This window comes from Alligator mississippiensis, chromosome 5 (genome assembly GCF_030867095.1).
Source record: "Alligator mississippiensis isolate rAllMis1 chromosome 5, rAllMis1, whole genome shotgun sequence".
NCBI classification, from domain to species: domain Eukaryota; kingdom Metazoa; phylum Chordata; order Crocodylia; family Alligatoridae; genus Alligator; species Alligator mississippiensis.
The window spans coordinates 181,382,504-181,526,682 of record NC_081828.1 but is presented as its reverse complement, the minus strand read 5'-3'; the positions used below and the strand labels follow the sequence as shown (position 1 = coordinate 181,526,682).

At 45.3% G+C, this 144,179-nt stretch overlaps 1 protein-coding gene across 6 annotated transcripts; it reads left to right on the top strand.

The window, feature by feature from the left end:
• The first annotated feature begins 58,919 nt into the window (after positions 1-58,919).
• ST8SIA6 (ST8 alpha-N-acetyl-neuraminide alpha-2,8-sialyltransferase 6) lies at positions 58,920-142,105 on the top strand. 6 transcript variants are annotated; one of them, XR_002093709.2, is made up of 10 exons: positions 58,920-59,056; positions 59,207-59,314; positions 82,030-82,128; positions 86,580-86,666; positions 109,897-110,041; positions 114,157-114,269; positions 123,222-123,314; positions 124,961-125,433; positions 141,038-141,223; positions 141,601-142,105. XR_002093709.2 is itself a non-coding variant. In XM_019498068.2 (10 exons), the coding sequence occupies exons 1-8, from the start codon at positions 58,962-58,964 to the stop codon at positions 125,421-125,423; spliced, it is 1,203 nt and encodes a 400-aa protein (XP_019353613.2). In that variant the 5' UTR covers positions 58,920-58,961; the 3' UTR covers positions 125,424-125,433; positions 135,538-135,576; positions 141,601-142,105. The 6 variants fall into 6 exon arrangements, 5 of the variants coding, with proteins under 5 accessions (XP_019353613.2, XP_019353611.2, XP_019353610.2 ...); XM_019498068.2 differs by lacking the exon at positions 141,038-141,223 and adding an exon at positions 135,538-135,576; XM_019498066.2 differs by lacking the exon at positions 141,038-141,223.
• Positions 142,106-144,179: the final 2,074 nt, after the last annotated feature.

The following is a 144,179-nucleotide window of genomic DNA, read 5'->3' as shown; positions in this document are numbered from 1 at the left end:
TTTTTCCATGATTAAAATGAAACGCCACACACATATATACACACACATATACATATATATATTAGTGGCATTTCATTTTAATCATGGAAAAACATGAATTTGGGGGGTTTTAATCGAAGAGTTTATCAATTTTTTCAGAGATTTTGCAATTTTTAAACAGAAAACTATGATCCTCGACATGAAGACATTGTTACAGATTGCGGGCCTGGACATGCAACACAGTTACACCAAATTAAACTCCTTTTACACCCAATGTATAACATATTCTGGTGTAAATTTACTACTAAAATAGGAATTAAAAGAATGGCTATAGGTATTGCACATCTACAGCTATACCCAGGTAAGAATTTGCTCAAAGCAAACAGGCCATTACTCATTCCCCTGCTACGTAGCAGCAAAGCAGTATAATAATTGTGTCAACTGAGACAGTTCCCCAAGGAAAACTGGTTATCTGTCTGCTCCAAATCCTACTGTAACTTAGTTTGGCCTACAAAGCTAATGAAAATTACACCAGTATTGGGTAGTTGCTTTGGTGCGTCTTTATTCATCTTGTTCTCTGGAAAAACACTGAGATCCAGGTCTACAATGCAATCATCATCTACATCCTCTTTTATGGATGCGAAACATGGGTGATCTACCATTGTCATCCCAAGAGTCTCAAAAGGTAGAACCAATGATACCTCCAGAAAATCCTCCACATCAAATGGAAAGATCACAGCACCAACTTCAGCATTCTTGCTGAAGCCAGTATTACCAGTTTTGAGTCTGTGGTCCTCAAGGACCAACTTTGTTGGACCAGGCATCATGTACAAATGCCCAACTCTCAACTCCCAAAACAGGTGATCTATTCTCAGCTTAGTAGTGGCCTGAGATCTTGTGGTGGCCAGAAGAAACACTATAAGGGCACACTGAAGGCATAACTCAAGAAAACAAATGCTGACATCAAGAGTTGGGAGGAGCTGACTGCCAACTGACTCCAGTGGTGCAACCTCAACCAAGCAGCAGCCCATTTCAAGGTAAAGTGTTTTGCCCTCAAAGCAGAGAAGGAAGAGTGGAGGAACAAAAAGGAGAGACATCTCAGCCTGAAAGATCTTCAACTTCTGCAGATCGATCTGTGGTTCAAGGATTCAACTCTTATGTCACTTCAAGACCCATCAATGAACTGTGGTAAAGGTCATCCTCAAATCAAGGGATTGTTGATGACGATGATGAACAAACATGTCACATGTCTGTACCCTCAGACTCATTCCTTGGAAAGGCGTTGGCATTCATTGAGCATCAGGGCGCTCAGTTCTATTCTTATCCACTGATGACGTTTAGTTCTATCAATAAGATACCTCTTAATTTTCTCATTTTTTTCTTGTATTTCAGTTTACAAACAACATGTTTTTATCAATAACTGTTGTCACTAGTATCCACTAAAAAGTAAATTTGTCCTAGAGTGAAATTCACCTGTGGGGGGAGGGGTCAGCACAAGGCAATTGATTCTGGCCTAGTTTGCATGACAGCTCTTCTGGAACTGCAGCACACATGAGTACATGCCTTCCATAAATTGGCATAGAAAGCTGCAATGGATAAAGGCTCTTCACAATAATTCTGTGGTTTCTGCGAAGATAGTATATCCCTGCTATGACAGTCCACAGGTTGGAAGATCAGCTGCAGGGGCCTTGATTATGGGAGTTGATATGGTCTCTCAGAGTTTTGTAATCCATATATTAAATCTGAATGCTTGCTTTCTGATAGTTGAAATGAAATTTCTATTCATATGCAAGGAACTGCTCTCTCAAACATGAAAAGCCCAAACAAGATGTTCACTAACCCTAAGTCTCACACTAAAGGCTCATCAGCCTGATCCTATTATTTCAAGCAAGTATCTTTATTGTTTACACAGCACAGGCTTTTATTTAGTAAAACTATTGGGCTAGATCTTCAGTTGCTGTACAGTGCTGAAAAGACATCAGTCTTTTATTCATTTTGGTGGAGCTGCACCAATTTGCACTAAGGAGCTTCTGGTTGTCAGGGCCGAGGGGCTGTGGCCAGCAGCCCGGGCACGTGGGCCGGGGAAAAGGGTCGGCATGGCGAACTAGAATTAGGCACTGACGCGTAGAGGTTGATTAAAGATTATTTTACTTACACCGTAGGTGGTCACGGTGCAGGCAGGAAAACTTTCTTGAGTTGCAGTTACAAAAAAAACCCACACACGTGGAGTTTGCTAGGCTCCACCGAAGACACACGAGCCGAGTTTGCTAGGCTCCGCTAAACAAACACGAACAGAACTCTGGATACCACTCACGGAGTTTGCTAGGCTTCGTGGACCGTCCGAAATGAGAGTCCGAAAGGTGACTCTCCATGAGCGCACAGGGTGGGGTACGTCGAGGGATCGTGCGGCGACGGGGAGAGGCTAGAGGTTGATCAGGCCCCTGTATCCTCTTTTAAGGCACACGCGGAGTTTGTTAGGCTCCACAGTGCGCTTAGAGTTCTTCACGAGATGGATGTGAAGTTCTCCTCCTCCAACTTGGGCGGAAACTACTCAAGCCTCTTATACGGCTAGCAAGCCAATCGCTAGCCGCCACGTGGGAATAATTTAGAAACAGCCAATAGTGGGAAACAAATTTACATAAGGGTGGCGGGAACTCCTTTGCACCGGGGTTTTCTCTATGCAACTGAGAATTGCACCGTGCAAAGAAAGCTCCATGTAGCGGGAAATAATTCTGCAGTGCTGAAGCACACACACAATCATACCCTTTGGGTCATGACACTGGTACATACTTTCCACATGAGAATGTTAATTTTAAATTCGGGTCACAACAAGCAAAACATGACTTAATGAATCCCAACGTCTGGTGGAACCAACCAGCACACTTCTTCCATCCTAAATGGTAATTTGTTTTCAGCAGAAGCCAAATTGAGATTTGAGTCAGGGGCCTAGGAGTAAAAAAGCTCCAACTTTAACAGGATAAAAACCTCTAATGTTTCATGTATGTTGGCCCATATGGGATTTATAGGGTTTTGGTTTGGTGGGGAGGGGTGATTTTTCCCCCTTTGTCACTTGCCAGAAATTGTGGTAAACTCATCATCAAAACATTAAGAAATAAATTGCCAAATTAAGGACAGAACAACTTTTCTACCACCAACAGCCTTCAGAAAGAGTTTTGCTTCAAAGGAATTATAAGTCACCTTTTTTTCTGGGGCTTTTGTAAAGCAATTGCTCCAACAGAACGTATCTTTCTTGTCTGCTGTCTCTATTGCCATGCTACTCTTCATTGCTTCACATCACTGACAGTTGTAACATTTTATTCATTTGGTTTCCTTCACTGGAAATTGTTTGGGTGGAAACAGGAGCAGCAAAGCAACTGGCAGTAGCATGTAGAACTCTCCTGGAACACCAGAACTAACCACAATTGCCGTGACTGAAATTAGGTTAAGCCTGAAAATCTGGCAGTCACTTATATTGGTTCAGAGGAATCAGAAATCCGTAACTTAAGCAATACGCTGAATCATTGTCACCTTTCTTTCGTACAGATATTAAAGGAAAACTGTCCAGCCTCAAGTACTCTATTTGATACTTTAAAAATTGTCTTTCCTTTGTATGTAATAGCCTTGAAAATGAAATGTGACAGTCAATTTTGTCATTTATTATACAGCATATATTGATTTTTTCCAACCGTCCTAAATAGTTCCACTTTTCTTAGATGTATGGAGATTAAAGGAGTTCTTAGCAGCTTTGTTGGCTGAGTAATTCTACTTCCTTTTTAATTTATCTGTATCAGCAGTGTCAGTATAGTTTTAGAAGCAAGATGCATACATGTTTTAGAAGCAAGAACCATAATCCATGTATATATTAGCTGGTCTGTGAGTCCATACACTCAACTAGATGGCAATTCTTTGTCAGTCTGTGATGTAACCTCTGAATGCTCCATCTGATCAATTCAGAATTTTCAGGGAATCTTCTAGGTGCAGTAGTGAGTAACCTGGCATCTTAGGAGAGAACCAGAAAAATAAAAGGAAGAAAATGTGTGATACAGGAGCTTCTATTTTATGTTAAACTCAGACATAGCTTCAAGCAGGGCTATAATTGTCTATAGATCAAACAAATTAAATGATTGATGGTAGCCATTAACACCTGTTATAATAAAAGTACCTGTAGCTCAGTGATTCTCAGCCAGGGTGCCAGGGCACTCTGGGGTGCCAGCAGCTCCTTTGAAGGGTGCTGCAAGGTGTGAGGAGCTAAGTGAGGTATGAGGAGATAAGCAGATTTAGGCAGGTTTAGGCTTGTCCCTGACTGGGTGATCCCCCATCCCCACTTCTCCAACTCCTCTGCAAAGAGATAAACACTGTAATATATTACATTAGTTTTTGAAACTGGGCGCCACTCAATTCACAAAAGTTATGGAGAGGTGCCTTGCGTCCAAAAGGCTTGAAAACCACTGCTCTAGCTTATTTATCCCCAGTAGTTTAGGATGTTACTACCTTGACACTGTATCCCATAGACAAATAATAGTGGGGAATGAAGGAAGAAGTGAAGGGGTGGGGGCTGTACATACAGCTCCTGGCAAAAAGAAATGGAGTGGCAAGGAGTCGCTGAAATAGAAAATGATGTGAAGCTGACACATATGGATGTTGGCAGGTGGAATGAAAGAACATAGAGTTTGCAATGAGTTTTTGGCTATAGACACTGTGCAGCATGCAACCGGCTAGCAGGGACAGCTGCCAGATTGTTCATCCACAATCTGAGCCAAGCCAAGACATTGGGTGTAAGATCATCAGCTGGTGTAAATTGGCATAGGTTCATTCAATTCTCAGTCAAGGCACACCAATGAGGGCTGGTGTGCCTTGACTGCTAGAGGTATAGCAAAAGACTGAATGCTAACTTCTAGGAAGCAAAGCACAAGAGACATTTTTTCTCATCCAAACTATCTGTTCAGAATCCAGAAGTCTTCCCCATGTGGACTTTAATGATGTAATTAATTGCTGTCCCAAAAAGAATCAGCATGCATCCGTGACAATCTGAGCCTCATGCCTGGCATATACATACACGCTAGATGGCTCACTAGCAAGCAGACCATATGATAGGAACAGAGTCCCTCCAAACACAGATCCCATCACCTCTTGTCTCAGATAATCACATCATATCATTCTGTTTCTGATCCTTTCCAAATCTGAAATGCTAACAAGTATCCAGAACCCTCTTTTCTGGCTCTCATAGGGATTAGATATGGAGTCTACTGGATTATGCATGAGAAGATAAGCAGGAGACTTCCTTTCCCTTTACCCCTTTCTGTTAAAACAAAAGGAGGAAGATTTGACCATATTTAACACAGGAATCACTCAACTCCCTGAAGGCATGCAGATACCTCTGTGTAAGGAGGCCCCTACCCTGTTACTAGAAAGGGAAAGGATCTACGGGTGCCCTCTCTCCCTCTCTCAGTTCATCCCTGTTCCTTCTTGTTTTCCTTTATTGCGCCACCACCCCCTTTTCTTTCTTTTACTCACACTTTCTTTGTTCTACTGGAGCCAAACTAACAGGCAGAGATGCCTGAGAAAAGATGGCCACCAAGCCCAGGTGCAGGTGATGCTGATGGACCAGAGGCAGAGGTGGAGGGTCAGGTGATCTTGGAAGGCACTTTATAAGTCCTGAGCCCCAATCCTGAGAGGTAGTCTGGCAGAGGAGCTTCAGGGGATAGAGCTCCTAATATAACAGTTGAGGAATTGAACCAGGGCTATGAAAGAAGGGTTCAGAAGGGCAGCCAGGGTAAAGGAAATCTGAGATTCCATGTTGGGAGTGAGATGAGTACTTGGAAGCCTTTTCTGTTTGTTTTGCAAATGCTGCTGCTGGGTGAGGCATACCCAGGTAGGTTTTTGTTTTATCCAGTAGCCTGGACTGTGGCTGTAGGGGTGGTGGTATGTTAAGAGGAATCTCAGACTCAGTATCTTAAGTGGGCAAAAGAGACTGAGGATAAGTTTAGATCTTCTGAGGGGCAGAGCCTACCAGAGAGTGAGAGGCAGGGTTCAAACACTTGAAGTGGAGTCTGTGTAGGGGTCTCATGGTGCCTAGAGCCCAAGTCATGAAGGCATGACCAAAGCTGAGCCAGAAGCCTGCAGTCCTAGACAGTGGGTTGTAAAGCTAGATGCCATAGCCAGAGTAAAAATAGGATGAAGCCAGGGGAGCCGTGATCCAGACACGGGCCTACTATCCAAAGATCTCTTCACCCTTAGGGCAGCCTTCCCCATCAGCTTATTACATCAAGGCATGGCAAGTGAGAATACAAAAGGGGGAGACCCCAAGGAGGTGAAGGGTGCTAGCAGGAAGAGGCCCATAAAGATAGCTGCACTGCACTAGTGCCTGTAGGCATCCTATACTCTGGAGTGAAAGCTAATAAGCAGTTAGTAGGGAATGTCAAAATGACAGATCAGGATGTTTTAAAAAAAAAAATAGTATTAATTAAAAAAACTCAGGGAATCAGAAAGGGAGAATTTACCCACTTGGAATTGATGAGGACTTTGGGATCAACTCTGCTATTTTTTTTGCAAGTGTTATCCTTGTCATCTCTGAGCAAGAGGACCTCTGTTTTATTCCTCACTTAAATGTAATATTTTCATCAGGAGACAGTGTCCTAGCTGTACTCGGACATCAAGGAGCTGAATAGAAAAATGCTGCCTAGTGAACCATCATTTTCTGCAGCAATTATTCAGTTCTTTATTGCCATTCATACTGAGGGCCTTGTTACATGTTACATTGTGAGTCTCACAGATGTTGATGGGTGTTGGTGCTAGCTTGAGTTTGGAGCAGTTGGCAGGGGCCTAGAGAACTGAAAGGAAAGAATTCTCCCTGCCCCCTAGGGCTCCCCCCCCTGCCCCTCAAGGTCCTCCTGTTTTCCCCACCCCTGGGGCACTACTACTTGTGGCTACCCATGCTTTTTGTCCCAGGGGAGCAAGGAGGGAAGCCTTAAGGTACCTGCTTGGCCATGGCCAGTGCTGCCAGGCTGTTCTTCTGGCCCAGAGAGTGAGGACAACAGTAACTGGGCAGTAGGTAGATTACCCCTTCCCTCCCTGGGGCAGACAGAATGAGCAGCCACAAATGTGGAGGGAGGCCGAGAGTGGGGATCTGGGGAGGGTGCTAGTGGGGCAGTGGGCTTGATCCAGGCCAGCAGGGGAGGGGAGGGGAGGTGGGTGGAGTATTTACGCCAAGGTGTAGCCTAGAGTGGCTACACCTTAGTACAATATGAGCTGAGTAACATGGAACAGAGATAATCCTGCCCTAGAATGGCATAATTTTGAGCGTCATAATGAGTGCTTGGAACTAGTTTCAGGTTAATGTGCAGACAATCCAGGTGTTCCAGGTAATTTGGGGTAGATCCTGGCATTTTTAACAAGGCCTTCAGCCACTGAGAAGCCCCACATCCTACTTATCTCCTGAGACATGACAAGAGGACATCGTGTGAGCTCCCAAAAAAAGCTTCTTTAAGATAATTCTTCAGAGCAAATCAGAAGTGAAGATAGAATTGCACATCATATAAATGTACTTCTTAAAGTTATCAGTCAGAGCATGTGACTGACAGCAAATCGTAGCTATGAAAAGAGAATTTAGAGGGCAAAAGAACAGATTTCACAATAGACTGCTCCACTGTAACTTACTTTGTCCTTAATAGATGTAAAAGTCACCCTCTTTCTACCTTTTTTTTTTTTTTTATATATAAAAAGTTACCCATGATGCACACCCAAGCTGCTCATGAGGAAAGCTATAATTCAAATAGGCAGACCATGCATGTTTAACTGTATAGCACAGTAGAGAGGCAGCAGTGCTCTTATACAGTTGAAATGGTAGACTTCACAGCATCTCATTTCAACTACAATCCAATAATTAAATCTCAGTACCACTTTAAGTTGCTATCACACTGCAAACAAAATAGAATAATATATTCTTTTAGCAAGTCAGAAGCGATCTAAAAAGGAGAAAAAAAAAAAGCCTTTTTTTTTTTTTTTTTTAAGGTGACAGAAAAGAGATTTGGGGCCATTTAATAATAGAGAAGCAAGTGGCAATCTAAAGGTGTCGGAGAGAAATCCTGGAACTATTTAATATTAATATCTATGAAACCCTTCTCGTAGAGGAAGTCATGATCTATTTCTACTTGCGGGGGGGGGGGGGGTGGAAAAAAACACTTGACCTCTTTTCAACTTGTGTATTAAAATGCAGCTCCAGATTTTACATCAGGTGATATTGCTGTATGCCTGACACAGAATAATGTGGAAACCTGAGAGGCAATGAAGATAGCAATAGTGAGTTTTAATAATATGACTCTTTTTATTGGTATATATGAGGAAAATAGCCTGTTTTAATAAAGGCTTTTATTTTTAAAATGAATTATCTGAGATGATCTTTAAATTAAAATAAAATTCTATTTCATCACAAAAATGTTTAGAAAATGTTAAACCCGTGCCAAAATGAACAGAATGTAATGAGGGGTGTAGGTTGTAGCTGTATTGGTCTAAGGACAAGGGCTGTGCAAAATTTTGCCGGGTGTTAGTTTTGAAGCTGTCTAGATGTGTTTCGAGCTAGAAACAGCAAAATCAAAAAGAAACAAAAGGCTTTGAAACAGCTTTGAAATTAAATGAGGGCACTTGAAACACTTAAAAAGTTTTGAAACATTTTAAGTTTTGAAGCCGGGCTCTCTTTGCAGCTAAACAGAAACTAAGGAGAGGGAAGGGGAAGAAGGGGGAAAGGACTGCTCTGATACTGACATCTAGCTACCCGTTTGATTTCCCCACATCTCTGATCACCTCCCCCAGCTCTTCCCAGGGGGTGCTATTTCCCCAGTCAGCAGCCACAGCCTACTGAAACCCCATGTGCAGATCCAGGGCCCATACCAGGAGGGCTGCAGGGCTGTGCCAGACTCCTGCCAGTGGGTGCAGGCCCCCAGATCTGCATGCGGGATGACAGCAAGCTGCTGCTGCCAGCTGAAACCAGCACTGGGCACAGCCCATGCCAAATGCCAGGAAGACTGGTGTTGCTGCTGGCATCCCATGCACAGATCTGGGGGCCTGCAGCCCCCAGAAGGGCTGTGGGGCTGTGTCAGACTCCCCCTGAGGGGCACAGGTCCCTGGATCTGCTTATGGGGTGACAGCAGGCTGACGCTGCTGGCTGGGGCCGAGCCCAGCGCCAGCACTGGGTTCTTCCCGGCACAGCACACACCGAGAGCCAGGAAGAACCCAGTGCTGGTACTGGCTACAGCCAGCAGCGGCAACCTGCTGTCATCCTGCGTGCAGATCTGAGATCTGCCCCCTGCAATCTGCCCCTGGGAGGGTTGTGGGGCTGTGCCAGACTCTTCCTGGGGGTGCGGGCCCCAAGATCTGCACGCAGGATGACAGCATGCTGCCACTTCTGGCTGGGGCCAGTGCCAGCATTCAAGTCTGCCTGGTGCAGCCCCACAGTTTGGCACAGCCCTCCTGTGGGGCATGGGCCCCCAGATCTGCATGCGGGATGCCAGCAGGCTGCTGCTTTTAGCAAGTGATAAAAGTTTTGCTTTAAACAGTTTGAGGTGCAGTTTCCCAGGAACCCCTTCACCTATCTCCTTGAAACTTGGCAAGCTTCATGCCTTTAGAAGGGGCTACCAGCCCTGCAATTTTCATCTGAATGAGGCAGGAAATGACAAAGTTATAGGCATTTTCATGATTCCCTATTGTAGCCTATGGGTGAAACTTCAAAACAGTTTCGACGAACGAAGTGGAACAGTGCTTCAAAACAGTGAAACGAAACACTATCCCTTCACAATGGTGAAATGGAAGTCAAAATGCAATGGTGCTGTTTCACACAGCCCTACTAAGGACATAGGCAGACAAGGTTCTTTGAGTGAATCTGGTATCTTTTATTAGACCAACTTTAAATAGTTGGGGAAAAAAACATTTGTTAGCAAGCTTTTGGGTTTAAAAAACCTTCGTTAGGCTGAGGAAGCTTCTGCAGTTGGTTTGTGTTCTTCCTGAATGGAATAAATAGAAAAGAAACCAGAGGCTGGGCTGGTATGCAGTCAGTGAAGATGTAAATTCAGGAGTCAGCAGGTGAGAGACAAGCAGAGGGGGCAGGGGGAAGAGGGATGAATGTAAGAGGTAAATTGTGGAGAGGTACCTGGGGAGTCAGATGTCAGGCAGGTTATAATGTGCCATAAATCCAATGTCAGTGAAGCATTTTTAATGCAAGTGATTTCCTTTTAGTGCCAACTGAGGCTCCAGTCCTTCGGATGCTTTACACAGGCACGTCCAATGATTTCAGAAGAACTACCCATATGCTCAAAGTTAAGCAACTGCATGTGTGCCCAGGAGTATAGCCTACCATGGAAAAAGCAGCAGATGACTAAATGAAATTCAAAATTCCTAGGTACAAAATACTTGGGTATAGTTATCCCTTTCTCCCACCTCTTTCCACAATATTGTTTTTGGTAAATTGAATTTTGATAGCTATCCCAGGGGATACAATACCCTAACATACTGAGAGCAAACAACTCCAATAAGCACTTTACTCAGTAAGGCATATTAATAGTCTGACTATGAAATCAAATCACCAAAGTGATAGCAGGTCAATAGATAAATAGCTTACTGTTGCCATGACCCCAGAGCGTGATCTGTTGACAGGACCCTGGCATCACTGAAGATTCAGACAGACTTCAGTGGGGTTCTGCACATCATGGGGTATGGGTTAATAGATTCTAGTGCAAAAATCAGTCCTTTCAAATGCTTCAGTTTCAAATCTGCTCAGTCACTTTAAAGGAATCCAACACATGATCAATATCTTCTGATGGAAAGGGAAAACATCAGGAGTAAAAATAGAAGGATTAGAAGCTCATAAAACAAAAAGGTGGCCTAGGGCTGCCAAATATAGAACTGTTGTAGGAGCTTACGTACTGAAACTCAGCCCTGGCCCTTGGCAGTTCCTGGTCCACTTCCTTTAGTTTTCTAGGCTTGAGCGCTGCTACCATGGCAAACTGGTATCCGTGGGTGCCTATACACATGCAATGAGGCTGTTTCAACATGCTGTAATTACAGTGCTGGAGCATGGTAATTACGGTGCTCCAACATCATGTGTATTAGTGCCCCCATGCTGCAAAGTGGCAGTACTTTAAAGCTCATTCAACAAGCTTTAGTTATAGCACTCCCGCTGCCAATTTTCAGCACAGGAATGCCAATAAATGTGACCCTCCAGGCACTTTAATTAGAGTTCCCCCTCCACTCCCGGAGCATCCGTTTTAAACACCCTGTGAGGTATCTTGTTTGGCAGTGAGATTCTGAATGGAACAAAATCAACCTGATCTTGCTCTAGTTCCTGTTTCCCTTCCTGAAAGCTCTTCTTTCATTAATGTTCAGCTTTTGTTATTAAGATTCACCAGGCTACAAGGCTGCAAAAAGATCCTTGTGTCAGTCATAACTGACATTTCTACTGTTTGGACTGAGGCTTCGGAGAAAATCTGCCAGTATACGTGAAACTTTATAAGGTCTCAGTTACAACAATAACTGAATATGACAGTATGTGACAGGACCAGGCCCCTGGGGCAGTCATGACACCCTCTGGGCTAGGGACAGGCATTACACACAAACTGGTTTAAGTGATCAGAAACTGGTTTGAACCTGTAACAGAACAGAAGTTCAGTGTACGCAAACCAGTTTCAAAATGGCTGAAACCAATTTAAAATAAACCTAGTTGAATGTAGTTTCAGACTGAACTGATTTGGGTCAAATCAGTTAAACCAGGAAGGGGCCTGGGGCAGATATTGAATAAAGTTAAACCAGAATTCCCCAGCATCCCACATGCTTTTCAGCCCTGGGCTGGGCTGTCTGCTTCAGAGAACAGGCCTGTCCTTGCCCCTCTGCTCCCTGGCTGGAGCTCTGGCAGAGACTGCAGGCACAGTCCCCTGCTGGCTCCCTCACCTGTCAGGTTTGCAGACAATATGAAGCAGCAGGGAGAGGGAGATTGAAAAGCTCAGTACAAGTTTGCCTCGATTTATGCAGTACATGCGTTCCCAGAAAACTGCGCATAAGTCAAATTTGCATAAAGGGAACCCAGTTTACAGTGTAACAAATAGGTATACATTCCCACAGTGAGGAGGGAGGGAGTAAGGCTGGGGCTAGGGAAGGGGTGAAGAGAGGGATGCCTCTCTTGGGGCTGTAGCAGGGAGAAAAGCAGAGGGAACTGTCAGTGGGTTCTGGGGCGTGAGGCAGCATGGCTCTTGCTGTAGCAGGGGATGGAATGAGTGGGAACAAGCAGAGCCCAGGGGGACATGGTACATGGAGCAGCTTGTCCACACTCATCCCATCCCCTGCTGCAGTTGCAGCTGCCCCAGGAGCAGCCAACACCAGCTGCTTGCAGAAGCTGGGCTGCACCATGCCCTAAGCCCCTTAGGGCTCCAGTTGTCCCCACTGACCCCAGCCCCTAATGCAGTAGCCCTGGGAGCAGCTGACACCACCTGCCTGCACCACAACATGGCACAGCCCAAGAGCTAGTGTTAGTGGGACTACCGGAGCCCTGGAGGGTTCAGGGCATGGTGCTGCCCAATGGCTGCAGGCAGCTGCAGCAGGGGCTGGGATGAGTAAGGCCCAGGTCCTATGGCCCTTTCCCCTCCCCTCACAGACTTACCTGCTTGGCTGGTGGGGGTGCCTATGCCAATCACATAAAAGTGAATTTACCTTGCATATAATTAATTTTGGGAATAAAAAAGGTCATCACATGGGAGCAAATTCACATATACAGAACCCATATAAATCGAGGGAAACCTGTATCATCAACAGATACATGCATTGCACACCCCTACTTTGCCTCAGAGTGCTAGCCAGGGGCTGGGGGCTGGCAACACTCCCACCCTTTGAGCAGCAAGTGGCTAAAATCCTGGAATGGTGCAGGCAGGGTGGGGTTTTACACCCCTCCCTAATCAGAGCATCCTTCCAGGGCCTGGCCATGCCCCGCACTCAGCTCAGCACTATGGAAAGGGAGGGAGAGCTGCTCTAGCACCCCCCCAGCCTCTAGCTTGATCCACTGCAGGCACGTGCCTGCATTTCTTCAGTCCAGAGGGAATGTCTATCCAGTTGCAAACTGATTCAGCCTAGGCAGGATAGACTAACCTGCAAAGATTGAATCAATTCAAGCTCAGGATGTTTGAATGTCTGTCCCTAGTCCTGTTGGCCACACAGGTCCTGCCCCACTCCAGCTCCTCGGGTACCCTCCCTTTTTTCTTTTTACTTTCCATGGCTTGATTGAGCTATTCGCTTGTAAAAAGAGAGGTTGTCCCAAGGTCCTAGAGCAAGCCCTCCTCTATTCTTCAGCCACTGCGTTCTTCCCAGACCTAGCTAATCCCAGTTCTTCCCTTCACACATTAATGGGGCCCTTTTGGCCCCATCCATGCCCCAGGGCACCAGTTGCCTTAAGGGCTATTCATGGCCTCATTCTGCCCCTATAGTCACGCCCATGCCTCATAAATGTTACTCATTTGCCAGTTACTCCCTTGCATAGGCTTTGGCTTTCTTAGCCTTAGCACACAGATTACTCCAGCCATAGACTGGTAGCCTAGGCCCACTGGCTCTGGCCTAGCCTTTCAGTCTCATCCTCTCAATTTTCCTTGGCCACCTTCGTTGCCTTCTCTGGGCTTCGGCTCCAGCCCAATGGCTGAGAACTGGCATGGCAGGGCAGGCTCCCTGCCACTGAGCGCACTTCTGGGGGGGGGGGGGGGGCATGAGGAGTATGTGCCCCCCAGATTTGTGTGTGGTGGGGTGTGAGCTGGCCACTGTGAGCTCAGGCTCTCTGCCCTCCTGCTCTCCCCCCAGAGCCTCTGGGTGAGACCTGGGAAAGTGGGGCCAGGCAGGAAAGTTTGATGCTGCTGCTGTGAAGCCCGTACCACCATGGGAAGGCACCCCATAGCCACCTGGCAGCAGCGGGAGTGGCAATCTGGAGTTGTGACCCTCTATGCTTCTGGGAGGCCAGGGGCTGCCTTGCCATGGTGATGCGGGGCTTGTGGCAGCAGCACCCAGCTTCCCCACCCAGCCCCACTCTGCCCTGCTGCACCAGGTCTTACCACCTGGGCCTAGGGGAAGAGAAGCAGGATGGGCATCCCAAGCCCATAGAAACCAGCCGCATCCACCTTGTGCACAAATCTGGGGTGCACATGTCCCCCAGTCCCTCTCCAGGAGTTCATGCAGTGGTGGGGAGCCAGTCCCTCCCCCTCACCATCGCCCCCTGGAGGAGCCATCCATGGTTCCATCCTGCTCCCCACCTGGGTTCTGTGGCTGTTCATTCCAGTCTTGGGCACCAAGCCCCACGCACTTCCTGGGCGCAGCAGCACTCCTAGCCCTGCCCAACTCCCTCCCTTCCTCATTATGGGGGCTTCAATTTCCACCTCGTCCTTGCCCCACCAGTCTTACCTGTGGGAGTTGCTCTCCAGGCTACCTAGCTGCCATATTCATGCATATGTGTGAACATGCACATGGTGCCCCCTGCCTGATCACCCGTCTCCCACTCCCCACAACCCCTTGCAAACTGGAACTCTGCCATTGTACAAGGGGAAACCCACCATTTCCCATATTTTTCTCCTTTAAAAGAGAAAATCCGGGTTTTACCGTGTGTTTCCATGGTGAACAGAAAACCTGGATCCCTGCTTATTGTGGTATACATTTGGGGTGGGGGTGGGGGGGAGGGAGGAGGGAGCTGGTTTTCCCAAAATTGAATGTAACTATGTAAAGCCAATTAGCATGCAAGGTTGAATTTTAACAGGAAAAATACACTATGCTCTAATTTTTAGTCATGTTTTTTTAAATGTAACAATCAGTTACCCCTGTCTGAGACAGGACATCTGAATTCATCAGTTACACACCAACATGAAAAACACTATATTTAAATGAGACCTGATGAATAGTCTTATATTTGAAAGCTGATCTAACTTTATTCCAGCCATGTAGTTGGTCCAATAAAAGATTCCACTTCCCACAAAAATCCTTGCCTCTTGCACAATTCCTGGACCATCAAAGCTATGATGTCACTCTAGCACTACCACTATATTTAAGGGCATTTATATTTTGCATTTTTTTCATGTTGCCCATTATAAAAAGTGTTTTTTTTAGCAAACCTCAAAGACAGGAAGCCCTTTCTTCTTTCCTCAAAAATGCACATTCAGATCACAGCAGAATAAGCAAGGTAGTACACTAACTGAAAATTTGGAGTGATATTGCTGGAATGGTATACTAAAATTACTTTTTTGTTTTAAAGGCAACCATAAAGCCAACAAAATATCACATTAATACCAGCATTAAATAATACCAGTTTTAACTCAAGAATTAATGAATGCAGAATATGATGTCTTATCTAGGTCATGCAGAGAAACATACAGAGCTGAGGACAGAACCCCAGTTTCTGGCACTTAGCCCTGTTTATCCAATGACACAGGTACCATCTCTGCTACATGTTCTACCTCTGAGAACTGGTTATATCACCAATCAGTGTTCACACCTTCTACTCATTAGGCTTTATTCTAGTCTCAGGCAGGTGGATAATTATGCCTCTCTGGATGTTATGAAGAATTTCCTGCTGAGTAGGCAGGTAGATAACACTCTAAGAGAGACTGATGCATGTCCACATATCCAACAGTAAAATCAATCCCTAAATTGCTGATAGACTTAATTCACTTCCAAACTGTGCTGGAGAATGTGTGTCTCAGATTGTCCCCTTCCATGGACAAAAAGAAATAGAGGAATGTTGCAGGGCTCTGAGATGCATGAGTGATGCGTGCCCCTGGAGGCTGGGGGGGCACAGCAACCACCCACAGGCTGCGGCAGCGGGGGGGCATGGCAGCAGGGAGCTCCTGCAGGTGACTGCAGCAGTGTTGGGGGGGTGGGAAGGGGTGGCGTGTGCTTACCAGTGGTTGGTGACCACCCACAGATGCCACGGGCAGCACTGGCAGCAGCCAGCATTGATTGGCTACTGCCCACAAATGCTGTCAGTGGTATTGGCAGTGGCAGGGTGGTGGTGGTTAGGAGTGACCACCCGCAGGTGCCACTGGCAGCATCAGTGGCACTTCTCTCAGAGGGTGCACTGCTAATCTCAGGGGGTGCACGTTCACCCATGTGCACCCCCTACGTGTTGCCAATGCTAAGGCATGCCTGGTTCTTTAAGGGCAGAAACAGTTTTGCTAGAGAGCCCTGCGAGCTAGGTAGAACTCCACAGCTGCAGGTTGCCTGGGAAGCAGGTTAATAAGGAAATTAGCTGGCACCTGCACACAGTCAGCTGCCCAGAAGGAGGCAGGCCCTAGGCACATATAAGCCCCAGGGCTCGGGTTGACAGAGGTTAGTACCCTGGGAGCTGCCAGGGGAAAGAGCTCCTCCGTGGAAAAGCTACCGAGAGATGTTTGGTTGCCAGCTCTGCTGTTTGCAGGACTAAGAGGGCTCCAGGAGCTCGTATATCCACTTGGCTGTGGTGGCATTAGGGGAAAGCAGTAGGGTGCAAAGCCCCATGCCTGCAACAGGCAGCCCACATCTGCCCCCTCAGTGGCCCCCACTCCATCCATGCTGCCCATGGGGGAAGGGGAGTTGAGCTCCATGCTCTGCTCTGCTGTGGCAGCTGGGGCTCAGGCACTCCTGGGGGGTTAGGGGACTGAAGAGCTGAGTCCCTGGCAGCTTCCCCCTGCCAGAGGGTGGAGGGTAGGTAGTGAGGGACACCAACAGGGCTGAGGGGCCTGTGGGTTGGGAGTGGCAATGGCATGGGCAGGGCACCAGCATATCAGGGCTGCACAGCACCACAAAGCAGTGGGAGGGGACAGCCGCAGATGGACCCGCATCCTGGTAAGCCCAAGGGGGCAGGGAGTTATTATTTTTAACAGAGAATTTGTGATTAATTTTTTTAAACAGCAAACTAGTCTCCCTTTATAGATAAAGACCTTGAACTGCTACTGCCATTACAAAATCCCACAAGAAGATCAAATGAAAGGTAAATGCCCTAAAAATACTAAAGTAAAAGCTGACCCCATGACCTTAGAGTTCATTAATGTTCAGCCCACAGTCATGTGGCAGCTGCAGAGCAGTCATTGAACAATTCCTTCCTGGTATCCAAAGAGCCCATGTAAGGCTTCATGAGCCATAGGTGGAATAGGCCAGGTTCCTGATTAGCTGTTGGGAGGACAGTCCCTGCCCTGTCTTGACTGTGGGAACCCTATGGGAAAATCTCTCTGCTCCATCATGCCTGGGGAACTGGAGTTCCAGAACACTCTGATGTCACGGACATTGACCAGCTTGTAGTGATGAATGAGAGCCATCTGAAGTGGTCTAAAATGCCATGACTGTCCAGTCAATGGGCCCGATGCAGCTCAGAACCCCCTTGAGAGTGAAAATTATAAAAGCCTCCAGTGGTCAGCTAAGTGGGTGATCTACACTGCCCACACTCACTGGATTGCTAGGCACACTATACGCTACACACATTGCCAATCCTGCCATGGACTTGCCCACACTTAACTGGTTGGTCATGGACTGGAGCAATTATTTCAGCTAAAGGGCCACTTAATGAGTTTTGATGAGTTATCAAGGGCTGCAAGGGTAGCCTCGCCTCTTAATGGGTGTGGGAGAGCATGTGGGTGTGTGGGGTTTGTGGGGAGTGGGGCGGTGAGGGTGGGTGTGGGTCCTCCCTCCCAAGCACGTTCCCCCCATGGTGCACAGCTTCCACTGCCAGAGGCAGCAGCAGGTGGTGGGCCTTCAGGTTACTCATGGCCCAGTCAGGCAGAGCCCCCTGGTGGCTTGTGGCTCCAGCCAGAGGCAGGCCAGCCTGCCTCCATTGCACAGGGTTCCCTACAGCTCTGTGCAGCTCTTAGGACTTGGCCATAGCCCCATGCTGCAAGGGGAGAGCCCCATGCAATGGAGCTAGCAGCCTGGCCCCGCTCCCTGCCATCACATGCAGCTCCCAGGACTCTGCTGGGAAGTAGGGAACAGAGTGGATCCAGCCTAGCTCCATCACATGGGGCTCCCTGTCACTTCCAGTGGAGTCCTAGCAGCTGCACATGGCAGAGGAGCTGGGAAGGCTGCCAGCTCCACTGCACAGGACTCCCTCTGGTGGCGATGCAGGAGTCCCAGGATCTGCATGAGCCACAGGGAGCCCCACGTGACAAAACTAAGCTGACCCAGGCTCTGTGCTCCCGCCATCGCGCTTGGTGCAGGCCTTGGCTCTGCACACTCACCAGCCCCAACTTTGTGCTTCTGCCCAGCTCCCACTTCCCTACTTACTGCATGGAGTGCTGCAGCAGAGACATAAGGAGGAACTGCTGGAGGCCAGGGGACCCAAGCAGGTCCCCCAGTGGCAGCAGCAGCAGCAGCCCCCGCCCAAAAGCTGTGTGTTGGCTGGGGCTGGGGCCCTCCCATGCACAAGAGTGGGAGCAAAGCGCACGGGACAGGTGGGGTACAATTAATTGATGGGCACGCATGGACCCGATGAAATCACCCGGTGAGCCAGATTTGGTCTGGAAGCCATATTTTTCGCACCCCTGGACTAGAGGCTGTTGGGTGGGGTTGCAAACTTCCAAAATATGATGGTCATATGCTGCTCTATAGTCAGGGACTCCCTCATCGTGGTGGCTAGTTAGTGAAGGCTATAGGCCCCTCAGTACAGAATGCCATGAATGTGGTCCAGGACATACAGAAGTTCATCTGCCCATGCTCACTGTCCCAGGTGGACAGGACAACATGCTCCCACCAGTCACTATTCATCTCTCTGGACCAGAAGCACTGGCACATAGTTTGCAGTTGCTTCCACAGCAGCCTGGATTCTAAAGTGTGCCATTTGGCCTTGGGCTCAGGCATGAAACATTGGTAGAAAAGGTCATGGAGGTGCCTTGTCCTTTCCTCAGCCATATGGTTTTCCACATCTCCAATGGAAGCTTGTACAGAGTCCAGGTGGTTGCAAAGAGGAAGATTTGCAGGGCCCAACTCCTGAGCAGCACAATAAGGTAGCATCCCTAGGTAGCCAGCTAGTCAGTGCTTCCCCTTGTGCTTGGGAGTCCTCAAGGGACTGGGCTACTACAAGACATGTTGGGATGCATGTTCTCAACAGCCTCATGGTGGCATTGAGTAATGTTTGAAAGGGGCATGTCTGTCCAGTAGCATCTGTCACTGGATGTGCTTCAAATCCCATGACAATTTGTCCTGCTATAAATATTATATCTCTCTGCACCCTGAACAGAAGAATACAAATAGATTCTTATCCTAACAGTCGTAACCCAGCACCTTATTTCTGGAACAGCACTAAAATAATAATTCAAAAAAATGATGGTAGATCCTTTTACTGGGACCGGCAAAGAGTATCTCTCTCAGGATTTATATCTAGATACAATAGATCTAGGTAATTTTTCAGCAACATTCATAGCTCTGCCAAATTGTTAATTTGGGAAGGGACTATCAAGGACTTGGATGTAAAAGTGATTCCAAATTTGCATTCTTGTCTGCTGACAGTATCTTAGCTATCTCATTTAGTGCTTTCAGTATTAAAACCTGCATTTTTCTTATTGAGTCAGATTTTACTGTAATGTTATTTGGACATTATAAGCCGCCTACTTCTCCATTTCAGTATGTCAAAGAATTGTGGAAAAGAGAGTTAACCACTTTTCTGACATCAAGACATTCATTTAAGTAGATTTGACTAGATTAGAAGACCTGCTAATGAGTATAATAATTGTGTGTACATGGCACATTTGTGAGCATGTATGCATACATGAGCAGCATGTACATGTGAGAGAGAGAGATTTTACTGATAACAGCAATTTGCCAGGGCTGGTGGTAAAGGTAAGGAGAGATGGGACAGAGTCCCACAAGTTAAAGGAATTGGAAAACAGTCCTCCCCTCTGAGCTAGGTAGCAGATGTAAAGAGAGGGGACACTTTTTCTTTGTATATGAAGAAAGGGTGAAATGAGGAAGTTGTATAGGCTGGATGAGAAAGGTGCCTGGCATATAGGAGACCCTAGCAGAAGGGTAAGGAAAAGAAATAGTGAAAAGCATTTTTTTAGAGTGATATTAGGGTTGTGAAGTAAGCTGGATGAATATGGGATGTTTCACCTTAGAGGCTAATCTTTCTTCTCACCTGCTTAGCTGTGTGCACAGCTGCAGTCCTTGAATGGTCACCTATGATTTGCATGGAAGATAGAAGTGTGTTGCTGTGCTGTGGGAGTTGGGGAGAACAATGCTTGCATGAACCTGAGATTCTCTGTGTCTATAGGTTTGGGCAGTGAAGTGACAAGGCAAGAAAGGCTGTTGAGTAAAGTGTATGTCCAAAATAAAACATTGCAGTATATGTAACTTTAACTACATAATGTTGGATTAAGATTCTTTTCAAATATTGCTGTACATAAGTGGTCAGGCAACTGTTGATTGTGCTGGATAATGGTGTATGCATGAGGGTCACCCAGACCATCGATGCATATGCCTGGGCAGGAATTTTTGGAGGAGTGGAGGCTGCCCAGACCTTCTATCCTCCCTTTAGGCCACCGGGACAGAATCCAAAGACCAGACTGAGTCCAGATATTTGGTGCCTCCATGGCTGGACTTGTATAAGTGTCTGGGAATCGAACCAATTGTTAGAGAGTGGCCTGCCTAAACTGCTTATACCTTATATGCAGTGTTTGAATTATGGGGGAGCTGGGGGGGAGACCCCCATAAGAGATGAGAGCCACCCCGTAAGATTTGAAAATCATGACCTGGGGGGGTTCAGATTTTATTAGGTCATCATGATGGGCAGCCCAATTATTTTCCAGACTCCCCCCCCCCCCCCCCCCAAGAGTCAAAGTGTAATTCAAACTCTGCTTATATACAAATACAGGAAAGCGTTTTTTCCCTTGACTGAGATCTGAAAGTATGTGCTCATTCAGTTTGTAGGTCCTAGGATTAAGTTAGGTGAGACTGATGTTCAGGTCATATTAAAAATGCTATGAGTTGACAGAGTTCCCCACTCTAGTGGTGGCTGTGGACTCAACAAAGCCAGTAGTACTTGGGTACTTGGTGACTAATATTTACACAGATGGTCAGAAGTTCTAGGTATATGCTTTCATAAACAGAGGCCAGAAGTGAGTCAGAGAGCTTAGAAAAATATACTTTAAAAAATAAACTCACCTGTAATATTATTTAAACTGAACATTTGGTGGAGGGGGTTGGGCAGAGAACCCAAACCTACTTGTAAAACAACTAACTTATCAGTGGTGCCACACAAATAACAGATACCAACAATCATGCCTATCAGTGGTTTAAATTATTTATTTCCTTTGCCTCCCAGTGTAAAACAGTCATCATGCCATCTAGTGTTTACTTCACATTACTGTTGAAAGATACTTGACAACTAAGCATTACTATACAGGAAGAGGATGATCTTGTCCAAAACAGTTTCCCTCTGGCTGGCTGATTTAACACTTACTATGGATGAAAGGGCAACCTTCTGATATAAGATGCAACCTTGAAAAACTGTGATCCAAGCACAAATCTCCAAAAGGTCAGTTAACTTATTAATTTATATTTTCACAAGCTTCTGCTTTTCTTTGTTCCATTCCAGAACAGAAGCACAAAATTGCTGAACACTCCGAGAAGATCATCTTCTGATGTTCTCAATACACACACGCCTGGGAAACACTATTTTCACTGTCAGAGCAGATATGGTACTGGACTGCTGGACCTACACAAGGATCAGTACATGTGGGAAGGCTAAAGATTGGGTCTTAATAAGGAGGGGAGTCAAATGGATCTTTGATTCAGGAAAGAAAGAGATCTTGAGGAAGAAATTAAAAAGCCTGGAGAGTATAGGAACTGGGAGAGTCTGTTATGAAAAAGGATAAATGAAGCGGAGGATGTAAGGATGGGTATAATCTTAGAAGGTTCAGAAAAGGTTTGGCTAGGTTTCCGGATCCTGTAGACAGGTAGTCATATCTGAATTGAGCCTCTGAACCTCTTAACTACTACATTTAATCCTGCATTTACAATGGATTTATACAGTATGTCCTTATTAAATCACTGAGGGCACTTTTACACATGCTCGGGGGGGCAGTGCTTTAATTAATGAGGTTCTTGGAGCCACTGTAATTAAAGTGCTGCAGCGTCTCATGTATTAGCATCCCCATGCTTCAAAATGGCAGCAGGGGCACTTGAACTAAAGCTCATCAAATGAGCTTTAGTTCAAGTGCCCTTGCCGCCATTTTGAAGTGCGGAGGTGCTGATACACGAGGTGCAGGAGGCTGCTGAAACACAGTAATTACCACACTCCAGCAGACTTGATTAACTGAATCTGCTCCAACTTGCTGTAATTACAGCACATCAGAGCAGCCCCTGCACCGGTGTACAGGCACCCTGAGGTCCTGTAACAGGTCTTTAGTTTAGAACATCTTTTATTTATTTTACTGTCTTGGCAAGTGTGGCATGCCGCATTTCAAAACAAGCACTTCCTGCCCATAGTAAAGAGATGATAATGAAGTGCTAACTAACTTTCACCTAAAACTGTATGAAAGCACTGAAAACGATCCAGACAAGATGTCAAGCTACATAAATCAAAACAACAAGCCATTGTAATGGCAAAAGAAAATGTTATAGTAAGTTGTATCTTTTACGTGCACTAATAAAATCCCCACAGATGTGCAAAAAAATTACTTAATAGTCTTGTGGAAAAGTCTAAATTGCAGGAACTATTTATAGGTGTTGCAGTTTATATTAATTTGGCTTCTCCAGAGAAAGAAAGTCTGCCTTTGAAAGCTTTTGCAAGAACAAAAGGAAACAGTGAAAGAAAGAGAGCAACACTGACAAATAAAGTTATGATAAAAGCTACTGTCATTATAGCAGATTATCAGAAAGGGAAATAAATGGTAATATGCCATTTATCACTCTGATTGGGTAGTCTGGTTGTACTATTTATTCAGAATGTTATTGGAAGACTCTTGCCTTTTTTCTGGCAGTGAGATGTTTACAAACTCATTCTGATTTCTGCCAATGTATTTCTCATGTTCAAGTGTTTTTTCATATAGCTAATGGGGGAAATAATTTTTTAAATGGAAAAAATAGCTCTATCTTTTCCACTGAAATTTCATGGAATTAGTAAATTTGGGTCAGTAGGGTGAGAAGATTTTGAAGTGGCCATTTTGAAAGGTTATTACTCTTCAGATATGGTTTCACTGGTATTATCTATGGTTGAATGAACAATAAACATTTTAGAACAGCAAAATAACAGACAAGAACTGATGAGTTGCTGATAATAAAAAGTGAATAATGGAAAGCAATAATGGATATATGTGAATACCAAGGGTTTGTGTGCCATAGAAGTTTATATCTATTCTTGATGACTCAACTGGTACTTAAATGAAGAAAATGCTGAATAAGAAACAGCCATTCTCCAAACTTTCATAAAAACAAAAATGCTGTTCAAGAGAATGTTTGCAAAGAGCAAACAATGTGGGATAAGAATGCGGACCTGAACAGTAGCTCAGGAATCAATGAGTCTTCACGTTGGGCTAACTCCTATTTCACTTCACGTGCCTAAATACCACATAAGCAGCACTACTGCAGTTTTTGGAACTCACACACAGCACAGGACCCTGTTTTACTCTATGGCAAAATAAAATTAGTCTGAGGGTGACGCTGCTGGAAGTGAATGGATGTGGAGGGTTCTATTGTTTTAGCCCAAAAGCCTGATGGCTTGGGAGCAGAAGACCCAGGTTCTTAGAGAGGATATGAACCTGAATCCCAGCAAAGTACTTTAACCAGGCCATAGGCTGTCTCCAGCCTGTCTTTTAAAGCTGACTCATTATACTTTGCATTTTTCATTCACTTGATGAAAAAAGCAACAGGAGAGTTCTTCCCATTGAGAACAAGGGCCCCAGACAGAACCCAAAGCCCTGTTGGCTCATTTTCAGTTTATGGGCCACTGGGATTTATGTAACCCCCTGGTCATTTTCTGCAGTACTGCTACCTAGCCAGTCATTCCCCAAACTGAATTTCCGAACGCAATTATTTCCTCCCAAATACAGAACTTTGCACTTGTCTTAGTTTGCAATCAACCTAATGAGATTCAACAATTTTTCCACTCTTGGAGAACCCCAATTGATACCTCCTCCCATCTAGAAATTTGAACCACTGATGACTACTCTTTAAGTATGATGATCCAACTAGTTATTTATCCTCTACAGTATTTTCTTCTGGTCTGTATTTCTTCAACTTTATGAAAATGTTGTGGGAGGCAGTGTGAAAAGCATTGCTAAAGTTGAGTTTTTCCTTCCTGGGCAATTAGGCAATTGTCTCAACCACAAGGTAAACATTTGTGTGCACAGAGCTTACCTGCAAACTACATAAATGCTAAAAACTGCACTTATGCAACTGAGTACATGGCATGCCACTTAGATACATGAAGTGCAACAAGATTTAGCCTACAGTGTTTAGCACAAGGTACTCTGGCCACTTATGACATAAATAGTAAATCTTCCACAAAACCTTGATTTCTTAATTTATGGCTGTGAAGTTTGAGGGCAAGGGTTGAAAGGAAGTTTACTGGAGGACAAACCAGAGGGCAATGATATTTTGATAGCAAGAACATATTCTTGCAATTAGTTTTTCTTCTTATGGCACTTTCTCCAAGGGTCTGGAGAAACTGGAAATCTTTCTATGAATTTTCTTTTCAGCATAATCAGGCAATTATGCAATGTTGTTCATTAGTGAAGATAAAACTTATCATTACAATTCAGGAACAGTACTTTTTCATGCGTTGTCCTCTATCTTTTCATAGGATGCAGGCATCCTTGTCTCTAGGAAAGATGCTGCAGCTTTGGCCTGCTAGATCCCAAGAAGGTATTTGAAAAAGTTGCTACAGATACAAGCAAATGCCTCATAAGCCAAATATTCTGCAGCATGAACAGACCAATCGTTTTTTCTGATGCATTTTTAATTCATGCAGCTGTTGTCAAGCAAAGGAAATTGTAAATTGTCCTTCAGGTTAGCATTCAGGTCTAATTAATACTGGTGGGTAGAGCTGTCTGTGTGGATAGCGGGTGTGATACAGAGAATTAAGCTCTAGAAAGATAAAAAGCATACATGTAGAGACTAATGTGCTATATTCTAGCTCCCACAGGGTTTCAGATCATATTAAACTCTGCCTATTTATTGATTTATATTTTCCTGCTTACTTTGAAGGAGCAGCTTTTTGTTTTAGGATGTTTCCAAGTCAATGCCCTGTATGAGGAAGACATATTAGCATTATCACTATTCAAGCATTTACTTTAATAAGGAAATGAGAAACACTAAACAATTTTTATACTAGTGTTCTCCATCTGCCCTCTCTCTTTCTTCAGCATTTTTCAGCCTTAAACTCGAGACTTGTTCTTTACAATGACTGGAAAAAGAATAAGCCAAAATTTCATATCAATATTTAAAACAACTAGGTATCTAAATCTGGCTACTTAATCTGTTTTATTGGCTATTCTTTTAAAATAAGCTTCAAAATGTGTATGTGCAGTGACCCAAAAAGAAGGGAACATGCCAGATTTTTTCATTTGAAAACACAAATTTGATTTTTAAAATGATATCTTTTTGTAAAAGAAATATTTTATTGAAAGTTGTGGAAAACATTCATTTCTCTTAAACTTTTCTAAACATTTTTCTTTTTTAAAAACATTTTTCATTTTTTAAAAACCAGGGAATTAATTGGAACTAAAAAATAATCTTACAATTTATTTTTTCAAAAATACTTAGTATTTTTCAAGTATCTTGTTAATTTTTACCAAGTAAGTTCAAAATTTGCAAGTACAAAAATGCAGGCAGTATTTATTGTGGGTTGACATCCTTTCAAGTGGTGGGGGGGGGGGTCCCACAGAATGTTAGCACTGTTAGGTGTGCAAACACGATTCTCAAGATAAACTCAGAGATTTCAAATAGAAACCCATAGTCATAGTCTTTCTGAGCTCTTTGTAACAGCAAAAAAACTGCTCTCATTTTTCTGTAGTAAAAAAAACAGTGAAAACTAAGAACTGTCATTTTCTGATGGGTGCCTTGAGTCTAAAAAGGTTGAGAACCACTAAATTAACCATTCATGGGCTTTGTGTGGCCTATATGCCATCAGTTGGACAGCCCTGCTTTAACCCAGTCAAATGATAGAAGATGTTTTTCAATTTTACAAGACTCACACTGATTAGGAGATCATCAAAATATAGTGACTACCACCTTTTCTTGTGCCATCTTTCCTTCTCCTTAAAAGGTACCTTAGGGTGTCTAATACTATTATGAGGTGAATAGGGTAAGAACTTGCACAGAATTAATGTTTCTAGCTAGGAAGCAATAGGTATCTAGGTATAATAATTATATCTACAGGCCCCATTCTCCCCTACCTTGGAACAGCCTAGGAAGCTGGAAGATCTTCTGCCGGGGCAAATTCCCAGCTCCTGCTGTTAGAGATGCTTTATACTGCTGGGTCAGTCTCGTGGTGCAAGTGTCAGGGACTGAGATGGCTGGCTCACAGGAGACCCTATTCATAGCCTTGCACTGGCTGCAGGAAGGAGCAGATGAGTCTCAGACTAAATGATCTATTTGAGGAGTCACTGCTTTCGGGGAAGGCTTGTCTACATCACTGTAGACAAAAAAGGTATCAACACTTCCACTTCTACTTTCTCTGCACTGTCCATTACTAGCTTCCCTCCATTCAGTAAAGAATGTACACTTATCTTGTCAGCCCTCTTACTTTGAAGGTAGATTTGTTGGTTACTTTTTATATCTCTTGTTCCCTGTGTTTCAGTTTGTGTCATAGCCTTCCTGACATTCTTTTTACTTGTCTCTACTGTACACTTATACTTGGTAATGTTGCCCACGTTTCCACTTTTCGTAAGATTTACTTTTAATTTGACTGTCATTAAAGAATTCACTAGTTAGCCAAGCTGTTCTCTTGCTGCACTTCCTATCTATCCTTTGCATTGAGACAGCATGTTCTTATGCCATTAATATTTTGTCTTCAAGGGAAGAAATCCCTAGAGCTGGAACATTGAAGGGCAGCAGGAGGGGAATACAAAATATCACAAGATGGATAGTAAAGAAACAACCCCAAATTAGAAGTCACTAACTCTGCAGCTCCTCTGCCTTCTTGACATTTTGCCCTGGGAGAAACTGCTTCCTGATCCCAAATAAATTCTTGTTTTAATCCTGTTCATATGAGAAGAAATCACCCTATTTCTAATCTCATTTCTGATTTGAGATTAAGTAAATTGGTGACCAAGCTGATTGTCTTTGAATTCTGATGTGACAGAATCTATCAATATTTCCTGGGTAGACGATTGATTCTAGTCCATATGTAAATACACAGATTACTTATGCGTTGTATAGAATAAATGAGTTTAGACAACTTCTTAATTTGAGCTGAAGGGACATTTTTTGAGAACAACATGTGCACTCTGGAAATCATGTGGAAATTATTATTTCACACTCTCATAAGGATCTGTAGTAAATATTTTTGAGAAAATGTTGTACTATAGTGGAGTAGAAAACGTATACTACAGGTAGAAAATATAATGCATTCGTTTGGCTGTTACATTAGCAAGTAAATTAATTTGTAATTATGAGTCTCTTTAAATGTTATTTATTGACGATAAACTTTTAAAATTAAAACAGCTTTGAACATTTTGTAAGATATTAATGCTTTTATGATTTCTGCTTCTTTAACTGAATTAAATGTATCAAATAAAACATTTGGAAACTATCCTATGAAAGGACTTTGCCTTTCTGTCTTTATGTTGATTCAAAGAAGGGTTTAAGAACAGCTTCCTGGCTTTGCAGTAGAAGTTCAGTTTGGTTGTCAGTTTACAGCGATTGAAGAAACTTCCTTTCATATATGTTGCAGCTTAAGTTTTTCCACAGTATTTCCAACACAATCAATTTTTAAAAGCATTTGGAGTTTTTTTCAAGCTATCATGCCTACCAGGAACTCTGTTCTCTTTTACCATTTTTTTATGTTGTACCATCTTCAGGTGTTTTTTAGATTTTAAATTCTTTGGGTTGGCATTCTTTATTCAGTATGCTTTATCTGTTGTAATCACCATGCACATTTGTGGCACAGTACAAAGAAGAATTGTGATGACTTGTTTTCCTCGGATGGCATGTTCAGCATTAGATAACAAGAGCTTGAACTGATTCAGTACACTAAGAACTGTTTAGGGAATTGTTCTTGTGGGGAAAATGCCAATTAAATCTTTATTAAATATATTTTTATCATTCCTCATGAACATTAATAAGGATTTCAATCCAGAGTTGTTTTTAACCATTTGAAAAATATTTGAAGAAAACTTCTATTATTGAAATTACCCAAATGTGTATTTAATGAACTAGAAACTAAGAGAAGTTACCAACGTAGTCTTTTCAGCAAAATAACTACTAGCAATTCCCAGAGGAACAATATTTCTATTAAAGATACCTTTTTTATAATCCCCTTCTAAATTAAGGATCTCAAAGCACTTCACGGAGTAAATACAGATGGATAGCACATTCATGTAAAATAGGATTTTCAAAAGAACTTACTAGTGGCATGATTCAGCTCCCGCTTAAGTCAGTAGTAAAACTCATTGGGTGCATCCAGATGAGCCTGCATGTGCCTCTTGCAGAGTCTCAAACTCCTGAGAAAATGTTCTCTTCGCTGCAGATTTGCAGCATGGAGGCAAAATTAGACCTCTGGATATCCAGGGGTCAAAAAACCCCACAGACAAAGAATGCGGGGCAGGGTACAGTCCTGGGCCGTGCCTTAAGGCAACCAGTGGCTGGGTCCTCCACAGCGACACTCTGGCAGCCACTCTGTGGTTGGCCCTCACCCTGGTGCTGAAGCATGCTGCCTGCCTGTGCAGGGCAGGCAGCATACCAGCAGCAGGGACCTGGGCTCCAGTGCTGGTAACTAAGCAGTCGGGCTGGAAGAGGGGGGAGGGGGCCATGGGGGGAACCCCTGCTGGCCCCACCCAGCCCCATCCCCCACCTGCCCCCTGAGCCCCCCAATCCCTGCCCAGCCCCCCCACCCCAGCACCCCGGCAAGAAAAAAAACCAACCCCCCCCCCAGCACTTACTGGCAGTTCCGGATGCCATCAGGGGTCACTGAGGCCCCCCCCCCCATGCACAGCAGGTCTAGGCGACAACCCCAGCAGCCCCAGAGACCCCCAGCCCCTGCTCCTAGGGTAAGTAGAGTTCTTTTGGGGGGTGCCAGGGGCTGCGGTGTGGGGGGAAGCCATTGGGGGCTGGGGGTGCAAGTGGGGGATGGGGCCAGGTGGGACAGCCATTGGGGACGCCTGGGGGAGGGGTGTCTGGGTGGGGCAGCCGGGGGGGGCTGCAGGAGTCGGCGGGGGATGGAGTCCGACAGGGCAGCAATCCAGGGGGCTGGAGAAGCAAGCAGGGGTGGGGCATGTGGGCCCTGCAAGGGGGGGGCGGTGCTTCTGCAGGGGCCATTTGGCACCTGTTGGGGAGGCTGTGGCACCTGCTGGGAGGGCTGTAACCCCTGACAGGGGTTTGTAAGCCCTGTTGAGGGGCTGTAGCCCGTGTGGGGGGCAGCAAAACATATACGTATTTAGAATTCACTTTATTATGACGATAGAGACACTGGTAGGCTTCCAAATAGCTTTAACACTGGATATTGTCCTAGCTGCCAGCGGAGGGTCTGGGATTGAGAGACTGGTTGGGGGTAAAAAGGTAAGAAAGGTTTATTGACTTAACAAACACATACAACTATGCATAGTATAATAAGACAATAATGACAGACCATAACAATTCGTGTCAGCAACTTATCAACAGTCCTCTCTAATGCCTGACGTATGACAAGTTCTTTTTCTACAAAGCTCAGTGAATTCAGGCATCCCCGATTAGTGCTGTCCGAGAGGTACCGGGAATAACCCTGATATTCAGTCCTCGGGCTTCTTGAGATTTACTGGCACACCAAATCCAGGTCAGCAGCTAATTTTAAGTCAGTAGCTTCTCTCACACTGCTGCATTTTTCTTCTATTGATTTCTGGATGTGCTAGCCAATTTATAACTTCTGAGCTATGCTGATAACTTACAGCCATTCAGATTTTCTTACTACAAACTTTCCTTAGGACTGACTAATAGCGCTACAAGCCTTTGCATTCTTCTGATAAGGTTAATTTTGACTACACCACAAGGCCTACTACTACTTCTACAAGGCCTTGCAAAATTTACTAGGCCTCACTACATACAAGGCCTCACTAATCTTTGAATTTAATTAGGCTCTTAGCGGCAACATATGGCTTACAATATCTAAGCAAACAACAAATACACTTGGTCTAATCCTCACAGAGTACTCAGCAAGCACCTTTATCACACAGACAATTTTCAGCTGTCACAGATATATCAATAAAACGTCCAACTGATTGCTGTGTCTCACTCTCTCTATATGTATAGTGGCCTTTTGTTTTAATTGCAGAGGAACATGGATTTTGGGGTATTTAACAGAGTGACTTTGGGATTTTTTTTTTTTTTGATTTTTTTTTTTAAATCAGGGATTTTTCAGTTTTCAAATGGGGAACACCAGAATTCCTGCTAGGGAGGCCAGTGGCAGGATGCTGCCTGCTCAGAGCTGGCACCTTGGACCCAGCTGGAGGTGGCTGACCTCCTGGCCAATGTTGTGCTGTGCAAAGGCCAACCCTGCAGCCACAGCCCACTGGCAGCTGGCCCAGAGGGGCAGATGCTTCTACTGGCTATGCAGTTTCCATCCGGGTCTGGCAGGTGTGCAGCAGGTCACAGCTAGGCAGCAGCCCCCACTGCCAGACTGCTGCAGTGGATAAAGTGTGCAGGGAACTCTCAGGGCAGTCCAGCTGGCACAAGGGGTACTGTCCCCAGCTACCAATTGGCTGGGCCCCTGGAGCTCCTGAGAGCAAGTAGTCCTGAGCTACTTGACAGGGCAGCTTTTTATGCTGCTGGGGACAGCACAGGTGCTGGCCCTGGGCTCTAGCTCCCTCTGACTGCAGATCCGGGAGGAGCCAGGCAGGATTATTTTGCTCCAAGTGGCACAATTTGACCCACACCAAAGTGCATGTCTGGGCACATGCACTGAGGAAAAAGCCCCGGCTCAAATTTGCACCATTTCTATTTGAGCTGCTGCAAGTGCATGTGCTTGCATGTGTGGATGCGCTCACTGAGTGCAGTCCCAAGTGCTTGTAAAAATTTCCTCCCTTTGTGTATCGTTTTATGGAACGTGTGGAGTGTGATAGCTATTCTATGTCTGAAATCCCATACAAAAGTCAAGAGGAAATAAAGAATAAACTTTTTATTACAGGGGGAACTGAGCTGGGTAGACTTTATATACCCAAGTGACTATGGGTGGCATGATTGCATAAATGAGGGTTATTCATTTGAGTTAGAATGACAGGATTAGACCCTCTGTTACAGTTTGACCAAGATACAGACATTAAATCACTGTATTTAATGATTTAATGTCTGTATCTTGGTCAAATTAAAATTCTTACCAAACTGATAGCAAAGGGAGATTTGGCATCGTCTTTAATGGGGCCACAATTTTCTCTCTTAATTGTACCTAAAATGCCATGAAATATAATGAACAGTTGTGATTCTGTCTTTGGCTCTATATCGCATCCAAATTTTGGCAACTGCAGTATAGCAGTGAGCATGAACACCCTAATGAGGTATTAGTTTAAACAGGGGTCTAGGTACATACGTTCAAAAAGCCAGAGCCTGAATTGATTCAATCTTTGCAGGTTAATCTAACCTGTGTAGACCGAACCAATTTGCAAGTGAAAAGACATTCACTCTTTACTCTGGAAATGCAGGCACATGCAGGCAGTGATTCAGGCCAGAAGCTGGGGGCGCTAGAGCAAGGCCTTAGCTGGAGGGAAACTAAATTGAGGGAAGGGGCATGGCCAGGCCCAGGCAGGCCTGAGTATGATTGGGGAAGGGGTTAAACCCCTATGCTGGCCCCATCTCCTGTTCCCAGCCCCTGCCAGGGGTCCCCAGCCCTGCCTTCCCTTCTCACTTGCTGGCTGTTGGCAGGAGCAGGGTCAGGGTCAGACCCCAGTAGCCTGAGAGGGAAGGGGACTTAATCCCCCGGTGCATGGAAGGGCCATGTGGGCACCAATTGGTTATGTTCATGCACCTGGGGCCATGCACCTGGGGCTGCAGTGACCAGATGCCAGTAGCTTGAGGGAAAGTGGGGTTTTAATCCCCCCACTGCAGGCAGCAGTGGTGGAGGCACCAGAATGGCACCCTGGGCTGAGTCCGTCAGAGAAGCAGCCAGCTGGCCATGGGGATGGGGCAAGGAGAGGGGATGTGACATGGCTGCAAGGCAGGGAGCTAGGGCTAGTTACAGAGCCCAACTCACTGCTGCCTCCTGCTGTGGCAGTGCAGCTCAGGCTGGGGTGGCCCCAGGGGGCAGGGGGCAGCACCTGCCACCTCCTGCTTCCAGCCCCACATAGGGGCCATGGTTTGTAGGCAGGCTGCAGCTGCAGTGTGGCTCCCACCCCGTCCCTCTCCCAGTGGCGATGGCAGCGGCAGAGCGAACCATCATGGGGGGCAGAGATGAAGCACCTGTCACCTACACCAGCTCACAGCAGTGCCAATCACTCTGGGCAAGCTGCTGCAGGCCAGGGGCATATGCAATGGGGAAGGCAACGGACTGCCACAGACCAGTCTGGCCTGAGCCCACAGCCCAGGGGTGTAAGCAGCGACTGGCCCAAGGCAGCCCACCCCTCCCTCTCCTGTCAGCCGAGGGAACCATCACGGTTTGTAGAGGCAAGCCACCTGTCACCTGCTGTCTGCTCACAGTGGCACTGGGTGCTTGGGGTGGGCTGCCATGGGCCAGTCTCTGCCTACACCCCTGAGCCATGTGACCAGGGTGGACTGGGCTGCAGCAGTCCATTGCCTCACCTCACTGTTGCCCATGCCCCTGGCCTGCAGCAGCCTGCCCCGAGCACCCAGCACCGCTGCAAGCAGGCAGCAGGAAGCAGGTGCTTCACTTGCACCCACCATGATGGTTTGCTCCACCACTGCTGCTGCCAGGAGAGGGAGGGGACGGGGAGCCACACTGCAGCTACAGCCCACCTGCCAACTGTGGCCCCCACATGGGGCTGGAGGCAGGAGGCAGCAACTGTTGATCCCCACCCCCTGGAGCCACCCCAGCCTGGGCCGTACTGCTGCAGTGGGAGGCAGCAGTGAGTCAGGCTCCATAACTAGCCCTGGCTCCCCACTTCTCCCCTGCTCCTGCAGCCAGATCATATCCCCCCTTCCCTGCAGTCAGCTGGATGCTCCTCTGAGGGTCTTATCCTAGGCACTGTGGCATGGGCCCTGCCCGAAGGGATCTTCAGCAATGGGACGGAGCCAGCGTCACTACTGCCTACAATGGGGGGATTAACCCCTCCCCTTTCCCTCAGGCTACTGGTGTCTGGCTGCTGCAGCCCCGTATGTACAAGCAGAGCCTATTGGTGTCCCCACAGCCCTGCCCCTGCAATGGGCGAATTAAGCCCTCCTTCCCCTCAGGCTACTTAGGTCTGGCCCTGCCACTGAAGCAGTGAGGGGAGTAAGGGGCTGGGGAAGCCTGGTAAAGGCTGCTGCCCCCCTGCCAGGAGACCCTGCAGCACTCCATTACAGGATCTCCTACCCCTTTCTCAGCCAGCCAGAGCAATGATAGCACTCTGGTTAGAAAGGAGAGCGGAGGGGTCAACCCTGCTTGGCTGGAACAGACCGCACAGCACAGCACAGCACAGGGCTGCAGAGCATGCTGAGATGCTGGGGGACTTTGATTTAACTTAAACCAAGAAGGGGTCTTAGATACAAGTTCCATAAATCAATTTGACCTCAGTTGGTTAAGTCTGATATTACATTCAACCAGGTGTATATCTCAAACCAGTTTTGGCCATTTTGAAACTGGTTTATGTGCACTGAACTTATGTTCTGTTACAGGTTTAAAGCAGTTTCTGATCACTTAAACCAGTTTATGTGTAACCTCTGTCCCTAGCCAGGATGTCAAATGTCTGGCCCATGGGATGGTACATATTACATTTTCAAAAATACTAAGCATACAATTATCTGGCACTTCCAAAAATCAGAAAAGCAACTAAATATGGATTTAAGAACCTAAGCTTACACACACACACACACACACACACACACACAATTTTGAAAAAAAATCTTCAAATATTCAATATTATACTCTTATAAAATGCAGATAAATAAGAGAAAAAAAACAGTAGTCAAGGCATTTGAAAAGAGAGACTTTAAGAGATTCTTTTTGTAAGAAGTTCCAACAGAGATCACTGAAAAATCCTACACTTTGTGTGTCTGTTGAAGATTCTAAAACAAGTAAAGAGATCTAGTTATTTAAAAGAAAAAAGAAATTATACTCCTTCACTCATAAAAGCCCCATCTTTTAACTAAAGCATCATTAGATCACACTGTCATTGAAAAGTTCTTTAAAATTTGCATCATCAAAAGATGAGACATGTTGTAACAAGGAAAGATATCCAGGAATTTTAAAACATTCCTGACCCAGCCTGACAAAGGAGATGGGTTCTTTCAGTTGACGTTTTAGGGTGGTAAGGTTTTGGGGGGAAAGCAGATCTCTTATATAGCAAAAATCTCTATGGGCCATTTCACCCACACACAGATGTTTATAAACTAGTTTCCATAGTCCAATATTTATTAGATGAATGACTATGCTGTTGAATCGGGTCACAAGCTATTCTTATAAACAATAAGGTCATAGTTTTTAATGGTATGAACATAAAGTTAGATTCTCAATTTCATACATGTATGTGTGTCCTCTTAGCTGGATGTTTACATCTTGAGGTGGGATCCTCTGCACGCTCGCCCTTATGACTGGACAGTTTGACCCCAGGTGTCAAGGAACTTATGGTGCAAACTGTCTCTTTTCACCCACCACACTTGATGTTTTTACATCTTGAGGAGGAGGAAGTTGGCTAAGCAAGTCACAACGCCAAGGAATTAGACAAACGGTATTCCTTGGGCCTCCACCTCCTCTATACAATGTCGGGTTGGCACTAGGATGGGGTAAGTCACTATCATGTAAGCAGGCCAAATAGAGTACCCTTAATTTTTACAAGATTAGGTGTGTCCTATGTCTAAGCCAGGAGCCTCTACCAATCTCAGTCCAAAGACAATCTGGTAGCCTCTGTGCTAAGTAGTATTCCCTGTCCTGGGGTTTCGACACACTGTCCACACAAAGTATCCCTGGCTCTTACAGGTCTTTCTCTAGGTCAGGGAGGAAGAAACTTCTCTTCACTCCTTCCAGTCCCTTCCATTCGCCCCTGCCAGGGCACATCACTCCAGGAGCCAGCTGTTCCTCCCTCCAGCCGCCATTTTCGGTTCCCCAACTTGTCAGCTTTGGGTGTGACTTTATGACATCTTCTGGCTTTTGTCCCCCCTGCCTGAGTTAGCATGCACTAATAAAGCATGGCAGCAGCAGTTTTGAGGTTTTCCCCAGCTGATCAGCCATCGGTAAGTCGTAGGACTAGGGTTCTCCTGGCATTTCTGGGATGGCAGCAATCATGATGGTGCGTGCCTTGCCACCGCATGGCTATATTGCTTATACTGCACTAAATAGATAACATTATGATCTACTACAGCAACAATTATCTCAAGCCTCAATGAAATAAAACATTAGAATATAAAAACATGCTTTGCAGAGAGTAAAAAAAAAAAAAAAAAAAATAGTATGTTCCTGCTTCTAAAACTGTCATCAGCTGTTCTAAAGTGAATGTTCATTAATACCTATTGCTATGAGGTGCTGAGTGAGGTGTTTACTGCCTTCAACAGCCATTGAAGCCATTGGGAACTGAGGAGGTAACAAATTCATAGATGTTAGGGTCGGAAGGGACCTCAATAGATCATCGAGTCCGACCCCCTGCATAAGCAGGAAAGAGTGCTGGGTCTAGATGACCCCAACTAGATACTCATCTAACCTCCTCTTGAAGACCCCCAGGGTAGGGGAGAGCACCACCTCCCTTGGGAGCCCGTTCCAGACCTTGGCCACTCGAACTGTGAAGAAGTTCCTCCTAATGTCCAATCTAAATCTGCTCTCTGCTAGCTTGTGGCCATTGTTTCTTGTAACCCCCGGGGGCGCCTTGGTGAATAAAACCTCACCAATTCCCTTCTGTGCCCCCGTGATGAACTTATAGGCAGCCACAAGGTCGCCTCTCAACCTTCTCTTGCGGAGGCTGAAAAGGTCCAGGTTCTCTAGTCTCTCCTCGTAGGGCTTGGTCTGCAGGCCCTTAACCATACGAGTGGCCCTTCTTTGGACCCTCTCCAGGTTATCCTCATCCTTCTTGAAGTGTGGCGCCCAGAATTGCACGCAGTACTCCAACTGCGGTCTGACCAGCGCCCGATAGAGGGGAAGCATCACCTCCTTGGACCTATTCGTCATGCATCTGCTGATGCACAATAAAGTGCCATTGGCTTTTTTGATGGCTTTGTCACACTGCCAACTCATGTTCATCTTGGAGGCCACTAGGACTCCAAGATCCCTTTCCACTTCCGTGCTACCCACACCTAGGGTGTAGGTGTGCTGGACATTTTTCCTCCCTAGGTGCAGCACTTTGCATTTCTCCTTGTTGAACTGCATCCTGTTGTTTTCTGCCCACTTGTCCAACCTATCTAGGTCTGCCTGCAGCTGTTCCCTGCCCTCCGGTGTGTCCACATCTCCCCATAGCTTTGTGTCATCTGCAAACTTGGACAGAGTACATTTGACTCCCTCGTCCAAGTCACTGATGAAGACATTAAAGACTATCGGTCCAAGGACCGAGCCCTGCGGGACCCCACTGCCCACACCCTTCCAGGTCGAGACCGACCCATCCACCACGACTCTCTGGGTGCGACCCTCTAGCCAATTCGCCACCCACCGGACTGTGTAGTCATCCAAGTCACAGCCTCTTAACTTGCTCACCAGTATGGGGTGGGATACCGTATCGAAGGCCTTCCTGAAGTCTAAGTATACGACATCCACCCCTCCTCCTGTGTCCAGGCGTCTCGTAACCTGGTCATAGAAAGAGACTAGATTGGTCAGGCACGATCTGCCTGCCACAAACCCGTGCTGGTTTCCCCCTCAGCATAATTTGCCCTGCTGGGCTCTCACAACTGTGAACCTTGATAATTTTTTCAAAGACTTTGCCAAGGATGGAGGTGAGACTGACTGGTCTATAGTTGCCTTGCAGTAATAAGAACTCCCCAGCTGGTGACGCTGCGGGCCCTGGCCTGTCCTATTTCTTTGCCTCCATTGGACTCTGACGATGCCAAGATTCCCCTTTTGGCCAGGATTTCACTCCCTAGACTTGGTCTCACACTCCCTCCCCCCCCCCCAAACCAGCCCCCCTGACCCCTTGTTCACCGGCACCGGAGCCCTGGCCGGCCATGTGTTTCAGCACCAGGGTGAGGGTGAGGGCCAACCATAGTGGCAGCCAGAGCATCTCTATGGAGGACCCAGCCTCCGGTTGCCTCAGGGCACAGTCAGAGACATGCCCTGCCCCGCTTTTTTATATTTTGCTTTTTTTAGACCCCTGGATATCCAGGGGTCAAATTTTCCCCTGCGCTGCAAGTTTGCAGCGCAGGGAACATTCTTTTGCTCCCACACATGCCTGTTTTCCCACCTCAAAGGGGTTTGAAACGGGGCAAGAGGCACATGTGCGCTCATGTGGACGCACCCAGAGAGTCCATCTTAACACACACAGTTCCTCTCCTTTGTTTACACTGACATATTTTTTACATTTATTAAATCTTACTGCACTACCTTTTCTGTTTATGTCTAAGTAAATTAAACAGCCAGTATATGTTAAATATCAGTAAATGTTAAAACAATTTTTATAACAGGAATACTAACCAGCAATTACAGAGTAAAACATTGTTTTGTAATAGTGTTGCTGTTTCCCAGATAACATGGTGTCTGAATCAATGTCACAATTTTAAATGATTCAATACCTTTTGATTTCCTACAGATTGTCTTGCTTTAGATTTTACCATGCAGTGTTGGCTTAGACTTTAATCTTAGACACCCAGCAACTATCATTATCATCTTACAGGAATCAGTACCAAACACGTGACTATGCACTGTAACAGTTTTCTAAGATGCACACCAATGTGCCTTGTGCCTCAGTAACTAAAATTAGCATCACAAAACTCAAAATATGCAGGGCAGTTCTGAAAACTGGGCTCCCAGACCACTGGGATGTCTCCAAGTTTTGATAATGGGAGCTCAATCCCTTTCTTCAGCATTTTAAAGCCATCCTCTCTGAACATAATTGGTATTCTCAGCCTAAGTCCAAATCATTATGTGCTCAAGTCACATAAATACTTCACTCTAATGGGTCCTAGTGGGAAGTCTCAGATAAAGGCTAAACTACCTTCTCTGATTTGGAAGGATCTTCTGCAGCAATTCTGAAGAGAGACTGTGTTGCTGCTGTCCCTATTACGCAGCAGTAAGGTATGAAGGGATTCACTCAGATCATATAGCTATCAGCCTGACACTTCTTGAGCAATTCAGCAGTTCCCAAGATGTATGCATTAGTAGGTTTGATTTCAAATCAGTTTGTCTCCAATACTCATCCAGGTCTAGAGGTATGACTGAAAAACTCAAAAATAACCTTTCTTCTCAGTGTAGGCTTAGATGAATTGACTCTATACCCAAGGCTCCTGGCAGACAATTAAAGGCACCACTGGATCTGATATGTAATCCCAACAATCACACTTTCTGTCATGTTATATGTGTAGTTGTGGGATAGGGGATCAGATCCCAATTGTACCATACTGCTGGTGCAGGAGAATCCTAGGATCATAATCCCAGGATCCCCCTGTACCAGCAAGCAGCAAGTCATCAGCTGATCTCTGCTCCCAGCCTTGGGTGCACATTGGAGTCAGGGGATCCGATGCACCCCCGAGGCTGGAAGCACTGATTAGCCGAGCACTACTTTCAGCCTCAGAAGTGTAGTGAAGCCTTGACTCTGATGCACCCCACAAGTCTGGGAGCCCTTATCACCTAGCACTCCCAGCCTCCAGGGTGCAGTGGAGCCAAGGACTCTGCTGCACCCCAGAGACTGGAAGCAGCAGTCAGCTGATCTGTACTATTCCACCCTGTTGAAGTCCATGAAAAAACATTCATGCTCCTACCTTTACAATATGTCATCATATTGTAAAAGTATGTGTCATCATGTGTCATGTCATGAAATTTTCTACAATTCTATCATCTTAGCCTTAAGATTAAGTCACAACAGTGCAGGGAAGAAGAGGCGGACCCATCCACTTGTTTTGGGGCACTTGAGCCAATTGGTGAAACATTTCATTTAGGCACCTAAATTCACTTAAGAGCAGGAGGATCTGGCCCTTAACTCTTAGGTGCAAAGACTCTCTTTTTGTTCTCTGTTTGTATATTACTTAGCACAATGACATGCTTATCCATGACTGGGGCAAATAGGCACTATGGTAATACAAATATTAATAATAACAACAAAGAAAAGGTTAAGCAGCATTTGATCACAATCTTTTGGTGGCCACAGAGGTAGGAGATAGATTAACAAGTACCATGGCGTCAGCTATCTGACAAAGAACAAGATCCAATTGCTATAAGCTGAGGCTAGAAAAAGCCAAAGTAGAAAGCAAGTGAATTTTCTTTAGCAGTGATAACTAACCACTGGAACAACTTGTTCCAAAAAACAATTCACTTAGACTCCTCTTAAGTGTCTAGAACTTTCTTATATTAACTCCTCTGTCTCTGATGTTCATTTAGTAGCACTCTTCATTACCTGATCCTAGCTCTGAGATGCTTCACTTATGCATAACAGACTGAAATAGTATGGTGGCAAGCTCCTGCTACAGACAATAAATGTCAGTCATGCTGTGAGGGAAGTTACCCGAATGAGCCTGGGAGAATCACAAAGTCACCAATGTGCCAGGAAAAAGGGGCTGGGACCAAGCCCCGGGGAGAGACTAGACCTTCACGGGCACATAGTCGCATGCCTGGGGAGCCTACCCACATTGGCCCCTAGTGCTAGCAAGGCAACAAAAGGAAGAGCTGGAAGACAGACTGTTATTTAGCCTTCCCCTGAAGTGGGGAAAGTACAGTGGAGCCAGGGAGCTGTATGACTTGCATAGAGATGCAGGACCCAGACACCCAGATGGCCAAATGAGGTAGTTTTGGAGGAGCATGACCAGAACATGGTGAGGATCTGACAGGAGGCCAGAAAGAGAGCTAAGTGAAGCAGGCTGTTGGGATAATAAGGGCTGGGCTAGCAGCACCAAAGCTGTGGGAGATGAGAGCTACACCCCGAGGCAACCAGTGAAAACACTGCGAGGGTGACTCTAGAAGAAATCCTGTTCCTGAGTGAGGAGTGTGCCAGTTCATCGGGGAATGGATTTGAGGAAATTCAGGAATGACTGAATTTAGGGGCCTTAGTCAAGAAATGAGAAGTGGATGCATTTGTGGATATTTGTTTGAAAAGAAAAAAAATCCGTGAATTAATTGGAGGACATTTTGGGTGAATTTATAGAATTAAATGAGAAAAGAAGGGAATTAATTTATAGCTATTTTGAATGAATTTATAGGATTAAGCAATAAGATGCAAGTTAATTTATTAATTTTGAATTAATAAGTTAAGATTATGTAAGGACCAGTGTAAATCCACCACCACAAATCCAAGAGGAAAGGGGGAGGGTGTAGGGAAGGTAGAGCCCTACAAAAGAGCAGGTGGTCCAGCCAGACAGATCTTACCCTAAGGGTCATCAAGCTCTCCAAGAGCACCCGAATATCAAGGCATGGTAGGAAAGTGAGAGGGTGGGACGAAAGACAGGCGAGTTCCAACAGACCAGTGGCAAGAGAATTACCACACACTCACAATGTTTATGTACCTCCCATGCCATGGTGCTACAAAAGGCAGTCAGCACCCAAGTCCTGAAGCTTGAACTCACAACTTTGTAAGGGGCCTAGAAGTTTTAAGCTGTGTCAGTTTTACTTTATGACATATTCACTATTTTATTTCTTTCAGCCCGGACTGTCCAACTTTGGCCTCCAAGCTACATGTGGCATGGGCCATACACTGCAGTAGTTGTCCCCAGGATCCTGCTTCCTGCCATGTAGTCTGTACTAGTGGTCCTGCATTGTGCAGACAAAACTGGTGGACCTCTCCGGGCCATCCCGTAATATACGGCAGTGGGAGAGGTGGTGGCAAGGGCCCATGAACCACATATTAACCACTTGTGAGCCACCAGTTGGAAAGCCTTGCTTTAGACATACTCATTTTTACTACCCTCTCTGGAAGTCCAGATCTCAGAGGAATTCTTTAACTTTTCTTTCTGTTAGTATTTTAAGTTCTCTATTGTACATCCATAGCATAACTATGAACTATGTTTTATTTGGTTTCAGAGTTTGAGAAAAAATTCTGATTTTGTGCATATTGTAGCTGGAATAGAAGGGTAGTCACAGAACAAAAAGGATGCCAAAATCTTGGTGTCATGGTGGGGTCTTGTAGGAGGGCCGTGATCTCCTTAAGGCCCCCTTTCCGTGTCAAGTTGGCCCAAGGGCACCCTCTATTTCTCTCCTGCCACGTCTTTGATGGTTTGAATTGGTTGGGAGGCTGCCTTACGCCCTCTCGGACACGTCTCTATGTTTATTCAGACCCCATGGTTTTCCCGGACTCCTCGTTGATCTTGTCCTACAAATGGGTGCTTTGGGGCACCCTAGTCTTATGGGCTATGCGTAGCTCCAACCACCCCTGATACCATGCCCCAAGCCTCGCAGATGGAATCTGTGTGGGCCGGGTCAGGCCCCGGGCCCTTTTCGTTGTTCTGCACGCGGGCTGTGGCCGGCAGCCCGGGCAGGCCAGGTCGGAGAGGGCAGGCGCCGAGCTAGAATTAGGCACAGACACGTAACGGTTGATTTTAAGATTGTTTACTTACACCAAGATGGTCGCGGTGCAGGCTGAAGACTTGCTTGAGTTGCAGTTACAACAGAAAACACGAACAATCACGTGGAGTTTGCTAGGCTCCACGTAGACAAAACACAAACAATCACGTGGAGTTTGCTAGGCTCCACGTAGACAGAACTCCGGATGTCCAGGACAAGCGCGCATAAAACTCGTCGATACGTCTTATAGAAGGCTCAGTTCGAAGACGGGAAGAGGTGGGCGATGGATCAGGCCGCCAAACTCCTCTGAGCAACACACAGGGTTTCTATTACCCTGCCGCGCACACCCAGAGTCCCCACAAGATGGATGCGGAGTCCTCTTCGGCTTGGGAGGAAACTGCTCAAGCCTCTTATACGGTTAGCAGGCCAATCGCTAGCCGCCACGTGTGAATAATTTAGCACTAGCCAATTGCGGGGCACAAATTTGCATGCGAAGAGCAGGAACTCCTTTGCACCGTGCATTTCTGTGCTGCAAAGAAAATGCACCCTGCAAAGACCGCTGCAAAGTGGCGGGAACACTCCTTTGCACGCAGGTTCTCTGTGCAGCAGAACTCCTCCGTGCAATGAAGCTGCAAACCCACGGGAATAATTCTTAGTGCCTAAGTACACACAAAAAAATCAGACCTTTGGGTCATGACAGAATCGACATTGGTCTGTCTATCTCTTTCTACATACACTGCTGCCCCCTCCTGGGGCTCTCCTCGCCCTCTCTCGGGGCCTTCTCTGCGCCATCACCCTCTCTCGGGGCCTCATCAATAGTGCACCCTCTCTGGGGCTCGTGGTGCCCACACTTGGGCTTCTCAAATATTGCCCCCTTCCTAGGGCTCTCCACGCCCACACCTGGGCTTCTCAAATATTGCCCCCTTCCTGGGGCTCTCCACGCCCACACCTGGGCTTCTCAAATATTGCCCCCTTCCTGGGGCTCTCCACGCCCACACCTGGGCTTCTCAATAAGGCGCTCCCCTCTCCAGGGCTCGCCGTGCCCAACTTGGGCTTTTCTAATAATGTCGCCCCCTTTCTGGGGCTTGCCACGCCCGCGCTGGGGCTTCTCAATAGTGCCCCACCTGGGGCTTGCTACACCCGCACTGGGGCTTCTCAAATGTCCTCTTTCTGGGGCTGGGGTCTAAGCACCCTGTAAGCTGCACCCTCACTGGTGCCGGGGCCCCCACACCACTGTGGGTCCCTTTATGAGGATACTGCACCCACTCTGGCGCTGGGGTCCTCACACTTCGTTATAAGTCCCCAATGAGGATCCTGCGCCCTCACTGGGACCGGGGCCCTCACACTCTGCTGTGAGGCCCCTTTAAGGATACTGCACCTTCACTGGCGCCGGGGCCCGCACACCACTGTGGGTCCCTTTATGAGGATACTGCGCCCACTCTGGCGCTGGGGTCCTCACACTTCATTGCGAGTCCCCAATGAGGCCTCCTCCAACCCCTTATAGCTTCACCCAAACCACCGGTGTAATAACAAAACAAAACACAAACCCCTAGGCTACAACATAACTATAAGCCGCCTGGCTGTAATCACATTGCTTCCGACATCTTAGAGCTGCCTTCTGTTATCTGGCTTAGGCAGTACCTGCGGTTCCCACTGCTTCTCATATCATGGCTGAGGGAGCTCCTGCCTCTTTGGCTGCTGGCAGAGAACTGCCAGCTTGGCCTCAGCCCTGGGCTTTATAAGAGCTAGGCTCTGCCTCCTACAGGCAGCTGACCGCTGGCAGGTGTGGGTCATTTGCTCCCTCCAGTTGCCCTGGCAACCCACAGGTGGGCTCCTATTTCCTGCTAGGGCTCTTTCTCTGGCAGTTTCTGCCCTCTAGGAGCAGGACACCTCAGTGCTCTGCGACACTTGGTAAGCATGTTAAATTGTTCCATTACTGTTTCTGTATAATTATGTGGATGCTTACCAGCAAGGAGGTACCTGGATGACAAAAATACAGTCATATATTTTCTCATCAGAGAAAGATTCCTCTTCAGCTAAAGAGAAATTTGTCTGAACTAGATATTTATCCTGTTTCATAAAGGAGTTCATTCATATGTGTATCTAGTTCCTGTGTTGCTCTGGCAATGATATAGTTGCTTTGCTTTTGCTTTTCACTAATGATCTGATTCTTCAAAGTTCGCTTAACGTATTTTATGGTGTATGGGTTGACACAATGTATAAGTTAACCCCATAACTGTGTATAAAAAAGTTAGGATTTTTGTAGATCCATTGTATAAGTCGACCCCATCTTGGTGTTCAAGAGGCTGGAAGCCTGGGTGGGCTCATGGGAGAGCCTGGGTGGGCATGCTGGTGGGCTTCCAGGAAGTTGGATCCAGCCCCTGGGAGCTTGGGCAGCACACAGTGGAGCCAGGGAGCCTGCTGGCAGCCTGCTCACACAGCCTCAGGGGGCACCGCTGCCATGGAGGGAAGGATTGGGACCCCTGCAAGTCAGGGGCTGCCCAGCCTGTTGGCAGATTGCCCCCTGGCTGCAGGATAGGTGGGGAGGCTCTGCCAAAAGCAGGATCAGGCCCCTTGCCACTTCTGCCTTCAGCAGGTTCCTGCTGCCAACAGGATGGCTGGGGCTGCCTGGGAAGAAGCTGACTTGCCCCAGGGGGAGCATGGAGTGTCAGGCAGGAGCAGGGGCAGAAGTCAGCTCTGCCTGACACCCCTAGCCTCCTTCCCCGCCCCTGCTCAATACCATTCACTGCCCATGGAGCAAGCCACACCCCAGGCAGTGCCAGATGTCCGTCCGCCTGCAGGAGCCTGCTGAAGGCAGAAGTGGTGAGGGGCCCAATCCTCCCTGTTGCGGAGCCTCCTTGCTTGCCCCAGAGCTGGGGGGGCGAGTTGCCAGCGGGCCGAGCAGCTCCTGAAATGTGAGAGGGCCCGGTCCTTTCCTCCATGGCCATGGTGCCTCCTGGGGCTGGCTAGACGGGCTGCCAGCAGGCTGGGTTTTGCCTGAGCTCCCAGGGAGCTCCCAGGGGAGTCTGGGCAGTACCACTCACATGGGATGGTGTATAAGTCAAGGTTGAATTTTAAGAGTTAAAAATTTGGCTTTAAAACTCAACTTATGTACCATGAAATACAATAAATCATTCTGCCACAAATCATATTTTGTTTCTGTAAAATTGTTCAGATCAAACAACTTCTTCCTTAGCTTTTTACAAAAATAAAGGACACAAAATCTACTTTAAATTGTGAATAAAGTTTGTCAACATGAATGACAAAAAAATGTATCACCATCCAGAGTAAAGGTAACAAATGCTACCTTCTGTAGTGTTAGCACCAAAAGACCAACAAAGAGGACCTATGCTAATAAAATGCATTACATATCTTACCATTTGTTGATTCCCTCAGGTATTACAGGGTTGCCTCCTCTGCTAGATTCCTATTCTCTGTGGTCAGGACATTAAAAGAACTGGATAATAAATAATAAGGCAATCAGGTTTCCTTTGGAAGCACAGTAATTGAGCTGGAGACAAACAGATAAGTGGTTATCTGAGGCCTATATAAGAGAGATCCTTGCTTGCACATCACATAGCATTTGGAAGAACTGCAGTCTGTTTGCAGATACCGATGAAAGTAAATCTGATGTCTGATATGATCAGCAGGATTCATCACTGAGGAACAAATTGCAACATATTTTGCTGAAGAAGTGGTGAAGGTAACATTTTAAAACAGCTGTCCCTTTTAATTAATGTATAAATCATGTCAGAAAGTATATGTACATATGAAATTAGCTTGCCGTTGGAGTGGGGTGCTATCCGTATATCATATAGTTTAGGGAAATGGGAAGGGAGAGAAGGAGAGAGAAAGGAACATATAGCAAGAGATTTATATTAAAATGATTGATTATGCAATTATAATTAATATCACTCGGACAAACTCACAGTCAAACACACTTTGACAGACCCTACTTTTGGCAAACCCTCCTGTCTGTCTGGCCATTGGTTTCCTTCATAGAATCTGCCTATTTCTACTTTAAGGTAAAGGTTTTTAGTGTCACTGCAAATAATCCATAGGGATGTATAGAAAGGGCCTGAAATAAAGAAAAGGTGAGCTCCCTAATGTTGAAAAATTGAGGATTGGGTGTTTTCTGCCTACTTCATTCTCTCTTTCTCTGTGTTTTCCCTTATTAAAGATATCTCCTGAAGTTTCTGTTATTGTCACAGTGTGTACTTCCTCTTTATCCTCCTACCAATATCTCATATGTGACTGAGATGCATCTTGAAATTACAGAGTTCCATATATTTTTGTCTGAAGGAATTAAAAGGCCTTGCTCTTTTGTTCAGTCCTCAGTTCATCAAGATACTTCAATACATGGCTAACCATATGCATTGGAGTATTCCCATAGTAATTCACAACTGAGATTAATTGGTGTAAAACACTCCCACTCTGATTCAGTAGTGTTTCACACTACTCTGCACAAAGGTATTAGGCATAAAAGGTGCAAGTTAATGGAAATTCAGGAGCAGTGTGTTGGCATCTCATATGTTTCTACAAGGTCTTTATTATTTTGAATTAAAGAGGTAGAATGTAGAGGTCAGTTTTGCATGGGTGGCAAAAGGTATTAGCATGCAAGATGGGGAATTATTTTTCCTTTGTTTTAATTTCTTTTGATTAAAGTAATTACCTTTGTTCAACATAAAGAGAGAGGCTCAGTTTCCCTTGTGACAGATTCAACTGCCACGGGCATTAATGGTGATATGTATTATAGCTGTCAGCTCACTCTGTTTAATACTAACAAGGTAACCTGATTCCTATGTGTCAGCAACTTGTCTTCTGGCATTTTTTTCTGGACTATATGAATTATAGCTATGGGAAATGTAAGAGCACCAAAAGAAAAAGGGTACTAGGCTGTTTCATTGCTGCTATTAACTGGAAGGGTCCAATTTAGAGCTGGGCACTAAGGGCTGCAGCTTGGAGCTGATGGTCCAATTCCTGGATAACAGCCTTCAAGCAACCCTACCACTTTTCTTTCCTTGTAAAACTGAACTCTTGGTACCCAAAACCAGCTGACTTCCTTATAATCAGAGCTATTTGCTTAGATTATTTTTTTGCCAGTTTATGGCTTATAGTTTCCCAGGGACACAAATTATGGTGAGAGCCCATTGCCATCCATCAGGTTAGCCATCTTAGTTCAGCCACTGACCTCCCATTTACATCAGTGAATGCACTGCATACAAATTAAGAGTGGTATATAATCCTAAATTTGATATATTCAGAGATTTGGAGATGATCAAAACATGGCCCATTCCACTGAAGAGAGGAAGAACAGCAAAAGCCCTCCTAGGTGGGAAGGAACTATGGTAGGTGAGCCATTCCCTCTACTGCTTCACTAACCCCCTCTATTTTTATGATAGTCAAAAAGGGATATACCTGCTTTGGTTGTGTGATCCTTTTCAGAACTGATGGGAGAGTGGCAGACTGTTAAACTGATTAATAGTAGCAGACTGTTTACTGATTAAAAGCTGCAACCTGAACTGTGCCCAGTAAATGTTATTTGAATGTGTTCTTTAGGGTTGATTTTCCTTTTGGTTCCTTGTTTTATACTTTAATATATTAAAAGTATTTACTTCTGATGTGTTTAACATTAAGCTATTGGCCCATTAGGATTTGTTTAAGTGTTGTGGGCTATTCTTTATTTGCATTTATAGTATGTTCTATAACAACTCATTTTGACTTCTTGCAATAGATGCTGTGAATGTGTAATGATAGTACCACCAAATAGTAATAAAACCAGCAGAAAGAAGGAGCCATAGTCATCCTAAACCGTGAAGACTACATAAAGGAAGCCAACAGACAGCTCTCTGACACCACCTACTACAAAGAACTACAATGAGATCCTACTCCCCTTTTCACCAAGAAACTCAACAATACCATCAAATCATTTCCATCAAGACTACAAGAAAAACTACAGACCTTGATCCCCTAGCACCTAACCCAGGGACTTTTTACATGCTCCCTAAAATCAACAAACAAGGGAACCCTGGCAGACCTATCATATCCAACCATGAGACCCTACCTGAGGAAATATCAGGTTTCGTTTGAATCAATCCTAAAACCGCTCATCACCCACAGAGCAAGTTTTGTCCAAGACACTACAGACTTTCTACGGAAACTTAAAAACATAGACCACCTTCCCAGCAACACACTCCTAGCCACCATGGACGTTACCAGCCTATATACCGACATCCCACACCAGGATGACATCCAAGCCTGCCTTACATATCTACAGGAACCAGATTACAGCTCAGAATACAGACCCAAAGATATTACTGACCTTATACACTTCATCCTCACACACAACAATTACACTTTTAATAACCAACACTTCCTCCAGATGATGGGAACAGCTATGGGCACCAAAATGGCCCCACAGTATGCCAACCTTTTTATGAGCCACCTGGAAGATGACTTCCTCAAGAACCGCACCATCAAACCCTTGTTATACTTAAGATATATCAATGATATATTCATCATTTGGACTGAAAACCTGCAATCTCTGATTGAGTTCCGTCAGAAATTCAAAAATCACCATCCCTCCATCCAACTATCTCTTGAATACTCCAGCACCAACATCTCCTTTTTAGACATGATGATCAGTATCCAGAAGGGTAAAATATAGACCACGTTTATACAAGAAACCCACAGACCAACATACATATCTGCACAAAACCAGCAATCACCCTAAACACACCAAAAAAGCTGTGATATACAGCCAAGCCCTCAGATACCACCGCATTTGCACTGAAGAGAACACCTGGGATTGCCACCTCACCAATCTTGAAAAGGCTTTCACCCAACAAGGACACTCCTCCAGAGAGATAGATCGCACATTTGAAAGAGCCACCCAGATACCACGTGAAGAACTGCTGCAGTACAGAAGAAAAACGCCCACAAATCGCACACCGCTGGTTATGACATATCACCCCTCCCTCGAACCTGTATGGAAAATCCTCAAACAACTGCAACCCATACTAGAAAGAGACCCTATTCTTAAAAAGATCTTCCCAGAGCCACCCATCCTAGCCTTCAAACAAGCACTGAACCTCGCTAACCTCATCACCAGAAGCAAACTTCCTCAAGCCCAGAACACACCAAAAGGATCCAGACCGTGCCATGACAAGAAATACAAAACCTGCCAAGACATCTCCACCACCTCCACTATTACTACACCCCACAACAGAGCCATCAGCATTCCTGGATCTTACCGCTGCACCTCCAAAAATGTGATATATCTCATCCAATGCACCAAATGCCCTGATGGACAATACGTAGGAGAGACCAAACAACAACTGCGCACCAGAATGAATGCACACCAGAAATCTATCAAAGACAGAAATACCCAATTACTGGTGGGGGCACATTTCTCACAGGAGGGCCACTCTCTCTCCAATCTCTCAGTTCTGATCCTCAAAGGAAACTTACAAAACACTTCCCAGAGACGAGCCTATGAACTCCATTTCATCAACCTCCTGGATACTAAAAATCATGGCCTAAATCTAGGCATTGGATTTATGACACATTATAACCTGCCTGACATCTGACTCCCCAGGTATTTCTCCACTATTCATCCCCGTTCTCTCTCTCTCTCTCTCCTTCCCCCCACCCCCGCAGCCTGTCTCTCACACATTGACTCCTCAATCAACATTTTTACTGACTACCTGTCTTGTATGCATACCAGCCCAGCCTCTGCCTTCTTTACTTTTCATTCCATCCAGGAAGAGCACACACCAACTGCAGAAACTTCCTTAGCCTGACAAAGGGTTTTTGAACCCGAAAGCTTGCTTAATAATTGTTTTCCAACTATTTAAGTTGATCTAATAAAAGATATCAGATTCACCCAAAGAACCTTGTCTGCCTAATGATAGTACAGATTTGAGAGATGTATAGCAAAATATATGTGAAAAGCAGTTACCTCTCTACGCGTATAAACTGAAGCGGGGGACCAGATTATCCAAGCAAGTTTTAGTGTGACGTTTGTTTGTGAGGGCATTGTACATGGGAAGGATTTACAATTGGATAGGGAAGTCATCACATAGAGTGCATTTGGAGGGAAAGAACTCTTCTTTTATAGCTTAACAGCCTGCCACTCACCAAAAATGTTTTTCACAATAGGCTGTAGGCATCTAATCCAAACCAAACTCAACAAAGTGAATTTGTTTGCTCATAGCACTAGGGAAGAGTATTAAAGTGTTAGAGGCATGCAGGGAGAAAATTAGGAAGGCCAAGGCCCATTTTGTGATGCAGCTGAGAAGGGACATAAAGGGCAATAAAAAGGGATTCTATAGGTATGTCAAAAGTAAGAGGAAGACCAGAGATTCCATAGGTCACTTACAGAATGAGAAAGGCAATCTGGTCACAGATGGTGCAGAGAAGGCTGAATATGTAATGCCTTTTTTTCCTTCAGTCTTCACAAATAAGGGCAGCTGCCAGATGACAAGTGCAGTTGGTGGCAGAGATAGGGAAGGACAGAAATACCTAGAGTAATAGCAGACCAAGTCAGGGATTACTTAAAGAAGCTAGATGCCTTCAAGTCAACACAACCAGATGGGATGCACCCAAGGGTACTGAAGGAATTTGCTGAGGATATTTCAGAGCCATTGGCTATTCTTTTTTGAGTACTTGTAGAAGTTAGGTGAGATCCTGGATGACTGGAAAAGAGCAAATATAGTGTCCATCTTTAAGAAGGGGAAGGAGGAGAGTCCAGGGAACTAGAGACCAGTCAGTCTGACCCCTATATGTGGAAAGATCATGGAGCAGGTCCTCAAGGAATCCACTCTGAAGCATCTAGAGGATGGATTCTGTAAGAGCAAGTCATGCTTTACCAATCTGATTTCTTTCTATGATAAAGTAACAGGCTCTGTAGATGAGGGGACAGCAGTGGATACTGTATACCTGAACTTTAGCAAGGCTTTTGATACTGTCTCCCACAGCAGTCTCATAGACAAGCTAAGGGAATACAGACTAGATGAAAGTACTGAAAGGTGGATACGTAACTGGTTGGATCATCATGCTCAACATGATGTACTCATCAATGGCTCAATGTCTAATAGAGAGGAAGTATCAAGTAGGGTTCTCCAGGGGTCTGTCCCAGGTCCTATATTACTCAACATCTTCATTAATGATTTGAACGATGAGACTAAGTGCATGCTTAGAAATTTGCGGAGGACACCAAGTCAGCTGGGTGGAATTGCAGACACTCAGATGGATGGAGCTAGCATCCAGAAAGACCTGAATAGACTGGAAAAATGGTCCACAATCAGCTGAGATTCAACAAGGACAAATGTGAAGTCCTGCACTTGGGAGGGAATAACTGCATGAAAATACAGAATGGGGAATGATTGACTAGATCGCAATACTGCAGAGAAGGTCCTGAGTGCTACAGTAGACCATAAGTTGAATATGACCCAACAGCATGCTCTTGTTGCCAAAAAAGCCAACAGCATCCTGTGCTGTATTAATAGGAATGTCACCTGCAAATCAACAGAAATGTTCTTCCACTGGATTCAACACTGGTAAGACCTCACTTGGAGTACTCCCTGTGTCCAGTTTTGGTTCCCACACTTCAAAAAGGATGTGGACAGCTTGAAGAAAGTCCTGTGGAGGCCAACAAAAATGGCCAGTAGGTCTAGGAGACGAGATATATGAGGAAAGGCAGAAAGAACTGGGGTTATTTAGCCTGGAGAAGAGAAGACTGCAGGTGGATTTGATAACAAACTTCAAACACCTGAAAGGTTTTTAGAGCAACAATGGAGATGGGCTTTTTTCTGTGGCTGTAGGGGACAGGACTAGGAGCAACAGACTCAAACTGCAACAGTAGAAATTTAGGTTGGAGATTAGGAGGAACTTTTTGACTATGAGAGTAGCTTGGCACTGAAATAGGCTACCTAGAGAATCTCTATCTTCAGAAATTTTCAAAAGCAGTTAGACAGACACTTGGCTGGGATGGTTTAGTCAGGGATGACCCTGCCTCAAGCAAGAGGCTGGATTAGATGTCCTTATGAGGTGCCTTTTAGCCTTACTTTCCTGTGATAACATAATCCTATGAAAGTGTCTGGCAAGTGGGGCATTTGGGTCCAGAACAGTGTCAGCAGGACCTCAAGTTCTCTTAAGCTAGGAGATGCATTTGAGAGAAGCGAAAAGAGGGATCTGCTACAAGGCATATCAGGATTTCTTTGGGGCTGAGTCAGGACAAAGAAGAAGCTACAAATCTGACACAAAAATGTTGGAGTTGGTTGCAGCAGCAAGGATGATATCATCTCCCATCGTACAGGGGAGACAAATGCCTTCCCAGAAGAGCCAGGGCTGTAGTTATGCAACCAGGCTTACGGCATCTTGCACAGTTCTGAGCGCCTTCTGAGAGGTGTTTAAAAGCCTCAGTTTGTAGGTGGTGTCGTGGAAACACACACAGAGTACTTTTGGGTCAGGTCAGCAGAAGCTTTTATTCAAAAGAAACTACAGCTGTAGGGGGAGTTCCAAAGTGACATGGATTTCCCAAGGACTTGGAAGGGGTCCCCCCCCAAGAGCAAAATCAGGAGGCTTATATACTTTTTAACAGTCGCTTACAACTCACGTGATCATATAGTGAAATTAGCATGAAAAGCGGCTATAATATTACTTCATTATTTCTTTGCTGTTATCAGGATGGGAATTATGGGGGAGGTGGGGTTAGTTCACAAACCTCCTTCTTCCACCTGGAAATCTACTTTGTATATACTTTTTTTTTTTGCTACCTTCAAGGCCGCGGTGAGCGAAGCATTTGCAGAAGAGTTACAAAGAACAAACACTTGCCCTTATCTGTTCTACTGTACCGAGCCAGCAATTCTACACAAAGTGGTTATGTCATCTTATAACTAAAATAATCAAAGTTTAAGGCATATATTTTTTCTGATTCCACAGTGGTACTCAGTGTCTTGCAGAATTAGGCCTTCACCTGGTCACACAGGATAAGTCCCTCAAAGCTGGTGTCATTTTAGGTCATTTTGAAACCTCTGTATTTTGAATAGGTTCTTTAATTAGTAGGTAAACAAAGATGCTGCAGCTGCTATGTAAATACAAATCCATTCTTAAGCAACAGGGCACAAAATGCTGTCCAAATAAACAACTGAAAACCTATCAATAAGGTTCCTTAAAAATTAAAAGTTCCCAGGCTGAGAGCCTGGATTTTTTGTTACTGAACGCTGTGGTCTGTAGCAGTTAAGACTTTGTGGAGTTTGGCAGATAGTACCTCATGGTTTTACTGTTTATTGCCCATTATACTATGTCCCTTGGTGCTTTATGCAGAAATAAATACAACGCAATAAAACAATGAAACCTCTCTGGTTGCAAATGGTTGTTTATTAGTAAGACGTGCAGTAATGAACTCCACTATCAATACTGTACTACCAGGTCTCAAACATACACCTCACACCAGGGATTCTCAGACTCTGTCATGCTGTGGAGGTGTCTTAGAGATGGCCCCTCCTAGTCATGACTCTGCCAACCACCTACTCTCCTATCTGTCATGATATTATAATTTTGTTACAATGACAGCACTTGCTTACATGGAAGAAAAATATTAGGAAAATATTTAATATGCGTTAATTGCTTTTTAATGTGATTTAGCAGCTGGAAATAAGGAGGCAAACCATCATCATGAGACCAACCAGTTCTAAGCATACCACATTTTGACAGCCTTTTCCCTTAATGACTGAACTGCACACAGTATTATTATGGAGGCAGCATGATCTATGAGACAAGTACAAGCTTGGAATCTAGCAGTCTTAACCCTTATTTGGGAACTGACTCCTTCCTTGGCTGTAGGAAAAGCACTTAATTTCTCTACTGCATCTCAGTTTCTCTACCCAGAATTTAGAGGCAATAACAGCTACTTTGTGGAGGTGTTGTGAGGGTTAATAAATAAATAGGAACGTAGGACTTGAAGGGGTCTTGAACAATTAAGGCTTGGAATCATAGGTGACCATTTACTCAACGCTTCCTAAAAATTGCCGACTTCAAACCCTCCCATGCCACAACCACAAGGCACACAACCAGAAACACCAAGAACATCCTACAGCATGCCACAGGGAGAAAGCAGGTGAAACCAGCTCACTTGCAATGTCTTGCCACTGCAATGGAAGGGAAGTAATTGGTTACATAAGTGTGTGTAATGTGCTTAGGGGGAGAATTGGTAGCCGTGTTGGTCTGAGACAAGAAGACACACAAAAAACTAAAACTTTTGGTTAAAAAATGATACCTTTTATTAAACCAACTGGAAAATCACAAGAAAATTGTCCCTTTCTGCAAGCTTTCAGGATCAAAGTTCCTTCATCAGGCTCTGGGAAAAGTATAGATGGTACAAGATAGTAAAAAGTCCCCATAGGTAGGAAATAAACTTCATTTTTGCACAGAGGGAGCTGAAGATGGAGGACTGTCCCTCTGGGTCCATGGAAGTGTCTTTGTGAACTGAGCTGAGCAGCTCTTTGATGTGTAGATCAGGTAGAATTCTTTCCCTGGAGGTGTCAGATGGGAGGCATGGAAGTAAAAAACTCTTTCTTGTTGTTCTGCAATGAAGTTTAAAATCCAAAATCAGCTAAAATTCGGCATCCTCCACGTTTCAGAGGTGTACTTGGTAGCCGTGTTGCTCCGAGACAAGAAAACATACAAAAATCTAGAACTCTTGGTTCCAAAATGATACCTTTTATTAGACCAACCAGAAAATCACAAGAAAACTGTCCTTTTCTGCAAGCTTTCGGGATCAAAGTCCCTTCATCAGGCTCTGGGAAAAGTATAGTTGTATACAAATATACATCTGGGAAAAGTATAGATGGTACAAGATGTCTGTAATGTGATTGGAAAATGTAAATCCAAACAGGCCTGATTCTGATCTGTTCAGACATGATTCATAATCTCTCTTTCTTCATATAATCTTAAAAGGATACACAGATTAACCACCTGAGTGGCGGAAATTAAAAATAAAGAGATAAATAAAACATGTTCTGCATTAATGTTATGGACTGAATCCTGGAAGCTCACAGTCAAAAAGTGGCCTCAGCTACACACTGAATTTCTCATGGATTAGGTGCCAGAAAAATGAAAGAAATCATGAGACGATTGGTAGTGAAATATTATGGAGATGGAGAGTAAAAGTGAAAAATTTTCTAGAGGTTTCTGACATGTTATTCTCACTTCTTCATTCACAGCTGGTGCAGTAGCCTGTTTCTAAAATGATGAGCGATTTCCTTTCCTTCTGTTCTCCACAGAGTACTTCTTAGGTATTATGTAATAGCTTGCTAATAATCACTAATATAATTGGGGATCTGATTGAAATTTCCCTTATGTAACCAGGGGCCTGGAATTTCCAATATCTGCTAATAAATGAGCATATACTTATGTTGAAAACTAAGATGGTGCTTTGTGTGCCTACTATTATAAAAGGTTTACTTTACTACTACTATTATAAAAATTGAACAGCCCCAAATATATACAACTGACCAAAAATATATATTGTATTATATTAGGTTATTGTATATACGTATACAAATGTTTCTTTGTGGAGAAGGCTGTAAATTCTCTGCACTCATGGATGCTTTTCTTGAGTAAACAAATGAAGTACCTCCAGTAAGTCCCACCTCTCCCATATGGCTCCCTCTGGGGCCATAATTCACCTCCTGTAGCTTGGTAAAACATCTTGTGGTACCCCAGATCATGACTTCCTGGCAGGAAATTACTGGAGGGTCACTGGGTGGAGAAGCTAGAAGCAGAACCAATACCTCCGTTCAGAAAATACCTTCATGAACAAAGTGTCCCTCATTCTGCACATTTTATGCTCATCAAAGGTGGCAGGGAATTTGTACCTGAAGTTCTCAGGTGCATCTTCCCCCAGGGGTACCCCATGGCACAGTGCCTCTAACTCTAATCTCATTTTCTGTCAACAGTCACCTCTTCATTTTGCATAACAGCACCAGCTTAATGAGAAAAGAGTTGATATCTATGGGTGGTTTGGTGAAGGGCGGAGAGCCCATCTGGCCTATGTAGGAAGAAGTAACCACTACAGGAAAAGCGAGCCTGGGGACAGCAGATAAATGGGGATTACAGATGTGGGGAAAAGCAATGGAAGACCACAGATTCCTCGGGGAGGGGGGGCGGGTTCCAGCGAAGACAGCAGGAAGTCAGTTTGTGGCATGTGACTTGAATGCTAACTGAAGCCAAAGTACCTTTGTTAATTATTCTAATATAATAAAGGGCTTAGTTTGTCTGTCTACCGGTCCATAACACTCTTGGAGCACTCTGATGTGTTGTTTCAGTAACCAATCAGTGTGTTCCAAAAGCATTACAGACAAGAGGCAGCAGCGACAGCCCTGCTCCTTGGAGGCAGCGGCAGTGCAGGCTGCTGGTGGAAGGGGATGGAGGGGCAAACTTCCTCCTGCTCCTGGGAAGCAGTGGCGCGGGGGGGGTTAGGGTTAGCAAGCTTCCCTCCCCACCTCCGTCCCTGCCCGCCCCCATCATTCTTGATGGGCAATTCCCTAGTTCTCTTAATAAAGATCCTTTCTTATTTTTTAAACTTGCAAGTATAAACTTCCCATGCAGCATAAGACACCTCATGGCAGCAGTCAGTCTAGTAAAAACCACAACAAGGAAGAGAACCTCTTCTTCTTTGGCAATCCTTCACAGTTGAGGACGATTGTCTTCCATGATGATGCCAGTGTTTGACTTCTTCCATCATGAAGTTGCTGCCCATCCGCTTCTACACTGTTCTTGACAGAACAGGATCTTGATCCAATGGCAAGGAGACCAAGACAACTGGAGATTTCTGGCACCCTCCATCTACCTGTGCATCTGTTGATAATCTAATATCTTCTTTCACCTGCTCCACCCTTGAGGACTTGTAGATCCATGGCTGGGGGCTAAACAGGCTAAATAGTGGTGACCTGTCCGTACCATGTCACAGCACCATCAAAGGATATGTGGCTTTTCACAAGGGAGAACATTGCCATCTGCTGTGCTTACTACATCCTAGTGGTACTGCCAGTGCTTGATCTACAACTACTTAGCTGTGAAATAAGCAAAGGTAACTCTGACAAATTATCTTCCCTGAAGGTAACTGCATGAAGGTAAAGCTTATTTTCTTTCTTCTTAGGAAAAATTAAGAGAAGGGGAGAGACATTGTCAGAAATAATGCTCCCCCCATGGGAAGCAGCTGCTAGAAGTGTTTGATGTGTATTGTATTATATCAAGCACTAGAGGGACTCTAAGAAACAAAAGTTGTAGATGATATTTTTCCTGTAGAAGGAGATGCCAAGGGCACGGCAGTCCAGAACCATGACACCAACTAGTAATGATGGCTAATTAGGCAGGAGGAGTGGAACACTAGAGTAAATGAAAACCAGCTGAAATGAAAGAGAAATAACATCCTTTATACCAGTGGTTCTCAACCTTTTTTGTACCAGGACCCATTTGTAAACATCTATGGCCAGCCCCAACCCAGCACCCCTCACTCCTGACCCACTGCCCTCTGTCCCCAGGCCAGGGACCGTGTGGGGCCGGGGAGCAAGCAGCTCCTCGCAGACTAGAACTCTGCCAACCTGCAAGAGAAAAGCCACGGTTTCCCACATTTATGAAAATCCATTTTTAAAGTCTGTTAGCTGCCCTTTCATATATTCTTGCAACCCACTTTTGGGTCGTGACCCACGGGTTAAGAAACGCTGCTTTATACCACACGTGGAAGTTACCACAGCTACAAAGAGCAGAGAGCCATTAAAGAAATGCCAAGACCAAAGGATGTCAAGGGAGCCCAACAGCACAGATAAAAGAATTCCACGCTAGACAGGCAGCCTGCCACAACAAAGAAGGATCCGAGGCCACTATACACAGAAATAAGCAGCGTCTGGGCCCAAACACCAAGCAGCCTCACAAAGTAGTGGTGAATGCCAGGAAGCAAAGCTGCAGAAAGGTGTGCCACGTGTGGCACTACAGGCTTAGGACAACAGTGGAGATGAAACTGAAGACATTTAAAGGGTAGCAGCAGACAGAGAGGGCACATCCTGACAGATGTGGCCAAAGCCATCAGCTGGCTTGGTACAGGAGGGGCAGAAAAAGAGTTCTGAGCTATACCAAAGACCAACAGGACGGCATCCTGCAGAGGGCTGGAAGAGGGTAGAAGCAAGTCCTCCACCAAGAATGCAAGTAGTAGAAGAGTGGTTTGAAGACCAACACACTGGATGAACTATGAAGTCTAACACGCAGCAGTGAGATGGAAGTGAAAGAAAATTTTTAGGGTGTGCTATATGGTAGTGACCTCTGGCCCCAGCAAACCCACAGGGGCTTGCACAGAAGACCCAGAAGCAACACAACTTGTTTGAAGGAAAGACCTGCATGCACACCGAACACACCGACTGCAGGAGGGAGTTGCTTGGAGGAGGCAGCAGGAGGTTAGCCCGCGCACATGCAGCCTGACTGCCATCTACAACAGCAAGGTCCCTGTAAACAGTTCCTATAACAAGGAGCCAGTATCGCATCAGCAGCTGAAGGAGCCGTCTCGTGTTGGCACCCACTATCAAACATCCAGCCCCATCTACACACGCTGTCCTGTTTCCGGCACAGCAAGTCCTAACCAGAATGGGCTCCTTTCCCAAACCTCTGATGGACTGCGCACCACCCATTTAAAACGGTACAACCTGAAGCACCACCAGCAAATCCGTGCGGCATAGTTGTAATAGCACTGCTCATGCCTACCACAGACAGGCTGTCTGGATGCCACCGGGGGTGCGCGTCTCCCCAGCCCACCGCCCCTGCCAGACTGGCCCTTGCGCCTTGTCCCCGCTCCCGACCCCTGGGAGCGCAGGCGCCCCGTGCCCTGGGGGGGAAGCTGCTCCGGGGGCAGGTGCCAGGCGGGCACGTTGCCTTAGAAACCCGGCTCGGGGCTTCCTCCGCCGCCTCCGGTGTCTGCGCGGGGCGGCCGGGAGGAGGCGGCGGGCCGGGCCTCACACACCGGAACTGGGGGGGGCGGGGCGGCGAGCCCCAGCGGCGGTTATCGCCGCCCCCCGCCGCCGCCGCCCCCTGCGCTTAAATAGGATGGGGCCGGCGTAGCTGCAGCGACCGCAAGATGCGGGCGGTCATCGCGCTGGTGGCGCTGCTCGGCAGCCTCCTGCTCTTCGTCTGCCTGCTCTGGCTCACGGCCGACGGGTCCCTGCGCGCCAGGTAGGGCAGCGCGGCCCCGCGGCTCGGCTGCGCCGGCAAGGACCGCCTCGGCTGCGGTGTCGGCGCTGCCCGCGCCGCGTGGGAGGGAGCCGGGGCGGCTCGGGAAGGTTGCATTCGTGCCTGACAACTTCGTTTCCCCCCGCCTGCTAGGAGCTGGGAGAAGGAGGCAGCGGCGGGCACGGCGGGCACGCCCCAAGCCCGCAGGAAGCTCCGGTCCCCTCTCGCATCGGCGCAGCCGGGTCCCGGGAGCCAGAACAGGTACTGGGCTCTCGTCCGTCCTCCTGGGCCGGGGGCTCCAGTGCCCCCGACAAGCTGCGTCCCTCCCTTGGCGCTGGTACAGCAAGTGCGGCAGCTTGTATCTAAATGTGTACAGGGCTTCCCTTTGGATCGCACCTCCTGCTCGGTGCTATCCAGTGTCAGTCGGGGCATGGGTTTGTGAAGAGCAGCGCAGAAGATGATGTAGGATTTGGTCTTGGGCAGCTGTTTCTTTTCCTTCAAACCCTGAATCCATAGCATGGCTTTCCCTTTTTGCCTTTTTTTCTTTATTTAAAAAAAAAGGTTCAACTTTGCTTGCTGAATTCACAGTGCAGCTTTCTCCGTCACAATGCAGGAGTTTAAGCCAGACACGGAAAACCTGTGTTTGTACTGAGTAGTATGTTATTCCTTGAATGGACCCACGGCTTAGTCTCTGGTAGCAAGCTCCTTGTTACTTAGTTTGTGGATCTTTGCCATCGTTCCTATTAATTTGCACTGCACTGTTGTAACTGGGATGCAGTCAGTAAAAGCAGTGGAAATCGGTCATTACAAATCTGCAGGCTTGAACATTAATGATGTTTTGTGACTGCTCGCTGAGTATGGGACTTAATCCAGCACTGCGTGAGGTCTGTAGAACCGAGATTAGTTATTCAGAAATCGCTGTGGTCTTCTAATATTTTTGACAACTTATTTTACTTAAAACGGCAGTTGCTGTGTTGGCACAGCTATGATCAATACACAGCCACAGGTAAAGGAACCAAAAATCTACCAAATGACTTGCATGGGTTTTGGCAAATGGTTCCTGAACAGAATTTTTTCAAGCATAAAATCCTGGCCCTGCCAAAAAAAATCTATTGGCTCTTCTAAGGGTTTTATCCTGAGGGTCTAGATTAAATCTGTGGTTCAAACAACAGATGCTGTGCCTTAATAAATACAAATGGAAATAGTGTTAATATTCATTTGACCTGTTTGCTTACTGTTTTCTGAGGAGGTTGGGGAGGGTGAAACTCTCAGAACTTTGCACTTCCAAATGCCTTAAGTTTTTTAAATGTTTTGAAATTAGAATCGACTAAAACAGCATGGAGCCTTAGGTTGCACATTTCTTCTGTGTTCCTGTAGTTTTCCTTTTCTGTCTGCATGTTTCCCTTACTCTCTGCTCTCAGTTATCACTGTTACTTTAAGTCTTTGGTTTTCTTTTCTTTCCCCTGCTCATGATGCTGCCTTACCTTTCCTCGCTAGTTTCTGTGCAGTAGTCTCCTGCCACTCAGCTCTGCAAACAAAAAAACAGTGGGGTCAAACTGGCTAGAAATCTGGCAAAGAACATTTCAGAGAACGGGATGCCAGTTGTTTGTTTGTTTGTTTGTTTGTTTGTTTGTTTCCCAATCTGCGGTAACAACCAAAGCAAAAAGATGCAGGGAGTAAGAGGCAAACAGAGAGAGAACCAGTGGCAGTTACTAGCACTTTTTAATCTTGGTTGTAAGACACTGTGAAACTCCATCCACACTTGCATCTGTCAGCTAATGTCAGATCAGCCATAGGGATATCGGGGATGGTGGATGTGGCAAGCTACTACTCACAGAAGCTGCTACTACTGGAGTTTTTATAAAAACATGCTCCTTTACTACAAGAAATGTAGGTCTCTCTCTTCCAGGTGTGGGTCTTTAGGGAAAACCTATATGACCTCCCATAACTTGGAATACTTGGCAGCATTACACTCCTTCCCGTGTAGGAGCTGAATAGCTGCAGGAGACTGGCTATTACTGGGGAGTGGGAGGACTGTTCCCAAACAGCGATGAAGGCCTGGTACCAGCAGGGCTGTGTGGATAATACATTTTCAACCAGAGAACAAAAACAAATAAACAAATCTGTTTGGCTCAACCAAAAGTTTCACCAAAACTGAAATACTTTGTTTTGTATTAGGTGTGCCCCAACCCTTTTTAATTTGACTGTAATTTAATCTTAAAACTTAAAACGGGAACATTTTTAAACCAATGTAATTTTGCAGGGGGCTGGACTAGATGACTAAGGTCCCTTCCAGCCCCACTTCCCTATGATCTATTTTGCAAACAAAATATCAAATTGTAGTGTTTGGACTCTTGTTTTTTATGTTATTTTAGCCAATGCTATTTGGCTTCCACTGTCCAAATTAATGTAGATTATTAGTAAATCTCAGATTAGCAATCTTTTTGACAAGCATGCCACAAACTATCCCCATACCTACCTGTTAACCACACAAATCCCTTTTCCCCCCACATTTGCTGTGCTGTCCTGCTTTCTGCTCCCTGCTCTCTATACTACTTTGTTGCTTGACCCCTCACCATTCTGTCACATGACATGTACAGAGCCTGCCAGTGCCACTTGTGGCACCCATGCTGCAAGTTGGCCACCCCTGAATTCAGGGATCATTGTGATCAACCCAAAATCATGTACTCCATCAGGAAAAAAAATATGGTCTGAAAATCTCATCCAGCTCATGTTGCCAGTGACTTGTTTCCTTTTGTTTCAGTTTGAGTTGTTGTCACTCAGAAAGAAAACTAGAGAGAGACTGGATTGACAGTCAGTTGGCTCAAAGGGAGGGGCCTGGAGAAGATACCATCACAGAGGTACTGGTCTGCTTGGCATGTAGAAAGAGGAGAAAAATAAGTGCTGCCAAGATCTGCAATGAAAATGTTTGGTCCAGAGAACAGCTAGACCAGGGGTGGGCAAAATACAGCCTGCAGGCTGGATCCAGCCCACAAGGCCATTCTATCTGGCCTGCAGGGCCCCTAAAAAATGTAGAAAATTTAATATTCATCTGCCCTTGGCTCCTGTCAAAAACGATGGGCACCAAGGGCAGTAGGACCCAGGGGAAGACTTGTAGGCTCCCACAACAGTTGGGCCCACCCAGCCCTCCCTCCCATCCTGGGCTTCTGGCCTGGGACCATGTGGCTGCCCCAAGGCAGAACTACAGGTAGGGGGGAAGGTTGAGGGGAGGGCAGGGGAGGAGCCCAGGGAAAAGTGGTTCCAGAAAAAGCTGTGTGTAGGTACCGCGGGGGGGGAAGCAGCCCCTTGCCCACCCTTTGGCTGGTGCCCTGCACTGCAGCTGCTTGCAGCCCATGCAGGGATGTCCTGAGCAGGCACAGGTAGCCTTGGGCAGTCTGCAAGTGGCTGCAGCATGGGGTGCTGGGCATGGTGCAGGCAAGGAGCCGCTTTCCCTTCCCCCGCCCCCCCCTGCACTCGGCACCACCTTGTAACCCGGCCCCACTGCCAGCCTGGGCCCTGCACTGGCTCCAGGCTCGCCTGTCAGGACTGCGTGTGGCGACAGCGGCTGCCCACCACCCCCTGTGTTGCTGCACCAGGCAGTGTTTGCCACCGCTGCCTCTGGGCTGCCCAGCGCACAAGCTCCGGGCAGGCAGCAGCAGCAAACACTGCTTGCCACTGCAAGTGTGGGGGGCTGCAGCTGCTGATTGGGGTGGGGGGGAGCCCGGAGCTGGGCCAGGCTACAAGCTGGTGCTGAGCATGGGGGAAAAGCGGCTCCTCGCTCACCCCTTGGCCAGTGCCCCGTACTGTAGCTGCTTGCAGCCCGCGTGGTGCTGCCTGTGCCTGCTCAGGATAGCCCTGCGTGGACTGCGAGTACCTGCAGCAAGGAGTGCCAGTCATTGGGTGGGCAAAGGGCTGCTTTTCCCCACGCTCAGCACCAGCTTCTTCCCTGCTGGCGAGCAGGGAGTTGGGGCTGTGCGGTGCCCCCTGCCTGTACTGCAGGGTTGAGGGGCACTGGGAGTGAGTGAGTGGGGAGCCAGCGGGAGCACAGGGCCTGTACCAGTGTCCCGGGGCCAGTGCCAGCAGGGCCCAGAGCAGGGTGGCAGGAGCGTGGGGTCCCAGCTGGCAGGGGCTCTGTGGAGCCAGGTCAGCTCCCCCCTTTCCCTGCTGGTGCAGCCTAGCCCGGCTCCACAGACCCCTGCCAGCCTGTGCCCCGCTTTGGGCCCCACCAGTGCTGGCCCTGGGACATTGGTCCCAAGACATTGGGACATTGGTCCCAAGATGGTGAAGGAGGGGCAGGGCACCTTTCAAAGGGCAGGGCCACCCATGCGGCCCTTGACAGCCTGCCGAAACTGGGTAAGTGGCCCTCCGCCCAAAATAATTGCCCGCCCCTGAGCTAGACTAAACTGGGAACTGTGGTGGATGGATTTGAGCAGCCAAACTTGGGCACTGTATCTAGACAATAGACATCAGAACCCAGCTTTCAATGAACTTGCAGCACACCAAGGCATGAATGAGTGCTTCAGAGGGCCAGAGACATCAGGCAAGGGCAACTGAAATTATTATTGGGTCAAAACTCCTTAATCTGTATACTGAAGTGTGGAGAACTAGGAACATACTTTTTCTGTTGAGGAGTGTGTAACTCTCCATAGGAATTTCCCCTCCATCTGGGCTGATGGCTTGCCCTGCTTAATTAAAAAGTCTTGCTGGGTTTTTGATAGCAGCATTCATTCCCCAGGTTGCTGCCCATCTACCCCTGGCAAGAGGGTTCACTCAGGGTGTGTGTGCATGTGGGGGATTTATTATCCCCTCAAGTAACCCAAGCCCATCCCCCATCATTCAGTTTTCTGGAGAAGCAAGAGAAGTCAGGTTGCCAAAAAGCAACCAAATGAAAAAGGCCTGAATTGAGCTTCAAATACACTGAACATGAACCTTCCGCGGGGCTTCTTCCTCCTGTATATTTCAGCTGGGAATCCAGACTCCTCTCAGTAGTGCAGCTGTCACAGTCCCCACTAGCAATGCAGATTGTACCTGTCTCTGGGATAGACTCAAACTCTTTCTACTGTCTCCATGTTAAGAAGCTGCTTATAATCTGTCCGCTTCCCAGCATGCTTCTTTACAGAAGCCTGCAAATCCAAGCAGAACTTTAAAATCTCACTTCCTACAGTTCCTTCTATATGAGAAAAGGGGAGGCATAACTCACTTAGGCTTCTATGGTCAGGAACAGACACCACACTCTTACCAGTATAAGTGATAGGAAACCGGTCTATACCTACATCAAAACAGAAGTTCAGCGCACACACAACTGGTCTATACCCTTAACACAAGTTTTGTCTGCACACACTGGTTTAAAAATGGTGGAACCTAGTCTATGATTTGCCCTCTACCTTCTTCCCTGCCAAAGGGTCAAATGTGTGTTCTGGTCACTACTGATCTAAACTACACTTACAGAAAACCACATAACTTAGATCAATTCTGCCTCAGTCTTTTTGAATGTCTGTATCTAGCCAGACAAGGTTCTTTGTCTGCCTATGTCCCTAGACCAGGGGCGGGCAATTATTTTAGGCAGAGGGCCGCTTAACCAGTTTTGGCAGGCTGTTGAGGGTCTCATGGGTAGCCCCGCCCCTTGACAGGTGCCTCACCCCCTGGTCACCATCTTGGGACCAATGTCCCAGGGCCAGCACTGGTGGGGCCCAAAACAGGGCACAGGCTGGCAGGGGGTCTGTGGAGCCAAGCTGGGCTACACCAGCAGGGAGAGGAGGGAGCTGACCCAGCTCCATAGAGCCCCTGCCAGTCGGGACCCTACGCTCCTGCCACCCTGCTCTGGGCCCTGCCGGCACTGGTGCCAGGACACCGGGGTGGGGAAAAGCAGCTGCTCACCCGCCCCATGCCTGGCGCCCCCTGCTGCAGCCACTCACAGGCTGCCTGTGCTTGCTCCGGACAGCCCCATGTGGGCTGCGAGCAGCTGCAGCAGGGAGTGCCAGCCACGGGGCGGGCGAAGGGCTGCTTTCCTCCATGCCGGAAAGGAGCCTAGGGAAAAACTGAGCGCAGGAGCCGGGAGGAAGCGGCCCTTCGCCCACCCTGTGGCCAGCGCTCCCTGCTGCAGCTGCTTGCAGCCCACGGGGCTGTCCGGAGCAGGCACAGGCTGCCACAGGCGGGCCATGAGCAGCTGCAGCGTGGGGTGCCAGGCACAGGGCAGGCGACAGGCTGCTTTCCCCCACCCCATACTCAGCTTTTCCCTGGGTTCCTTCCCTGCCCGGGGTCCGCCCTTGCCCTTGCATCTGCCTGCCCCCTCCCTTTACCTGAGGTTCTAGCCCAGGGCAGCCAAGTGCTCTCAGGCTAGAAGCTCCTGCTGGGGCTTCTGGCTGGGGGGGCAGGGCTGTTTGTGGGAGCCTGCCGGGCTTCCCCTGGGTCCTACTGCCCTTGGTTCCTGTCATTTTTGACTGGAAGCAAGGGCAGATTAATATTTATTTTCTAAATTTTTTTTATGGGCCCCGTGGGCCGGATAGAATGGCCTCATTGGCCGGATATGGCCCGTGGGCCACATTTTGCCTACCCCTGCCCTAGATCAACACTGCTACAACCTATAGCCTTGTATCTAGCCAAGGTTTCCTCCTGGATTTTAATAAGATCAGTAAATGATTTCTCTTAAAAGCGTTTTACTATGCTAGGACCCCCTCCTTTCTTTAGTGACAGTTTGTTCCATGGGTCTGTCTTTGCAGAGTGGTCCTAGAACAGACAGTTGGGCCTTAGAGATTAATGCCCTCAGCTTTAGAAGGACCAGTGTAGTCAATAATTGAGTTAACTTGTCTTAAATGGAGTCTCCCTTATACTCCAAGAGTATGAAAGGCAGAGACTATAAAGACCTGTTAGATCATTCAGTCAGTTTCTCTAGAAATAGAGAACTGTTTCCAACAGGGCATTTATTTATTTATTTATTTATTTATTTATTTATTTATTAATTTTTAGCCATTGCCTGGTTTAGGTTCAGAACTCTCAGGCAATGGGACTTCTGCCACTGGGGATATTATTTCACAACCTAATACGTTTCAGTGTCAAGAAAACTTTACCAACATTCACCTCACATTTTCCCTTTGCTAATATCACTCCATTGCTGTTAGTCAGACCCTCCCCCCAACATATCACACCAACTTTTCCTTACTGGGTGTGGACCTCATTTTAAAAACCCAATTAGAATGCAAAGCAGTAAATAACTAGCTCATGCAAGTGGAAGTGAAAACTGTTTTCTTAAAACACAAGTAGTAATGGAGAATTAAGGTAATAGAAGTGATAACAGGTAATGGCAGTGGCACAAATAGAGATATGAGCAGCGACCATTCTGTAAGTCACCAGTTGTAAAGCACTTCTTAATATTTCTTAAGTAAAATATTCGATGTCTTTTTAACTAAGTTTAGGATCATAGAGAAATAGGATGGGAAGGGACCTCATGAGGCATCTGGTCCAGTCCCCTACTCGAGGTAGGACTGTCCCTGATTAAACCATCCAAGTGTCTATCTGATCTGCTCTTGAAAATTTCCAGGGAAAATTTTATGTTCTAAGCATGATGCAAATTGTTGGAGTACTCGAGCAACTGTTAGAAAAGCTGTAAGTAAACAGATGGAAATGTTTGTAGGGATGAGTTTGAATTACTGTACTGTATCGGAATCTCCACTCTTTCCTTGCTCAACAGGATTTTTTAATGCAGTCTAGAAAGTATGTCACTGTAGTTAGTTAATTCGGTATCCTACAGAGTCCCTATTTCCATTTCCTCCAACCCCTAGCCAAGGATACAATATTTGGCCAAAGAATGCATGGGTATTACCAATTTTATGAATAGTAACCTAGTGGGTAACACAAGTAGTATGATGCAGTTTACATTAGTCAGCACTGGTGGCAGCACTGCTAATTTTGCTGATGGCTTAATATTTTTTAACTTTCTCCTTGAGTGATACATGCAGATGCCCTTGAGGAATTCATTTTTAGGATGCACTTAGTATGTCTGCTATGTCTAAATGAATAGATGTTCTGTAGAAATTTGCTGCCAGGATACATTTATGTCCTGACAGCAGAAAAGGGTTTCTCAGCCTCTACCAGTTTACTTAGTCAAAGAGAAATTGCTGTCATCTGTCATTCTGTCTAGCAAGTACTGCTATGAAAACAATTTCAGTATTATCACCATATTGTTTTCTCTTCACTAGTCTGCTAGATTGTGAATATTGTTTGCCAAGTTATTTGTGGACTAGTTTATGGGTTTTATAAATAGTAATAAAAAAAGGATCCATGTTAAAAGTAGTCCAAGTTCAGTGCAACAGCAGGAATAGCAAATCTAGGCAACAACGCCTTGAAATGAAGGTCTGACTTTAACATTCCTCATTCAAGCCAAACATTCTTTATTCAAGAAAAGCTTTCATGGGAATCTGATTAGATCAGTCTTTTTCAAAGCTACCATGATTAATATTATAAGGCAAAATATTATTCCTCTGTTTGACAAAATAGTTTTTACAGTCCATTTCACCAGCCATTTAGACTGTATTATCATATTAATCAAAGTGTCACAAACCTTAAAAACCTCAATATATTCTCATTATCTAATTCACTTAAAATGGTGGCAGAGGTAACAGTTAAGAACACTCTTTCCATGAAAGAACAGATCATTCATAGATGCTAGGGTCAGAAGGGACCTCAGCAGATCGAGTCAGACCCCCCTGCCTGGGCAAGAAAGAGTGCTGGGGTCGGATGACCCCAGCCAGATGCCTATCCAGCCTTCTCTTAAAGACCCCCAAGGTAGGGGAGGGTACCACCTTGGTTGGAAGCCTATTCCAAATTTTGGCCATCCTCACCATGAAGAAGTTTTTCCTGATGTCTAGCCTAAATCTGCTCTCAGTCAGTTTGTGACCATTGTTCCTTGTTACCCCAAGAGGCACCCTGGTGAACAGAACATCTCCGGTTCCTTGCTGCACCCCCCCTCCCCCCAATAAATTTGTAGGCAGCCATAAGATCACCTCTCAGCCTTCTCTTGCGGAGGCTGAAGAGGTCCAGGTCCCTTACTCATAACCATATGAGTGGCCCTCCACTGGACCCTCCCAAGGCTATCCACGTCCTTCTTAAAGTATGATGCCCAAAACTGGACACAGTACTCCAACTGCGGTCTGACCAATGCTGCATAGAGGGGAAGTATCACCTCCTTGGTTCTATTTGTCATGCATCTGCTGATGCACGATAAAGTACGGTTAGCTTTGCTGATGATTTTGTCACACTAATGACTCGTGTTCATCTTGGAGTCCACTATGACTCCAAGATCCCTTCCACTTCTGTGCTGCTGAGAGGGTCATTTTCTAGCCAGTAGGTATGCTGGATATTTGTATGCCCTAGGTGCAGCACTCTGCACTTGTCCTTGTTGTACTCCATCCTATTGTGTTCTGCCCTCTTTTCCAACCTGTCCAGGTCTGCCTACAATCATTCTCTACCCTCCAGAGTGTTCACTTCACCCCACAATTTAGTATCATCTGCAAATTTGGACAGAGTACACTTCACACCCACATCCAAGTCACTGATGAAGACATTGAAGAGTATACATCCAAGGACTTAGCTCTGCGGGACCCCACTGCCCACACCCTTCCAGGTTGATACTGACTCGTCTACTACCATTCTCTGGGTGTGACCCTAAAGTCAATTTGCCACCCACTGGACCATGTAAACATTTAAGTCACAGCCTTTTAATTTATTTATGAGAATGGGATGAGATACCGTATCGAAGGCCTTCCTAAAATCCAGGAAAACAACATCCACCTGTACTCCTGCATCTAAGTATTTTGTGATCTGGTCATAAAATGAAACCAGATTAGTCAGGCATGATCTACCTGCTATGAATCGATGCTGGTTGCCCTGCTGCCTTATTTTTCCCACTGAACTCCCACAAATATGATCCTTAATCATCTTTGGAAAAGTCTTTGAAAAGATTGAGGTGAGACTGACTGGCCTATAATTACTAGGATCCTCCTTCCTCCCCTTCTTGAAAATAGGGGCCACATTATTGGTTTCTATTACCATCTAGCACCCAATTAATAGTGTGAGATTAAAAAATAAACATGGAGGGAGAAAGTAAGAGAATGAAGTATTTGAAAACAGGATGCCAATTCTAATAGATGTATATGTACACTAATGTAGAATGCATAGTGCAGTTCAGCTTGCAGTTATACTGGGGGACAGTTTTAGTGCTGCTGCTTAGAATCAGCACTAAGATGAGGCTTTCAGGACCCAAACTCTGCTTCATACATAGTGCTTAAAGCTAAGGGGTAGGATCTTTAAAAAACACTTGGTGGGTGGTTCTACACATGCAAGCAGTGAGACGCAATAAACTCGAGCACAATTTGCACCAGAGTCGGTTACTCCCAGGCACAGTGTCTTAATGTGTGCCTGGGACTGCAGCAGTTAGAGCCAGGGCAGAGCAGCCCTGGGCTGGCAGGTGACTGGGGGAGGGGGTGCCATCCCTGGGCTCCAGGTGGTGGCAGCAGAGGGGCTATCTGAGGCATGACAGTGCTAAAGTGCGGCGTTGGGCAGCAGGCAGCTCCCTGCATGTTAGCACCCTCATGCTCCAGCCAGACCTGGTCACCATTTACACGAGCGTTTCAGTGGAGCCAATTACACCACCATATGATCGTACGATCCCCGACAATACTATCTTATGGCAGAGATAATGTAATCTACTGCACCCTAATAACGGCGCTCATGTAGACAGTGATGCTTTACTGTGGAGCCAATTGGTGAACTCTGCAGTAAAGTGCATGTGTGGATGCACCCAGTATTAATTTAATTTGACTCCCACAGAAGTCAGTGCTAAAACTCGTATTGGCTTCAATGGCACCAGCACTAGGCCAGTTGTGAGCTTGGTTTGACTCCACTCTTCACTTGGTTTTGGTGGGAGCCTCTTCTTGGGGTGGATTTGGACATCAGTTAGCATACCCTGTGTTTCTTTGTACTATGCTATAATATAGGTTTTGTAGGTTTTTTTTTTTTGGTTTTTTTTGTTTTTTTTTGTTTTTTTTAAGGCCATTTCTCTCTCTAATCTCTTTTCTTCTTCTTGGGGTTTTTTCTTTCTCCCTGGCTGGCCCTCTCTTCCCTCAAGCTTTACACTCCTCTCACTAATAAGAAGGCTATGTGCTGGCTAAGCTAGATGTCCACTGAATGCAGCACATTTTGTGGTTTGCTCTTCTAAGGACAGCATGGAGCCAATTGCCTGTCTAGCTATCGCTGCAAGAATATGCTTACACTGAGCATTTTAGTTTTTCCTAATCCAGCTATTCCTCTACTCCACCTGATATCTACCTGTGGAAAAAAACATGTACTCAGGCTGGGAAATATAGGCCTAGCCTTGGAGAGTAATTTCAGTAGTCAATTGATTTTTTTTTTTTTTTTTTTTTTTTTTTTTTTAAATCGTAGATATTGGTAGTGATTGAGTAGGTCCCTGTTTCATGGATTTTGCAGGAATTGTGAAATCTGGCATTGCCTGTGAAATTGAACAATGCCTGTGAAATCCACAGGGAAATAAAAGATCACTGAAAAGAAAATGCTGGCTCCCCAGAAAGAGCCAGCAGTTCTTACAGCCACTGTAGCCTGGCTGCACAGCCTACCAGAGTGGAAGTGGGAGATGCTAGCATAAAGGGGAGGCTGTGGACAGTTGCACCAAAACATTTGGTGCCGCAAGGTTTGGGAGGACTTCTCTGGGCAAACACCACTTAGGGCCATATAGTTTTGCCTTCAGTTTCCCGCTTTTGGGGTGTGCCCTTCGACTTGCTTGCCCTGCCTTCATCTTTTATGATAATAGGGAGGGTTTTAGTGTTAATAATGACACTCATGAGTGTGCCCATGTTGTGGATGTTCTCGGGGCTCCTTCTCCCCTTCGATTCATAGATGCTAGGGTTGGAAGGGACCTCAATAGATCATCAAGTCTGACCCCCTGCATAGGCAGGAAAGAGTTCTGGGTTCAGATGACCCCAGCTAGATGCCTATCTAACCTCCTCTTGAAGACCCCCAGGGTAGGGGAGAGCACCACCTCCCTTGGGAGCCCGTTCCAGACCTTGGCCACTCTAACTGTGAAGAAGTTCTTCCTAATGTCCAGTCTAAATCTGCTCTCTGCTAGCTTGTGGCCATTGTTTCTTGTAACCCCCGGGGGCGCCTTGGTGAATAAATACTCACCAATTCCCTTCTGTGCCCCCGTGATGAACTTACAGGCAGCCACAAGGTCGCCTCTCAACCTTCTCTTGCGGAGGCTGAAGAGGTCCAGGTGCCCCAGTCTCTCCTCATAGGGCTTGGCCTGCAAGCCCTTAACCATACGAGTGGCCCTTCTCTGGACCCTCTCCAGGTAAATCCACATCCCTCTTGAAGTGCCCCGCCCAAAACTGCACGCAGTATTCCAACTGCGGTCTGACTAGCACCCAATAGAGGGAAAGTATCACCTCCTTGGATCTATTCATCATGCATCTGCTGATGCACGATAAAGTGCCATTAGCTTTTCTGATGGCTTCATCACACTGCTGACTCATGTTCATCTTGGAGTCCACTAGGACTCCAAGATCCCTTTCCGTTTCCGTGCCACCAAGCAGGTCATTCCCTAGGCAGTAGGTATGCTGGACATTTTTCCTCCCTAGGTGCAGCACTTTGCATTTCTCGTTGTTGAATTGCATTCTGTTGTTTTCCGCCCATATGTCTAACCTGTCCAGGTCTGCTTGTAGTTGTTCCCTACCCCCCGGCGTGTCCACTTCTCCCCACAGTTTTGTGTCATCCTGTCCACATGCCAACTGGGTGTTGGATTGTGATGGCGGGCCTGAGTCCTAGATGTATGGGGCCAAGGTCTTAAATTTATTCCTGGGCTTCCAGACCACTGTGGTCACAAATCAATACAGTCCTTACTTAATTCATAAACCTCAGCCTCAGTAGTCTTCAATGAACTCATGGACATTTCAAATCAAATTCCTACTGTCAATCAGTTCATGGGACTTTTAAATTAATGTAGTCCTTCATTCATAATCATCAAAATCAAATCTCAGCCCTCAATTCATGGGCTTTTGAACCAAAATTCCAGCCTCCAGTTAATTCCTATGCATCTGGATCAAACTCCAGCTACCAGTAAAGTCTCGGGCTTGCAAATCAATGTAGTCCTTAATTAGTTCACAATTGTTGTCAAAATCAATATCAACTACTTCAAACTATCAAAAGAGAAAAAAAGTCTTCACAGCACCCAGGGGTCCAGGTCACCAAGACTTCCTGACTCATGTGCCCCTTCTCCTCCGGGTCTGTATGCTGGGGTCTGCATGGAGCCTTGCTCCTCAGCTACCTGGTGATGCTGGATGCTGAAAACTCCTCCAGGCTTTCAATTAGTGGATCTCGCTGTTTCTTTTGCCTGCTTCAAGTTTTGCTGGGTCCTTGAAGCTGTGGAACTCCTAAAGCTGCCTCTACTCAGCCTTGCTTCCCACCCCCCACACTCATAGGCTTGGGTTGTGGACTTATTGTGTCAGCCCCTGTGCATGCACCAATGCACAGGGAGCACATACTTCTAGAATGGGGCCACAGCTGCACACGTTGCTCCATCATCAGTGTCTCCACACCTGCAGGTATGAACATCCATCTCCTGTCTTTACTGGGATTTTTGCTGCCCTCTGCCAGTGGTTTACTGTGCTTCCTGGGGTCCTCCCATGCCAGGGTTGATGTATCCAGCAGACCCTGTGGTCACAGCCCAAGATGGCTACTGCCCTGCCCCCCCCCCCCCACACACACACCCCCTCACTGCTGACTGGCTGAAGGGATGCCTGTCATGTGACCCCACCCCCTCCAACAATCAGTAGCAAGGAGCAGAGCCACATGGCACAGCCCTTGGCTAATCGGGGGGGGGGGGGGGGAGAGAGGGGGGGGCTGCCACAATAACCCCACAAAAATAATGGCCAGCCCTGTGATAGGTCTGCAAAATTGGCCAGCTGCCTCAAGTTGGGAAGACGGCTAGATATTATTATTATTATTATTATTATTATTATTATTATTAATCTGTGGATGGAAAAGCCAGTCGGGACCAGTGGTAGTCCCCAATCGGGGTAGTGCAGCATGTGGTACAGAAGTAAACAGGTTCCATCCCCTAGGGATACAACTATCTAAACAGCAGTGGTTGTATGTCTTTTTGTGACCAAGAAACAGGCAAGCCGCACAGTAATAAAATATAGTACTTGTGACACTAATCTCCTATTGGGCTGAAGATTTAATATATGTATAGTTGGGTTCCTCTGTAGCGTTACATTAGGAAGAGATTGGCTCACGGACTGTACAAAAATTGCTGGTATTACTATTATGTGATATATAATGCTTTGAATTTGTGCCCATTGAATTTTGCTTTGTGATTTGGGGTTTACATGCACTATAAAACTAAGGAAATCTCACCTGAAATGGCCAAGTTTTACCTGGTTTAAGATTTTAACCACTGGATATTGTATGAATTTTCACCGTAAAATGTTTTTTAACTTGGCATGTTTGCCAATACTAGTTCTGCATTTTTTAGTGACTGCCAAGATGAGGCTTAACCTAGTTGATCAGAAATATGGGTTTGTGCATTTTTAAATACTGGGCAGCTTTTCTTCAACTAAGCAAGCAGATATTGGACCATTTTTTGTACTGTCTAACTCAATATTAATTTAAATCTGAATTCTTTGTTGTGAATAGCTCAGTAGATTCCTGTAATGCCCCTCACAGACCATTGTTAATTCAGTCCACTGCTGTGGGATGGAGGTTTCTGTCATGGTGAAACAAGACTAATTTTAGATTTTCTAACTAGAAGTCATTTGCTGTTACACTGGCAAGTAATATACAATATGCTGTGGGATCCACTGCCATGCCACACCAAAACCACTGAATTGAGGCTCTGTAATCAAAAGGAACAAATACATAAAAGGTATTTGGTGCTAGCTAGTTTGAATGCAGACTAAATGAACAGAGACTGACCTCATGCTGTTATTTCAAGGCAATAGCTTTAATTTGGTCCAACATCCATAAACTAGAACCAATCCAAAGCTACAGTGAGAAAGGGTCTACCTAGGGCCAGTGATCTCCTGTATATGTCCACTAGCACCAGGAAATGTAGGTATAGGAGTTGAATTTGGTCTTCTGTAAGTGGCTGCTGAGATTCATGGAAGTGAGATTCATTTCCATGCAGATGACCAGCAGGAATGCACACCCTGCCTAAACTTTTAAGAGGCTTCAGAAACTAAAGATCCAAACCTTTTGGCCTCAGTAGACAGCTGAACTTCACCTGTTGAAAGAACATCAATTTTTCACATCGTGATGTATTGGATGCAGATGTGCATCACGAAGGCTAATAAAATGGCTTTCAGAACTACCAGGGCCTCTTCATGAGCAGAATTCAAACAAACATTTAACTATTATCAACCAGCCAATGGCAGCCTGTCAATAGACCATAATTTGTGACCAGATTATGGAACAAAGAATACTTTAGTTCAGCCTTGTGTTGTCTGAAACCCATTGAAATCAATATATGCCCAAATAATACTAATGGCTTTCATGGATCTTTTGTGGTGATCAGCATAGAATCTACTTACAAGAAGTTATTCCAAAGCAAAGTTGCTTAGATCCTCAGTAGCACGTTTGCTTTTGTTTGTGGCATTTGGAAATGACTTTTTTTTTTCGTGTTTTGAACCCCTGTGCATCAAAGCAATTGATTTATAACCAACCCAATCCAATTGAGAATTAAGCTCCTTGAACTTAAGTAGAGTTAGTTCCAGTTCATGTTGGCTTAACTGAAATGACAAGTCCCCCTGTTTCTTCAATTTTCTTTGCCCAGCTTGTGAGGATGGCTGACTTTGCAAGATAGAGTAACAGCTCAGCTTCTACCAGTGCTCCCTCTATTGTTCAGGGAGAAACAACTTCTTTCTTTTTGTTTTGCGAATGTCTCAGCACTTGTGTCTGAGTTCTTTGGTGTTTCCACAGTATCCAAGCAAGCAGGCTGATCACAAGGTTTTACTTAGTACTCTAAGATCCATCCTTAGCATGATTTCCTTTCACCCCCCATCTCCAGGTTCATTATTTTAGCTGTTCTGCTGCTTCAGTTACTCATTACATGTGATTGGCAATACTGGTATTTCTCTTTCAAGGTAATTGTTATGTAGCTAGACTTAGAATGTGGCCTCTTCTGTGCTTTGAGCTGCTTTGGCCTAAAAGTAATTTTCAATATGCAGAGCAGTCACAAGAGCTACAGAAACAGAGGAAGAGAGCATTTCACTTAATATCCTACATTATCACTTTGGTGGTTTTTGCAAGATTTTACATCTATAAAGCTGGGAAAATGAAATATGTTGGAAAACAAATTCTCCATGTTCTTTTAAGAACAAAGGGCAAAGGGGCTTCATTTGGTTCTGATGTGTGCCTAAGACATAGCTGGATCAAGATATGGCAAACCTATATGTATGAACTTCATAGAAATAACTTCTACTGCCAATTCTTTACAGGTTTCCCTCACTCTAAGCAGGTTCTGTATATGCAAATTTTGCTCTTATGCAATGACCCTTTTATACGCAAAATTTGTTACATGTGAGGTAAATTCACCCTTATGCAATCGGCATAGGTGCCCCACCCCAAGCAGGTAAGTCTGTTGGGGGGAGGGGAAAGGGCCATGGGACCAGGGCCCCACTCACCCCAGCTCCTGCTGCAGCAGATCTGAGAGGAGCCTATACGAGCTGCCTGCAGTTGCTAGGCTGCACCTTGCCCCGAACCTTCCAGGGCTCCACTTGTCACCCCAGCTCCTGGGCTGCTTTGTGTCGTGGTGCAGGCAGGTAGTTTCGGCTGCTCCCAGGTCTGCTGCAGCAGGAGCTGGGGTGAGTGGGGAAAAATGGAGCCCCAGGGAGGGGTTGCAGGCAACTGGTGTTGGCCACTGCAGCAGGGGCTAGGGTGAGTGGGGACAAGTTGTGCCGTGCCCCAGGGCTCCGCTTCTCCCCATGTGTCCCATCCCTGCTGCAGCAGACCAACACCACCTGCCTCCACTACAGCACGGCACAGCCTTGGGGCTGAGGTGAGTGGGAACATGCGGAGCGCTAGAGAGTTCGGGGCACGGTGCAGCCCAGCGGCTGCAGGCAACTGGCATCGGCTGCTCTTGGGGCTGCTGCATCAGGGGATGAGCTTAGTGGGGAGAAGTGGAGGCCTAGGGCCACAGCAGGGAGCAAAGTGGAGGGAACTGTAAGTGGGTGTGAGACGGAATGGTGCAGCTCTTGCTGTTACGCACACCCCAGAAGGGCTGTGAGCTGTAGGGCTGTGCCACGCTCTTCCCTAGGGGCACATGCCCCCGGATTTTCCCGGCACTCAGTGGCAGCGCTAGAAGGGCAGGTTGGGGGGCTACAGCAAATTTTGGGGCAGCAGCAGCCCCCCTCCCAGCACCACGGCCCACCCTGAATGCCGGGAAGACCCTGGTGCCACCGCAGGCCCCAGCCTGCAGCTGCAGCCTGCTCTTGTCCCGCACACAGATCCAGAGGCACACAGCCCTCCCAGGGTGCACATAGCAGCAAGAACTGTGCCCTGCACCCACTGACAGGTCCTTCTGCTTTACTCCCTGCAGCAGCCCCAGGAATGGCCAATGGGCTGCACTGCGCCCCTCCCCCTACCTATCCTTATTTCTTGCATTGTAAACTGGGTTCCCTTTATGCAAATTGGATTAATGTGCAGTTTTCTGGGAATGCATGTACCGCATAAATCAAGGGAAATCTGTATATGCTCTGCTGAGTTCTGTACCCTGAGAACCTGTTCCCCATACATTATATATCACTTCCAAAAAGAGTTAGAGATAAGAACCCAGGTCCAAAGTTGGCAACTGAGCCCCTAACAGATAACACCAGCTGTTCCTGTCTGTTAAATGCACTATATAGCTAAAAAAAAGTTAGATTATGGTCTGCAGTAAGGATCATGTAGAGTGCCATCTCCCCAAGGCAAGACACAGGTGTATTCTTTAGGCAACTCCCAGAAAGTGCAGAGAAAAGAGTAATCTGTGTAGTTCCTGTAAGCAGGGTGCTTCTCTCTCTTTTTTTTTTTTTTTTCTCTCTCTCTCTCAATTTGCAGCCAGCTTTCTGGATAAATTGCTCTGAGGGAGAGGGTCATTTCAATAACAGCTGCTGTGCTGCCCTAGATAAAGGCTGCTATTTTGATCAACCATTATGTGAACATGCAATGGGAAGGGGAAAAAAGCCTCTTTGCCCTGCCCTGCTGTACGGTCATTTAAGTACTAGTTATTCTCTTCAGCAATCCCTTGCAGCCAAGGATGATTGTCTTCCATTTTTCATGGAAAATACCTCTGTTTACTGTCTTTTATCATGTAAAAGTTTCCATGCATCAACTTCCACACTGCTTTTGACAGAACAGGGCCTTGATCCAATGGCAAAGAAACCAAAGCAACTGGTCATCTCATTCCACTGCAGCCTTCATCCACCTTCATAGCCATTGAGATCTAACCTCTTTTTCCACCTGCTCTGCCATTGAGGACTTGTAGACCCATGATTGGGGGCTGGGCAGGCTTATTGTAGTGGTAACCTGTACTCACAATGTCACAGCACTGTCAAAGGATATATGTGGCTTTTCAGGAGGGAGAGCATTGCCATTTGCTGTCCTCGCATCCTGGTGGTGGTGGTGGTGCTGCATAGATTCATAGATTGTAAGGCCAGAAGGGGCCTCTGAAGATCATTGGGTCCAGCCCCCTGCACCAAGCAGGAAAGATAACTGGGGCTTAGGTGACCCCAGCAAGGTGACTGTCTAGTCTCCTCTGAAAGATTTCCAGGGTAGGTGATTGCACCACCTCTGGAGGGAGCTAATTCCACAGTCTGGACACCCTGACTCTGAAGAAGTTTTTCCTAATGTTGAGCCTGAATTGATCTTCTAGGAGATTCTAGCCATTACTGCTGGTTTTCCCCTCAGGTGCTGGTTTTCCCCTCAGGTTGCTCAATAAGCCCTTGATGTACTCTCTTCGTGGAGTGGTAAGCTGCTACCAGGTCCCCTCTCAGCCGCCTTTACCTCAGGCTGAAGCGTCCCAGATTCCTCAGCCTTTCCTCGTATGGCTTATGGTGTAAGACTCTGATCATACGGGTGGCTCTTCTCTGGACTCTTTCAAACTTGTCCATGTCCTTGTTAAAGTGTGGTACGCAGAACTGGATGCAGTACTCCAGCTGCAGTCACACAAGTGCTGAGCAGAGCGGAAGAATCGCCTCCTTGGTTTTGCTGGAGATGCAGAGTATTATTTGCCCTACTGGTTACAGCATTGCACTACCGACTCATATTCATACTGTGGTCTATTATTACCAGGTCCCTTTCATTTGTGGTGCTGGTCAGTTTGGCGCCACCAAGCCTGTAGGTGTGCAGGGGGTTGTTTGTCCCCAGGTGGAGCACTTTACATTTTTCAACATTGAACTTCATCAGGTTCTGATCTGCCCAACTTGCTAAGCTGTCTAGGTGCACCTGTATCTGTAGCCTATCTTCAAGCGTGACCATGCTCTCCCATAACTTGGTGTCGTCCACAAACTTGGCCAGTGAGCTCTTTACCCCCACATCCAAATCGTTAATAAAGGTGTTGAAAAGTACTGGACTGAGCACCAACCCCTGAGGGACATGGCTGCCCATTTCTCACTAGGATGACACAAATCTATTCATTATGACTCTCTGGGTCCTATCCTGAAGCCAGTTTCTCACCCATGTGACTGTCTTGGACTTAAGCCCACAAGCCTCCAATTTTCTCCTGAGGACATTGTGGGATACTAGATCAAAGGCCTTTTGGAAGTCAAGGTTTACAATGTTTACCTGCTCTCATGTCCAGGTGGCGAGTTACCTGGTCATAGAAGGAGATGAGGTTGGTAAGACAAGACCTTCCCGTGATGAAGCCATGCTGGCTGTTATTCAGAATCGTACCTTCTGCAACCTTATTGCAGATGGACTCCTTGATGAACTTTTCTAGGATTTCCCTAGGATGGAAGTTAGGCTGATTAGCCTATAGTTACATGGGTCCTCCCTCCTGCCCTTCTTGTGGATGGGCACAACATTGGTCCTCTTCCAGTCCTCAGAGACTACTCCAGAGTGCCAAAAGGTTGTGGAAGAGTTTTGCCAGGGGTTCTGCAGTGACTTTGGCCAGCTCCTTCAGCGCTCTCGGATAAAGATCATCTGGTCCCACTGACTTGTATATGTCTAACTTTTTTTTAATTGGTCATACACCAATTCTATGCCAATTCTTATTCCTACCGCGCTCATCCTTTGCTGTACCTGGCGTAGTTTTTCCCTTGGTTCAGTGACAGATGGAGGCAAAGTAGTCATTCAGGAGTTCAGCTTTCTCCTGGGCATAGGCAATATGTAGGGGAAGCACTGGGGGGCACATGACCCCCTGGTGGTGCTGGCCCCACCACTGGTGGCAGCTGCAGATGCTCGCCAGCTCTGGCCCTGCCACTGGCAGTATCTGTGGGAGCTCACCAGCTCTGCCCCTGCCACCGCTGGCTTCAGTGGGTGCCCCCCCCAGACTCATGAGGCACCGGTTGGCCATGCTTCTGGATACCGGTAACCAGCTCTCCTGAGTTGTTGAGCAATGGCCCCACACTCCCACTTGTTTTTCTCCTGTTCCCTATGTATCTAAAGGTAATTAGCTTACCCCTGCTTATTTCAAAGCTAATCTTCCCTAAAAGTTATTTGACTATCCACCACCTGTGGACATGCTGGGTAGCAGAATCCACATAGCAGAATCTACTATGCAAATAACTAGGTCTGTTCTGTTCCTTCCTACTTAATCCAACAAAGGCTTTTCTACCATTCTTGCACTCAAAAGACTTCTCCAATTGATGGACTGACCCCTAGTGAAACATTTGTATACTTAGAATGAGCCAAGACCCACTCTACTGCATGGCCTCAGTGCTTCCATCTGAGCTGTGTACATGAAATCAAGGGCAAAATTTAGCCCCTGCATGTGCAAATGATGGTGCCACCAGTGCAACAAACATTGAGACTCCTGTTTCAGCAGCCTCAAATGTGCATGTTTTTTGGGCACTTGAATCATTTGAATGCATGGATGAACACACAGCCATGACCTGGCTGCCAAATCTGAGAGCAGGATTGAGGAACTCATGAAAGTACCTAGATATGTACTGTTATGAATTAATGACATGGTGTCCATATGCAGCCTCCACATTTTTACCTAAGATTGGTGCAAATCTGCTACAAGTGTCAGAGCTCCAGTCTCAAAAAAACAAACAAACAACCAAATCGATGGAGAGAAGTCTGCAGAAGACACAGAAAAAAACAGAAGCAGAAGGTGAGGAAAATAAAAACAAGTGGAGCAAAGAATGTCATGTCAGACTGAAGACTTTGAAAGAGACCGATAAAGAGATACAGCACTATGGCAGATAAATGTAGATACCAGAATGAATTGGCAAGAGAGGAAAAGAAGACACTGTTCTCAAAGAAGCTTAACCTGTAGTGCCCTGTCATACCAGGAATGTTGGAAGAAGAGGAATACTAAAGAATTGGGGGGCGGGGAGCAGGGGAACATAACAGCTATTGAGTGACTGTATATGGGCGTTTATACATATGCTCCGGGAGTATAGGGGGAGGGGCTGATTTAAATAGAGTGGCTTTTGGAACCACTCTAATGAAAGCACCTGGCATATTTTACGTATCAGCATCCTCGCGCTGAAAAACAGCAGCGGGGGTGCTTTCACTAAAAGCTCCCCTGTCACCATTTTTCATCGTGGGGTCACGGATACATGAGACACTGGAGTCTGCTGGAGCATGGCAATTGCCACGCCCCAGCAGACTCTATTTAATTGAGTCTGCTCCAAAGCGCTGTAATTGCAGTGTGTTGCAGCAGCCTCACTGCATGTGTATAGGTGCCTTTTATGACACTTATGTGATGATATTTTTATATATGTATTTGTACAACATAAAGCAGAGAGAAAAATGGAGTAACTTTGGATCACCATTTTTCTATTGGCAATCTATAAGTGAATGGCTTCATAGGCAGGTGAACTTACCCCTCTGAGACTCATAATTGCTTTTGAATTTTATATTGTCCGTGAAATATTGCAATTAAACAGCAGCTGCTTTGGAAAAAACACTCCCTGCTGACTATTTGTGAGTAAAATATTTTATTACATATTCAGAACATAGTTCTACAACTGCTTCCGTGTCTGATCTGCACTGCAATTGGCATAATGCAATTTTTTATATAAAATGAGATTATTTTAAGAAATTTAAATATGTTGTAGTCACCCAAAACAATCTTGCATTTTTACAGAGGAATTCCTTAATGAAAGTGATTCAGATTTTATTGGTAATGTTTTCTCAGAACGTCTGACAGTTATTAATATGATTGTTGCAGCAAACTTAAATGTGGAACTGGTGCTCAATATATTCTGTCTTTTGGGCTAAGTATAGACAGTCAAAAAGCCCGAGGCTGAATCGATTCAGTCTTTGCAGGTTAGTTTTAAACTGAGTAAATTGAACTGATGAGCAAGTGAACAGACATTCTCTTTTGATTCCAGAAATGCAGCCATATGCCTGCAGTAGCTTAAGCCAGAGCCTGGGGGGGGGGGTGGAGTACTAGAGAATGCCTCTCTGCTCAGCTGAAGCAAACAGCTTGGGCCAAGGCTAGCCTGCACACCCTACAAGAGTGGGGAATTTGTAGGGGAGGTGCAAAACATCCTGGGATGCTGGGAGACTGAGTTAACTTGAATCTGCAGGGGATCTGGCACAGAAGTTCAATAAACCGATATAACCTAATTCAGTTAGGTCTGATATTACGTCCATCCAGGTTTATCTTAAATTGGTTTTGGCCATTTTGAAAGCAGTTGATGTACACTGAATTTCTTTTTTTGTTACAGATTTGAACTGGTTTCTGATCACTTATGTCGCTTCTGTCCCTAGCCTTAAAGTTTGTTGTTCTCGCTCTTTTTTTTTTAATTTTCTTTCCTAAACAGAACAGCTCATAATAAAAATGGAATTTACTCACATGACCAGGCTTTGAAATGTAAGGAGATTCAGGACAACATTTTGCCTTCATCTGTCAAGAAGAAAAGGTACGTGTTTGCTTTGCTCTCTGCTTTTTTTTTTTGTTTGTTTTAAAAAGAAGACTGAGTGCTCTGTGCTTGCCTAACACGCTCACTGACATTAGTACAGAGTCATGCAATAAGAAATAAAAAATGCACAGCCAGTGTTTGGCTGAATTTTTTTGGTTGGATTTATTCTGGATCTGCACTAAAAAGAAAAGAAATCATCATAATACATGGCAACAAGATTTCTCATTCTCTGCTAAGAGCCCAAGGAGACCTCCTATTTCTTCAAACTAAGAATCTTAAAAATCATAGTAAGTTATTATATTTTCATTCTTAGATATCTTTTCTTGATTAGCTCACTCCCACCAACCAATATGCAGGCACAAGAATAGATTTTCCCCTCCCTTCCCCCCACCAAAATGTCTAGAAATGAGCTCGTATTAAAAACTAGTTGTTATATATAGTAACTGTGGTATTAACTTTCCAATAGGAGGCTAGTTGTTCAAGTGTATTGGTAACTTCATGTTAAAAAACACCTCCATCTCTATTATGCCTCACAACTTTTACCACTGGCCTCGCTAGAACCTGCACTCAGTACAGGGGAGGAAAAAAATCCCTTATATATTTTCTATGAGTAGACAATGCCACAGACATCAGTGCATTTCCTTTACATACACCATTGCCTTGCCAAGACGGATGCACCATATTTTTTTCACACAAACACACACACCTTTTTCTCCAAAAACCAGTTGCTGGTATTTGGAGTGAATATTATATGCAAGAACTATGGCAAAAACAGGTTTTTTTGACACTGTGGCTGAAGCCAGAGGTACCAGAATACTAAGCAGGCTCAGTTCCCTAGTTGCTGCTACCCTGTTATTTATTACAAGGAAGGATCTTTTTCTTCTTCGTTCTGCCATTCAGAAACAAAGCTTTTGAAGCTTGCATGTTGTATGTGAGAATGTGGCAGATAAAAGAAAAATCAAGCTGCTTAAAACCAAAAAATGACATGCATATATTGTACTGTCTTGGAGTTTAGGCTCTCCTTTTGTAAGCCATTGAGGTACTAAAACAGGATGAATGCCGGGATTAATATCAAGCACGTCCTTAAGTGTCTTCAAGATCAAGGTCTTGGCTTCCATTTGTACAGTAAACGAATAATATGAAAAGACAGGAAATTATATAAAAGAAGTTATCTAGTTTTCCCAGCCTTTCCTCTATCTCCTTCTCTCCCTCTATTCCCTGCCATTTGGTCATTTTCCCTCTCTTTCACCCCTTTCTTCTAATCTGCTAGTCCTTCCCTTTTCACTTCCCATCCTCTGTTGTGGCTTTTCCCTTCTCTAACTTGCTTTCCTATCTTGTGTCTCTGTCTCCACCTACCTCCACCTCCTCAGTGTTCCTGCCAACTGAACTAGCCTTTCTCTGGCAGGTATTATACTTAATGACTTGTAAGCGGGGTTTAGATTGTCCCTCTGACTCTTCCCAGGAGCTCTCTCTTCCCTTCCTCACTGCTGTTGCCCCAAGTTGCTGTTATTCTGATAGTGCTATCACTCTGCCTGTATCCTAGTGTCTCATGGTTACTTTGTACATGAGATGAGAAACCAAGTCCCTTGGGTAGTTGGGAGGAGTCAACTGTAGAGGAGAGTTTCCTAAGGAGGCTTGTTTTTTGTGGTGGTGAAGATGCAGGTTATGGAGAAAGCAAAAGAATGTGATGCACAGTTTAATAGCAATAGTTGTCTTATCCATTCTGTGCAGTAGGGCAATTTAGCTATACATGGTCACATTTTTGACAAAATGCTCACTAAAAGTTTTAGCATTGTTGTTATCTGCTATGTGAGCTATACTTTAAAAAAATGCTGTTTAAGTACTATGTATTATCCAGCTATCCAGTCTTGGATGCTAAAAAAAGTCGTCTATTTGGCACAGCAATGACATCATACAGTGATGGAGAACAGAACCATGCCAGTGTCACTAGAGCTGAAAAATGAAATCTCAACTGCCATCTTGGCTTGTCTTCACTCCACTCCATTTGAGGAAAGTCCCTGAGGCTGCTTTAAACAAACCATGCTTAAATAGGCTTTGTGAACTGAAAACAAAGCATAAACCAACCCAGATAGAAATGGGGCTTCATCACAACAGTGCAGGGCTCTTCAGCTCTTACCCTGAAGGGGGACGGGGGGGGGGGGGGGGGGGGGGGTTGACAAACTACTAGTAGTTGGCAAAGGCAAGTTGTAACAAACCATAGCCATGCACTTTTTCACAGTGCCTATATGGAGAAAAAATGTATTTATGAAGCCCTATTTACTATTTAAATTACATTGCTGTCTGTAAATCATCCATTCAAGCATGATAGGGCCTTGATGCACCTTGTACTTTGAGCTGCTCAAATGTTGATCAGTTAGTGCTAGCTTGAGTTTGAACTATTCACATCTTAAAGCTAAAAACCTTCTCTGACTATCCTCAACCTGCTCAGCTGTGATTTGCCACTAGAAGGCTGGTGAGCTGGGAAATTGTTTTGGTGCCAGAACTATCTCCAGGGCAGTCGAGTTCAGAGGGTGGAAAGTCTTTCCAGACAGAACAGGACGGTTTGGAAAGAGACACTGCATCCTGGAATGCTGAAGGACTGACTGCAACTTGGGCAGCTCATCTGTAAGGAGTAGCTGCACATTAATGGATCATGAGCTGGGTAATATGGATTGGGGAGAAACCTGCCCTAGAGTGATGCAACTGTAAGTCACCTAAAGTGTGCTTAAAACTAGTTTTCAGGTGTTAATGTACAAACAATCCAGGGGTTAAGAGCTCCAGGAGCAACCTATACATTTAGTGCATAACAAGGCCCTATATGGGAGAAGTTGTGTTCCTACTACCCTCTTCTGAATGTAGGAAGATAAAACACATTGTAGTACATGTCCTTCCTGGCACACACCCTTCATTAATAAGCATCTCCTATATTATGCTAGTAAATAGGGTTTTTCTTGAGGTCTTAGGGCTGGCATTATGGATGTGTATGCTTTGCTTTTCATCAGTACCCTAGGCTTTCTGTAGTTTGAGTATCATGTTGGTCCATGACACTTTTTTTCTCCCCAAGCTTATAGTAGTGTTCCTTCAAACTCTGATCTTCATCTAGCTGGTGTCCTTAAGCAAGAGTTTGCTATCCAGCTTTCCTCCACCTTCCCCCTTGACTGTTTACTACTTTCTCAAATAGAAATGTAAGATGTAGAGTTTCCATGCAGAAACTCCTTTGCTTCCCTTTTTAGCTGTAGATCTTAATGTTAGAAGTGTATGTTACTAAAGACCTTTTCGGTGCAACTGATATCTTGGTATTAAGAAAAATCAATGTAATCTATCAAATATTATATCTATCTATCAGATAAACCAAAACAACTGGCTTCCTTATATATTCTCTGAGAGTTGTGGGCTACAGTAAATACAATGTGACAAGTTGCAGCATAGGGTTTGTTTGTTTTTTTGTTAGTTAGGGGGTTTTGGGGGGGGGCGGGGGGATTTAAAACCACATCTATGACGCCGTGTGTTAAGAGACCTAATTCAAACTGAAAGAAGGTAGGTGGGCTTTTGGTTGACACCCTGAATGACTCTTTCCTTTTTCTAGGTAGCAACTGTTCTTGGGAACATTTGCCCCCAAAAAGATTAAATTATAGTTCCTGCATCTTTCATTTTCTTTGCTAGAGAGAATTATATAGACATGCCTATAAAAATGACACACATGGGAATATAGAAAAACAAATAGAATTTGTACATTGAATTCATAAGAGAACATCATTTATTTTCTTCGGACCATATATATATTCTACAACTTAGCCTCTTGAAACAGTTTAAGAGAAATGGTTGGGGGGGAACTTTTGGTTATATGTATACTTATGCCAGTTGGTCCTGTGTCCTATAGGAGACAGACTGCATGATTTATTTAGAAGATGTTTTACAGATAAACTTTCATGTATATATTGATCTACAGTCTTGGATGAGCAAACTGGTCTCTTGGGGGACTGAAGTAAATAAACAAGGAGAAGAAATACAATGCTACATCTCAGTTTGCAATAGTCATCTCTTCAACCGGCATTAAAGTTTAAAACATGGAATACAAGAGAGGCTGTCTGGCATTATGCAAGCAGTGATCTATATATTAATTTAGACTTGTGTTTTGAAGATGATTTTGAAGTTACTGGGTCATTCAAGATGTGTATAGTCAGATGTCCAAGACTTAAACCTGTATGTACGTCAGAAATTTCTAAAATTAATTTTAGTGCACCAAGTTTGAGAATATTTAATAGGTCATAGCACTTAAGTAATAGTATCATAAATTACAGAGGTAAAATGGGTCCTAGAATTTTGAAAGAGACTTGTTTTACATACCTAATACAAATTAATACATCTATCACTTGAAGGTTTTAGGACCTATATGTATTTATGCAATTGTGTAATTTTCACTGAAACTTGCACTTGTTTTTATTTTAAAGGTATTCTGAAAATTATTACCTTCAGATAGTCACAAAACTACAGCACTGCGCATGGAAAAGGAGGCCAGAAGAATATGAAAAATTTAGGTAATGCCTTTCAAATTATCTCTGTACTATAAAAGCCATAAGGTTCTGTGCCCCCTTGGAACTATTACTGTATTTATTTCTGCATACCATATAGCACTGAGAACAGGGTAAGATTTAAACAAAAATAATGTAGCTCTACCCATGTCACCACATCTTGGGAGTGAACTATTACACTTTCTACAATGGGTCAAATGAATTTTTAGCTTCGGAAAGAAAACTCACTGCATGTAGAGAAAAAAACAAACAAAACATCGTAGTCTTATCCTTTTGAGCCTGTCAGTCTGAGAGCAGTCGTAAGTGTATAGTGCACATCTTACTTCGGGATTCTAGGTTGCTATTTATTACTTCTGTTGCAGAAGTGCCAAAAGACTCCAAGCAAGACTGATACTGTGTGCATCTTGGTTTTGGTCCAGTAAAGCAGATGAAGCACTATCCTAACACAGGTAGCATGAACTCGGGTGTTGTCCAGAATAGGGATTCCTGAATCAAGGCTAGTAAGTTATAATTCCTGGCTTGAAACAGTTTATTATTGAATTTTAAAAAGTACAACTTGAGGTTCACTGAATCTCAAACTCATCTGACACCAATACACGTACAGCAAGGCTACTCCGATGCACTGTAGTTACAGTGCATCAGAGCAAACTTGATTTAATAGTCCGCTGAAGCACAGTAATTACCACGCTCCAGCAAAGTCCAGCATTACGTGTATCATCATCCCCACGCTGCAAAAATGGGCTTTAGTTAAAGTGCCCCTTTTTTCAGTGTGTGGAGACACTGATACACGTGATACTCCAGGCACTAATTAGAGTGGCTCTCAGAGCCACTCAAAAGCTCTGCCCTCCCCCGCTTCCATGTATAAACACCCTTCATGTCTAGTGCTTGACTGCTTGTAATCTGGTCACACTGGTTTTGCAAAAGGGAAAACTGTTGGATCACATTATTCCATGAAATAGACAATGAAATTTTGTCAAGATAATTAAACAAAAAAGGCTGCCTTTTTTAATTATTTAAAATTCCAGAGGTAGCTAATTCTAATATCCAATATTAATAAAGTCTGCTGCACTATAGCATGAAAATTATTTTTGGAAGCAGACAATGACTCTTGTAGAAATATAAAATATCATTCTTCGCATGGCTGGTACTGAAGCATCATTTAATGTTGGCACAGCTATGGGAACAGTGTCAGGTCATAGTGTCTGGTACTGAATCTTGTGAGTCTTTCTATTAACAGCATCAGACTTGGATACAAAGATGCATAAGGGGCTATATAAACTTGACATCTTTACGTAAAACTGGCTATATTAATTTCAAACCTGTGCAACTGAAACTTAGCCTGGGCAAGAGTAATGTATCTGCAGGTGGAGAGTTCCTTGGGAGTCTGAAATGGCCCCTTCCAACCAAATTCCTCAGTATGGTGCAGGAGGACTCTTACTTTGATCACAATATGCTCTGTCTTGCTCTAGCACTCTTTTCCTCCAAACTCTGGGCATTTTGAAAAAGTAGACAAGATTGTTCAAAGATCAGGCCAGAAGTATGCAGTCACAGCTGTGGGTCTCGCCAGACTTTCAGGAAACCAGGCTATGCCTTACTGTTATCCAGTGATACAGTGAACAAGTATACTCAAGCTAGATTTAACCTAGCTAGTTCAGATGCCACTCTTATAGAAGCACAGGCTTCAGCAGTGATTGTACAATGTTTAGGATGCTGGGTACTTAGTAGCTGGAGCCTGTAACACAGCTGCAGCATTACTGGGACCTAAACTAATTCAATTGCTGACATGTTCTACAGTCATACTTCCCATGCAGTGTATACATAGAATACTTATCTTCCCTTCCCTTCTTGAAATAAGCTTCTTGATATTTCATCCACCAAATTTTAAGTGCAGTTGTTATACTAATTTCCTCAAGATCAGGAAATATAGTAAGATAAGAAGTTCCCCCCCCACCTTTTTAAGCATGTATAATACTGTTGCAGGGCACAAAGGTGCCCTGCTCCTAGAGGGGCGGAGGCTGCCTGGGAAGAGGCCCAGAGAGAGACAGAAGCCCAGGTGCAGGTTACCAGGGCAACAAGCCAGAGGGTAAATTAGCCTGCACCTGCACATGGTCAGCTGACCAGAAAGGGCAAAGCTCTGGGCCCATATAAACCCCAGGACCCGGCCCAGAGAGGGCAGTTTCCTGCCAGCAGCCAAGGGGGAAGGAGTTCTCCCAGAGCAAGCAAAGGGGAGAGGCCTGTCTGCAGGAGCAGCTTCTGATACTGTTGAGGGATGGAGCATTTCCCGGTAGGATTTGTCTGAGACTTATAGCCGAGCGGCTTGAATTTGTTACAGCCCAGGGGCTTGTGTTTTGTTTATTGTTGTATAAAACTGGTGGTTTGGGTGAGGGTTATTAGGGGATGGAGGAAGCCTCGTAAGGGACCCACAGCAGTGTGGGTACCCCAGCACCAGAGAGGGCGCAGCAGTTGGGGGGGCACAGACCCCAGTGCCAGAGAGGCACCGAGTGAGACGGGGCCACGGAGGACCCAGGAAGGACAAGGGGCCCAAATTATAACAAGGCCCAGACCAAACAACGTCAGTACCATCAGTGAGGCTTGGGGTGTGGTAAAGGGGCGGCTGGAGCCACGCATATAGCCCATAAGGCTAGGGTGCCCCAAAACACCCATTGCAAATGGGACCCACAAGGGGTCCAGGAGCCCCAGGGACAGAAAGTACAGCAAACAGTGTCCAAGTGGATGTAAAGGCAGCCTCCCTACTATATATATATTTTCCATCAAAGATGTGGCAGGCAGGAATCAAGGGTGCCCATTGGGCCAACTTGGCATGGTAAAGGGCCTTGGGAGATCACAGCCATCCTGCAGGACCCCATCCCATGACAAATACATGTATACATGCAGGATGTACAAGTTACTTTGGGTGCTGTCTGATTTCTATGCAAAAGAGATGTGTGTTCTTATAACTCTTCTCTTTTTCAAGGAGCAGGATATTAAAGTTTTATAGATATCCTGCCCCCAGAGCACTTCAGAAACTTGCAAGAATTCTGATTATTTAGCACATCAGAGGAAGGAGTCTTTAAGATTTAATACCTTACTTACTAGCTAAATCTGTGTACACAACAAGCCTACCAGCTATTATATCAGTCTTGAAGCAAGAGCGTCCAGAAACTAAAGCTGCAAAGCAGTGCATGGAACAAAGCTGGGAAAAGATTTGGGGGGAGGCAGAGGGAAAAATGGATGCTAGCTTAGGTTGGATGGCAAGCGTTTGGTGGACCTGCCTTCTGACTTTTAGACTTTTTACAGAATTTGGGGATAATGGACACTTTTTTTTTTTTTTTTTGGTGAAGTATATGAAAAATTAAAAGGTCTGCTTGTGCTTTTAAGTTCACATTTGTCTATTTGTACCTCTTAAGGAGCATCTGTGCTCCTCCATATGTCCATCTATGGGTCTGTTGCCATAGTGCTACTTGGATATTACTCCGTGCTGCTTTCTAAAAGCCCTGTGATCTAGGTGAATATATAATTAATTTTATCTTCCATTTTGAGGAAGTGCAGTGCAGTTGGGTGACAGGAAATGGTGACAAGCTGTATGACGTGTTAGAAGGAGGACTAGCACTGCCACTCACATGCCTAATCCACTGGAGTTTTCTAATGCCTATATCACTCTGTTCCTAGACAAACTGCTTTACTTCGGTGTTTGCTCAAGTATAAAATGTACCTACCTTACAAGGATACTTAATGTACTATTTTACGGAACACAAACACACTCACCAACCACCAATTAAAAGAACAAATTTGCAGCATTCAAGTACAAAGTAGATAAGATAATGCATTTTTTATAAAGGTTATAAAGTCCTCAAAGCATAAATGAACATCTAAGTAATGAGAGCTTCCCCTGTAGATAAGTTACTTTACAGGCGTTCTCTGTGAACATATTTTTGCCCTCTCCTCTGCAGCTAATGGCTGCTGTCAGATTCTGGGTACTGGAGGCACTGGCCCGGTCTGTATGGTAATTGCTACATTCTTAGAAAATAGCACTCGCTAACGTTGAGCAAATGTTCTGCCATGTAGCTGTATTTCCCAACAGACCCAAACCAAACAAAGAGATTTTAATTCATATAAAGAAGAAGAATGGATCTAGAAAGGAAATATTTACCTTTGTACTTGGGGAAAAATTTAATATGTAGCAGCCTCATGCTTCACCACACTCTAATTTTCCCATTGGTGAGATCATCATGCACTAAGTAGCGTCTAGCCCACTACCTCCTGCATCTTCTACAATGTAGACGCATGTAATTGTTCCTCTGCCATCTTCACACCACTCTTCAAGTGCAGGTTTCTTTCTCTAAAGCAGTTAGGGTGAATATGCCCACGTGTATAGCTCAGATATGGTGTCCTCATTCTCAACCTGGCAATGGTCAGTGTTCTGACAGCTGCATGGTAAATTGTCTTCTCACTTACCACTTGGTCATATGCCATTTTAAAAAAAAAAAAAAAAAAAAAAAAAAGGATTTTATAGGATCTTAGGAAAGTAGAGGTAGAAGGAACCTTACCAGGTCATCTAGTCTACCCCCTGCTCAAGGCAAGATCATCCCTGACTTGACCATCTCAACCAAGTGTCTGTCTAACCTGCTCTTGAAAATTTCCAAGAATGGAGATTTCAGTTTCCTTAAGCAGTCTGTTTCAATGGTTGACTGTCCCTATAATCAGAAAGTTCCTCCTCATCTCCAAATTAAATTTTCCCTGCTGAAGCTTGAGGCTGTTGCTCCTACTTCAGTGCCCTACAGCCACAGAAAAAAAGCCCTTCTCCATCCTCTCTGTAAATCACCCTTCACATATTTGAAGACTGTTATCAAATCCACCTTCAGTCTTTTCCAAACTATGTAGCCCTAGCCCTTTCAGCCTTTCCATGTAAGTCGTTGTCTCCCAGACATCTAATTATTTTTGTTGCCTGAGCTGGGCTCTTTCTAATCTGTCCACATCTTGCTTGAAGTGTGTGGCCCAGAACTGGACACAGTATTCCAAGTTAAGCTTCACCACTGCCAAATATATCAAGGGAAGTAATTCTTCTGCTCTAAGTGACACTCCTGTTGATGCAACACACATCCAGAGAACCTATCACCTTATAGAAGAAAATCAGGTTGTTCAGGCATAACTTGCTTTTGGTGAATTCATGCTGGCTTTTCCTCATCAACATATTCTCCTCTAGGTGCTTCACTATAGATTTCCTGAGGACCTGCACCATGATCTTTCCAAGTACCAAGGTCTGGCTGACTAGTCTGCAGTTTCCTGGATCCTCCTTCCTTTTCCCAGGCACTAACCATGATGCGACACTACTGTGCAGTAGTTCATTGCTACTGTGCAGTAGTGTCTTGTATAGACATGCCCAGTGTGCTGTTGGCTTTTTTGCAACAAGAGCACACTGTTGGCTTATTTTCAGTTTGTCTACTGTGACCCCTACGTCCTTCTCTGCTGTACTACAGCCTAGTCAGTCATTCACAGTCTGTATTTATGCGTGTATTAATTCCATTGCCAGTGTAGGACTTTGCACCTGTCCTTGTTGAATCTCATCTTATTGATAGCTGACCATTTCTCCAATCAGTCTAAGTCATTCTGGATTGTTGTTCTGCCCTCCAGAGTGTTTGCAACTCCTTGCAACTTGGTGTCATAAGTAAATTTGCTAAGCATGTACTCAATCCCACCATCCAAATAATTAATGAAGATGTTGAACACAGACAGACCCAAGACAGACCCCTGGGGAACCTCACTGGATACCTTCTCCCAACTAGACATTGAGCCATTGATTAGACTTTGAGTACCATGATCCAACTAGTTATTTATCCACCTTACAGTACTTTCATCTAGACTCTATTTCCTTAGCTTGCTTATGAGCATGTCATGAGAGACTGTGACAAAAGTCTTGCTAAAATCAAGGTACATCACATCCATTGTTCTCTCCCTCATCCAGAGAGCATGTAACCTTATAGAAGAAAACTGGGCTGTTCAGGCATGACTTGCTTTTGGTGAATTCATGCTGGCTTTTCCTCATCAATTTGTTCTCCTCTAGGTGCTTCACTATAGATTTCCTGAGGGACCTGCACCATGATCTTTCCAAGTATTAAGGTCTGGCTGACTGGTCTGTAAGTCCCTGGATCCTCCTTCTTCCCTTTCTTAAAAATGGGTATAATTAGCCCTCTTCCAGTTATCTGGGACCTCACCCAACTTCTGAGATCTCAAAGACGATGGCTGAGGTAATTTCAGTCATTTGCTAATTCCTTCAGTACTCTCTAGGGTGTCTCCCATCCAGCCCTGCCTAATTTGAAAGGTTATAACTTATCTAATTCATCTCTAACCTGTACTTATACTATTCTGGGCTGTTTGTCTCCTTCCCTGTTTATGAGCAGAAAGTAGAGAAGAGCCTTCTCCCCTAGTTGGGAGAATACCTAACATCTGTATCAAAAATTTTATTCCTAATGTACTCCAAGAATTTGCTAGACTGCTTGTGCACTGATGTGTTTCCCTCTCAGAAGATCTCCAAATAATTAAAGTACTCCCTGAGAACTTGATCCTGTGATTAGGAAGTTTGTCAGCTGTTTAAAAAGAGCCTCTTCTACCTCCTCCTCCTGGTTTGGTGGCATGTAGCAGATGCCCACTGTGGCGTCCCCGCCCTGCTGTTCTCCTCTGAATTTTTCATGAAACCCACCATCACCTTTTTTTATTTTGTTTGTTTATTTTTTTTTGTCCTTTCATCATCAGAAATCAGTCTCCTGTTCTTTAACTATTTGCTGAACTACTTTTTGTACCAGACACTTGGTTAATTGCCCTTAAACATCCTGTAGATATGTATAGTGTTATGTGGTTAAGTATTGCAGCCATTTCCCCTGGTTTCTACTTCTTATCTTATCCATCAGTCTATTCTGATAGTGATATGCCAGAGACATACCACCATGTGCCATAGTTTCATCATAACTGAATAAAATCTGTCTAACAAGAACGCAGGCAGGAGGAAAAGGTGTATCTGAACACTTTTTTTCTCTCCAATAGCTAAACTTGATCTGAGCCTCCAAGAGGCCGAGAATATATTCAAATAACTACTATTCAGTTGGTGGTGTTGGTTGTAGCAGAGTTGCTCTAAGGACCTAGGCAGACAAGGTTCTTTGGGTATCTCTGACATTGTCTTACTAGACCAACTAAAATTTTCCAGTCAGTCCTTTTACCTTAAGGGGAAAAATTAGCCTTGTTCTCTCTGTTCTTTTTCAGAAACTAGAACAGAAGTCTATCATCTCCAGTAGTCCAAGATGTACCTCTTGGTTTCAAAACCCAAATACATTTAAATCCACTTGAGATGCTTTTAGCCAAATCAAAATCTCCTTTTCATTGGGTATGAGAGAGATGAAATGGACTTACCTTTCCTTTGAAGGCTCATTCCAAAATCTTTGTAAGCTATTGTAAGATGGCTTGCCTCCTCTGTAGATGCTCTTTCAGCTACAGTATTTAGAGTCTTAGGTTTCTTAGGTAACTTGAATATTACATTAACATTCTTCACATATTTCCCACTTTAAAGATGTGTTTCATTAGTAAAATTACAGAACCCAACTGGGTACCTTCAGAAGCTGCAATTGTGTCTTACACCTACACATTTCTTTATTTTAAATGAATTGGGACTAAAATTTTTATTTCTAAAATTTGGGCTGCATGCCCTTGGTGGTACATAAACTGCACAAAGAGTGAAGATTTTCAAAGTAATAGTGACCACCAGCTTGCTGTGGTTACTAGCTAGCTGGCACAGCCCTCAAAATGGCTGGTGAAAGCTGCAGGTAGTAAAAGCATTGGTTCAGAGGAGCTTCTGGACATTCTGTGGAGCTTTGCATAAGTAATACAAGATGTGACCTTTCTTCAGGAGGACAGCCCTGCTCTAGCAGGCCTCAAGATCTGTGAGGGCAGCACCTCCCTTACATAGGTATAATATAAGCCTGACCAACCCAGACACTACATAAAATTACCTTAACCCCAATTAAAGTTACATTTGCTTTAGAAAAATTCTACTGTTAACTATTTTGAGCATCTGGAATAGAACAGTTAAGGGATCCATCCATTTCTCACTGCCACCTGACTTGTATCACCATTCAGCTTAGTACCACTTCCTAAGTATACACACAGGTCCAAGTAAATTGCTCAGAGACTGTGAAATCCCACATGCTATTCAACAGATCCAAATACAGTACACTACAAACAGTATTGCCATGGCAAGATAGGAGGTAAGCTCTCATTGCTGTTCAGACCAGACTGCCCAGTCACTTTCTCAGGCATAGATGCCCTACAGTTATCTCTAATCGGGAATATTTGTTCTAAGACTCATAAGTCAGTCTCCTCTGAGTGGCAGTATTGCTGTCTCTACTCACCAAGTGTGGTTGGGGTGCTCCAAGTAGGCCCCAAAGAGTGAAAAGGGTAGCCCCATAGGCTAAACTCCTCCTGTGGCACAGCACCATTCCCTGGACCATTTCCTACCTCTCTTCTCAAAATCATCATCTCAGTTCCTCACCATTTTCTTTTTTTTCTCCACAGCTGTGGTCAGTGGCCCACAGTGCAGCCTCTAAACAGGAAACGCTTTTTATCCTACCAAGAAGCTTAATTAAGCTATTATACAATCCCCTCTGTGTACACTAGATACACGCATGTAAATCAGGACAAAAATATTTTTTGAAATCAAATTAATGAACATTGTAGTAAATGTTTGATTTGTAGAATATAATTTGGTATTTTTCTTGTTCCGAGATGGCAAACCCCCTTGCTGAAAGGAGTACTTCTGTGGGGATCAAGGGGACGGACTTCTGGTTGCAGAAGTCAGGGGTTAGGGGGAGGGACTTCCAGTCCCAAGATTGCAACTAGGGGTCTGGGCACCTGCCAAGGGGCGGGGCTACCTTTGCAGCCCTCAACAGCTTGGCAAAACTCGGTAAGTGGCCCTCCACCCAAAATAAATGCCCGCTCCTGCTCATGACCTTCTGGTATCTTCACAAGTTGTAGTATAGTACTACTCATGACCCCATCCATGGACATATACTGCATATTCAGCTGTTCTTCGCACTGCAAAGGAGCAGTGCAGGGGATTTTTTTGTGCCCGTGGATATCCAGGGGTCAAAAAAACCTGCACCAAAAAAAATCAAAGCTGCATATGTGGGGACAGTGCGTGCTGCTCAAAACTGGAGCATGGCCAACCGGAGCCATGCTTTGGCTACTGGCCAGGCTCTGCATGGCAGGATTGTTGCTGCTGCAGCTCCAAGAGCCTCCCAGGACCCCAGGTAAGTGCTGGCCCTAGCCTCCCCTACCCGACCCTGAGTAACTTGCCACATGCTAGAGGATGTGGCACAGGTGTTCCCTAAAGACACCTAGTGGTGGCACAAGGTGTCCCATTGCTAATTATCCCTGGGAAGCCAAACGTCCATGCTCATGTGGACGTGGCCCATGATTTCAAATATAATAATATTAGAGCTATGTGAACTAGTTGGAATGAGCTATTTGATACATTTAGGGTTTTTTCCTTATCATAAATGATCCAGAGATTGTCCATTATTCAGAATTTTGAACAACGGTTTATTCAAACACGTTCAACATACGGAGCTCAGTTAAACCATTTGCTGGAACTGTTACTTTAAGCACATGTTATTTTTGCTTTGTAACTGGTTATATAATTTATGTGGTATTTTTTCACTGATCAGATGACTCATAAACCCATAAATGGTTTTCAAGATGACGTAGATACCTGCAGCATGAAATTTATGGAAATCTTAGTAATAGGAATATTTGCAATATTTCTTCTGTAAGTAAGCTTACTTGTACAGAAATTTGTGTAAAATCAATAACTGTGACTGACTATGACTGTCATCTAAGGGACTTTTTTTGAGTTATAGAATCAGGGAATTATAGAAATATAGGGGTGCCTACAACTTCAGGAGATCATCTAGTCCATCTTTAGATGGATAGAACACTAGCTGGAGCATCGCACTCAAGAAGGTAGTAATCAATGGCCCGATGTTTAGTTGGTATCAAGTGGAGTGCCCCAGGGTTTGGTCCTGGGGCCAGTTTTGCTCAATGTTTTCATCAACAACCTGGAAGATGGCATAGAGTGCACCCTCAGCAAGTTTGCAGATGACACCAAGCTGGGGAGAGTAGTTGATGGCTGGAGGGTTGGGGTAGTATTCAGAGAGACCTAGACAAATTGGAGGATTGGCCCAAAAGAAATCTCATGAGGTTCAACAAGGACACATGCAAAGTCCTGCACTTAAGATGGAATAATCCTATGCACCAGGACAGGCTGGAGGCTGACCAGCTGGACAGCAGCTCTGCAGAAAAGGACCTTTTCTGACATGACCAGGGGCAGGTCATGTCAGACCAACCTGATTGCCTTTTATGATCAGGTCACAAAAGCTCTGGATGCAGGTGTCACCGTGGATGTAGTCTTTCTGGACTTCAGCAAGGCCTTTGACACTGTCGACCACAACATCCTCATTAAAAAACTAGGGGATTGTGGCATCGATGCCTACACGGTCAGATGGATTGCGAGTTGGCTGAAGGGTCACACTCAGAAGGTGGTGGTGAACGGGTCATATTAGACCTGGGGGGAAGGGGGCAGCAGAGTCCCCCAGGGCTCGGTCCTTGGGCCCACACTGTTCAATTTCTTTATCAGCGATTTGGACGACAGGGTGAAAAGCAACCTGTTCAAATTTGATGATACCAAAATTTGGGGTGAGGTGGGCACGCTAGTAGGGAGGGAGAGACTGCAGAAAGACCTGGATAGGTTGCAAGGGTGGGCTAACAAAAATAGCATGTGTTTCAATACGGACAAGTGCAGGGTGCTGCACTTGGGCAGTAGTAACCAGCAGCACACTTATAAGATGGGGAAACTCCCTTCTTGAGAGCACAGAGGCAGAAAGGATCTTGGAGTCATCATTGACTCCAAGATGAACATGGACTGACAATGCGAGGTCACGGTCGGCAGGGCTAACTGGACCCTATCATGCATCCACAGGTGCATCTCGAGTAGGGCCAAGGAGGTGATATTCCCCTTCTATGCAACACTGGTCAGGCTGCAGCTGGAGTACCATGTCCAGTTCTGGGCACCCCACTTCAAGAGGGATGTGGACAACATTGAGAGGGGCCAGAGGAGGGCCACCCCCATGATCCAGGGACAGCAGGGCAGACCCTACAATGAGAGACTACAGGACCTGAACCTGTTCAGCCTTCACAAGGGAAGGCTGAGGGGGGGACCTTGTGATGGTCTATAAATTCACTAGGGGGGACCAGAAGGGTTTGGGGGAGACCTTGTTTCCCCTAGCGCATCCCGGGATAACAAGGAATAATGGCCACAAGTTGTTGGAGAGTAGGTTTAGATTAGATACCCATAGGAACTACTTCACAGTTAGGGCGGCTAGGGTCTGGAACCAACTTCCAAGGGAAGTGGTGCTGGCTCCTACCCTGGGGGTCTTTAAGAAGCGGCTTGATGCCTACCTGGCTGGGGTCACTTGAGCCCAGTTTCCCTCCTGCCCAGGCAGGGGGTTGGACTTGAAATTCTACAAGGTCCCTTCCAACCCTACTTCTATGATTCTATGACCTGGGGGTTACAGTGGACAATAAGCTGAATGTGAGCCAACAGTATGCCCTTGTTGCCAAGAAGGCTAATGGAATACTGGGCTGCTTTGGTAGATGTGTTGCTAGCAGCTCAAGGGAAGTAATCGTTGCCCTCTATTCAGCACTGATGAGGCCACATCTGGGCTAGGGACAGACATTCAAAAATCCTGAGCGTGAATTGATACAATCATTGCATGTTAGACTAACCTGCATAGATTGAACCAGTTTGCAAGGGAATAGACATTCACTTTTGATTCTAGAAATGCAGGCACATGCTTACAGTGGCTCATGCTAGAAGCTGAGGGTGGGGCCAGCAGCAGCAGCAAGGCTGAAGGGAAGCTGACCTGGGGGTATGGTCAGGCCCCCAGCAGGCTGCTAACTATGATTGAGGAGGGATTTAAACCCCCACCCTGGCCTGCAGGAACCCTAGTCAGGCTGTACCTGGAGAGGGAGTGGAGAGCAGCCCTTGCCAGGCTTGTCCCCGAAGCCAAACACTGGCCCGCACAGCTCCTCAGGCAAACGGGGAATAAACTTCCCTGTCTTGGCTCTTCAGCACAGGCACAGGGACCCCAGCAGAGCAGGTGAAAGGAATCCAGGAGCTTGAGCTGGATCTCCATGTGCTGGGCAGAAGTCACCAGGAGGAAGCTTTTACTCATCCAGAGCAGTGCAGCAGGAGCTGCAGCTGGAGGCATGGGGGACAGAATAGCCCTGCTGGCCCAAGCCAGAATGCAGCTTCTGGTGCAGGTGTTCCTGGTGTTGCTCTGCCCCCTTTGCCCCCAGCAGCTGTTCCTCATTCCTCTCCTGCCCCTGCTGTGCTGTTCTGGGTGGTGGGGGTGGAAGGAGGAAGCTTCTGCCCAGTGCTTGGAGCTCTGGCTTCAGCTCCTTGATGCTTTCCACCCACTTGCCCTCCCGCAGGGGCTGCTCATCACACCGAACAGGCAGAGCAAATGAAAGGCATCCAGGAGCTGGAGCCAGAGCCCAGTGTCCTGGGCAGAATCTCGCCAGGATGAAGCTTTTCTGCTTGCCCACCCAAAGCAGTGTGGCAGGGGCAGGGATGGCAGCAGCAGCTGGAGGCAAGGCAAGCAGAACAGCCAGCCAGCTCATGGCTTGTCATGAGGGTGCAGCCGGTAGGGTACTGCACAGGACAGGAGGATCAGCAGTCATTGCAGGCATATGAACCCCTGTGACAAGCAGCTGTTGGGCTCTGGGGCCACCAGCACCTCCGAGCCAGCCCAGGCAGCCTGCTGCCTGGCCAGCCACCGCCTGTGCTGCTGGGCCAGGCTGTCACAGAACTATAGCCATCTGGGAAGGGTCCTGCCCCTGTGGCCAGGCCCAGGCTGAGGTTCCATGACAGCCCTGTCCAGCCTGGGTGCAGGGAACCATCCCACTGCACAGCTCCCACAGCCAGGACTGTCCCCGGGGGCTCAAATGGGGCAACTTCTCTGGGCCCTATGCTTTGGGGGGCCCCGCAGATAGTACCATACAGACACCGCACCAGGCACCAGACCACACAAGGCACCAGACCATACCAGGTAAGTAATAAAGGGAACACATGCCATCAAGGCACAGGGCACCAAGAGCCCCCTTTGGGGGACTAAAATGTCTTTATACAAACGCCAGGAGTATGGGGAACAAGGAGGAGGAGCTCGCACTCTTGCTTGCTAGCACCCAGTACGACCTAGTCGGACTAACCGAGACATGGTGGGATTCTACACATGACTGGGCGGTAGGCATTGAGGGGTATAGGTTGTATAGGCATGACGGAGTGGGGAAAAAAGGTGGGGGAGTAGCACTCCATGTTAAGGAGCAGTATACGTCTTCCACCATTAAGGCGGGGGTGGAGGAGGGGAACACTGAGGCATTGTGCATCAGGATCCAGGGGGGGCCAGGGGAAAAGGACTTTGGTTGTGGGGGTCTACTACAGACCTCCTCATCAGGATCAATAGCTAGACGATGTATTCTCTGGGCAGCTAGCAGACGCCACACAGGCAAAGGAGGTCATGAGAGATGTAAACTAACCAGATATCTGCTGGGAGGAGCAGACAGCCAAAACAAGCTGCTTAAAGAGGTTCTTACACTGTGTGCAGGACCTCCACCTAACCCAGGTGATGTCTAGTCCTACCAGGGGTAGCGCCTTGCTTGACCTGCTCTTAGAAACAGGGGATGATCTCGTGGGGAACATGCAAGTTCATGGTAGCCTGGAAGATGGTGACCATCACTTGGTTGAGTTCACTATCCAGCAAAGGGGGGGTAAAGTAACTAGTGGGGCTAAGATGTTGGACTTCAGAAGGGCCAACTTTAGCAAGCTTAGAAGGCTAGTTAGTGAGGGGATACAACTCAAGAACATAGAGCATATGGGGGTCCAGGAGGGTTGGAGGTATCTCAAGGGAGTGATCCTTGGGGCTCAAAAGGGGTCTATCCCATTATGTAGGAAGGGAGGTAAGGGAGCAAAAAAGCCCCCTTGGCTGAACAGGGAACTCCAGGAGAGTCTGGGTGCAAAGAAAGGGATGTATAGGCAATGGAAGCAGGGAGCAGCCACCAAGGAGGAATATATCTCCCTGGTGCGCTATTTCAGGGAATCAGTTAGATAGGCCAAGGCGGGGCTTGAGCTCAGGCTGGCTTCAACAATCAAGGACACTAAAAAGTCCTTCTTCAGGTATATAGTGGGCAAAAGGAAAGCTCAGAGCAACATTGGGCCCCTGCAGGACAAATCGGGACAGTTGGTGGCTGACGTGGGGAAAAAAGCAAAGCTCTTCAGTGAGTTCTTCGCTTCCATATTTCTATGTACTGACCAAGCTAATTCCCCCACCTCGATTGCTGACGGATGTCCACATGGCACCAGTCCGCCTACAGTTAGTTCTGAAATAGTTAAGGAGCTCCTGGAGGAGCTGGATGGGTACAAGTCAGCAGGCCCAGATGACCTCCATCCACGGCTGCTGAAAGAATTGGCCAGTGTCATAGCTGAGCCACTGACACCGCTGTTTGAGCACTCATGGTGCTCCGGCCAGGTCCCTGAGGACTGAAGAAGAGCCATTTTCAAGAAAGGGAGAAAGGATGAGCCAGGTAACTTTAGACCAGTCAGTCTTACCTCTATTCCTGGGAACATGCTAGAGAAAATAATCAAAGAACACATTTGTGCAGGCCCAGCAGGGGAAACGATGCTGGGTGGAAACCAGCACGGGTTTGTCACAGGTAGATCCTGCCTGACAAACTTTGTAGCCTTCTATGACGAGGTCACTCACTGCCTGGATGCGGGAGCCGAGGCTGATGTCATCTTCCTGGACTTTAGGAAGGCCTTCGACACAGTTTCACACCCTATCCTCAATGGGAAGCTAGCAAACTGTGGAGTGGATGCCTACACAGTCAGACGGGTGGCCAACTGGCTTAGGGACTGCACCCAGAGAGTGGTGGTGGATGGTTCCTTCTCGGCCTGGAGGGAGGTGGGCAGTGGGGTCCCGCAGGGTTTGGTCCTTAGACCGATATTATTCAATATCTTCAGCGATTTGGATGAGGGCGTGGAGAGCACCCTCTCCAAGTTTGCTGATGATACTAAGTTATGGGGCAAAGTTAGTACACCAGAGGGCAGGGAGCAGATTCAGGCTGACCTGGACAGGTTGGATCAATGGGCAGAGAGAAATAGGATGCAATTTAATAAAGATAAATGTAAGGTACTCCACCTGGGAAGGAGGAACCCCCAGCACACTTATAGGTTAGGGAGTGTCCTTCTTAGCAGCTCGGAGGCAGAGAGGGATGTTGGAGTCATAATTGACTCCAAGATGAACATGAGCCAGCAGTGTAACGAGGCCATCAACAAGGCCAATAGCACCTTGTTGTGCATTAGCAGGTGCATGACTAATGGAACAAAGGAGGTGATGCTTCCCCTCTATGCGGCACTGGTCAGGCCGCAGTTGGACTACTGTGTCCAGTTTTGGGTGCCACACTTCAAAAGGGATGCGGGGAATCTCAAGAGGGTCCAGAGGAGGGCCACTCACATGATTAGTGGCCTTCATGATAGACCCTATGGGGGAAGGTTGAGAGAGCTGAATCTCTTCAGCCTTCACAAGAGATGGTTGAGGGGACATCTTGTGGCCACCTAGAAATTTATTAGGGGAGGTTAATAGGGAATAGGGGAAGCGCTGTTTACTAAGGCGCCCCAGGGAGTGACTAGGAATAACTGGTGTAAACTAGTTGAGAGGGGATTTAGGTTAGATATTAGGAAGAAGTTGTTCACAGTAAGGGTGGCCAGGATCTGGAATGGGTTTCTAAGAGAGGTGGTGTTATCACCTAGCTTGGAGGTCTTCAAGAGGAGGCTAGATAGTCACCTGGCTGGGGTCATCTGACCTCGGTCCTCTTTCCTGCCTGGGGCAGGGGGTCAGACATGATGATCCATTGTGGTCCCTTCCAACTCTACAATCTATGAATCTATGAAACGGTTGCTACTGGCTTCTGCGGGTGGTTGCCACCCCTTCCCCTCCTCCCCCCACTGCTGGCTTATGCAGGCAGTTGCCACCTCCTGCCCCCCCCCCCACCAACACTGTGTCTGCAGGCAGTCGCTACCTTCCCTCTGCCGCTACTGCTGCCACCGGCTTCTACATGTGGTCACTACCTGCCCCTCCTCCTCCCCCCCCCCCCCCCAACACCGCCACTGCCTGCTTCTGCAGGCGGTCGCCACATCCCTGCCTCCCCCCCTCAACTTTGATGCTGCCACCAGCTTCTGTGGGCAGTCGTCACTCCCACCCCCGGGCCCTGCACAAGCTGATATACCCCGGGCCCTGCACAGACCTAGGGATAACTCTGTCCATGGCTACAGCCCAAGCTGCAGCTGGCTGAGAAAAGCCCTTCCCCTGAAGCCCAGCCCAGGCTGGTTCCTCCATGTCCACCCTCAGCAGCGTTTGCGGGCTGGCCTGCCTCAGCCCCGCAGCTGCAGCCACAGGTGAGGCAGGCGGATGGCAGGGCCTGCTCCAGCCACACCCCTGTCCCTGCCATGCCGAGTGTGGGGCTGCCCTGACAGGCTACTCCGCCTGACCTGGCAGACCCCAGCTGTGGTCCCCGGGAGGAGAGGGGATGGAGGGAGTTTTGCCTCCTTCTCAGGGGAGCCATGCCAGGTCAGTGTCTCACCATGCCCCCACCCCTGCTCCCACTAGAGAGCAGAGGGGCAGAGCCAGCCCTGCTCACTGGAGCAGACAGCACAGCCTAGCCCAGGGCTGAAAAGCATGCTGGGATGCTGGGGACTGCGATTTAACTTAAACTGGAATGGGGTCTGGGACAGAAGTTCCATAAACCATTTTGACCCAAATCAGTTAAGTCTGATACTACATTCAGCCAAGTTTCTTAATCAGTTTTGGCCATTTTTTAAATGGGTTTATGTGCACTGAACTTCCGTTCTATTACAGGTTTAAACCAGTTTCTGATCATGTAAACCTCTTTGTGTGTAACTTCTCTCCCTATCCCTGGAGTACCGTGTTCAGTTTTGGGCTCCCCACTACAGAAAGGGAAAATGTGGACAAATTGGAGAGTCCGTCAGAGGGCAACAAAATGATTCAGGGGCTGGGGCACATGACTTACAAGGAGAGTCTGAGGGAACTGGGCTTACTTAATTTGGAGAAGAGAAGACTGAGAAGGGATTTAATAACAGGCTTCAACTACCTGAAGGGAGGTTTGAAAGAGGATGGAGCTCAACTGTTCTCAGTGGTGGCAGGTGACAGAACAAGGAGTAATGGCCTCAAGTTGCAGTAAGGAAAGTTTAGGTTAGATATTAGGAAGAACTTTCTCACTAGGAGGATAGACACACACTGGAACAGGTTACCCAGAGAGGTTGTGGACCTGCCATCCTTGGAGGTTTTTAAGACCCAGGTAGACAAAGCTTTTGCCAGGATGATCTAGTTGGGGATGGTCCTGCCTTGAACAGGGGGTTGGACTAGATGACCTCCTGAGGTCCATTCCAACCCTAATTTTCTATGATCCTATGATCCTGCTGTACCAAGGCAGGTTCCAGGTTATCCACACCATCTCCAACAGATGTTTTTCTAATTTGCTCTTGGAAACTTCTCCAATAAAGGCGGTTCCTCACTCTCTACAGTTAACCTTTTCCAGTGCTTAACTATCCCTTTAGGTAGAAAGTTTTCCTAATAGCTAACCTAATTTTTTTTTGCTATGAATTAAGGTAATTTCTTCTTGCCCTTCCTTCTTGAGGAACAATTAATCAACCTCTTCATTACAATCCTGTAATTATTAAAAGACTGTTAGTATGACAATCAGTTACTTAAAGGGTCTGAACAAACTCTTTTTCACTGCTTAAACCACCTACATAAGTTGCATGTGCTGTAAGCAGTAGACAAAGCCTTGAAGAGACTCAGCAGGAGGGTGAATTTCACCCAAATTATTAAAAACTATACAGTAACTGTACAGCCTGCTCAGCATAAGAGGCCTGCTGCCTTAGGAGCAAACCAGAGAACTATCTGATTCCATGTTATCCCAAAGGAGCAGAAGTAATCTGAGACTGCCCTTGGCCAGCAGCTGATTACTTTAACCTGCTGTGCTGATTTGGCTCCTGTGTCTGGCCTGCCAGGAGAGAGAGTTAGGTCACAGCTCATTTACATGATGCCTGGTCTGCGCCAGTGCTCTGAACCAGACATTTGTATAGCACACACAGAATTCTTCACTATCCTGTTTGGGCAAGTAACAATCCCAGCATTAAATGTGATAATTTTAAGGATGAACAACAATATAATAGAAATCTAAAATAATATTCTTTCTAATATGGACCTTCTGCCCCACAGAAATTATTGTTGTAGTTTTGAGGGAACTATAACTACAAAAGTAGCAAGGTTTTGAACTGGAAGTTTGGATACATGAACAACTTACATTGGGATATGCAGAAATGGGGCTTTTTTGTACATGAGCAGCTCTATGCTGACTGCTTCTGGCCAGGCTCTTATTCTGAGGAACACGAAAGCTGAATTGTTACAATTTAGCCCACAATAGTTTCCCTAAGGACTGAGCTGTTATCTATTAATTTCTTCGTAAGAGAGGGTAAAGAGTGGTACTCAGGCAATTGCTGTACAGCAGCTGTTGCACAGTAAAGCCCCTTGCCCTTTAACACTGTGATACGTTATCCGTATGTCCTCACCCTTAGAAATATGCTCAGGCACTACACTACTGTACAAAGAAAATGCATAACGATACAAGATTATGCAAATATTTATATTATCTTCTATTAACAAGAATACTCTTGTGAATAAAGTTAAGCACATGCAGTAAGGTTCGTAAGATTAAATTTTTTAAAAGCAGGTAAGACTGAGGAAGCAATCTTATTGTATTGGCTTCAGCTTGTGCAGTTAGAAAAAAATATGTTCCAAAGTTTCCATTGACGTTGAGAAACCATGATCCTAATCTGCCAAAGATTTGAGTGCCTCCAAGTCTATGTGAAAACACTAAGAGTCTGTAAGGACCCAGGCTTCTGTTTTGGTAGATCTCATTGCAGGATTAAGACCTTAGTAACTGATCAAAGAAGGAAGAAATTAAATAAAACTACAGTATATTATAGATTGGGGCAGGCAATTATTTTGGGCAGAGGGCCGCTTACTGAGTTTTTGGCAAGCCATCGAGGGCCGCATGACTGGCAGCCCAGGGCAGATAAATATTAACTTTCTAAATTTTTTAGGGGCCCCGCGGGCCAGATAGAATGGCCTGGCAGGCTGCTTCCGGCCCCTGGCCTGCATTTTGCCCACCCCTGTTATAGATCTATTAAAAATATTCTTGAGAATTTCCTCTGCTCTCAATGGGTCTTTGAATTAACTTTTAATTTCCTGTTTAACTGTCTTAGCATAATCATAATGTTAATTAAAACTACTCTTATTAACTCTGATATCTTCTTTTCAACCAAACTGTTTCTGCTTTTATTGAAGTACTCATTCTTGTGGAATGAGTAAGGAGGAAAAGTGCATCATCTCTGTTAATGAATGTTATTTATCACAAAGGCTTTTCATCAGTTTGGTTTTCAGATCCTTGTAGCAATCATGCACTTCTGTTTTACTTAGCTGGGAAAGAATATTCTGGTATTCTAACCTACACTAAATGTCCCAAAGTTGTTACAAATAAAATATCTAATATTGCAGAATGGTAAGGGTGTTTTATAAATTTGTTTCTGTTTCTAAAAATAGTATATTTGTTTATAAAAATTAAAAAAAAATGTAAATTCAGAATTGTGCATTTCCTGAGATGTATACAGGATGCTCTGTATGATGCCTGAATTTTCTTTTTCTTGTAACATCACTACAGCACTTTGGTTTAAGACATATGAGTTAAATTTAGAAAAGTAAAAGAAACCAACCTGTTTGACTGCAACTGGGGCTGAGTCAAACACATCTGAATCCCCCTGCAAACTTTCTCATTTAGGGTTCTTATTCTGTGTCTTGACTTGTCATATTAGCTCTAGCCATGCTTATTATGTATTTATATGTTCCATGTATAGAACAATCCCATCTCACACCAGTATCTCTTCACTCATAACCCAGTCCTTCCCAGTAACTTTTTGAAAACAACACAAGCCTTCAATAACCATTCTTACCTTCACCTCACACCATAGGTGGCAGAAGATCAGGGCTAATGGGGCATAGCCCCCACAAATGTGGGGAAGCAGGTAGGGCTGCAGGGCAGCCCTGGTGTGGGCTCTGGGCAGCTGCAGTTGGGGGGGAAGGGGTGAGCAGAGACTCAGACACTCGCAGCCCGGATCACTGCCCAGCACAGCAGGCTAGTCTCAGTCTGTGAAGGGGAAGGCAGGGAGGCAGATTGAGGCCCTCACAGTGAGGGAGAGAGTGGGGCAGAGGCAGGGACTGGGGTGAATGGGGCCCTGGGATGGGTCTTGGGGACTATCCAAGCCCTGGGCAGCTTGTCCAGGGGTGGAGGGGGCTCCTGCCACTGCATGTACCCTAGGAGAGTTATGGGTGGGCATGTGCCCCCCAAATTTGTGTACAGAGTGGAGGTGGGCTGCCGCTGCAGGCCTGGCTCTGCACCCCACTGCCTTCACCACTGCTGTGGGAACTGCATGACCTCAAGTGCCTGCAGCTGTCAGGCAGGCAAGGGATGCGGCACAGCCCAGGGGTGGCAGGCACATGGTGCCACACAGCTCCTGAGGCAATGGCAGTGGGGTGCAAAGCCCAGCTTTCAGTGGCAGCCTGCCTCTGCCCCATGCACAAATCCAGGGGGCCTGTGCAGGAGCCCCCTGTGCTCCTGGACAAGCCACGCAGGAGCTCTGGTTGTCCCACAACCCGCCACACACTCCTGGACAAGCCACACAGGAGTGGCGGGATCTCCCTGTGCTCCTGGACAAGCCTCCAGGGGCTCTGATTGCCCCATGACCCTCCCTAACCCCAAGGCCCCATTTGCTCCTGCCCCTGCCCTACTGCCTCCCTCATTATGGGGGCTTTGATCTACCCCCCGCTCTACCTGCTGCTCCTTCTCTTCCACAGATGCACGCTGTCAGCCCCCACAATAACATTTTCTCCCTCTACCTATGCCTCGCACATGCTTACACAGCACAACCCATCTTCATGTATTTACCCCAGTACCCATTGTCTAGCACCCAGGCTCCTTCACACACACAGGAACTCTGTTCAAGAGTAATCAAGGATTCTCTGATCTCACTGGAACATGAAAGAGAAGTGACAAATGGAATAAACACAAAGCATTCTCTCTGCCATCCTCCTGGGATCTGCTGCTGCTTATAGGAATGGCAAGACTCTTGAGAGTCACTTACTGCAAACCCCTGAACAAATTCAGAGTTCATTTTTACTAAACCATCCCAGATAAATAACTGTCCAGCCACTTCTTGAAAATCTCCAGTGAAGGAGATTTCACAGCTTACCTTGTTCCATTGCCCTAGTGTTTTACAGTCAGAAGTTTTTTTCTGACATTTAATCTACATCTGTTTCCCTGTAATTTAAACTTTGCCATGTGTCCTACCCTTTGCAAGCAGGGAGGGAACAGCGCATTTGCATCTTTTATCTCCATCTTCTGTGTGTTGTTCAGCTGGTAAAATCTACCCTCACTACAACAGGGGAAAAAAAAGGTATTTTTAGCGGAGTAATGGCTTGGTTTACCTCACTGATAGTGTTGGCTGGACAACTGGCACTCTCCCTTGCTCCACCCCATTCTGTTAAAATCAAGGTAATTTAGGGCACAATTTGTCTGTATTGTTTAATTAACATTTTCCAGTGGCTTGGCATTCTTGCCCTATTCATTAAATGTGTATGTAATATAACAGCTATTCTTTACTCACTGCATAGAATTAAAAAAAAAGTGTACTTTCAAATTATATTCCTGTGTGATGAAATGAACAAGTCTCTATCCTCTGCTGCATTGTATTTTTATCATTTCCAAGCAGCATTGTTAGCACTGTGTAGCTTTTTCCTCACTACACAGTTAATACTTAATTAGCTCTGGTGGTTCTGAGCTGATATAGGAGAGGTCTGTCAGTTCATGAATATCAAAGCTGGCCATAAATCACTTTAACAGTGAAAGTGTTAGCCCATACTTTCTGATGGTAGAGATGAACAGCTCCCCAGTGCATTGTGGGATGTATCAGGCCACGGACTGAGACACAGAGTAGCTAGACCAGCAGCAGATTCCAGAGTCCTACTGCTGCTAGTCACAATGTCACAGCTTCTCAAAACAATAGTATGTAACATTTAGATATATAGCCATTAGAAAGTAACATGAGATAGATGGCAAAGAATCCATCTTCCTAGAGGACATGTAAGTGGGACCTGAGCAGACTGTCTTGCCCATCTGATGGTCTGTGTTAGAAGCGTATCAGGCTATTTCTACTTACATCACACAGGAGACACCTATCTTCTTTATTTCCAAGTTGTTTTTCCTATTTAATGTCTGTGAAAGTCGGGCACAGCAGTAGTTTTCTGAACAGTTGCTACAGTGAATTATTAATCGGTTGACTCAAAACCATCTAAAGCAGGGGTGGGCAAAGTCTGGCCCATGGCGGACTCCATTTCCCTGCAGCCCCTGCCTGCATTGCTGAAGCCAGTTTCCATGGAGACCCCAGGAGTGGCAGTGCCTTGACAACACAGTACCAGGGTTTCCATAGAGACCAGCCTCAGCAGTGCTGGCAGGGTGCTCAGCTGGGCAGGGAGCTGCTCCAGGGCCTGGGTCTGTCACTGGTACCCTCCTTGTCCTTCCCCCATATCCCTTCAGTTTGCTATACCTGCTCATTATACCTTTCCTGAAATCTGAATATTCACTCTTCAGGGCAGGTATAGACATGTAGTGTTTTCACAGAGCCAAGTGGAATAGGGTCACGGTTGGGGTCTTTTAGTTCTTCATAATATTAATAACCAATGACGACAAAAAAGGTAATTATTGACCTTTTCCTAAGGAAGAGCTGGGCATAGAAAAACAAGAGAAAAGGTTCCTGAGCTTATCAAAAATCTTGCCAACTTTTTGACAAACAGCTGTTTGGGCCCATTACAAAGCAAGTCAAGGAAAACTTCATTCTGAAAGGTTCATGCAGCTTTACTGATGACTAAATTAATGAGAAATGGACTTTATTTTCTAGTTCTGTGCCACCTTTTTCTGATTCATTAGCTATGCTGGTCTTTTGCAGGTCAGAACTCGCTTCCTGCTGTGATGCTGCTCACAACTTCATTGTTTCTCAAAACAATACCCCACTGGGAAGTAACTTGAGTTATGAAGTGGACCATAAAAAGGCTATCCATATCACAGAAGACATTTTTAGGATGCTGCCTGCGGTAAGAACAGGTCCTATGACATTTTTGTTTTTATAACTATGGAGATACAAATGTTTTATATTAATAATGAGAGCTGTTTGTTTTGGGTCTCTTAGGAGGATTCCCCCCCTTTCTACACTGTTCTTTATTCCCTTATCAAGGACTTCTTTGTGTAAGGCAGTTATCAAGAAGCGAGAGAGTTTGGTGGGACTCTCTTTAAAGCTCTTCAGCACTGCTCAGTTTAGCCACAGGGGCCACTGGCGAGCAGCCCAGCAAGTTGCTTCCTCTTGCAGGAACCAAATATATTTTCTACTCCAAGGGCACATTTACATGTTCATTAATGTGCAGTGGTTACTGTGCATTTAATTTAGTATTTATATAATCAAGTACTAAATAAATGCACAGTAACTGGAGTTACTGTACAGTAGTGCTGGTGAATCCCTTTTGAGTGGCACTAATGCACAATAGTCTAATAGTACTTCACAGCTGTGTATTAGCACTGTTCGTGCTAGGATATGCTGCTGCACAGTTTTATTAGGCTACTGCACAGTTATCATCTCGTATAGACATGCCCCAGGAGTTCAAGCTCATGGACTGAACCCTACTCTTCACTATTACATTGCTCTTCTGATTCCTATTTTCAAATGCTTATGAAATATTTTAATCTTCAATAACTATTTCATATTGGCCACCCCAATCCTGATCACTCTGATGTGGGTTTATGGCTATTGTTATGCATATTCTTTCAGAGGACTGCCAGATTTGAACTAACACCTTCCACAACTGAAAATACTAACCTTTATGGGTTTGTGTAACAGGGCACCCAAACATTTTTTTTGTAATACCCTGTTCTAAGGGCAGACCACCCTGCTCTTACCCACCATGCCTTGATGTTAATTGGCATATATATTGCAGGAGGCTGCCCTGATATTACTATAATGACCACTCAACTTGTGGTCCTGGCCTTGTGGGCCAATCACATATCTCCATACCTTCCCTACACCGTGTCCCATGCCTCACAGATGGCATCCTTGCAGATGGTCTGTTGCTGATATAGCTCCTCTCTGGGCCTTCTGACTTCTTGGTCTGTCTCAGCCCCACTCAGGTTGCCAAAACCCTTGGTCTCCCCTCTGGGCCCTCAGACTCCTCAGTCTCATGCAACCAGTCACTGGGCTATCTGTCCCTTGGTCTCTCTCTCAGCCCCTCTCCCAGTTGTCAGCTCCTGCCTTGGTCCCTTATCTTAAACCCTGTTAATTCTTCACTTTCCCAGCTTCTCTCCAGCCCTTGGACCCAGCTGAACCTGCAACCCTATCTAAGCCCAGCCCTCCTCCAGTCAGGTGTCTGCCTTAGAATCCAGTGACTCCCTTCATCAGGCCTAGCCTCACCTGCCAGTCCCTGGGTCAGCTGACTCTACTTAGGCCTGACCCCACCTGCCAGTGACTCTGCGGACTGCCTGACCTCTTAGTGGCAGGCATGTCAAGTGCCCTGCCACAGTTGGACTAAAGGGTCAGGCTTTGTAAGTGAATCTGTAACAGATTCACAACATCTGAGGTTTTGGATCAGAATGGGGGACACTAATCTTTGGATTATGTGTGTGCCTCACTTCTGCTGCATACACATTTTCAAATGACCTGGGAAAATTCTCCTGGATCTGTTCCTGGTAGAAAATATACCCAGATACACCTGAACAGACATTTCAATTCCAAATCCCTAAAGTGCAGAGAGCATGCTGTGCTGATGCTACACAGCAGGGGACCCCTGTGAACACATCTCAGCATGTTCTGCAGGCTCCCTCGGTCTTCCTGGCAACAGATAGCAGCAGTGCACAGAGCAGCCCTTATTGGCTGACCCAAACTGCTCAGAGTCAGTCTATCTCTCCCTGCTGCACAATGTGGGATTTTTGAAGGAGGCATATTCTGCTTTCTGTTTGGCAGGAGTAGTAGAGTTCAGACCAAGCAACATACTGTCTCTGGGACTGGGGAGGGAGGGAGAGCAAAACACTCCGGGATGCTAAAGACTATTGTAGCTTCTCTCCAAAGAGTAAATTGTACAGACATTTGTTCTACCAGGAGTGATTTAACCCTCATTCTTCCCAGGTTATTTTTCTCCTGGAATAGGCATTTTTGCTCTAGGAGAAAAGTTTGAAATCTTTGCATGACAGATGCAGCTCACGGCCCTAGGCATCTGGCCCTTGGGGCTCTCCATGGATTGGGAAATTCAGCGACAGGGGAGTGGTGGCCATTAATATGGACACCCTCCCCTACTGCCAAATTCGCAAACCCCAATCCCCATATGCTTGTGGCTGGATGAGGCCAGGCCATGCTCCCCACCCCAGGCTGGATGAGGCTGGGCCATGCCTTGTTTCCCTGTGGGGCCAGGTTGGGGTTGGGACATGCTCTTTTCTCCCCCGTGGGGCCAGGTCAAGCCCCCTTCCCCCTGTGGGACTAGGCGTGGGCTGGACCACACCTCCTATGTCCTGTGGGACTGAGCCATGCCTCCTCCCCGCTGTGGATCTGGCTTGGGGCTGAGCCACTCCCCTTTTCCCCCCAGGGGAAATGCCTTCTCCCTCCACTCCACAGGGCCCCTGCCCCCTCCTTACAGCTGGATTGTGCCCTTCTGCAGTCACCCCATGTGGGATTAGGACCTCCTACTGGATCTGGCCTGTGGATGGCCTGGTCACTCCCCATCCAGCCCCCCAGCCAAAAAGGTTGAGCGCCCCTACCCTAATGTGTACCTGACAAGAGATAACTTTTGACACCCCTCACAACTTCCATGACTTACGTATGCTGTAGTAGAGGGGTGGGCAAAATGCAGCCCATGGGCCGGATGTGGCCTGCCAGGCCATTCTATCTGGCCCATGGAGCCCCTAAAAAATTTAGAAAGTAATATTTATCTTCCCCTGGCTGCCTGTCTTGCGGCCCTCGATGCCTTGCCAAAACTCAGTAAGCAGTCCTATGCCTGAAATAATTGCCTGCTCCTGCCCTAGTACTATGGGTCTGATTTTTCATCTCACACTGCTATGAATTGGGAGCAATTCCATTGAAGTAGGTAGAGTTACAGTGGTATAAAACTGGACTAAGTTAAAGGAGAATTTATATGTATGATATGTGCTTATATGTATATGTACTTTCTATGGCAACCAGGGTAGTCTTGCCAAAGTGCCTTGTCATTAGAATACAATGTGTTTCTGTACTAAAACAGACCAAAGCCAAACTCTTTCCAGGATCAAAAAGGTACAGTTTTTCTCCGAATGAAACCCTTTTGTTATTTATCTTAAGAGAAAATTTTGTGGCAATTAGTGTTTGCCAGTTTCCCTCTCCTCCTTATTTTCCCACAGAACACTCACTGCTCCATCTCTCTTATTCTGTCTCAGAATAAGTGGTCAGTCTGAGAAAAGAATTTAGGGGAATCACCAATTGGGGTTGCAGGCCCCACAGAACCCTAAAGTCTCCCAAACCTCTAATTACCTCATATGGTCTTAATTAGCAGGGTCTGGGTTTTACCATTTATCAGTTGCCCCATGGCAATTTTCTGTGCCCCAAGTACCATGCAGTAAATGAAATCCAGGGCAACTTAACCATATTTCATTTGGGTTAAGCTGCCCTAGTTTAGCTTACCACAGGAAAAAAAATGGGCACAGGGAGAGTTACTGTGGAGCTGCTGAGGCATAGTAAATCACCATTCTTTGTTAAAAGCAGGCACACAACTAGTGCTAAGTGTGTATATGGGATCACACAGAATTTACTGGGGTTGTGACTTGAAAGTGTTTTGGAAACCTCTGCTGTGGTCCTATTAACTTGCTCAGGAACACAGGTATACTATATGTTTAATACGATACATACGCTGAATATACATTTTTAGGAAAGTAAAAGAGAGAGTAATGCGTATTTTTGTTCAGTTCTAACAATGCAACATTACTTCCCCAAACCACTGAAAGCAAAAATAGCAGCTCCTCCTCCATTCCTTATTTATTCAGGGCTCTCTAGCCAGGATTGCCTCTGGCAGACTGGTTTGCTGAATTCTGTTTACTTCCTCTAACTTACTGAAGCTAGCCAGCATGAACAAACTTTCTCACTGGAACTGGGGTGTTGGGGGAGAGGAACTAACCAAACTCATTCCTTTTTGTATCCTTGCAGTCCCCTCCCTTTCTGAGCCACCCCTTCAAGCACTGTGCAGTGGTTGGAAATGGGGGCATTCTGAAAAACTCCAGCTGTGGCATTGAAATTGATAATTCCGACTTTGTATTCAGGTAAGAGCTGTTAAATTATACTGTAATCAGAATGTATTAAAACTCTTAAAAAGCCTGGTAGGCTGAAAAGTACAGCAACGATCTGAACGCACAGTATGGGCATACCTCTTCCCCTTTTGTCTATCTCCCAGTTCTGTTCTTTGCATACAATATTCAAGGATGCTGTTCTGCTCTATAAATTTCAGTTGCTGTCTACTTACAAGAAAAGAATAGAGTTTTAGTGATAACATGTCTATGACTGCAGAGAAATCCAGCCACCCAGATATATTCTAGTGTAGAAGTTAATCATCTGAGATGCTGAGATTGTCACTTACTGAACTGTCATCTGAGGGTGAAGGGCATGAACTCTGGATTGGGAAAAGAGATTTAAAAAGGCTCTGGTACAAGATGGCATAAAGCATGTTAAATGCTCTCCTCTTGCCTTGTAGTCTGTGGGTGCAGACAGAAGTGCATCTCCCAGGTCTAACTCATGGTGATTCATAGAAAGTGCCATAAGTTAGACTGACCCTCCTGACTCAACAGACATTAGCTGTTGGATCAGGAGGGTGGAGGATTGGCTCCAATTTGGAGCTGATCCAGGGAAAGAGGCTGCATCTGCGCAGCCTCTCCCCCTAGCTCTGCCTCCCCTCTTGCAGCTCCATTACTGTCTCTGACTGGGACAGGGGAGAAGAGGCAGGGGAGGAAGGTCCGTTCTGGGGTTTTCTCAGCCCCGCTGGAGTTGGGGGGTGAGTAAATTGGAGCCCCCACAAGGTGAGGGGCTTCAATCCACCCGCCCCTCCCCCCCCCACTCCAGCGGGACTGAGAGAACCCCAAAAGGGACCTCCCTCCCCTGCCTTCTCTCCATCCTATCCAGAGACAGCAGCTGCGGCCAGGCTGGAGCAGACAGAAATTAATAAAGGCTCTCTGCTTTGGAGAATCTTAATTTTAACCTCATGCAATGAGAGTTAATTTATCACACGATTAGAGTGTTCTGCAGATGTGTTCTTCTGTTTGGGCACAGCATTAGACACTTTCAAGGGGCCAGTCACACAACAAATGTCATTTCTGTCTGTGTCCTGTATGTTTTCAGGCTCCAGTCCAGCAAAGCGCTTTGGTGTACAGTATGTTTATCTCTTAGTACATCTTATTGGCAACAATGGAATTACGTAGACCCATTAAGCCCCAAAGTCCCATTTTTAAAAGTGACGTATTTTCTTAAAAGTCACATCGGATATCAATAGGATTAGCTCTTAAATCACTTAAGATGAAGCTGAGGGGCTAAATATGTAAAGGTTATGTAAGCGCCCAAAGGTAGAAGTGGGTACCTGGTTGGATTTTCAAAATTGCTTACATATTTAACTCTGTGATTTTCAACCTTTTTTCATTTGCGAACCCCTAAAAATTTAAAATGGAGGTGTGGACCCCTTCGAAAATTTGAATGGAGTTGCAGACTCATTTGAATTGTAAGTGCGGGTATTCACATAGTTTTGATTAATCATAGTCATCTTTCACGGACCCCATAGACATAAGTTTGTGGGCTCGCAGGGGTCCACGGACCACAGGTTGAAAACCAGTGATCTAACTGACTGGGAGTTCAGCTGGGCTGACTTCCCATCCCTGACACTAGAGGAGAGACTGGACACCTTCAAGTCAGCTGACCCAGACAGCTTACACCCCAGGGTACTTAAGGAGCTGGCAAGCATCATAGCTCTGCCAATGGCACGGATCTTTGAGAACTCATGGCGTTCAGGCAAAGTGCTTGAAGATTGGAAGAAGGCCAATGTGGTGCCTATCTTCAAGAAAGGGAAAAGTAGATCCGGGGAACTACAGGCCCATCAGCCTGACCTCTATCCTGGGGAAGATCTTAGAGAAAATCATCAAAGAGACCATTCTTCACAAACTGGCTGAAGGCAATTTCCTGAGGGATAGCCAGCACAGGTTTGTTGCAGGTAGGTCTTGCCTGAACAATCTCATCTCCTTCTATGACCAGGTCACATATCACCTGGATAAGGGACAAGAGATTGACATCATATATCTCAACTTTAAAAAAGCTTGCGATCTGGTATCTCACGATCATGTTATAGAAAAACTGGCCAATTGAGGCCTCAGCTACATCACAGTCCACTGGCTGGGGAATTGGCTTTGAGGTCGGACTCAGAGAGTGGTAGTTGACGGAAGTCAATCATTGTGGTGCACCGTGACCAGCGCATTCCCCCAAGGCTCCGTCCTTGGGCCTATTCTTTTCAACATCTTCATTAATGATGTGGACATTGGTGTCAGAAGCGGACTGGCCAAGTTTGCTGATGACACCAAACTTTGAGGTAAAGTGTCCACACCTGAGGACAGGATGGTGATCCAGACTGACCTTGACAGGCTCAGAAAATGGGCAGACGAAAACCTGATGGCCTTCAACACTGAAAAATGCAAGGTACTCCACCTTGGGAAGAAAAACCCGCAGCATGCTTATAGGCTCGGCAGCGCTACACTTGTTAGCACCACGGCTGAAAGGGACTTTGGGGTCACGATTGATCACAAGATGAACATGAGCCACCAATGTGATGTTGTAGCCAGAAAGCGAGCAAAACTCTGGCTTGCATCCATAGATGCTTCTCTAGCAAATCCCAGCATGTCATCCTCCCACTGTACTCAGCCTTGATGAGGCCGCAGCTGGAGTACTGTATCCAATTCTGGGCTCCATAATTTAAAAAGGATGTGGAGAAGCTTGAGAGAGTCCAGAGGAGAGCCATGTGCATGATCAGAGGGCAGGAAAACAGGCCTTATGATGAGAGGTTGAGAGCTATGGGACTCTTCAGCCTGAAAAAGCACAGGCTCGGGGGGACCTAGTGGCTGCCTATATGTTTATGTGGGGTGCTCACCAGGATCTGGGGGAACGTCTGTTCACCAGAGCACCCCATGGGATGACAAGGTCAAACAGTCACAAACTTCTCCAAGACCGTTTCACACTGGACGTAAGAAAGAATTGCTTTACACTCTGAGCCCCCAAGACCTGGAACAGACTCCTTTAAGAGTCAATTGGACATTTATCTTGCTGGGATCCTGTGACCCCAGCTGACTTCCTGCCCCTGGGGCAGGAGGCTGGACTTGATGAACTTTCAAGGTCCCTTCCAGCCCTAATGTCTATGAAATCTATGAAATCTCCCCACCCCATCAAACAGAGTGGCCAGTGCCTTCACCTAGCCCAGGAGCAGGCAAAATGTGGCCCATGGGCCGCATCCAGTATGCCAGGCACTTTCATCCAGCCTTCAGGCACCCACCGACTAACTGTACCCTGCCCAGCTCTTCTGCCCATGAGGGTGGGAGTGAGGTTCATAGATCCCTAGATGTTAGGGTCAGAAGGGACCTCAATAGATCATCGAGTCCGACCCCCTGCATAGGCAGGAAAGAGTGCTGGGTCTAGATGACCCCAGCTAGATGCTTATCTAACCTCCTCTTGAAGACCCCCCAGGTTAGGGGAGAGCACCACCTCCCTTGGGAGCCCGTTCCAGACCTTGGCCACTCGAACTGTGAAGAAGTTCTTCCTAATGTCCAGTCTAAATCTGCTCTCTGCTAGCTTGTGGCCATTGTTTCTTGTAACCCCCGGGGGCGCCTTGGTGAATAAAACCTCACCAATTCCCTTCTGTGCCCCCGTGATGAACTTATAGGCAGCCACAAGGTCTCCTCTCAACCTTCTCTTGCGAAGGCTGAAAAAGTCCAGTTTCTCTAGTCTCTCCTCGTAGGGCTTGGTCTGCAGGCCCTTAACCATACGAGTGGCCCTTCTCTGGACCCTCTCCAGGTTATCTGCATCCTTCTTGAAGTGCGGCGCCCAGAATTGCATGCAGTACTCCAACTGCGGTCTGACCAGCGCCCGCTAGAGGGGAAGTATCGCCTCCCTGGACCTATTCGTCATGCATCTGCTGATGCACGATAAAGTGCCATTGGCTTTTCTGATGGCTTCGTCACACTGACTCATGTTCATCTTGGAGTCCACTAGGACTCCAAGATCCCTTTCTACTTCCGTACCACCCAACAGGTCATTCCCTAGGCTGTAGGTGTGCTGGACATTTTTCCTCCCTAGGTGCAGCACTTTGCATTTCTCCTTGTTGAACTGCATTCTGTTGTTTTCTGCCCACTTGTCCAACCTGTCCAGGTCTGCTTGCAGCTGTTCCCTGCCCTCCGACATGTCCACTTTTCCCCATAGCTTTGTGTCAGCCGCAAACTTGGACAGAGTACATTTCACTCCCTCGTCCAAGTCACTGACGAAGACATTAAAGAGTATCGGTCCAAGGACCAAGCCCTGCAGGACCCCACTGCCCACACCCTTCCAGGTCGAAACCGACCCATTCACCACGACTCTCTGGGTGCGACCCTCCAGCCAATTCACCACCCACCGGACTGTGTAGTCATCCAAGTCACAGCCTCTTAACTTGTTCACCAGTATGGGGTGGGATACCGTATCGAAGGCCTTCCTGAAGTCTAAGTATACGACATCCACCCCTCCTCCTGTGTCCAGGCATTTCGTAGCCTGGTCATAAAAAGAGACTAGATTAGTCAGGCAAGATCTGCCTGTTACAAACCCGTGCCCACAAATATGAGGTGCCCACATATTTACACACCACACAATATCCCCTATTTTGCCTTGCTCCCACCCTTGTGGGCAGAAGGGTCTGGCCCAGCCAGCATGTAGCTTCCAGGTGGGGCTGCTGCTGCCACTGCTGCAGGTGCCCTGGGACCTGCTCAGCTTCCGCAGCATCTTACTCACTCCAGGCAGCAGGTAGAGAAGCAGCGGGGGTGGGGGCAGAGCAGAGCTGCAGCTGGGGCAGGAAGCATGAGGCTGGGACTGGTGGCAGCCCAGAACCCATGCCCAGGGAGCCAGGGGGGGCATGGAGCTTGGGTGGGCAGGGTGTGGGTGTGAGGGATCATGGCGGGATGTGGGGATTCCTCACATCCTCCCCCCCACCAAATAGTGCACAGCCTCTGCCGGCAGCAGCAGGAGCACCAGTAGGTGGGGGTACTTGTGCCCAGTGCAGGGACTGCTGCCTGGCAGTGCATGGCTCTGGCTGGCGGTGAGAACACGGGGGTGAGAAGTGAAACCCAACCAGGCCACCTCTATTGCAGTGGCTCCATGTGACGCACTTGCAACCCTTGGCACTCGTGCAGCACTGGGAAAGTCCAGCATGCTGGAGCTGGCTGCCCCCCTGCTGCTTAGGTCCTGGGACTCCACCAAAAGTGGAGGGGAGCCCCACCCACTGCTTTCCCACAGAGTCCTGGGACCTGCATGGAAGGGGGCAAGGAAGGCAGCCAGCTCTAGCATGTGGGGCTTTCGCAGTGCTGCACAAGTTCAGGGGGCTGCATATGCACCACGTGAAACCCCCGCAATAGAGGCAGACTGGCCAGGCTGCACTCCTCACCCCCACATGCAGCACTGGCCAGAGCTGTGCTCCATCAGACACTAGCACCTGCACCAATACAAATGTTCCAAATACCCCTACCTGCTGGTGTTTCTGTTGCTGTCAGAGGGGGTTGTGCACTATGCATGGGGAGGTGGTGAGGGAGTCCTCAGATCCTGCCACGATCTCTCACACTCCACAAAAGCCACGCACCCACACCATGGTCCCACAACCTCCACATATATACATACCCCCAACATATTCTGTTGCCTTCCCACACCCTACCATACACACACACCCCACTCCCACACTCCACTACACACACGCACGATATACCAGAGTAAGACTTTATTTTTGAGTCATTCTGCAATCACCTCCATATGCAAACACAATCCCCCAAATATACGTTATGCAAACACAAATCACAACAAAAATATTTTTTGTAATAAAATTAGAATATGGTATAGTAGGTGTTTGACTTTTAGTGTATGATTTGTTTTTTTTTTCCAAGATGGAAATTCCCCACCCAAAGGAATATTTTCAGGGGGAAAGTGGAGGTACTTCCAGTGGCAAAGGTCAGGGGTTAGGGGAGGAACTTCTGGTTCCAAGATGATGACTGGAGCGGGGTGGGGGTGGAAGACAACAGTCAAGGGGCGGGACTACCTACACGGCCCTCAACAGTTCACCAAAACTCATTAAGTGGCCCTCCAGCCAAAACAATTGCCTGACCTGAACCTAGCCCCTGTGCTGTCTCAAAGGGAGTTTGAACCTGGGCTTCTCTGAGTTACCAGTACAGTGTTCAAAACACCATGCTGCAGGTTCACTCTCTTCACCAATCCACCATTAGAGGCCGAGCCATAGCCCCTGCATTTAATGTAATCGTTAGGACAAAAAATGGATGGAGGGCAGTGTTGGAAGAAACTCCATCTTACTGGAACTAACACTCCAGGGCCACTTCCCTGCCAGGCCAGCAGCCACCTCATTAAGCCACGCGTTCTCCAGCTTGTGGTCTTCCTCCTGGCCCTGCATATCTGCTGCATTCTTTTTAATTGTTGCCACCCAGGAGGCTAGCTTCAAAAGGGGTGCCAGAGAATGAGCTGGCTAATGGCTGACCTGTGGTGTAGTTATTACAATACTGTGTTGGAAGAAGCCTAGGCTTCTTTGGTGAGTGGAGCCTAGAATCCAGGATCTCTGACTTCCTAGGTGAATGCCTTAGTAAGTCGGGTTGTGGCGGCAAAGCATAGGAAGCCTCTCATCTGTCTCTGTTGCAAGTGAGCACGTGTAGTCTACACATGTAGATGAGTACATACACTAGCAGGTTACATGGCTAGGAACAGAATTATGATCTGGGCAGAATTATGAATGGCATTTTTGGCACCTAAATAACCAAGTAGGGAACAGAATGCTACCCTCGACACCTTTAGAAAACTGACCCTTAAGCCATGAAACACCAAGCAGAGCAATATTTAAATACCTTTTAAATATCTCAGGGCTTTAGTGCCCAACACAAAGTACCTCGTAGCATTCATAGTCAAAACACACTCCTCCTGTCCTGTACTGCTGAGACACAGCTTCTGGCTTCTGTGGAAGAACTGGCAAACTAATCAGATAAAAATGTTATGGTGGGGAACCATTTTTTTTTTTTCTTTGTCAGTTGTGAAAATCAATTTTCCACCCTTTTCTTCATCATCAGTTTTCCATATTGTTAACCATAGGCTTGCTTTTCTATGACTCCAGACTCCTCTGGCCATGCAGATCTCTACTGAATTTCATCACCTTTCTTAGTTTTGACAAGCAATAAATTGCCTCCAAATAAGAAAAAAAAGATTTTCTTAGAGTTTCGAAATTAGAGAGTCAGCCTGGATAAAAGGAATGAATCTACAAATTGAAATGCTAAGGCTAAATGTAGCAGGCTCGTAAAGAGCAAATTTGGTAGACCTAATTCATCCTAGAACCTTTTCCTTTTTTATTGTTTAATAGACTTTAGTTTTTACTAACAAATCCAATGTTTTAGTAGTTAAAAAGCATTTTGTCATTGTTGCCTTTGATACAACCATTGATTTACTATGCCAGCTGAATCATGAGTATTGCTCACACTGGGCACATCTACACATGCAGTTAGCATGGCTGAATACTGTGGCACAGTTTGCACCAAAGTTTATTGCTCCCAGGCACAGTGTTACACATGCATGCAAAACTGCAGCATGTTGAGCTGAAGCGGCATAGCCCCAGCTAGCAGGGGTCCTTAGAGGGGTCAGCGTGCCAGCCTGGAGCTGCTCCACCTCAGCTCAGCGTGCTGCAGAGGGGGCTGGCTGGGGTGTGAGGGTGCTATAGTGCAGGGTTAAGCAGCAGGCAGCCCTACACTGTAGCACCCTTGTGCCCCAGGCAGCCCCTGTCACTGTCTACATGCACATTGTGGTACGCTAAATAATTGCACCATAGGATAGTACTTGTGTTGGGCAGTACTATCCTACAGTCATAGATGGATTACTGCACAGGTCAGTTGGGCCTGGGACCAGGGGCCACTGCCAAACAGGAACCCTAAATGTCTGGAGGGCAGGCACTGTGTGGGGAGGCAGAGGGGGACAGCTTGGTGCAAATGCAACCAGTAGCTGGGCCGGGTCAGTTATGTATAACGCGATGGGGCATGGGGCATGACTGCGCCAGAGACCTGAGAGCAGCCAGAGCCACTGGCAGCAGGGAGCAGAGTCTGGCGTGGTGCGTGGCCAAGACCTGCCAGTGGTGGGGCAGCCCCAGCACAGCCAGGTCCCAACCATGATCCTGCACATTGGCCGGGTGCTGCTGCAGCTGTACTGGGCCGTGGCAGGGTGAGGGGTTGCCCCCAGAGCTTGGTTTGTACCACCTGCACCCAGTGGACAGCAACTCCACACCCCCAGTGCCGCCCGGCCACGGAGCGATGTTGTATGGGGTCCTGCGCAACCAGCCCTGGGCTCTGGCTCCAGCGTGGACCTGCAGGGTGGGGTTGGCCATGGCTCTTACCCCAGGCCCATCCGGCTGCTGCTTCAACTGGAGCTTGCAGGTGCGGGGGAAGGTGTGGGTCGGGGGTGGGGCCCAGGCCCAGGGCCAGGGCCTCAATGAATCTTAATCCACTTCTGCCTACAGTGGAGTTAAACAGTTTATTCCGACTTAGTAGCACCGCACATGTAGGCAGCGATGCTTTACTATGGAGCTAATTAATCAACTGCAGTAAAGTGCACGTGTAGATGCCCCCCACTGTGTTTTATCAGAGAACTTAGATAAGATACAGTACTTTCTCTTGGTATGAAAGAGTGGCAGGACTGTCTAGTAGTTAATGCAGCAAATTGGTAAATGGGTCTTTCTGGGTTATTTCTGGCTTTGTTACTGACTCATTCTCTGATTTGTGAAAATGTGACTTTGTGCCTCAGCCAAAAAGGTTAAATACCAATTTTTCAGAGATGCTAGAAGGTTTACTTATTATTTGTAAAGTGTTTATAGAAATCTATGGGGGATGGTGTGTCACACGATTGTTCAGTAGATGCATTTGTATAACACTTCAGGACATTTACAGTAGTGTTCTATTTAAATAACTGTTTCTAAACCTCAGGTGTAACCTTCCTCCAACCACAGGAAGCATTAGCAAAGATGTTGGCAATAAAACAAATCTTGTGACTGTTAATCCAAGCATCATTGCGCAGAAGTAAGTATTGCTACAATTTCGTTTCTTTGTCATATTGTTTAATTTTTTTGACATTGTTATAAACCTTTTGGAATGTCATCAGAGTTAGCAATGAATTCATACTTTTTTATGATTGATCTTTAAGATCTACTGGTGTAAACAAAATTATTAAGCTAGTCTCCTATTTTTTTGACAGCAGAGAGGCAACAATACAGAGAATAGCAGTGCCTCTATTTGAAACCCACTCACATTTTCCTAGTTATGGGCTATAGCAGCACTCCTCATTACAAGCCCATTCTCTGAAAAAAATCACATTATAGCCATGCTTTTGGAAAGCCTTTCAGCATATGCTGAAATACATCATTGGATTTTAAACACGTGCTTATATTGATCTCTCTCTTTTCATCATTCCTAAAGTTTTTTGTCTTCCCTGACTTGACAAAAAAGTCTGGTAAGGACTTACTAATTAATATAGTACCTCAAATTACATCTTGGGTCATTAGCTGTTGTAACTTGAGCTTATCTACAAAATGGACCTTGAATATATTACTAAGTTTGCTTCCATTTGAAAGTAAGGCAGAAACAGTACAGTAAGCAGAAAACTGATAGAAGGGAGTTTGTCATTGAACCAGGGAGACAGCTGCAGTCTTCAGAATAAATTCTGCTTTGATGTTCATGCAACGCTTATTGACTTAAATGGAGATGTATTGTCACCATATACCAGAATTTGGCCCTTTGACTTCAGCAGGGTTACACAAGGTGCAAGTGAAAGTAAATTTAGCCTAGTGACTTGGCACAAGGATAGAGCTTCATGGCAGCTACTGAAGTTATTTATTGTTACTTACAGGTTTAATCATGATGTCTTAGTATATTTTCCTTGGATCTTGCTTCAGTTAAACCCTCCCTGAAGTTAATAGCAGTTGAGCTTGAATAAGAATTAAATGAAAATGAGTGAGGATTTAGGATTCAGCCATTTGAACAATTTCATTATTAAGAGATAAGAGCCTTTGAAGGAGGAGAGGGCTGAAACTTGGCCTTGATTAATAGGGCTGCATTTGTTTTGTTAGTTCTTTTCAGGATCTCCCTTGAAAGTGCAAAGTCAATGGGAGCTCTAAAACTCTAGCTTGAAAAATCAGACCAGTATTTTTCACAAAGCCCTAATTCTGCAGCATTTCAATGCATACTATTCTGTAACTCCCTAAGATGACTTGGATGCGTGAAGTCAGACACATGCATAAATCTAGTGAGAATTTGTACCTTCGTTTGTAGAGCTACCACTGTAGAGATGTAATGGATACTTTTTATCAAGATGTTTGTTACAATATGCATGTTTTTAAATGTTCTAACTACATCTTTCTTTGCAATTCCTGGGTTTGGCCACTGCTGGAACCAAATCCTGCATTAGTTGGTTATGAGTCTGATCTGCTTTGGCAATCCCTATATTACAGAGTAAATTATTTAGTGAATTTGCTGTTATTGTATATTACATCCAGGCTTTCATAGTAGCATGTGCAAAACTGCCAACATGCATTATGGACATACATTTACTAATAGTGTTCACAAATGATATCCATGAAGATCTGGCTTGTAACATTTTTATATCCATACAACATTCAGCCTTTCTTTCTCTGAAATTGATATATTCACTAAGCATTTCTATTTGACAGATACAAGAAACTGAAAGCAAAGAAGATGACATTTCTGCAGAACATTGCAGTTTATGGAGATGCTTTTCTTTTATTGCCAGCATTTTCCTTCAGAAGCAACACAGCTGCTTCTTTTAAAGTATACCATACTCTTCACGAGTTTGGAGCAAAACAGAGGGCAATATTTTTTCATCCAAGGTACCTGAAAAGCCTTGCCCGGTTCTGGAGAACTAAGGGCGTGAAAGCATATCGATTGTCTTCTGGTTTTATGATCACTAGTGCTGCTGTTGAGCTGTGTGAAAATGTGAAGTTGTATGGCTTCTGGCCTTTCTCAAAAAACATAGAAGAAGTGCCAATCAGCCATCACTATTATGACAACCAGCTGCCTAAACCAGGTTTCCATGCAATGCCTAAAGAATACAACCAAATTCTGAAGCTTCACGGGAAGGGTATTTTGAAGCTGCAGTTTGGTCAGTGTGGATGAGACTAATCAGGTAAGTCACATTCTTCAAACCATAAAGCATTTCAGTTTAAATAAGTGCCAAGCAAAATAGCATGGTCTATTATCTCTCACACATGCACTTTTCTCCCAAACAGTCAATCAGGGGTTGAAAACCTACAGCCTGTTTGCTGGATCCAGCCCACAGAGAGATTTTATCTTGCCCATGAATCAGTGGGAAGAACTGGTGGCAGGGGGAGGCAGTGGCAAGTGGCAACAGGGGAACCAATGGCAGCTGCTGGGGTTGCAAGTGGTGGCCTGCCCTAGGATTGAGCGGCATTAATTCAGCCCTCTGTTGCTAAAAGGTTGCTGACCCCTGATGTACATGAATTAGTAGGAGAAAGAACTTTTAAAAATAAATAAATGCATAGTACAATGAAGTTGAAAAGTTAGTCATACCTGTTCCTTTTCCTCTATGCTGTGGATCTCTAAAAGGTGCTTGTTAAGTATATGCAGGATTGTCAGAGATTATGATAGCCATAACTCTGTCAGTCAAGTTCCATCATCCCAAAGATGTGTTGCTTCCTTATGCTTCTCCACATTTGGTTTGGTGTGGCTTCCCAAAAGGATATATTGTTTTAATTAAAATTGGTTGTTTTACTGAAGATGGTCACACTGTGCATTTGAGAGAGAGAGCCAAATTCTAGCCCTGTATAGTCTTTTACCCAGTGCAAATGTACAAACAAGAGAGTATAGAAGGCCCTAGGACAATTCAGCCAGTTCTGAGCAGGCATATGGCTAGTGAGTGACCCCCCTCAACTTGCCTACTTCAGAGAAGAGGCATGGCTAAAATAATCCATGCTCTAGTAATATTCATTTGTAGAGCAGTCTCTTGACAGCAATAGAGAGACTACCATAATTTACAGCAGCTCTTTGGGATGCACTGACCTGGATGGGAAGTGCATCTCAGAATAACCCAGAATCTGGGAAGCATAAATGTGGCATATGGTGCAAACAAATTGGCCCCTTGAAAGCACGTTAAAGCCACGCCCAAATGGAAGAGCATGCAGAGCTCCAGTCATGCAACAAATTAGCCCTCATCGTATAAGGGCTCAAATGAAGTCACTCTGCTTTGGACGGTCTTCATTAATTTCTGGCTGCTTCGGCTTCAATAGCAGCCTGACCTAAGCTGCTGTCTCTGGATGGGGTGGGGAGTAGGCAGGGAAGGGAGATCATTTTTGCTGTTTTCTCAGCCCCACTGGAATGGGAAGCCCTTCATCTTGTGGGGGTGGGGCTCCAGTCTACCCACCCTGCCACTCCAGTGGGGCTGAGAAAACCCCCAAATGACCTCCCTCCTCTGCCTGCCTGCCAAGGCTGTGCAGAACAGCACCCTTTTGTTTCGACTTCTGTTTAGCCATTTCAAAGGGACAGTGTTTCATTTCATCATTTTGTTTTGTTTTGTTTTGAAGCACTGTTCCGTTTAGTCACAACACATTGAAACAGCTTTGATGCTTCACCCATAGGCTATAATGGGGAATCATGAAAATGCCTAAAACTTTGTCATTTCTTGCCTGATTCAGATAAAAAATGCAAGGATGGTAGCCCCTTCTGAAGACATAAAGCCTGCCAGGTTCCAAGGAGATAGGTGTAGAGGTTTCTGGGAAACTGCACCTCAAACAGTTGAAAGGAAAACTCATATCACTTGCCGGCAGGGGTAGCCTCCTGTCATCCTGCATGCATATATGGGGGCCCACACCCCTGGGAGGGCTGCAGGGCTGTGCCAGACTCCTCCCGGGAGTGTGGGCCCCCAGATCTGCACATGGTATGACAGGAGATTGCTGGTGCTGCCTGAGGCCAGAGGCAGCAGCAATCTTCCCGGCGCTGGGCACAGGGTGCTCGCAGGGTGCTCCCAGTGCCAGTCCCAGGCAGCAGCAGCAGCCTGCTGTCATCTTGCATGCAGATCCAGGGGCCTGCACCCCCTCAGGAGGGCTGCAGGGCTGTGCCAGACTCCTCCTGGGGGACACAGGCCCCCGGATGTGCACACAGGATGACAACAGGCTGCCCCTGATGCCTGGAACCGACGATGAAGCCAAGTAGGCCCAGCTTTGGAACTCGAAACATTTCAAAACTTTCAAAACACTTTGAGTGCCCTCCTTTAGTTTCAAAGCTGTTTTGAAGCCTTTTGTTTTGTTTCAATTTCACTCTGAAATGAAACACCTGGTGAAATTTTGCATAGCCCTACTTCCCGCTCCGCCTCCTCCAGGGACAGCAACAGGAAATAAGAGACAGAGAGGAGGAGCCAGGGGAAGACACAGCCTCTCTGCCTAGATTGATTCTAAATTGGAGCCAATCCTCCACTATCCTGATCCAACAGCTAATGTCTGTTGGGTCAAGAAGATCGGTCTAACTCAGGGGCAGGCAAAATACGGCCTGCGAGCTGCTTCTGGCACTCCAGGTACTTTCATCCAGCCCATGGGCACCCACGAATTAATTGTACCCCACCCAGCCTTCCTCCCCATGAGGGTGGGAGTGAGGTGCCCACATATATACACACTATCCAACATGCCCTATTGAACCTCGCTCCCACCATGGGCAATAGGGCCTGTCCCAGCCAGCACACAGCCTCCAGGTGGGCTGCTGCTGCCACAGCTGCAGCTGCCAGGGTACCTGCTTGGCTTCCCTGGCATCCCACTTGCTCTGGGCAGCAGGTAGGGAAGTGGCAGGAGTGGAGGCAGGGCAGAGCTGCAGTTGGGCAAGGGGAGGGAGTGTGAGGCTGGGGCTGGTGGCAGTGCAGAGCCTGCACCCAGAGGGGCTGTGGGAGCACAGAGCTTGGGTGGACAGGGTGTGGATATGAAGGATCATAGTGGGATGTGGGGACCTCCCCCACATACTTCCCCCCAAATGGTGCACAGCCCCTGCAGGCAGCAGCAGGAGCACTAGCAGGCAGGGGTGCTCAGGGCACTTGTGTCTGGCACAGGCACTGCTCTGGCCGGTGCTGTACATGGGGCTGAGGAGCAAAGCGCAGCCGGGCTGCCTCTATTGTGGGGGCTCCATGCAGCACACCTGAAAACCTCGGCACTTGTGGGGCAATGGGAGAGCCCAACATGCTGGAGCTGGCTGCCTTCCCCAGCCAGGGACTCTGTCACAAGTGGAGGGGAGCCTGGCCTGCTGCTTCCCCACAGAGTCCGGGGACCTGCATGGCAGGGGGCGGGGAAGATAACTGGCTCCAGCATCTGGGGCTTTTCCGGTTCTGTGTAAGTGCTGGGGGCTGCACATGCGCCGTGTGGGGCCCCCACAATAGAGGCAGCCTGGCCCCGCTCTGCTTCTCATCCCTATGTGCAACACTGGCCAGAGCTGCATGCCATTGGGCAGCAGCACCTGTTCCCAGCACAGGTGCCCTGAGCACCCCTACCTGCTGCTGCTTCTGCTGCAGCCAGAGGAGGCTGTGTGCTATGCAGTGGGGATGGTGAGAGGGTCCCCACATCCCGCCACAATCCCTCACACTCCACAAAAGCCACATACACACACCCTGCCCCCACAACCTCCCCACATATACACACACCCCGAACACCCTATTGCCCCACCATACACACAAACACAAAATATACAGGAGTAAGACTTTATTTTTTACTTATTATGCACTCACCTGTATATACATTACACAAACACAAATCATGACAAAAATATTTTTTTTAATAAATTAAATTGTTATGGTAGGTGTTTGACTTTTAGTATATGATTTGGGGGGGGAAGGGGAGGTTTCTGGTTCCCCCCAAGTGTTGGGGGGGCAACCCTCCCCTCCTAAAAGGAATATTTCTGTGGGGCAAGTGGAGGGACTTCCAGTGGCAAAGGTCAAGGATTAGGGAAGGAACTTCTAGTCCTGAGATGGTGACTGGGTAGGTGGCAACTGTCAAGGGGCAGGACTACCTACACGGCCCTCAACAGCTTACCAAAACTCATTAAGCAGCCCTCCAGCGAAAATAATTACCCGTCCTGGTCTAACTCAAGGCGCTTTTCTATGAATCGCCATGACGTAGGCCTGGGAGCTGCCCATAAAGTAACCTCTGCCCCGGTTCTCCTGTGATGCATTTATCTAAAAGCCTCAGCATAAAATCTGGCCCAGTCCTTGAGCCAATTTCCTGAATGCAAGCTACGGATGCCTATGAAAAGATGATGTTTAATTCCAAGATTCATCTGATCTGTTGTCCAAACAGGACCTACCTACATGGATGTAGATTTATTTTTCAACTAAATCAAAATCCCCAGCTCAGGGTATCTTAATCAGGTTCATTTTCCACAGAAATAGAATTTTTAGGAAATGATACATTAAATGAATTATAATAATAAGACCCTGTATAATAAAATACAGTATTTTAATTAGACTGATAGAATATACTAGTATATCTTTCAAGTTGTATAAAGAAAAACTGCTGTAGACTCAGCCCAGCAATCTAGGTACAGAAGATAATAAGCAACTTTTCTTCTGCTTAGACTGTGAAATGCATTTCAAAATAGTTTTTGATGCTATTTAGAAAACATGCTTTCAAATATATATTTCCCAGTTTATTCCTAAATTGCTACTTTTAAACTTTCAGGCTGCTAGGCCAAACCAGACTTGCAAATGTTCTTCTGCTTCAGCTTTCTCAGTGTTCAAAAGAATAAAACAAAATGAGAATCACTTCTTATACATAACTTTATGTAATATAATTCTAGACTGAGGAGGAGTATACACGTGAGCATGTACACTTATCTATTGCTGGGCTCTCCTTTTTTACTGTAAAAATTACAGTGTATAGGAAATGTTTAGAAATGTATAATGGATTTCTTAACATGCATAGTAGCTAAGCCATTTACATCCTGCAGTTTCCACTGTGCTTACTCTTCATGTAATATTAATCACTGTAACTGTACCATATAATTTTAATTATAGTAACTACACCAGCTAAGAATGTAAACAGGCAGCCACTTATAAATTTTTCATCCAGACTAGAACACACAGTAGCCACAAAAATGCTTAAGCATATGTATGGGTTAATTAAATGCAATCTGTATTCGGCAGTTTGAAATCTGCTTCTGCGGCCAAATTTGCAGAATAAGCTGCAAACACTAATCGTAAGGATAAATGGCAGTGCCCGAGGATTGAATATTTTTAGTTAATGATCTATATATTTTTAAAAAATACAAAACCCTAACCTTCAAAGGCAAAGGAATGAAATACTTTTATTAAAATTCATTCTGCTTACAATACTGTAAACTATTAGAGATGTATGAAAGCTTTAAATGGATGTTTTAATTGGAAATGGCCTTTTTAAAGATTAAATATTTTCACTTTCCTACTTTCTGGTAAACATAAGGATTGGGTCTATGCGACTCTCCTGAATGCATGGGCAGTGGGAAGAGGTGGGGAGGGAGGTTCCTTATACTGTCTTCCCACACTGAGCATACGTAGAAGCATCAGAAATAACCCTGCCCTCAATGTGCACTCTGTGGACCAACATCTCTGCTAATGGGAGATAAGAACTGCTTTGCTGACTTGTATGGACTCTGACAATCGTATCCCATTCCCTTTTAGCAGGGGTTGGATCCCTGGAGGGAGATGGTAACCAATACCTCATGAAGGCTATGACTGCCACAGCAGTCCTGAGGTTTTGGAAGCCACAAATTTGAAGGAACTCTGACTCTTAGAATAAACTCAGCCAGAAGGGAGAATGCATAGAATTATGGAAGATGTAGTTCAGCCAGGGAGGTTTGTTTATATGAAAAAAATGGGGATATTAGGTCTCTAAACTATAATTCCCAGGAGGCAGTGCTCTTGGGTAGGGAAATATACATGCTCAAGTTGTTGTTTAGCTTTTGTGAACATGCAGCAAACATGCCAGATAAGCTTCCTGTGAGTATTGATTTTATTTTCCCTACCCTTCTATCATGATATTTACTAAAAATAACAGTGACAGAACTAGAGCATTACTGATGAATTCACCTAGGCAGAGATGGCTCATAAGCTCCACCCTAACTAGCTGGGGTTTTGAACTGGCTCTTTGAAGAGAAGGAATTACTAGCTGGAATACTGAGTTCTTGTCAGAAAAACCTTAGCAATAACCTAAATTAGGAGGACACCTTACCCTAAGTTTAACATCTGCATTGTCATTTAATTCACTCAGGAAAAGTTTAAAATCATCCTACATACAATAGGCAAATCTTCAAGTAGTGTATTTGGGCATGGAACCACTGACTCCAATAGAAATACACCATCTTCCAGCAATTCAAAGGATCATAGGAAAGTAGAGGGGAAGGGACCTCACGAGGTTATCTAATCCAGCTCTGCTCAAGGCAAGAGCATCCTTGACCAAGCCATCCAAGCCAAGCATTTGTCTAACATGCTCTTGAAACTTGCCAGGGATGGAGCTTCCACAACTTCTACCAATACTTGACCACTGCCATAGTCAGAAAGTTCCTCTTAATTTCCAACCTAAATTTCCTCTTCTGCAGCTTAAGACCATTTCTCCTAATTCTGCCTCCTATGGCCACAGGCATAAGACCTCTCTATAATCACCCTTCAGGTATTTGAAGACTATTAGCAAATCCCCTCTCACGCTTCTCTTCTCCAAACTAAATAACCCAAGTTCTTTCAACCTTTCCTCATAAGTTATGCTTTCCTGGCCTCTATTTTTTTCTGCTGGAACTTTTCATATTTTTTTCATATCCTTTTTTAAGTGCGTGTCCCAGAGCTGGACACACTACTCCAGGTGAGTGCTAAATAAAGCAGAAGAATAACTTCTTTTGACTTGCAGGTGACATTCCTTTTAATACAACCCAGGATGCTATTGACTTTTTTTTGGCACACATTCAGCTTATGGTCCACTATAACCTCCAGGTCCTTCTGAGTGGGCATTAATGTATATGTACACACATACACTCTCTCTGTATGCATATATACTGTATAGATAAGAGAGACAGAGAAAGAGAGAAAGTAGTGTAGCTGAGAATAGTAGGGGTGCTAGCAGGGCATCAAACCTGAGCACAGACTGGGTTGGAGAAGCAGGGGAGAGGGGCACGAAAATAGCAGCTGCTGCTGCCAATCTGACCACTTTGCTGTGCCAGTGCCACCCAGAGTGCAAAGTTGCTCAGGTTCACTTCAGATAAGGAAAAAGGAAAGAGATAGTGTCCAGCAGCCTCCTGGAACTGAATGAAAACAATGGTATAAATTATTTTGTATCTTATTATGACATAATCTTTGGTATGGTTGCGCGCTTGAACAGAATCTTGTTTGCTTATTAGTTTAACACCGTAAGCCTGAAGGGCATATTATTGGCTTCAAATAAATATAAGCTCAAGGGGAATCATGGCCCATTTTCATATTTAAAAATATCGTGAGGAAGAATCTGTTTAAAGAAAAATTGTGAAATTATAAATTAATGAGACTGGCAAAAACCCTATTGGCCAGAAGCCTAGTTCCACTGGAAATACTGTCTGCCTGCTGGAAAGAGACAGCAGGGAGGCTGCAGGCAGGCTGGAGTGACAGCTGGCACAGCAGCTTTAAGCTGCAGCTCAGAGGGGTGAGTTGACAGAGGCTAAGAAGGACTGAGCCACTGCAGAGTTAGAAGGGAAGACAAATAGCCAAACAGAGCAGCACAACTGGGCTGCCAATCAGAGGCGGGGCAGGGGAAGGAGGAAGAGTTGATCAGAACAACAGAACCTAGTGCCAGTCAAAGAGGCAGACTGTGGGCATAGGGGATGCAAGTATAGCCTGTGTGGAAATAGGCTGGGCCAGCTGGAAGTTTAGTGCAGAATATGCCTTTGGCTGAGCCTCAGTTTGGTATTCAGGTCTGTGGGGATTGTATACAGAAGAAAACGGGCCTGTGCTTTTCAACTCCTGTTAGATGGTTCAAAGGCAGCTATTTTTGACAGAAAGACAAAAAGCAGTATAATTTTCCAGACAAGCCTGAAAAAACTGTGTAGCAACTTCTCTAGGGGCTTTCAATGTTAACAGCTATTGCTGTTGCAATGTATGGTTTGATCTGACTTGAAGGAGCATAAGATTTGCAGTCTTATCTGTTGTAACCTAGGGTGCTAAAAGTTACATATCTAACCCAAAAGTAGGTGCTTGCAAACATGGCAAGATTTTCAGAAGTGTGTGACTCCTTTTCCCTCTCTATTGGTGGGTCCATGCCAGAGAACATGAAACTACACCAAACAACAGCTAATACAGTTGCTGCGTTAGCTCATAATGAAAGCTGCCAGCAACTGGGGCTCTGTTGCTTATACTGGTGGTGTACAGACATAGGATTTGTAGTCTCCTAGGACTCCCATGCTCTAGGACAAGCTTGCTCAAGCTGCAGAAGGTATGGAGTACAGACTTATCCATAATGAGACCACAGCCTAAAAATTGGAACAACCCTGGGCTCCCATCATTCAGGCCCATATAGGTTCTTTACTTCTTATGGACCTGGATTAAAATAAACAGATGTGAACAATTTTGACAGAACTGCCTCCTTGATATGGGTCTCCAACTAACATAGCAATTCAACTTTGGGCTCGTGAGCAATCCTGTTGAACTGAATGGAACTAGATCCAGGCTCTAAGATAAAACATGCACAAGTGTTATCCTAGCTCAGCAATATACTGGAGATAACAAACCACAGGGAGAGAAGTGGCTTTTATCTAGTTAGGAAGCCTCCCAGTATTTCAGATTTGTAAGCTGAAACAAAATTGTATTTACGGTGGATTTTCTTGTAACCAAGATTGGCACAAAGATGGAACAAACCTGCAGGAGGGATGAAAAACTTGCTAAACATTAAATTCCTCTTGGAGAAACATGTTAAAATATTTGATATAGGAACACACTTATTTTTGAGTATCAGTGGATGTATACCATCCAAATATTGATCAGGCTGATGCTGCTTAATTCATATCTGATTTGTAATCTCTGAGTGAGATGGCAAGCTGTAGTTTAGGCAGTCCTGTCAGACATACCAATTAGAAGACATTCTAGTAAGTGTCTTACCCTAAAAGAAGTAGATGTTTGAATTACATAACTCATTATCAGTCCATTTCACTGCTAAGAAGTCTGTGAGCCTATGATACTATGTAACAAATGTGTGGGAGAGAGTTCATTCTGAAATACAGCTGAACACATTTGTGAGAAGCAGAACACATAAATGCAGGTTAAATTATTATACCTAAAAATGGCTTATTCTAAATACATATGGTGTTTGATTATCATACACAAGAATCAGTGGTAACACATTTTATTGTTTTAATTTCAGGGAGATGATTCCTAAGGAGAGAATTTGTGTATATCTCAGCAGTTTGATGTTGGATTTGATCTGGTGTTGTTTTGTGAGCCTTAAACTGCACTAGAATAAGTCAGAAATATTTTACATTTAAGGGGAAAGGAAATGATTTCTGACATAACGATTGTTACCTTTTTCAATTTTCAGTCACATTTTATGTAGATAAAATTATTTGAGAACATTTTCAAAACCCTTGATTATTGGTTCAAGTTAAAGCACAATCTCAGAGTGACAGTAGTATGTGACAGTCATACTGTTTTGTTTGTTAATTTGTTATAATACTGAGATATTTTGACATAAAGATTGCTATTTTTGTTAACTTCACATAACATTGAAAAAAATGTTGGATTTAGTTGCATGTGCTGTCCTCAACAATGAACTTTTTCTAAGGGTTTGACCTTGCAAACACTTAGCACTTATCTACATGAGGAAACAGCACTTATGTAGCACAGTAAGGAAGTGAGGTAGTTTTACTAGTTTCATAGTTGTACTGGAACAAGTGTGTTAATTTTGAATTTGTTTGATTTCTACACTGTGGGTAGTCCCAAGGATTTAAACTGCTCAGCTGCATAAGGTTAAATGTGTACATACGTGTTTGCAAAATCAAAGATCAGAGATTTTTTTTTAAACATTATTTGTTTGTTCAGGGTCCAGTTCAACTCCTTGTGAGGACAATGGGTTAGTTTCCATGCTATATCTCCCAGCATCCTGTCACGGTAAAGCTTTGTGGCCATTCTTTGTTCGCCCATGTTCCTCCTTGGCCCCGATCTGTATCTCTAACTGTAGATGACACTGACTTGACACACCCAAAAACCCCCCAAAAAACAATTGCACACTCTCACTTATCTCTACATTTATTTTTTCAGGTGACTGATGTCCAGTTATCTGGCCTAAAACATAATACGGTAGGATATCTGGGGGATTCTACTAGTATCACCACAAAAGCTCCTCCTGTGTCTGGCTCCATCCCCTGGTCCATGCACTGCAGTGGAGAGGGGTGTGGATAGTTACTTAGCTCATCCCATGAAGATCCTTTGCTGAAGGAATTCTTTCCTTGTGGCCATTACACAGTTCAATCTGCTAATAAATTAAAAAGTAGAAGCCAGAAAAGGGGTAACAAAGCCTGTTGACATTAACGGGAGTTGGGCTGGGCCCTTGTTTCTACATGTTTGATTTACAGGAAGGCTGTATATTCACAAGTTTTAGTATAGAAAAGAGAAATGTAATAAACAGTTTCTGTTACCAGCAGTCTCAGTGACCCCTTGGGGAGTATTTAATGATAAATCAAAGAGATATTTTTTCCCTTATTTTGTTAACGTAGGTCAACACTGGGTGTTTTGTTTACTCAAAATCATTTCCACCATGTAACGCTAATTCTACGCTATACATTAGACTAAAGAACAATAGCTATTCCATTCACTGAGCACAGCTGATAACAGAGTATTGGGAAAAGACTATTTAAATGCATTGAACATAAAAATGCTCTTTTGAAACATCTTTTTTAAAGCATATGTCCACACTGTTCAGATATTTTTCATTCTGCTCATAGGAGCAATTTTAATTATAATAAAATATTTCTCCTTCGAATATTCATTAATCATTGTGGTTCTAGTCCTGCCGGTCAAGCCACATTCAGAACTATTATTAATCTCAGTGGGGATGACAGAAGGATCAGGTTCAATAAAAATGCAAGCCTCATCCTTTCTGTCCATGAGAATCCTGGCTGTTTCTCAGCAGAATGGTCAATTTGTTGCAAAATTCTATTAAAAAAAGATTCCTTTAGGGCCCCCTAATCTGCCACCCACAAATATGTGAATGGCCTATAAGTTTCAATGAGTCTAGTGAAACAGAATTGTGTGATTCCCATGTTTATTACAAGTCTATATCCAAAAGCAGTGAAGCCAGGTGTGAAACAGAGCACTTAACCTTCTTGTAGCCCATAACACTGGATTCTAGATTCTCATGAACAGCGCGCGCGCGCGCGCGCGCGCACACACACACACACACACACACACACACACACACACACACACACACACACCCCCCCCTGTTTTTAGTCAGGATCCTCAGCTTATGCCAGCTTTAACCTAGTGAAATGCATAGGGGTGATCCTGGATAAGAGTAGGTCATGTAACGCATCGCTTTGACCGCACCTTCCACACAGACCCCACATCTGTTGTCTTTCTGAACCACAACACATTCCTTCAGAGTGCTTTTGAGTGGGAAGGGCCCTAGTGAACATGTTTCTATCTTTTCCATATCCCCACTCCGACATGTAAAACTCCTTTTATGCTGCCTTTCCTGCTTGACTGCATCTGTTAGAGCTGAGCCTGGGAGAGATGTTTACAAAACCCATAATTCACTCTCGGTCTGCATAAATAGTAATGGAAATAAAGATGAATGCATCGTATGAACAGCTCCCTCAGACAGATCTACAGGGTAAGCCTGTCAGCCAGGAAAACCCACTGCACAATCTGTCATCCTCTTAATTTTTTTCCTCCAGCTGTCTGACTTCTAGTTAGCTAATATAAGTGTTAGGACATCTAGGGATCTCCACTGAACATAATCAGAATCACTCCTATAGTGTTGTCCTTTGCACCCTTATCACTAACACCTGTGCACAGTGAAGAGTATGCTGAGATGCTGGGGGAATCTGGTTTATCTTAAACCAGCAAATGGTCTGGCTACAGACACTGCATAAACCAGTTTGACCCAAATCAGTTAAAACTGATATAACATTCAACCAGGTTTATCTCAAACCGGTTTCAACCATTTTCAAACTGGTTTATGTGCACTAAACATCTGTTCTGTTACAAGTTTAAACTAGTTTCTGGTCACTTAAACCAGTTTATGTGTAATATCTGTCCCTAGCCATGAAGAGTATACAATTGGATTGTCCCAAATTGGTCTCAAAAACTACAAATCTCTAATTCTCAATAGTATAAATATGTAGCCTAGGTCTTACTTTAATGACCTATTTTAATTTTTTTTAATATGCTCAGCCCCAAAGTTAATGTGTGAATTGATTTTATTTGTATTAGCTTCTAATTTATAGTAAGACAGGTCATGTGCTAACTTTACTTTGGCCTTTTGCAACATACTTTGTGGCTGTTTCTTCACATTAACTGGTATACATTTTGTAGAAACTACTATTCAGGTTTATATGTAATTAAGTCCAGTTAGCTGACTCAGACTTAAAAATTGCAGTCACTGTAGTGAATAACTGAGCAAAATATTGTTTCATCACCACTTGGTTAGTAGTGAATAAATAAATTTTGCATTTGGGCTGTGAAATGTTTATAACATTTACACAAGTCTAAGCTAAAAGCAGTTTTGATTAAATACTCTGAAATGGAGGTTAAAAATTGCCTTGCACTTATTGTTACATAATATTTGCAGCAATCATTTTTATGCGTGTTGGTTTTCAAGTGCTATAGTATGCTAAGGGAGAAAGCGGAGTTTATGGTGATGGCAAGACTCCGTGGTTATAAGGAGTCTTCCAGAAGAAGTTATCAGGGGCCACATCTACACAAGATGCTAACTGCACAGTGTTCTTGGGCTACTGCACAGTCAGTATCACAAAAAAGCCATTCATTGGTGCTACTGCACAGTAATGTGGGTTACTGCACAGTCATTTAGTACTTGTTTATGCAAGTATTAAGTGACTGCACAGTAACGACTGTGCAGTCAGCATCTCATGTAGATGCAGCCAGTGAGCCTGCAGATGACTGAGAAGGCTGCAGTATGCGCTTCGATTGTGGTAAAAGTTCTGGGAGGAAGAACTTGATCCTGGTGATGTCAGGTTACAGCTCTTTCCCTTTGTCTCTCTTGTCTGCCTCCATAGTGAGGTAATTTTGCTCAAAATAATTGATGCATCATTTATCATTAGGGACAATTCAGTGCTTGTGTGTCCCAGGTATTGAGGTCAACATTGTATTTCTTCAGCTTGGCCTTCTGATTGGCCTTCTTGAGTCTCTTCTTTTGCCCACCTCTGGAATGGTGACCATTGCGAGTTGAGAACCTATTGCCAGGTACCATTACGACACATCTCATCCAATGGAGCTGGTAGATCCTAAACCTGGCTTCGGTGCTGGTGGTGTGGGCGTGAGTCAGAATGCCAGCATTCATTCTTCTGTCCTTCCAGTTGAGATGGAGGTGTAACAAGAGACCCAAATCCTGTTACTTGGGTATAATGGAAAAGGAGGAGAGGGGATTACAAGGGGGAGGCAGGAGGCTCCTGTCCCTTTAAGAGGACATAGCAAGCTAAACTGACTGTGTGGAGCCACAGCTGCAAGAGTGCAGGCTGGCCCTTAATTAACAGGGAACACCCCCCTGCAGATCAGTAGTGTTGAGATCATCAGGGAGGTCAGAGTTTCTCACTGAAGCACTGCTGGAGATGATTGCTTTTAGCAGGCTCTTTAAAGCACTCAATATTGAACCTCTTCTTTGATTGCTTCTTTTGTTTACATCATTTTGGGGTGATACAAATGAACACGGTGGAACATATCAAATGATGATCCATCCAGCAGTCATCTGCACTGGTCATAGCTCTGGTGATATGGATGTCATGACAGTGCGTGCCCAAGACAGTGACACAGACCATCAGGCACCAATGTTTTGAGCAGGGCTGCATCTATGATATCTTTCATTTGTCACTTTTTGGCAGAGTAAGCATATTAGATTTCTAAAAATAAAAACATTATTAGGAGCATGCTAACAATCCCAAAGTGCACCTCGGAGGCCGAGGCTGACAATGCCCTTGCTAATGACTGACTTGCAGTATTGTTAGTTTAAACCCTTCTTGTCTGCTTTTGTCTCTTTGTTTTTCTGCATTTAATGGTTTGTTTCCCAGTAGGACTCAAATGCTGAAAGAAGCTTATCAGTTTCAACTTCCACTCAGTATTTAACTATTATACATTTCAGTTGAGTATCCATCAGTTATTTTGTATGATTGTCAAACCAGTATCAGAACAGATCTGATATTGCTTGGTTATAAACTTGGAGAGGTCACCATTATGCCAACCTAGGCATCTTGTTTAGCAAACTGTCCACCATCAGTAGGTCCAGAAATGACAACTATAAATAGAAACATTGTTTTTAAGTATGTCACAGTTTGGCAGCAGTACATTGTTTCAGGCAGGATAGAATATGCAACTACAAAATGGCTTATTCAGTAGGCCTCTTCAACCCCAAGGTCTCAAACCAGATCCATAAATAAGCATCCCCAAAATGTTCAGAGGATTTAATCATATTTCTCCAAGCTAAGTATTACCCAACACCCTTATCTCCTTTTGTTTATACAATAAGCTTGAAATAATTATATGATTCAGTCACATTGAAATTCTATAGCCTGGTACAAAAGTCTCACTAGGTGCTCTAGCAGTCCCATCTTCTGGTCCTAAAAATGTTTTAATCTGTTAAGGGAAAAGGCCTATGCACCTATTTAAGGATGTGTAAACATGCCTGGTATTACTGTCATTTAGGTCTTGTCCCTCTGCTGAACTCCCTGTAAGGAGCATTCTAGCAGGGTCTGGTCTTCTGTAGCACTTAATGTTTGTACAACTCTTTAAAAGCAGTTATTGACTTGATGATCTCTCACTGCTCTATCACTAATATTAACATGAAACCCATGAGTGCAGTTGTAAACATGAGCTCAATGGGGCTTTACTTGAATATGGTTACCCTCATGCGTAAGTGTCTGCAGGACCCAGCCTGTGGCATATTCTATGTGTGTATCCATCCTTCCAAATCAACTTCCTTTGGTTTTCAGGACTCTGATTGCTGGCATATGTTTGCTTCACATCATTATATTCTTCTGCAGTAGTCTCTTTAGGTCTGAAGTTGACAGCTCTTAGCTTGAGGAGTTCATGGTCAGGTAATACTTGAATTTACAATGCTTCAGCTGTAGATTGAGGACAGTCTCTTTCATTTTCAGGTCTCCTGTCAAGGAAGGTTCTTACTGTACTGAGTGATCTCCTTTTATGAAGTCATTATTTGCTACTAGAAATGACACCGCTCATAGCTATTTCCTATTCTAAGATGCTACCATGTGACATGTGTTGGCAAACACCGGCTATAAAGATTAATACAGCACAACTCTATTTCTTTGGCTTAAATGTTAGAGCTTCTTTTTTGTAGTCTGATGGTTCAATTAAGTCCCAATAGGAACAGATTCCTCACTCTGGTGTCAAGTAATAGGTAACTCATTCTTCCACCATGGAAATGTTATGCAGCTTTGGCAGTGTGATGGCAGATATGCTGAGTATGCTTTATGTTGGAGGAAGGTAATGGTGTTTTTCTGCAGTGAGAGAGAGAATTATTTTTGAAGTGATGAAAGTGTTTAATAATCTAACTATTATTTCATAGAATCCTGAAGAAAAGACATAGGAATGAGTAGTACTGATGACTATGGAAGGATATTCTCCTTAAATACAAGATTGCTGGCTTTTTATCCTTTTTCTTCAGTTCAGTGCCTGACAGGGACAGATTCCTCACAGCAAGGCTGTAAGGAAGCAGCCTGCCAGGCTTCTCAGCTCTTTCACTAAAGTATGGGTGAGTTCCTTAAAAATACCCCCTGTCTTTCCTTAAAGCACTTTTTAAACTGAATCATTTAGGTGCAGGGACAGAAGTGAACCTGGGGGAGATCAAGTTGCAGGATCTGTTCTTTTGAAAGCCAGCTAACTGATTGTACATTTCAGGTAGCTAGGCATATTGGTGATATTAATTATGCCCTCAGACAGTTGCAAAAAAGACAGATGCCAATCACCTCAACTGGGGCAGGTCAAGGAGTTAGCAGGATTTTATGGACCATTTCTATTTTCATGTTAGTTTATTTGATGGACTGATTCAAGTCAAGTGCAGTAAATAAAATAGGGAGATTCTAGAAATGAGTATTATTTAAATTCATTTTTATTCTGTTTCTTTTGTAGGTGAATATCATAGCAGTTATGACACATCTTTGAGCTGTTATAACTGCATTCCATGAACGTAACACCAAATAATGCTGATAGTGTAAGCTCTGCAAATGTTATTGTAAAAAAGTCTCTTTAAAAAAAAATCTACCATCACTAAATCTGTTTATGCTTTCAGATATAAACTTGATATTGTCTGCTCCCACCTGTGTTTAGGATGTGCACAGTAAACTGTATAAACGTCTCTTTGCAGGATTTAGGAGGCATGCAATGCCACTGTATTTTTATTGCAATGCACTTTCTGTGTGTTTATTGCAGAAAACCCAGATGAAGGTGTATTATTGAGATATTGATTAGCTTATTTAATTTATACTTTGTTTTATGTTTAAGTGCCTACTGATTTAATGTTAAAGGATGCATGGTTTCACTGTTCTGATGCATACTTAGGACACTGCACCTGTTACATGTTCTGTAATGGAATATTTTTGCAAACTCGTTTGGAAATAAAAACTTATTAAACTGAGTGGTTTTTCTTATATTTAAGGCTTGGCTATTAAAAATATACTTTATGACAAGAAGTTTTGTGGTGCAGTAAGTTAATACGGCATTACGCTTTCATCTTCACAATAGGGTTGTTAACCAGTTGTACATTTAGGGACCATGTATAAAATTTGGCTCTGCTTGAAGATAAGATGTTATGACCCACCCTTAATAGCAATTTCAGACCACATACAATATTTTCTGCTACTTACTGCTTTCAGGTTTTTTAATAAAAACACAATCCTAAGTCATTATAGTGGCTTAATTAAAGAAAAAACATTTGAAACGGTTAAACTGCTACTGGTTCTCTTTTTAAAAATAAGGGAAAGGTTAAATACTTTCAGAACAATGATTACTTGAATATATGACGAGCATCTCATTTGAAGGTTTTCAATAGGAAGTAGAAAAATAGCATGGATTTTTAATAGAGTTGTTTATAATTGTATGGGAAGGTAATATATTAGTATAGTGTGCTCTGCGTATATGTAGGGTACAGTAACTCTAAGCTCACACAACCTTTAATAACTTCCAGTGGATGTATTCTGGAGGGGGGACTTGCCCTAAATTGATTTGCTTCTCACTCAAAAGGAATAGAAGGTAATTTAGCTTCTTTGCTACTTACTGTGAGCACTCTCCAAATAGAAGCTATCTTGTCAAATACATGCATGTGGTAGCTTTTTGATGTGGACTGTTTATCCTGTGGGGCCCTCTAGGGACTGAACTGCCATTGCCAAAAGACATTTCAGTCAGACCAGAGAACTGGGGGAAGAGAATTGTATTTGGCCATAGAATCCACCAAATAATATCCTAGGGGGGGGCTGTGCTTTTCTGCATTATATCAGTCTGAGAGGTGATCAAGAACAAATAATTTCTTTTGTTCATTAGGCAAACAGCTGAAGTTGCACACATGAGAAGTAGAGGTAGTCTAACGGGTCCCAATAAGCAGTGGTATTGCTAAACCAAATGCGCACTCCACCATCAGAGAAGCACTTTAGAATGAGCATAGCTAGCTCAGATGTTTATCTGATGAGATGCCATTTGACTAGAGATATCGCATACTAATTTGGAAATAAGAGCAGCATGGGGTATGTTATTAGCTATGCTGTTGTCAAATCATTGCCAAATATTCCAAAGTGAAAATGTCAGTTTCTCAGCTGCAGTGACCTTCCAGCGTAGTTTCAAGCTCAGTGCTGCTTGCTAATTCAGACCTTTTCCTGCAAATACTTCCATACTGGGAATGAAATTTGATGGATTGTTAATCCAGATCCTGGGGGTTAGGAGATATCTGTAGTGTCCTCAGAGGAAATTTAGGGTCTGTCAATAAGTTTCCCCACAGACTTGGCTATACCCTCAGCATCTCAGTTCATAAACAAAAGTTTCTGCCTCATCTCTGTGAAATTGAGCTTGGCCATATAAACAAGCTCAATTTTGTTTTGCTCTTTTGTTTAGTCTGCACTGAAAAGAATGAAATAAGAGAATAAGGTCCCACATGCCCTACAAAAATTACTGAACTGAGCCACCTGGTTACTGGATGTATTGCTCTATCACAATTAAAACCCAGTTTGAGTATGGACATGGGACTGAAACACGCTGAAACCTTATTATGCATATGACTCTATACTTGATTCAAATAGCAGTTATCTAAGGGGAAGACCTTAAAGCAAATAGCTCTATCACATCTAAGGCAATTTAGGGCTAAATTAGGACTATGGTCTCTACTTTCTCATAGGAGAGAGACAAACCAGTATTCATACAGAATTCACATTCTGCCACATAACAACTTGTAAAGAAATGCTGGTTGTTAATGCCTGTGATAGCATAGGGAAAACGGCTCAGTAGTGTAATGATGAGGCAAAAGCAATAGGGGCAACTGCCCCTGGTGGGAGGGTGGGGAAAAAAAGCAGCTGCTGCTGGCAGCCATGTTTGTGATTGCAAACTGTAGGTTGCTGTTCGCACTTTGCCCTGGTGCCCAGCTGTGTCCTTATACTCCTGGCAGGGCTAGAGAAGCCTCGCAAGGTTGTCTAGTCCAGTCTGTTTGAGACAGGATCATCCCTGAC

What these genes read in the sequence shown, in the direction of transcription:
- ST8SIA6 (XM_019498066.2), top strand. Translation starts at nt 58,962, where the DNA reads ATGCGGGCGGTCATCGCGCTGGTGGCGCTGCTCGGCAGCCTCCTGCTC. An exon ending in GACGGGTCCCTGCGCGCCAG is followed by an intron (nt 59,057 to 59,206) that starts GTAGGGCAGCGC and finishes CCCGCCTGCTAG; the next exon opens with GAGCTGGGAGAAGGAGGCAG. An exon ending in GGTCCCGGGAGCCAGAACAG is followed by an intron (nt 59,315 to 82,029) that starts GTACTGGGCTCT and finishes TTTCCTAAACAG; the next exon opens with AACAGCTCATAATAAAAATG.